The 144179-nt window shown below is 41.8% G+C and overlaps 1 protein-coding gene across 5 annotated transcripts; it reads left to right on the forward strand.

Annotated features, from left to right (window-relative positions):
• The first annotated feature begins 25771 nt into the window (after positions 1–25771).
• znf638.S (zinc finger protein 638 S homeolog) lies at positions 25772–70172 on the forward strand. 5 transcript variants are annotated; one of them, XM_041579349.1, is made up of 27 exons: positions 25772–26045; positions 28890–28936; positions 35296–37225; positions 39451–39512; positions 40015–40053; positions 40393–40682; positions 41313–41794; positions 42278–42418; positions 43142–43255; positions 43353–43387; positions 49813–49850; positions 50817–50891; positions 52385–52420; positions 53559–53611; positions 53775–53903; positions 54212–54343; positions 54566–54607; positions 54808–54945; positions 55676–55801; positions 56802–56839; positions 57780–59988; positions 60521–60583; positions 61462–62344; positions 63587–63841; positions 65829–65900; positions 68235–68353; positions 69447–70172. In XM_041579349.1, exons 3-27 carry the CDS (start codon positions 35507–35509, stop codon positions 69489–69491), a joined length of 7335 nt encoding a protein of 2444 aa, XP_041435283.1. In that variant the 5' UTR covers positions 25772–26045; positions 28890–28936; positions 35296–35506; the 3' UTR covers positions 69492–70172. The 5 variants fall into 5 exon arrangements, with proteins under 5 accessions (XP_041435283.1, XP_041435285.1, XP_041435282.1 ...); XM_041579351.1 differs by lacking the exon at positions 28890–28936 and having other exon boundaries at positions 35296–35785; positions 35816–37225; XM_041579348.1 differs by lacking the exon at positions 28890–28936.
• Positions 70173–144179: the final 74007 nt, after the last annotated feature.

The raw sequence follows: 144179 nt of genomic DNA on the forward strand, positions 1-144179 counted from the left end.
AGTCTGAAGGTCAGTTAGGGGGAGATTTGGGATGAGTGCTTATTTGTACCCTGGGTACCCCTGGAACTATAGCAGGGTGACACCCCAATGTTTCTATATATCTGTAACCTTGTTATGAGCTAAGGGGGCCCAGTCTGAAGGTCAGTTAGGGGAGATTTGGGGTGAGTGTTTATTTGTGCCCTGGGTACCCCTGGAACTATAGCAGGGTGACACCCCAATGTTTCTATATATCTGTAACCTTGTTATGAGCTAAGGGGGTCCAGTCTGAAGGTCAGTTAGGGAGAGATTTGGGGTGAGTGTTTATTTGTACCCTGGGTACCCCTGGAACTATAGCAGGGTGACACCCCAATGTTTCTATATATCTGTAACCTTGTTATGAGCTAAGGGGGTCCAGTCTGAAGGTCAGTTAGGGAGAGATTTGGGGTGAGTGTTTATTTGTACCCTGGGTACCCCTGGAACTATAGCAGGGTGACACCCCAATGTTTCTATATATCTGTAACCTTGTTATGAGCTAAGGGGGCCCAGCCTGAAGGTCAGTTAGGGGGAAATTTGGGGTGAGTGCTTATTTGTACCCTGGGTACCCCTGGAACTATAGCAGGGTGACACCCCAATGTTTCTATATATCTGTAACCTTGTTATGAGCTAAGGGAGCCCAGCCTGAAGGTCAGTTAGGGGGAGATTTGGGGTAAGTGCTTATTTGTACCCTGGGTACCCCTGGAACTATAGCAGGGTGACACCCCAATGTTTCTATACATCTGTAACCTTGTTATGAACTAAGGGGGCCCAGCCTGAAGGTCAGTTAGGGGGAGATTTGGGGTGAGTGCTTATTTGTACCCTGGGTACCCCTGGAACTATAGCAGGGTGACTGTTACCCCAATGTTTCTATATATCTGTAACCTTGTTATGAGCTAAGGGGGTCCAGTCTGAAGGCCAGTTAGGGGGAAATTTGGGGTGAGTTCTTATTTGTGCCCTGGGTACCCCTGGAACTATAGCAGGGTGACTGTTACCCCAATGTTTCTATATATCTGTAACCTTGTTATGAGCTAAGGGGACACAGTCTGAAGGCCAGTTAGGGGGAGATTTGGGGTGAGTTCTTATTTGTACCCTGGGTACCCCTGGAACTATAGCAGGGTGACACCCCAATGTTTCTTTATATCTGTAACCTTGTTATGAGCTAAGGGGGCCCAGTCTGAAGGTCAGTTAGGGGGAGATATGGGGTGAGTGCTTATTTGTACCCTGGGTACCCCTGGAACTATAGCAGGGTGACACCCCAATGTTTCTATATATCTGTAACCTTGTTATGAGCTAAGGGGGCCCAGTCTGAAGGTCAGTTAGGGGGAGATTTGGAGTGAGTGATTATTTGTGCCCTGGGTACCCCTGGAATTATAGTATAATGAGTTGTGTAAATGTTATATATAACGGAACAGTTAGTTTTGAAGTAATGAAAATATAATGTACTGATTGTGCTGCACTGGTACAACTGGTCTGTTTGCTTTAGAAACTCTACAATAGTTTATATAAATTAGCTGCTGTGTAGCCATAGGGGCAGCTATTCAGAGCTGTAAAAGGAGAAAAGGCACAGGATACACGGCAGATAACATATAAGCTTTATAGTATACAATGGGATTCTTCAGAACTTGTCTGTTATCTACTGTGTATCCTGTGCTTGAATGGCTGCCCCCATGGCTACACAGCAGCTTGTTTATATAAACTATAGTAGTACTTATCTGTTATCTACTGTGTATCCTGTGCTTGAATGGCTGCCCCCATGGCTACACAGCAGCTTGTTTATATAAACTATAGTAGTACTTATCTGTTATCTACTGTGTATCCTGTGCTTGAATGGCTGCCCCCATGGCTACACAGCAGCTTGTTTATATAAACTATAGTAGTACTTATCTGTCATCTTACTGTGTATCCTGTGCTTGAATGGCTGTCCCCATGGCTACACAGCAGCTTGTTTATATAAAACTATAGTAGTATTTATCTGTTATCTACTGTGTATCCTGTGCTTGAATGGCTGCCCCCATGGCTACACAGCAGCTTGTTTATATAAACTATAGTAGTACTTATCTGTTATCTACTGTGTATCCTGTGCTTGAATGGCTGCCCCCATGGCTACACAGCAGCTTGTTTATATAAACTATAGTAGTACTTATCTGTCATCTACTGTGTATCCTGTGCTTGAATGGCTGTCCCCATGGCTACACAGCAGCTTGTTTATATAAACTATAGTAGTATTTATCTGTTATCTACTGTGTATCCTGTGCTTGAATGGCTGCCCCCATGGCTACACAGCAGCTTGTTTATATAAACTATAGTAGTACTTATCTGTTATCTACTGTGTATCCTGTGCTTGAATGGCTGCCCCCATGGCTACACAGCAGCTTGTTTATATAAACTATAGTAGTACTTATCTGTTATCTACTGTGTATCCTGTGCTTGAATGGCTGCCCCCATGACTACACAGCAGCTTGTTTATATAAACTATAGTAGTACTTATCTGTTATCTACTGTGTATCCTGTGCTTGAATGGCTGCCCCCATGGCTACACAGCAGCTTGTTTATATAAACTATAGTAGTGTTTCTGAAGCAAACACACCAGTTGTACCAGTGCAGGGCAACACTACATTTTCATTCCATTAAAACACTTTCATTTTTTGCTGTCCTTTAATACTGCTATAAGTTAAGGAAGCGATTATTATAGCATTTCCTTTTGCAGGAGATAACAGTATTTAAAAGGAGATCAGGAGAAATGTTACAGTATATTGGTACCAATGAGGGATATTTGCTAGGGATGCACATGGTACTAGAGCAGTGATCCCCAACCAGTAGCTCGTGACCAATGTGTTGCTCCCAAACCCCTTGGATGTTGCTCCCAGTGGTCTCAAAGCAGGTAATTATTTTTAAACTCCTGGCTTGGAAACAAGTTTTGGTTGTATAAAAAACAGGTGTACAGCCTGTAGGCTGCCAGTCCACATAAAGGCTACCAATAGCCAATCAAATGCCTTATTTGGCACCACCCAGGAACATCTTTCATGCTTGTTTTGCTCCCCAACTCTTTAACATCTGAATGTTGCTCACAGGTGAAAAAGGTTGGGGACCCCTGTACTAGGGAATCACCGAGCTTCCCATGATGATCCAGTTATTCCATTAAAACAGAGACACAATGGGGAAAATCAGCATTTGGATAAGAAATAAAAATATAAAGATTTATAGTGGCAGCTCCGTGAGACGAGTTGTTCAGCCCTTTGTGGTGAGATGTTAATGACGTTTTAAACTGTGTCTATTTATCACTTCATCATCACTATAAACAGTCTGTTGAACTGATACCGGCACCTAAGTGACCTGATGAAACACATTCCAAAACCTTTTTCTGCAACAGTTCATGTGATTGAACATGTTCTCTACTGGGGAAACTACAGATTGTATGTTTAGCCTTGGCACAAACCACAGCTCTAGGGTAACAGTGGCCTTCTGAGTAGCACTTGGGCACTTACCTGCTGCCATTCAGCTCCAGTGTCTCTCCTCTTTGTGAGCCAAGTCCAAGCCAATCATAATGCGGCAATTCTCTGCTTGTCCCCTGGCTCTTCAACAAACTGGATCAACCCAAACCAGTAGCAAATCCCGGGGAGACAGTACAGTAACATTTCAGAACACTTTTAAATTGAACTTAATCTCCCCTGATTGGTTCCTCAGACCCAGATTCTCATTTCCAGCTACTCCTTATCTGTAAACCCGTGATAAAAGAAAATTCTAGAGGCGGGGGTAGGGAGTAAAGACAAATATGACGCCACAATCCATGTGTTTAATAAAAAGCCTCCTTGTTTATTTGGCTCGTGAGGTAAATAACCTCTTAAATAAAGCAGAGAAAACTGATGCCCCAGATCTGCAGTGTCAGCCATGTTCTCTCCTCTTGTCACCTCCTCAAGAATTTCACCTCTTGGAATCAACTATAAAAGTGTCAACATTAGGCCAACACATCTCTTATCACCCCATGTGTTTGTCTGCCCAGCTGGCTCTTGTCCTTGCAGAACTACCCTGGGTCCTGAGCACAAGCTGCTTCTTACACCATCTGAGATCTTTCGAGGAAAATCTAATGACATCACTTATTACTAGTGTCTGTGCATAACCAGGGACTGCGATTACTAGCTCAGCTGCCAAGATGCCATTTTACTTCTTTCTAGGATGCCAATTCTTTCCATTTAAATGACTCCAGAAAGAAAAGGTCACAATTGGTTCAGTATGTTGTCGGGAGTTTGGTGCATATCTATTGCCCCTTCTTTCATGAGAATATTGTGAAATAGAAGAGAAAAGAACAATAATGAAAATAATGAAGCGAAGAAGGAGCAGAGACAAGAGGACACAGGAGAAAGAAGGTAAATGAGGAAAGGAGGAGTGAGGACAAAAAATAAAGTGAGAATAAAGTGAAAGAAGGTGAATGAGGTGATTAATGGAGAAATAAGGACATGAGGAAAAAAGGAGGTGAGGAGAGCAAAAGTGGGGACATGGGGGCAAATTCACTAAGATTCGTAGTTGCGCCAGGCTTAACTTCGCCGCACTTCGCCAGGCGTAGTTTCGCCAGCGCTCCGCAAATTCACTAAAATCCGAAGTTGCGCTCAGGGGTAGCGTAAGGTTGCGAAGTTGCGCTAGGGTTGATTCGCTAAGCGAATCGAAGTTACGCTAGCGATGGTTAATTTGCATACGGTGCCAAATTCAAATTTCAATGGAGGAATACGTATCAGCACTACAAATGCCTGGGAAACCTTCAAAACATCAAATAAAATGTTTATTTTGCCCTACACATGTGCCCACTGTATAGTTAAGTTGCCATGAGTTAGGAAATGTAGGGGGGAAGGAGGGGAGCCCCAAAAAATGTTTCGATCTTTTTCAGCTTATCACCCATAATATAGAAAATACGCCAGCGTTTTTTGGGACGTAGAAAAAATTTGAACTTTTTTTGAAGCAAACCCTATATACTCTATTGCGCTTTGCCTGGTCTGAGGTGGCGAAGAAAGTCTAGCGTAAAAGGTAGCATTCAGAACAATGCGCGTGTTAGTGAATTTGCGTAGTTACGTCCATTGTGCAAATTCGCCAGGCGTAAGGGTGCGAAGTAACACTAGCGAATTTACGCCAGTGTTCGTTAGTGAATTTGCGAAGTAACGAAAATGACCAACGCTAGCGAATTGACGCTAGCGTTAGGCGCTTCGGCGCGTAGTGAATTTGCCCCATAGAGTGAAAGAAGGTCAATGAAGAGAGGAAAAGTCAGGAGATAAGGAGAAAGGTGAAAGATGGTTGAGGATCACTCTGGGTGTCATACATATCCATTGCACCTTCCTTTATTAAAGAAAATATAATGACGCTAGTATGAAATGTGATGGAGGTAGTACTGACGTGATGACCCAGGAGAAAGAAGGTGAATGATGAGAGGATAATACTGTTTTGGAGAGATTGCTCTGACTAATATAATTTACTTGTGGTAATGCTAAAGTTAGTAATGGGATGCCGTTTTTGGAGATATTTTGCCCATGGTAGCGCAGATCTAACCACGGGTGAAGAAATGTTACCCTGTGACATTGTCCTTAGGGCCCAATTAGCAGTCACAATGAAGATGAACAAACATTCAGGGGCGTGATTAGTTTAATAAAGATTATGTTATTGAACCTTTCTATGAATGATTCCCTGGACTAGAAGTGTGGGACAGATAAGAAATACCACTACTGAAGTACAAGACCTCCCCAACCCATGAATAAAAGGAAGTGGATGAATCACAATGAGTCGCTTTGGGTTCCCCACCAAGGAAGAATGGATCAGGAATGTCTTGATGCTGAGCTGTGAGGTCTCCGTAAGTCCAAAGTCCAGGCTGGGGACCCAGTTAGCAAGGTTCAGTCAGTGATGAGCTACTTTAGGGTTACAAAATAGGAAGGCTATTTCTTGAGTAGCCTATAGCTCAACCAGATCAGGACTGGCAATCTGTAGATTCTGGCAAATAACTGAGTGGCTGCTGTAAGATGCCATAGACAGTCATTATTTATTGGCCTGGTAGGGGGCTGTTTGGGCCTCTGTGTAGTTGAAATGCTAGGGCCTATTTTGGATGCCAGTCCAGACTTGAGCTCACCACCCATGAGTGTGACAGAGGTTAGTACCCAGTGGACCTCACCCACCTAATGTTTAGACTAAAGGTGCAGCTGCTGCCTGGAAGCCAAGCCTATGTAACAATGTGCCCTTAAGGTGCTGGATCTGGATTGTGTGCAAATTCTGTAGCTCGGTCTATTGTACCCCGATACTGTTGGACACAGGGTGCTGGTGAATTTGCCCAAACAGTTTGTTCCATTCTCTAAGTGAAATATAAGGCTCTGGTTTGCCTGTGGCTGAGCTAAATCATCTGGGTTATGGATGAGCCTCCAGCCTGGGCAATGTCAGAGCCGGCGCCTTGTGTGCGGATCAGCATGTGCCTAATAGATTCAATGGATATCAGATCCTCATTCCTGCACCAGGGGGTTAATCCTGCATCTTGTGTTTCCCAATAAAGGAGCTATTCGTAGCTCTGGGAGACCCTTTCTGGGAACTGAATAACTAACTTCATGTCTGTTACATCCATAAAGGCAAAAGGGAGAAAGTTACTATTAATGGGCATCGGGGATTCAAATAACTTTTTTTTAGCATTTGTTTTGTGCATCTACTTGCAAACAACCTGCTGAATAATAAAGTCCAATGGTCCATCCTTTTGCTTCGAGATATTTTTCTGCTCAACTGCTAGACTCAAAATACTGGCCCTAAATATTGTCAGCAATGCAGTTATGGACCAAACATTATGATAGAATTCCCACTCTGAGTACAGAACCTCTGCTGCAATTTAGGAGGGGGAGTTGCACAGCCTATCCATCTTCTTAATTAATAGAACAGGCTGTTTCCAAAATGCCCTGTGCCCAAAATTCCCAAAATTCTCCAGTCCCCATAATGAAACAAAGCCCAGGGCCTATCCTCACCATCATGTCTCAGAACCCAACTTTCCCATAATGCCCCAGTAGCTACCATTGCCTTATGCCTAGTGCTCCATAATACCCCAGTGCCCCTCCTCCCCATAATACCCCAGTGCCCCTCCTCCCCATAATACCCCAGTGCCCCTCTTCCCCATAATACCCCAGTGCCTCTCCTCCCCATAATACCCCAGTGCCTCTCCATAATGCCTCAGAACCCAGCCTATATAGTTGGAAGGTTTAGGAAGGCTTCAGGGTCATTTACTTATGCAAAGTGCTATGTAGAAAGTGAAATTTTGGTTGCAAATTGTCATGTTTTTACCCAAAAATGAATGCAGTTTCCCGCAATTCCATTGTTATTGTAGCTGCAGCATGACAACAAGTCACACCAATTTGCTGTAGCAAACAAAGCAAATTACCACCATTCCTTAATACCCCAGAGACGTGGCTCCTTTTAATGCAGCCAAGCCCAGAGTCCAACATTCTGATAAGGCCCTGGAGCCCAGTCTCCACATAATGACTTATGACACAGACGTCCTGTAATGCCATAAAGTGTAGCCTTTCTATCATTAGCCAGATCCCAGCCAACACCATATTCACATTGCTGCCCTGCCAATGTCCAGATACCGTATTCTTCTTTATTCTAATTTATTTTCTTGGGGCTTACGTTCAGGCACCCACAGTACAAAGTAATCAGAAGGCAAGAAAGAAAAGTGCCACCTATTTAAGTATCACATACACCTTTAAAGGTACATGCGCCACACTTTAAGTCCCAGGGCAGCTCCGGAGATATACCCACCTCTGCCCTGACCTTTCCTCATGATTCTTCCAAGCTGAAATCCATGATACCCCTTTGCCATGCTTCGAATTGACTGCCAAGAGCCTGTCGTCTGAGCTGCTCCTGACGTTCCATCGCTGTCCTTTTCATAATCACCATGTACAGGGGAAATAAAACGAGAGTAAATAGAGCTGCAAAGCATAAATCTATCAGAAGGTAATGAGTTGGAAGCCCATGGAGGCTTCTCGTGAGACAGGAGTTGATGAGAGGGTGGTGGATCTGGTGTCAAGCAGCTATATGTTTCCATCATCAGAGGAGGCTACTATCTCAGCAATGCTCCCAATCCCTTTGTAGAGCTGCCAGAGGCCAATGCAGGAAGATTACGTCTTACTAGACGGGCCCATAGAGGTGACTAGTAATTATATGGGCACAATGAATCTGTGACACAATTAATTTGTAAGCACCAGCTGCCTGGAATGTCACAGACGCATCTCTACATGCCAAGCTCAATGCAGTATTTGTTGATCCATTTCTGTTCTCTGGTTCTGACTCTTGAAACAATGTAGCAGACATTATTTCTGCTCCAATGGGGTCATTTTCCATGACCGGACCACAAAATCACTGTAATAAAATTACCTGGTGGTCTAGTGGTGCGGCGGCGTGGACGGCCGCCACACCGCCGTGCTCCTGTTCTGGCCTCCAGCACCGGCGCCATCTTGGTTCTCTAGGGCGCGCGCGCCCTCTTAAAGGTACAGGCGCGCTGGCGCGATTACGCCAGCGCGCATTGGCGCACGTTTTGGCGCGAAATTTGGAGGTATTTAAGGCCCATTCTTACTCCCAGCCAGTGCCCGTGATAGAATCTTGATTCTGGTGGTTCCTGAAGCCTTGTGCTCTCTGTTCCTGTGAAACTTGTATCTGTTATTCCGGTTTTGATCCCTGCCTGTTCCTGACTATTCTGATATCCGAATCCTGACCTTTGCCTGCATCTCGACTACTCTTTCTGCCTGACCCCATCTGTTTGATTACCCGGTTTGACCCTTGCCTGCCTGACGATTCTTGTTATTTGCCTACCTCGACCCTGCCTGTCTGACGATTCTCTTGCCTGCTCCATTTGTACCTGCCGTGCCCCTCTGCTAGCAAGAACATCTCGCCTTGTACCCCTCGTTAAGTCCAGGTGGCACCCAAGTAAGCTGAGGGCTCCTCCCGAAGCCCAACGGTGGTCACACTACTGGTGAAGCCGAGCCGAGACCAGGGTACTTGGCACCTGTTCTGGTATTGGGTGCTGACCGTGACAATCACACTCCTTAGCGCTGAAGACTTTATCCAAGATCTAACTGAGCTCTGCACCTTGTACCAGATTAAAAATCCAAGGTGAAAATGCCAAAGGAATCCCAAACTTAGTGTGTCCCCAGATACAGCAACCTGTCCGGCTCTCTTCTGCCTTTCAAAAAATGTAGTTCCAATAGGAGTCGCGAGAGAATCGGGAAAAAACGGAAAATTACAGTATAGTGTAGCATTCTCAATTCAATCAAACACCCTTTGTGTTTAGAACATACAGGTATAGGATCGCTTATCCGGAAACCCGATATCCAGAAAGCTCTGAATTACGGAATGGCTGTTTCCCATAGACTCCATTTTATCCAAATAATCGAAATTTTTCTGTGTAATAATAAAACAGTCGCTTGTACTTGATCCCAACTAAGATATAATTAATCCTTATTGGAGGCAAAACCAGCCTATTGGGTTTATTTAATGTTTAAATGAATTTCTAGTAGACTTAAGGCATGAAGACCCAAATTATGGAAAGATCCGTTATCCGGAAAACCCCAGGTCCCGAGCATTCTGGATAACAGGTCCCATACCTAGATATTAAAATCTGTGTAAAAGTGAAAACTTTCCACCATTTAATTACTAAAAAAAAAAGTGCTCGGCTATACATCAAATTTGAAATGAGTGAGCAAAGAAGAGAGAATGTTGGTGCAGTTTATACCCACACTTTAGACCGCGGTGGTTTCGGTAGTCTATTATACTCACAGACAAGGAGATTTTTTTTTTGTGTTTCTCAAAGATAAGGCTGTCGGTCGCCCACTTCCAATAAAATGTGACACGGTCAGAAGCTTTTCTTATATTTTAATAAATAATAAAATTGCAGTCACTAAAACATCTCCGTGTGTTTGCATTTAAAATCAATAAAAGACCAAGGCAGTGGTAGCACAAGTTAGCGCCTTAGCGTCTCGATTTGCCGGGGCTGACGCGTTTCGCCTGCACGGCTTCCTCCTAGAGCGATCCTATTGGAACTAAAAGTCCAAGGTACAGAGTGCATTGCTTCTGGCCGGACTGAGGTGTCTGGGGCCCACGGGGCTGTGAACTCAAGTGCCCTTGTTCCTGCGTCATATTAATTCCAATGTATAGGTGTGGATACAAACGAGCGCAGGTGAGTCTGCTGCAAAAGGTGCCTTTATTCCAAACACAACATGTTTCAAGCTCTTGCTCTACACTTGATAAAGAGCAAGAGCTCGAAACATGTCATGTTTGGAATAAAGGCACCTTTTGCAGCAGATTCTCCTGCGCTCATTAGTATCATAGTAACATAGTAAGTAAAGACACACGTCCATCAAGTTCAACCTTTTTTTTTTTTTTTAATCTGCCTAACTGACGGTTGATCCAGAGGAAGGCAAAAAAAAACCCCCATCTGAAGCCTCTCCAATTTGCCTCAGACCACACCTATACATTGGAATTAATATATTGCTGGCTTTGGATGGAAGCAGGGTGTCGGGATACTGGAATATTTTGCAGGGCAACCGAGTACCAGTCTACTTGTGTATTGTTCCTGCGTCACCCATCCCCCACACATACACACGGTGCTTGTGGCCATTCCTCCCAACTGTCCCGTTTTCAGCGGGACAGTCCCACTTTTGAAAAGTTACGCGCGGCAAATTTCATACTGAAATAAGAAACTTTCTAACGACAATCAATTAAAAATTCTGCATTGTTTCTGAAATAATCAAGTTTATCTTCACTATCCCTCTCTCAGCATCTGTTTCTCTTCATTCTGTCTTCATGCAGCAGTTGGGTGTCACATATTCACTGACAGTTACATCCAATATATCTTATAGGGGGGCTCCTTTCCTAGCAGATGAATTAGAGCTCACTCAAATAACTGATTACAGTACAGGTATGGGATCAGTTATTCGGAAACCTGTTATCCAGAAAGATCTGAATTACGGAAAGGCCGTCTCCCATAGACTCCATTATATTCAAATAATCCAAATTTTTAAAAATGATTTCCCTTTTCTTTGTAATAATAAAACAGTAGCTTGTACTTGATCCAAACGAAGATATAATTAATCCTTATTGGAAGTAAAACCAGTTTATTGGGTTTATTTAATGCTTGCATGATTTTCTAGTAGACTTAAGGTATGAAGATCCAAATTATGGAAAGATCCCTTATCTGGAAAACAACAGGTCTTGAGCAATCAGGATAACAGGTTCCATACTGTACCTGTACAAACAAAATAACTGCCTTTTGAACAAATCCTGCATGTACTGAGACATGATGTCTGGTGAGTTTAACAGAGTGACCTCTAATACATCTTCTAGGCCTGGGGGTCTGTTTTGGCCTTCTGTGAGCCTAAATGCCAGGGCCTATTTTGAATCCAAGTCCAGACCTGAGCCCCCGTATAAGATAAGTTGGATATATACCTGTCAATGAATGTCTGACACTCAACTCCTGCAAGAAGACAGAATGAAGAGTAACAAATGCTGAGAGAGGAATAGTGGAAATACACTTGATTATGTTAGAAATAGTACAGAACTATTAATTGATTGTATTTAGAAAGTTTCTTATTTCAGTGTGCTGAAACTTTTATTACATTTTAATTTTCGTGATAGTTTCCCTTTAACCTGGGTCCTACCAGCTCAAGGTGGCTTATACCTGCGCTGCTCAGCATCCTAAAGTCAGAGATTAGAAGCAGAGAGATGCTCAGTAAGTGACAGCAGCACAGAGCATGTTCATGTGAATCAGCAGAAATGAAGATGGGGAGCTACTGGGGCATCTTTGGAGACACAGATCTTTACTGCTAAAGGGCTGTGGTTGCCTTGGGCTGGTACAGAAGCACAAAACATCATGTACAACATTTCTAGCTACTAATTTAGTTCTCATTTAAAGACAGTGGCATGCAGGGCCAGTCATTACAATGTCACTGGACTATATGGTAGTTGGTGGTCTGTTTTTTATTGCCCTACAGGGTGGCCATTTGTTTAATCCTGGATTTTATTGGTTACAATATTACATATTTGTTGGTTCGGTCCCCTCTATCGTTAACTTCGTCTTCTCCAGTTCCACAAAGCACTTTAGACAGAAATCAGATGATGTGCATGGACATGGCCCCATATTGAATCCCATCCTGCCGTCATTGGTTCCCATCATACAGGGAGGCTTCTCTTGCTAAACAGCAGAACTTGCAGAGCCATTTGCAAGATCAGAACTTATTGATCAGATTCCAAACAACCTGTCAACACTCGCATCAACACTCAGTCAACATTCCACTGGCCCGAGAATCTGTCAAGGTTTTACAGGCTAATGAAGTGGGAGAGGTAATGAGAACTTCTACAGTCACACAGCTCATACAAGCTTCTCTCTGATGACTGGAGGGATTCAGGTTCTAGGCACTTCAATGCTTACCCAAAACTACTCCACACTTTTACCTAAATAAATGCAGAATCCAGTATCTGCAAATATCAGAAGTGTGCCATCTTTTTCTATGGTTACTGGTCCATCTGAGATGTCCACTGTCATCACCTTGAAATCAGACTATGAATGCCCCATCCTATGTCATGCTCAGGGGAGCTCTGTGTCTATCCCAGGCTATGTTCCTCTTGGGAGTTCTAGATATCTATGGCCACTGGCACACCCTAGTTGTTTGATCCCTAACTCCCTGATAATGATGAGGCTATGAACATCTCTCATCCTCTTAAAATTCGTCCCTTTGTGTTGTGGAATCCTTCATACATCCCTGACATCAAACTTCAATATGGAAAAATTCCAACTAGAATGTCTATGTTTTTGAGTGTATATCATACCACTGCTATAAACATTTCATCTATCCCTGTAGAAAACACCCTGCCCCAAGTACAACCCCCAATGTCAAACAGCTGTTAAAGTAGAACATTTGTTATAAACACTATAAAGGTCTCAGGCTGGAGTGGCTGGAATGCTGAAATGATGATTCCTTATTATGAGGAGTATTTAATAAGATCATGAACCTTATGTGCATCCATTGTGACACATCTTGCTAAAAATAAACCAGCAGACATCTGGAAAACACTGGATCAAATCGAGGTTTGTGTATGACTCAACTCAGCTCCTCTCTCTCCAAAATATCAGCATTTTGCATCTATGTTGCCCAAACCAAGTAGGACAATGCTGGTTGTATATGGCTTCCTCACAACAATGATCTGAACTTCCTATGGTGGCCAAAGCTCTGCTTTATAGTTGTAAGGAATACTCACCACTCTGGTCCTCTTTGGCAAGATGGAGGTTACCGTTCTCCTTGGCAAGATGGCGGCCTTCAGGACTACCTCGTGACACGTTCTGATGCCCGAACTTCAAATGTGCGCAATGTCTTGACGCCAGCACATCAAGGTGTGCAACGTTAGCACACAGCGTCATGATGCCAGTGTGTTAGTTTGGCGCAAAAACTGGCCTATTTAAGACACCAGAACATTACAGACCTTGTCTAAATGTAGGTTAATCTTATTGAGTTCCTGGGTGTGATCTATTGTGTATTCCTTTGATTCTTGTTATTGACATCGGCCTGTTATTTGGATTAGGAACCTTGCTGCCTGGATTGACCCTTTGCCTGGACTTTGTTTACTCTTTTGCCCAACCCTTTTCATACAGCGAACAGTTTTGAACTTGTAGTTTCCTCCCCGAACAGAGTCTTCGGGGCCCGGACAATATTATGGAAAAGACCCCAGCCTTCCAGTCTCAAGAGCTGATAACTAAGATTGTAAAGAGATAACAAAGGACACTGCTAAAGGGATGTTCTTCTGGAAAGGGCAGGGTTACAGAAGGCCCTACAGGTTTTTAGCTCAATGCCAGAGGTTCAGAAATTCCAATTTTCTTTTTGTGATTTCTCGCACTAATCTGGGCAAAAGGTGAAACTAAAAACAACGTCACGTGCTATTTCCTGTTCCCTACAAGCACAATAAAAACAAATCAACGGTCCACTGAAAACCCCTTCCCCAGAAAGAAATAGCAAGAGATGTGTCAACCAGGATGGCCAACACCCTGACACAGTGCTTGTTAACAGAGCTTTGTAACATACCCAAGGTTAGAGCAATCTGTAGCCGCTCATCATCATCAGAGCATTTGAATATTTACAGCATTCCACCAACAATGACGCAATCATAAAGGACATTTACAGTATAAGACAAACTGGTAACCAATCAGAGCATTAAAACTATTTTCTGGATCAGAGCGAGTGCTTGGCACACATTGCTGTGCGTTACATTACTCCTTAAGCATTTGCTTGACTCCATTGATGCAGATAGTATTTCTCTCTTGGGCTTTTGGCACTGATTCATTCATTCCCTAGAAGAGTCTTCACCTGTTGGGGATTTAACTATGGTTGCCGGCTGGAATGATGTACATTTTTATATGTAACACTGGCAATATCCACAAGTTTTAAGGCTTAGTATTTGTTCTTCTTTCACTGCTCATGTGCAGTCATGGTGGCAAAAGTTCACCCTGACATAAAGAACGGCAAAGCATCTGTTATACAGTTGCCTGCTATTCAGAATGCTTGGGACCTGGTGTTTTCCGGATAATGGGTCTTTCCATGATTTGGATCTTCATACCTTATGCCTACTAGAAAATCATATAAACATGAAATAAACCCAATAGGCTGGTTTTGCCTCCAATAAGGATTAATTATATCTTAGTTGGGATCAAGTACAAGCAACTGTTTTATTAATACACAGAAAAAGGAAAACATTTTTAAAATTTTGATTATTTTATTATAATGGAGTCTATGGGGCACGGCCTTTCCGTAATTTTTTTTTTTTTACGGATTTCTTTTTTTCTTTATAGAACGGATCCCATAACTGTATTGCAGTTTGACCCAGTCTGGATGGATTGACTGAGATGACTGTGGCATCCAGAATTGTCTTAGGACTGACCTTTTTTCCCTTCTTCTGCTATAATTGTATTTGCTCCTGTATGGTCTTCTCAATTGCCCTTTTTCTCCCCCCCTTTATTCTTGTTTTTACATTTCTCTCCTTCTTCAGCTGTTTGACCTACTCACCCATTCTTCTTCTCTCCCCGCCTATATTTATGATGTCCTTCCTAATTTCCTCTTGGTCCTCTAATCCATATACTCATTCTCTTCTTCTGTTCCCTTACTCTCTCCTTTTTACTATTTCACCTATCCTTGTTTTTACATGTATCTCCTTCTTCCACCGTTTGACCTTACTCACCCATTCTTCTTCTCTCCCAAAGGTGATGTCCTTCCAAATTTCCTCTTGGTCCTCTAACCCTCATACTCATTCTCTTCTTCGGTTCCCTTCCTCTTTCATTTTCCTTTTTTACCTATAATTGTTTTTATATGTATCTCCTTCCATTTTGACCTTACTCACCATCCTTCTTCTCTCCTCACCTATATTTGTGATGTCCTTCCTATTTTCCTCTTGGCCCTCTAACACTCATACCCATTCTCTTATTCTGTTCTTTATCCCTTTTCTTTTTCACCTATACTATTTTTTTCATCCCCATTTTCTTTCTCATCCCATTTCCCCTATCTACCAGTACCTCCTCCCGTCTATATAAATTCCTCAGCAGAAAAACTGTCCAAAGGAATGTATAAAATGCATCATGAGGTCACTAAATTGTAATACTATATCTATGTAGAAGACGGAATGGACCAGATACCCTACTTGTACAGAGCCCAAGAGAACATATTGAGTTTTTAGACAGTGCCGACACCATGATGTCTCTAGATAGTGGAAAACACTCACTCACCCACCAGCAGTCATTTAAGGGTGCCCCATAAACCTTGGGAATAAGACTTTTTGAATAAACATATATTAAAATTGTTATATGGTCTGTTTCTTCTGTAGTAACACCCCTGACTGGAGATACAGTAACTACACTTATGTGATGTAGGGTCAGGGGGAGAGCCAGGGTGTTGGCATGATATTTGTATCATCACCTTGAGTAGTAGAAGACTATATGAAGTCTACGTCTACTGGGAGACCTTAAAGTCCTTGTGAGCACTTCAACATAGTCTTCCATCCTACATGTCTTTATTGGGCACAAATGTGACACTCAGTTCTGACCTCATTCGATCTTTTAACTTTCAAGGGGGAAAATAACTTGATTCTTCACATTTTTCACCAGTCAAAATGTTGCTTTTTGGGTCTTTACTATTTACAATAACTTTTTCAAGAGTAAGTTTTCCATGGTGTCCACTGAGAGAGATTATTAAAGGGGTGGTTCACCGTTAAGGTAACTTTTAGTATGTTATAGAATTGGCAATTCTAAGCAACTTTTCAATTTGTTTATTTTTTTAATTTTATAGTTTTTGAATTATTTGCCTTCTGATTTTTTTTCCAGCTTTCAAATTGGGGGTCATTGACCCCACCTAAAAGCAAATGCTCTATAAAACTACACATTTATTGTTATTGCCACTTTTTATTACTTATCTTTCTATTCAGGCCTCTCCTATTCATATTCCAGTCTCTTATTCAAATCAATGCATGGTTGTTAGGGGAATTTGGACCCTAGCAACCAGATTGATGGAATTACAAACTGGAGAGCTGCTGAATAAAAAGCTAAATATCTCAAAAACCACAAAAAACAAATTCCTATTGTCTTGGAATATCAGTTTCTACATCAAACTAAAAATTAATTTAAAGGTGAACAACCCCTTTAAGGGGCACATTTACTATTGGTCGAATATCGAGGGTTAATTAACCCTCGATATTCGACCTTCGAAGTTAAATCCTTCGACTTTGAATATCGAAGTCGAAGGATTTAGCGCAATTCCTTCGATCGAACGATTCAAAGAATTTTAATCCATCGATCAAACGATTTTCCTTCGATCAGAAATTACTTAGAAAGCCTATGGGGAAGGTCCTCATAGGCTAACATTGGTGCTCGGTAGTAGCGAAGTAGGTGGTGATTTTTTTATTTAAAGAGACAGTACTTCGACTATCAAATGGTCGAACAATTTTTAGTTTGAATCGTTCGATTCGAAGTCGTAGTCGAAGGTTGAAGTAGCCAATTCGATGGTCGAAGTAGCCAAAAAAATACTTCGACATTCTAAGTATTTTTTATTCTAATCCTTCACTCGAGCTAAGTAAATGTGCCCCTAAGTGTGTGTAAACATAGATTAAATAGAAAGTTTTTGCACGTGTTATTCCCTGGTTAGAAATAAAAGCTCCACTGCTCCACCTGCTGGAGTCAGCAATGGTAAGCAATATAAATGTAATGCTATGGAAGTGGATCAAGTGATATATATATATATATTATATAGTCAGTAGTTCTTAACCATGAATGGTGAATTTACTGAACATGCCAGTTAGTAAGTGGTGGACATTTAAAAGGCAATGCTGATTTGAATTTCTGATGAAGTGCAATAGAGAAGGAGATATGAAGAGGAAAATGGTTGTTTTTATTAACATTATTAACATGTATTTATATAGCGCCAACATATTGCGTAGCACTGGTATTTTCCTGTGCAAAGGTATTCTCCTGTACTAAGCACAATTCAGCAGGAACAGTCCCTAAGTTTGCTCATAGTCTGTACAGAGAGATCCCATAAAACTATGGCAGCATAGGTATTCCCTGTACTAAGCACAATTCAGCAGGAACAGTCCCTAAGTTTGCTCATAGTCTGTACAGAGAGATCCCATAAAACTATGGCAGCATAGGTATTCCCTGTACTAAGCACAATTCAGCAGGAACAGTCCCTAAGTTTGCTCATAGTCTGTACAGAGAGATCCCATAAAACTATGGCAGCATAGGTATTTCCTGTACTAAGCACAATTCAGCAGGAACAGCCCCTAAGTTTGCTCATAGTCTGTACAGAGAGATCCCATAAAACTATGGCAGCATAGGTATTCCCCTGTACTAAGCACAATTCAGCAGGAACAGTCCCCTAAGTTTGCTCATAGTCTGTACAGAGAGATCCCATAAAACTATGGCAGCATAGGTATTCCCTGTACTAAGCACAATTCAGCAGGAACAGTCCCCTAAGTTTGTTCATAGTCTGTACAGAGAGATCCCATAAAACTATGGCAGCATAGGTATTCCCTGTACTAAGCACAATTCAGCAGGAACAGTCCCCTAAGTTTGCTCATAGTCTGTACAAAGAGATCCCATAAAACTATGGCAGCATAGGTATTCCCTGTACTAAGCACAATTCAGCAGGAACAGTCCCCTAAGTTTGTTCATAGTCTGTACAGAGAGATCCCATAAAACTATGACAACATAGGTATTCCCCTGTACTAAGCACAATTCAGCAGGAACAGTCCCTAAGTTTGCTCATAGTCTGTACAGAGAGATCCCATAAAACTATGGCAGCATAGGTATTCCCTGTACTAAGCACAATTCAGCAGGAACAGTCCCCTAAGTTTGCTCATAGTCTGTACAAAGAGATCCCATAAAACTATGGCAGCATAGGTATTCCCTGTACTAAGCACAATTCAGCAGGAACAGTCCCCTAAGTTTGTTCATAGTCTGTACAGAGAGATCCCATAAAACTATGGCAGCATAGGTATTCCTCTGTACTAAGCACAATTCAGCAGGAACAGTCCCTAAGTTTGCTCATAGTCTGTACAGAGAGATCCCATAAAACTATGGTACATAGGTATTCCCTGTACTAAGCACAATTCAGCAGGAACAGTCCCCTAAGTTTGCTCATAGTCTGTACAGAGAGATCCCATAAAACTATGGCAGCATAGGTATTCCCTGTACTAAGCACAATTCAGCAGGAACAGTCCCCTAAGTTTGCTCATAGTCTGTACAGAGAGATCCCATAAAACTATGGCAGCATAGGTATTCCCTGTACTAAGCACAATTCAGCAGGAACAGTCCCCTAAGTTTGCTCATAGTCTGTACAGAGAGATCCCATAAAACTATGGCAGCATAGGTATTCCCTGTACTAAGCACAATTCAGCAGGAACAGTCCCTAAGTTTGCTCATAGTCTGTACAGAGAGATCCCATAAAACTATGGCACATAGGTATTCCCTGTACTAAGCACAATTCAGCAGCGGAGCAGGGAGTCTGATGGGTTTTGCCACATGCACACACAGGGACAGACACACAGAGCCTACTCACTACGACATACCTGGTGGGATATACATGTGTCAATCCATGTGTACTCTGCATGTGGTGAGTCCCAACCAGTGCATGGGGAATATCAAATGCCAGCAAAACAGATTACCTAATTTCCCCTAGGTCTCTCCTGGTAATAGTTGCCCGGTGCTGGCTGGAGGGGTCGGCGCCTCTCCCAGAAATATCTGCAAAGAAGATTAGCCAAACAACACAGGCTAGTGTAGTGGGGATCTCCCCTGCACGTTTATTTCGTTAAGTGATGTAATGATTTACATCACTTGACGAAATAAACGTGCAGGGGAGATCCCCGCTGAATCCTGCTGAATTTTAGTATAATTCTGAACAACCCCTTTAAAGGGACACTAGATTTTACATAAGTGCCAAAAGGGGTCAGTTATTGTAAGAGCTGTGTGGCAGACTAGAGGTGGCCATACATTGGCAGATTTAAATTGATGACTTGGGGCTGTTGGCAACTTAGTTAACCATGTATGGGGACCTCCAATGGGCCCACCCAACTGATATCTGTCCAGTGTTGATCAGGCAGATTTGATTTTTGCATCAGATTGAGGACTACATTGGCTTGTTGATGCTGACCTTGCTTCCACAGCTCATATTCCCTCCGTGGTAATCTGATCAGACAGTTTATATCAGACCCTGTCAACTCCGAGCTCTACATCAGTGTGGCCAAGACTTCTTTTTTAATAGCAATCTTCTTGCCCTTTCTCCTACTGGTCCTGACTCTAAGGGTAAATTCACTGAGGATATATTTACCAGAGCTATTAGAATCAAATTGGGAGCAGAATCAGTAAACATTACTGGGATGCATGCCGGAGACCTCTAGTGACCAAACAGAGGTAAAACCATAAACTCAATAATTTCTCCAAGGCATGCTAGTAAGTAAAAAAATATACTAATCACAAGCATATGTTACAATTGCCGTATATCATCCAATGGACTACTGGCTTTGTTCAAATACAATGATCTATGTGTTAGATAATCCATGTTACAGGGCATATACAGAAATATAATTATACAATAAAAAATAGTCATATGTATATAGTTAGATATAACAAGTCACATCAAATATGTAATTGAGGCCTAGTGGCAACCTGGTTTGTAGGTGAAAGATCCAATATACCTCTCTTTTCTTTAGTTTCATCAGAAGGTCACCCCCTCTAATGCCTGTCTTAATTTGTTCTATCCCTTGTATGGAAAAATACTGTAAATTACTGTTATTGCATTCTTGAAAGTGTCTAGTGACATTGGTTTTGCTGCTTAATTTAATGTTACTCACTTGATTGATATGTTCTCTGATACGTTCTTTCAATGATCTAATAGTGCAACCCACGTATTGTTTGCCACACTTAGTGCAAGTGATAAGGTAAACAATCCCCTTGCTGCAACAATTGATATATTGTTTAATTTTGTATGTAGTTGTAGTCACAGTTGAATTGAATTCTCCAGAAACTTTCAAGTATTTACATGTAACACAACGATTGTGCCCACACTTAAAGCAACCGCTGTATCTCAAGAAATCCTGTTTGCTATTGTTCTTCTCTTTAAATAGACTCGGAGACAATGAGTCACCAAGGGTATAAGCACGTCTTGCTACACACCCTATTCCTGGATCTAATGCCCTACAGAAGTCACTATCGGCATATAATATGGGCAAAAACTTTTTCACTGTTTTAACAAATTTTTTTATATTGTCTGCTATATTGTGTAATAAAGGAGATTTTTTGTCCAAATTCTTTCTTATGTGTTTTATTCTGTGGGGCCAAAAGGATATCCCTATCTGTGTTTTTGGCTCTAGTGTAGGCCCTCTGGATTGACCTATTATTGTACCCCCTTTCTTTAAACCTGTCCCTCATTTCGTCTGCCTTGATTTTATATTCACCTAGAGTAGAGCAGTTTCTGCGCAATCGCAGGAACTCTCCTTTTGGGATTCCAGCTATTTGACTCCTTCGATGGCATGACTGTGCATGAAGCAAAGTGTTGCCGCTGCACGGTTTCCGATAAATTGTAGTGTGTATGATATTAGCTTTAGTCATCAGTTTAACATCCAAAAATTCTATTTCATCCTTAGAGAATGTGTCTGTAAATCTTAGGTTCAAATCATTGATGTTAATACCCTCCACAAATTCTCTAAACTTCTGTTCTCCTCCTGTCCAAATACACAGTAAATCGTCGAATATAAAATTTTAGATATTGGTTACTGATTGCTGTCATGTGGGTTTCCTCCCACCACCCCATATAGAGGTTGGCGAAGGAGGGAGCAAATTTGGCTCTCATAGCCGTCCCACACTGTTGCAGATAATATTGACCATTGAACAGGAAATAGTTATGTTTCAATAGAAATCCTATGGCTTGTAGGAGAAAACCTTTCAACTCTTCTGTGTATTTACTGTATCTATCCAAGTGACATTTAATAGCCTCCAGTCCCTTATCATGTGGAATAGAAGAGTAGAGTGAGGCCACCTCAAGTGTGGCCCAACTATACTCTCCATGCCACGCGATCTTTCCAAGTTTATCAAGTACATCTGTAGTATCCCTGACATAGCTCATCAATCGTAACACCAATGGCTGTAAGTGAGCATCTATCCATTCGGACAGATGCTCATTCAATGAGCCTATTCCAGATACAATTGGCCTACCAATTGGTGGCCTTTGACTTTTGTGTACTTTAGGCAAGTGGTAGAAAGTGGGTATAACAGGAGATCTAGGTATAAGATAATCTTTGATTATATCAGTAATCAGCTCCTTTGAGTAAGCTAGCTCCACCAATGTCACTAGTTTGTGTAAAAAATTTTCAGTAGGATCCCTTTCCAACAATAAATAAGCTCCTCTATCTTTAAGTTGCCTCAAGGCCTCATCCTTATATGTTACAGCATCTAAGACAACTATCATTCCACCCTTGTCTGCATTCTTTATAACTATGGAGCTGTCTTCCTGCAGTTCCTTTGGTGCAGTTTTTTCTTTTACCGTCAAGTTAGAGGACCATTGAGTGTCTGCATTCTTAAAATGTAACTGCCAAAGTGCTTCCTCCACTCTTGTCTGATATATGTCCACCAAAGGTCCCCTAAATTGTGTGGGATAAAATTCACTACGGTTTTTGAATCTAGAGGTATCTATTGTTTCTGGGGGGTTCATTATAGCCAAATCTCTCTCATTCTTTTCCCTTTGTGCAAAATACTTCTTCAATACAATTTTCCTAACAAATTGGTTAACATCCAGCATTGTTTCAAAAATATCAAAGTTCCTAGTAGGAGAAAAAGATAATCCATTTGCTAGAACCTTTAAATGAACAGGAGATAGACCTTTAGATGACAGGTTCATTACTTTCTCTGCGTCTTCTTCCTCAGTGCATAGCTTTCTCTGTCTTTGTCCCTTGGTGTCTCTTGTTCTTCCATGGGATTCTTGGTTTTCCATAGGGATCTGTTCGTCTTGTTCTGTGTCCACTGTCTGTTTTCTGTGCTTGATGTTTCTTCCGTCCCTAAAAAAACTTTTTGGGCTTTTTCAGTCCTGTTAACCTGTGAAGAGACAGGAGAAGAGCCAGCAAAAGAGCCTTCTGAAAGATCCTCCCCCTCCATACTTGAGAAGCTAACCTTCTTAGGGGTACTTGTATTCTTTAGAATCGATCTGTGTGAGTAGTTATGGCCCTGTGCATATCTGTTCTCTCTCCTCCTTTGTGCCCAGGTATAAACCTGGTCTCTACCATAGTCTGTCTCTATTAAATAAACAGTGAAAACGTTTTTGCCCATATTATATGCTGATAGTGACTTCTGTAGGGCATTAGATCCAGGAATAGGGTGTGTAGCAAGACGTGCTTATACCTTTGATGACTCATTGTCTCCGAGTCTATTTAAAGAGAAGAACAATAGCAAACAGGATTTCTTGAGATACAGCGGTTGCTTTAAGTGTGGGCACAATCGTTGTGTTACATGTAAATACTTGAAAGTTTCTGGAGAATTCAATTCAACTGTGACTACAACTACATACAAAATTAAACAATATATCAATTGTTGCAGCAAGGGGATTGTTTACCTTATCACTTGCACTAAGTGTGGCAAACAATACGTGGGTTGCACTATTAGATCATTGAAAGAACGTATCAGAGAACATATCAATCAAGTGAGTAACATTAATTTAAGCAGCAAAACCAATGTCACTAGACACTTTCAAGAATGCAATAACAGTAATTTACAGTATTTTTCCATACAAGGGATAGAACAAATTAAGACAGGCATTAGAGGGGGTGACCTTCTGATGAAACTAAAGAAAAGAGAGGTATATTGGATCTTTCACCTACAAACCAGGTTGCCACTAGGCCTCAATTACATATTTGATGTGACTTGTTATATCTAACTATATACATATGACTATTTTTTATTGTATAATTATATTTCTGTATATGCCCTGTAACATGGATTATCTAACACATAGATCATTGTATTTGAACAAAGCCAGTAGTCCATTGGATGATATATGGCAATTGTAACATATGCTTGTGATTGGTTTTACTAAGGGGAGGGACTACATGTGCTAGTACTTAAGGAACAGAGCAAAAGAGACTAGTTGGATTCTGCCTATGACTAAGTGCTGGGTAAGCATGAAACGCGTCAGACACAACTATCCAAGTCAACTGGCCAGAGTGTTGTAGGGGGACTAAAATCTCAGTGAGGTTAGGGAATTGCCATTCTAGGTCTTCATAACACTTACCTGAACTGCAAGGATGAGATTATTCCTGTCGTCATCAATGCAACTGCCAATGGAAGGATCAGCAGCTAATCTCTCTCTGGGTTCTCACCAACAACCACCAAGGACATGTAGTCACTGAGAATGAAAGATGTGTCAAGTAGTTTCTATGAGGGACCGTATTAAATAACAAGGAAAGGCAAATTTACTAGAGGAAGCCAATTTCTTACCACAGGCCTAGTGGGTTACAGTTAGGGTTGCCACCTGGCCGGGGTTTTACTAGCCTGGCCGGTAAAAATGATGGTTGACTTGATCCCAATGTTATTAATAGGGAATAAAGATAAATATATAGGAAGGTCAGTGATCCCAATGTTATTAATAGGGAATAAAGATAAATATATAGGAAGGTCAGTGATCCCAATGTTATTAATAGGGAATAAAGATAAATATATAGGAAGGTCAGTGATCCCAATGTTATTAATAGGGAATAAAGATAAATAAATAGGAAGGTCAGTGATCCCAATGTTATTAATAGGGAATAAAGATAAATATATAGGAAGGTCAGTGATCCCAATGTTATTAATAGGGAATAAAGATAAATATATAGGAAGGTCAGTGATCCCAATGTTATTAATAGGGAATAAAGATAAATATATAGGAAGGTCAGTGATCCCAATGTTATTAATAGGGAATAAAGATAAATATATAGGAAGGTCAGTGATCCCAATGTTATTAATAGGGAATAAAGATAAATATATAGGAAGGTCAGTGATCCCAATGTTATTAATAGGGAATAAAGATAAATATATAGGAAGGTCAGTGATCCCAATGTTATTAATAGGGAATAAAGATAAATATATAGGAAGGTCAGTGATCCCAATGTTATTAATAGGGAATAAAGATAAATATATAGGAAGGCCAGTGATCCCAATGTTATTAATAGGGAATAAAGATAAATATATAGGAAGGTCAGTGATTCCAATGTTATTAATAGGGAATAAAGATAAATATATAGGAAGGTCAGTGATCCCAATGTTATTAATAGGGAATAAAGATAAATATATAGGAAGGTCAGTGATCCCAATGTTATTAATAGGGAATAAAGATAAATATATAGGAAGGTCAGTGATTCCAATGTTATTAATAGGGAATAAAGATAAATATATAGGAAGGTCAGTGATCCCAATGTTATTAATAGGGAATAAAGATAAATATAAAGGAAGGTCAGTGATTCCAATGTTATTAATAGGGAATAAAGATAAATATATAGGAAGGTCAGTGATCCCAATGTTATTAATAGGGAATAAAGATAAATATATAGGAAGGTCAGTGATCCCAATGTTATTAATAGGGAATAAAGATAAATATATAGGAAGGTCAGTGATTCCAATGTTATTAATAGGGAATAAAGATAAATATATAGGAAGGTCAGTGATCCCAATGTTATTAATAGGGAATAAAGATAAATATATAGGAAGGTCAGTGATCCCAATGTTATTAATAGGGAATAAAGATAAATAAATAGGAAGGCTGGTATTTTTTTCCAGAAAAGGTGACAAGTGTAATTACAGCTGAAATCCACTTCATGTCTGGATGAGTGTGAGAGAATATTACATAATAAATCTGTATTTACAGTGTCTGCAACTGGGCTGCCAACCCTCCCTTACTTTATCTGAGGTGCCATTAGATTGTAAGCTCCACTGAGCAGGGGCCTTTTGTACTTTTTTATTTATATAACTTTTATTTGTGATGTAAAAACCATTTGGTTTAAGGGATTCCCTGTTTATCAGTCGCTGCAAGTACAAAACCAACACGCTTCCCCTCATGGTATGTGAAAGGTAATGTATGGGCTGCGCGCGCGCACACACAGAATGGCGCGAAATGTTTGTACTGAACACTTAGGCGGAGGAAAGCGCGGGGTATTACGGTGGCGCGCTCGCAGTGGCGAAAGGAAGCGTGTTGCGGCTGCGCGGGATATCACGGTGGCGCGCACGCAGTGGCGAAAGGAAGCGGGTTGCGGTTGTGCGGGATATCACGGTGGCGCGCACGCAGTGGCGAAAGGAAGTGGGTTGCGGCTGCGCGCACGTAGCAGAGAAGGCGGTGCGCGTGTTTGTCTGTGAGGGGGTGGAGTGCACTGTGTGAGGAGTCGCTGTTCCGTGGCCGGAGAAGAAGAGGCGGCAGCTGCGAACGAGGAAGTTGTTGCGGGATAGTTGAGTCGCTACAGAAGGACAATGCCGAGCCGGGAGTGAGCAGGTAATAGAGGAATATCTGGGTCCCCGTAACAATAGCACAGTTAGTGCGTATGGAGGGCCCGATACAAAATGGCGGCCGCTAGGCCCAAACACGGCCTATGAAAGGAGGAGAACGTGGGGCCATTGGTGCGGCCCCCGGGCTGACAGTGCACTTTCTTCATTCTGGGGACTTGTGTGAGAGGCTTGTGACTCGCTCGTCTGCCAATGACAACTCACCAGTTGGACCTGATATGTCTGTCCCTCTCACTGTCTCTGTCCCTCTGTGTCCCTCTCACTGTGTCTGTCCCTCTCTCTGTGTCTGTCCCTCTCTCTGTGTCTGTCCCTCTCTCTGTGTCTGTCCCTCTCTCTGTGTCTGTCCCTCTCTCTGTGTCTGTCCCTCTCTCTGTGTCTGTCCCTCTCACTGTGTCTGTCCCTCTCACTGTTTCTGTCCCTCTGTGTCCCTCTCACTGTCTCTGTCCCTCTCTCTGTGTCTGTCCCCCTCACTGAGGAGATCCATATGGCCTCTGTATATTCACCTCAGTGATCTGTGTCTGTCACATGGACTCAGTATATTCTGCTCTATCTCACGGACACATTCTCCATACATCCCAACTGTCCCTATTTCGGAGGGACAGTCCCTCTTTTGACAGCTCAACCCGCAGTCCCTCATTTGTACTGGAAAGTCCCTCTTTTCTCTGCACTGAACAGCCACAAAAAGAAACAAAGTTTCTCACTTAATTGGCTTTTAGCAGAGAGCTCAGAACAGCTAACAGGTGCAAATAAGATACTTTGTAACAATTTTGAGACACAAAAACACAGTTTAGATAAGGAGAAATATTTTCAAACTTTCATAACCTGCCAAATTTTGTAAAACAAACATGGTAATTAGGGGGTGTGGCCACAGAAAGGGGTGTGGCCAAAAATTGCTGCGCTACGTGCAGAAAAAAGTTTTTTTGTCCCTCTTTTTACTTCCAAAATGTTGGGAGGTATGCATTCTCTATATACTGACATGTGATATAGATCAGTCCTGTGTCTTATTTATATAAACCTCTCTCCCAGGGACTTGTCCTCTATATACTGACATGTATCTATTGTGTGTGCTGATATTCAAGTTCAATATTGGGTTCCAGTGGGACATGATTTACTAATTGATGTTGCTGCACAAGTGCTCTCTGTTCACATCTGACATTCTGGGGGGTCTGTGAGAATCTACTGATGCTTTTAATGCAGACTGGCCTCACTACAGTAACCTTCCACTCATTCCATATTCATTTGTTTCTTCTTTTATGTACAAGAATGTATTTTGTCTGGCAGTATATTAAAGGAGAATCCAGATGGTGTGTAATTACTAAACTCTGCTTTTAGGTGTATGTCGATTGGTTCCAGCATGTAATCTAAAACTTATACTGGATTTGGGAATATCTAGGACCCACACTGTGTATGCCGGCAGCATAGTCCATGGGAGAACTGTTTACCCTTTTTATTTTGACAAAAGTTCTTTGGGGTTTACGCCGGGTCCCATTTGGATACAAACTTTGTACTGATGCTGCTGAGGGTCCAGGCAGTACTATTTTGGCATATCGACTATTAATTGATGTGCTGGGAGTTTATATTGTTTGCTGGACTCGTGAGGTGGGTTTATTTATTCTTTACCTGACACTAGATAGACTTGGACTCTGCCCTTTTTGAAATCGCCATATATATTGACTTTTGAAAGTTTTTAGGCACCATGGAATCCAAGCTATTTACTGACCTTGCTAAATATCAATCATCCATTGCAAAAATGGAATGTCTGTAAGCAATGATTTTTAACTGTAGTGAGTCAATCCAGGCCCCTGCAATGTGCTGACCTTTTGGACTTCATGTGACCCATCTAACCAAAGACCCCTTGTATTTGTTCACCTCTTGACTGTGGATCATTGAAGCAGGCTAGGCACCTATAAGATCCCTGCTATAAATACACATCAGTGTTGACGTAGGCCTCTGGGAAATCTGTGCTACAGACTAACACATTGGTTGCTGGGGAATTATCGGCCAACTCCTACTACTTACCAATCTTTGACTCGTGGGGATCCTCACTATGAAATGGCTGTGTTGGGCATTTAATTGGTATTGTATATACACGTATGGGAAACCAGTTATCCCGAAAGTTCTGAATCAATGAAAATGTGTCTTCCGTAGACTCCGTTCTAGTCTAAATCAAAATCTTTAAAAATGATTTCCCTTTTCTCTGTAATACTAAAACATTCACTTGTACTTGATCCAAGCCAAGATATAATTAATCCTTAAAAACCAACCTATTGGGTTTATTTAAGGTTTCCATAATTTTCTATTACTTAAGCTGGACATAGACGCAAATATCCGATCATGTGTGGAGTGTCCCCACATAAAGGGATTGTTCACCATTCAAACACTTTTTTTTTTTTTTCAGTTAGTTCACCAGAAATAGACTTTTTTCAATTACTTTCCATGTGTCTTTTTCTTTACAGTTTTTCCAAAATCTAAGTTTAAAGTTTAATGTCCCTGTCTCTGATGTTTGAGTCTGGCAGCTCAGTAATTCAGGTGCAGACCCCAAAATGCTACTACAGTTTTGCAACATTTAGTTGATCCATTTATCAGCAGCATCTCTGGAGTATTCGCAACTATTGTATTAATTCCAACAGCTACCTTTAATGAAACTCATGGATTCTGCTCAGCAGGGACAAAGATAATGTATTAACTAAATGTATCAATTTTGAAGTTAAAAGATTAGGCGACCCCCTCTCCCAGCACTGCTTTAGAAGCTGAAAATGACACTGTACGCTTCAATATTAGAACAGCAGTAACACAAAGAAATAGAAAGTAACTGGAAAAAGTCTTATTTCAGGTGAAACCAACAGAACTGAAGAAAGGAAGGTGAACAACCCCTTTAAGGTATGAAGATCCAAATTACAGAAAGGTTCATTATCTGGAAAACTCCAGGACCTGAGCGTTCTAGATAACATGTCCCATACCTGTACCAGTCTCACTGATAGCAAGAGCCCATTATTCGATTACAGTTATTTGCTTCATGAGACATAGCCACTTTTTTTTCAAAGTAAATACAGAACTAGCTGAATATAGACAATTGCTCATGTATATACACAGTCTGTTTTTGCATGTGCCACGTCTCTTCCAGCTGTCTCATGGGATATTTTCCAGGTTATAATGGAATCATTAACATCTACGGGCCTAACTGGTTGCAGGGTGTTGCATCCTTCGTATATGCTCAGTGTATCGAGCGTGTTGTATTTTGCGTTATTCTTTAGTCACTTGGAGGTTTGGTGCTTTCATAGAATCCAGTACTGGCCTAGCTCAGCAAGTGAAAGTTTTTTCAGCAAGTCCCTAAGTGGGATTATATTTTTTCTGGCAACCTTGATACTTGCAAAAGCTTTCACAAGGGCCATAATGGGTCGAGCTGATACATTGAATTTTCTCCTACAATAGAAAATATCAATTAAAACAAACCAGTTTTTTAGTCTTGATTCTCTGGCTCAATTTGGGCCTCCTGAGACAGGTTAACAAGGGAATTAATTTAAGCTGCCATAAACGTAAAGATTCGATCGTATGAATCATCATACGATCTGACTTTCCCATCTCCCGATCTGCCACTAACCATTCGGATCAAATAAAGTACAAAAGAAAAATGTCGGGACTCTCCACACACGGTCTGAAAATCGGACGAATCCTCGATTCGTACGATCAGATCTTTGCGTCTATGGCCATCTTACAATGCAGATATTTCTTTCGATGTTGTCCTAAAATAATTTCCAGTAGGCTCTATGCACCCTACTGATGTTTGGGTGAGCCATGACAATATACTGCATCGTCATAATTCACTAATCTTCGTTATAATATCCAGGTGAATATCCGTGACAGATACAGATTTGCCCCCCTGTGCTTGTTTATTCTTATGAATGTCTGATGCTCTTTGTTATTTAGACCTTTTTATCATTTTAGAATCATGGAATTAGGTTAATCATGGTAAGCTGCTATTATTCAGTGAAGACAATAAGCCCAACCTTGTGTTTTGACAGTCCAATCCAACTGGTATCAAGTTCCAGATGTAGATGATATATAGTGGTTTATTCTTGCACAGATATTTATATATCTTTATATAATTTCTATAGGTTATATTTTTATGCAAAAAGTTCTTTCTCTGGATTGACATATTGATAGAAATCTGAATAATGAAAATGTACTCTGTTCAGCAAATGTAAGAGGCACTGACAAATATTTTGTAAGGTCCAACATCTGGGCACATACTGTAGCCGCAGGGGATACTTTTATACTGTTTGTGGATTCATATGGTTATGTATTGTATTTATTTAGCTATTGACAATGCTACACACACTACTGCTTGTTATAGGCATGGATTTTACATTATAATATACTAATAAAAAGTTATACCAATACACAAAAGTACCAGGGTGAATGTACCACATGTATGGGATCCATTATCCGGAAATCAGTTAGCCAAAAAGCTCAGAATTACTGAAAGGCCGTCTCCCATAGACTCCATTATATTCAAATAAACTACAGTTTAAAACATTTTTCCTTTTTCTCTGTAATAATAAAACAGTAGCTTGTATTTTATCGAAACAAATATATAATTAATCCTTATTGGAAGCAAAACCAGCCTATTGGGTTTATTTAATTTTTACACGATTTTCTAGTACACTTAAAAGTATGAAGTTCCAAATTACGGAAAGACTTGGTATCCGGAAAGCCCCAGATCCCGAGCATTCTGGATAACAAGTCTCATACCTGTGCTAGAGGTATTATTAAATGTTTTGTTTTTTTTTTTACATTCAATCATTCTATCTGATTGCAGATATGATTAGTTTGCGCATATGAATGGGACCTGCCATATTGCTTGCAAGTGTCCTTCTGGAATCAACAATCATAGATGGCAATTTTTTAGTTACATTGTTTTCCGTTTTTCTTGAAGCAAAAAAAGTTCTACGCAGTTTTGAAAATATTCAGCTTTATTGATTGTAAACTTTTGGTAGTATTTTCTAAGAAAAATTGCACTTTCACAGCTTTGAGAGTTGGATAGATATTTATAATTGACAATGTGCTTGTGCAACACACTACTCTCCCTGGCAGATTAACTATTTTAGAATCAAGATCATTATCTGGAGGAAAGGGAAGGCCGCCCACATACTGCCAACTTTCAATTTCATGTAAAACTTGCCAAACTGCTTAGTTTGTACAGAGGAAGTAAAAACTCCCCAGCTGAAGCCTATTTGCCCCAAAGGGGTCAGAAAGATTTCTTCCTGGTTTGAAAAAAAGGCAACAGTCACAGCTTTTTTGAGAAGTGGATGTACTGAAGTCTAGGAAACATCATGAAAACAAACCAGGCTGTCTGACTACTGCACAGGTTCTGTTGTAAAATAGAACCCATAGAAGTCTGCAAATGATCATCTGAAAAGTTTTGCTGATGTAGAGATAAGCAATACTTGGCTCCAAAGCACTGCTCCGCTCGTCTGATAAGCAGGGAGATTTATCTTATTACTTACTTAAGGACAGACCGTGCCGGCAGCTTATTGGCCCGTGTATGGGGCCCCCCGACGGGCTTCACTGATCGAGATCTGGCCGAAAGTTGGACAGATCTCAATCGGATGGGACGAAAAATCCCGTTGGATCACAGCCGCATCGATTCGTTGATGCGGTCCTGCGATCTGACCGCCCATTACTATTCGTTAGGATCCGATCGTTGGGCCCTAGGGCCCACGATCGGATCAGCCCGATATTGCCCATCTCAAGGTGGGCATATCGGGGAGAGATCTGCTCGTTTGGCGACATCGCCAAACGAGCAGATCTCTCCGTGTATGGCCACCTTTAGACTTTCATCAATAGGCAGCAACTTGGAAGTGTTATTGACTTTACTCAGGTTACAGTTCTTGATCTGTCAGATTTGCATTACCTCCATACATGGATCAGATCATTTTGTACAATCATGGCACTGTCCCATTCCTGTTTCCATTTAGGAAGTTGTCTTGCATCCACGTTTGAGGGCCCGATTTAATTGATTATTGGTCACCCAAGTCAGTGTTGTTAGCTAGCTTTATGTACCGGATGGGATTATTGTCCTTCTGCCTAATGGTACGATTGACATATGTGAAGAAAATGCCTTTATATCCACAGAAGATGATATTTTGGAACACCTAGATGTTGTACAGTAATGGGAAAAGTCCCTGACATATTGTTGGAAAGAGATGGAGATCTGAATATGTTCTGCATGCAAAGAGAACAGGGAATATTTTTGACCAAAATGTCATCTTTAAAGAAGAGCATGTAAAACATCTCAATGAAAAAAATAATTGGAGTCTGTTTTGTTCATTTTGAAACCTTGAGTGTTTGAGCCATAATTTCAAATGTTAATTTTGAGACGAGACATTGAGAGGTTACTTACTATTTGAGCACTACTGATTGTGAGCCTGTTCCTCCCATTTCAAATGTCTTGAGGTAGACGGTATGGCAGCACCCATCATGTTTATATTTGCGTGTAAAAAAAAAAGTTTGTCCATAGAAAGGCATTTTAAATTTAGAAGCTAAATATCTAAGCAAAAAAAGGTGCATAAACACTTCTGATAAATAGATAATGTAGGCTGTATTTCTAAAATTCACTTTATTAATATGACAAGACCATCATGTGCTTGTTGCACTTTCTCTGGATTGAAAACCAAATGATTCTGCGTTAAAGAATCCACTCCTTTACTGATCACACTCATTGGTTAAAGGGATACTGTCATGGGAAAACATGTATTTTTTCAAAACACATTAGTTAATAGTGCTGCTCCAGCAGAATTCTGCACTGAAAATGCAGTTTTTTTTATATTTAATTTGAAATCTGACATGGGGCTAGACATATTGTCAGTTTCCCAACTGCACCTGTCATGTGACTTGTGCTCTGATAAACTTCAATCACTCTTTACTGCTGTACTGAAAATTGGAGTGATATCACCCCCTCCCCCAGCAGCCTAACAGAACAATGGGAAGGTAACCAAATAGCAGCTCCCTAACACAAGATAACAGCTCCCTGCTAGATATAAGAACAGCACTCAATAGTGAAATCCAGGTCCCACTGAGACACATTCATTTACATTGAGTAGGAGAAACAACAGCCTGCCAGAAAGCAGTTCCATCCTAAAGTGCTGGCTCTTTCTGAAATCACATGACCAGGCAAAATGATCTGAGATGCACCTACACACCAATATTACAACTAAATACACTTGCTGGTTCAGGAATTACATTTTAAATAGTAGAGTGAATTATTTGCAGTGTAAACAGTGTAATTTCGGAATAAAAACGACACCATAAACATCACGATAAAATCCTTTTTAAGGGGAGAAAAGTAATTGCCACTTGTGTCATTCTTCATCAATGCCTACTTGGAAACAAAAAAACAAACATTGCCCCGTCATGAGTGTAGAATTAAAATCTGTTGGACATTTATGGCAACAGAGAGTCATGCAAAATCACCATCCAGTTCTTATAGGATTGCCTTTCTGTGGTGGCGGGATTGTACGCTTTATTCCTTTTTGTGCTGGGAACCCTCTGGTAGATGCACATCTGTTGAAACGCTGTAATGTTGGTGGGTGAGTATAACTCCAGCTTGTAAATCATTACTCACTCATAGAACCTTGCTTTGGATAAGGGTGATTGACGACAGGCAGATTTGTCGCCCTCGATAAAAATGCACTATTGTGGGCGACAAATATCCCTGAAAATGCTTCTCCACCAACAATAACAACGCAATGCAAAATCATCCTCACAAAGCAACTTCGGACAACTCTGGAAGTACAAAGTGATGCTTAGGTTTTACCACTGGTGATTTCAGTCATTGCGAGTGGAGAAACCATTTTTGGGAGTTTTTTTATATGGTGCAGAGGAATACCTGGGCTCCAGCTGGGAGCTCAGGTCCAGCTTCTTTAAACAGGTGAGTTTTTAAGGAGTGTTTGAAAGTTTGGGAAGAAGGAGAAAGTCTGACAGCTGGAGGCAGAGAGTTCCAGAGAAAAGCAGAAGCCCGAGAGAAGTCTTGTTGACGAGAATGGGGAGAAGTGATGAGAGGAGAAGCGAGGTGAAGGTCAGAAGCAGATCGAAGGTTGCGTGAAGGAGAGTATTTGGAGATCAGAGATGAAGTACAAGGAGGGGCTTCATTGTTAAGGGCCTTTAATTTGTGTGTGCGTAGTTTGAATTTGATTCTAGAGGAGATTGGGAGCCAGTGAAGGGACATGCATATGGGAGCAGCTGATGTTGAGCGGAGAGATTGATAAATGAGTCTTGCAGCAGCATTTAGAACAGATTGGAGCTGTGAAAGGCAACTTGTTGTAATGCCTGCAAGGAGTAGGTTGGGGTAATCAAGAAGGGGAGATAAGAGACTGAATAAGTGTTTTGGTTGAGTCTGGACTGAGATATGGTCATATTCGGGCAATGTTGCGCAGCTAAATGCAGCAAGATTTGGCAAGTGTTTGGCTGTGTGGTGAAAAAGACAGATGCGAGTCTAGGGTAACTCCTAGGCAGCCTGTGTGGTCGAATAAAAAAGATTCAGTTTCAGCATTAGTGCTTCTTTACAGACTATTAAGAAAATTCAGTATGTTTGCCAGATTGTGTAAGCTCGAAAATGTAAACTTATATATCCTAGGTGGATCCGTTTATCGAAAAGAAGCCATTAATGCTGTAGAGATACACAAGCTATTCTGAAGCCTTCCAACATTATCTGATGTGATTTCGTCCCCAAACTACATATACTTTACTTTAATCATTTTCCACAACCTGATGTTCAAAAAACTTGATATCTGCACCAAACAGTACATGAGTGTGAATAGGAATTTTAAAAATATTAAATTTAATATACACATCTTTTAGCAAGCTTAGCAGTTCCTATATGGCATGGCCATGCTGAAAAAAGTAAATAATCCCAAGTTTTGGGCCTTCCTTACATTTTTTTTTTTTGTATTGAAAATGTATACTATATTTGTCCTTGTGTTACCTTGAAGTTAGTAAAAACTGCAACATGCTAAAGAAACATTTTTGTGTAACTATTTTCTGTTGGTCCATTTTACAGTTTACAAATGCCAACAGTTTTGAAAATAATGAAAAGACTTTGAGTGGTTTGTTTGCCACCCCTGCCCAAATACCAGGGTGTGTAAGATATACTTAAACGTGCATACTTTTTCCATCTCTGGTTATACCCACTGTTTGTAGTATAAACCATAAAAATCTAATACTTCTGTTTTAAATTTCAGCTTTGTGTTGTTCTTGGAAAATTGCGCACCGATTGTGAATACCTTGAACGTTGGCATTTCTAGCCCTGTCCTGTTGAGCCCCCATTTACAACTTGCTCAGATTAAGACTCAGTTGGCTCTTCATCACTTGAACTCTGTCACTTCGAGCAATACTGCCCCAATTTATGCTTTGTTAAATCAAGCTTTGTTGAAAATAAGTACGGCTTGCACAATGTTTAATCCCAGAGGAGGTTTCCCCGTTCAAAGGCAACAACAGCCAGGTCATCCTTTGTTAAACCAGGCAAACATGAACCATCCAGGGATGAATCTTCCTGGCTTAAACCATCCTGGGATGAACCTTCCAAGCATGAACAACCCTTCATTGACCCATCCTGGCATGGGCCCTTCTGGAATGAATCACCCAGTAATGGCACATTCTGGCATTAATCAGTCTGGAATGAACTTCAACCGGATGGCACACCCTGGCATGAATCAAGGTGGCATGAATCAGGGCGGCATGAATCAGGGCGGCATGAATCAGGGCGGCATGAATCAGGGCGGCATGAATCAGGGCGGCATGAATCAGGGCGGCATGAATCAAGGCGGCATGAATCAAGGCGGCATGAATCAAGGCAGCATGGGCTTCCATTCTGAAATAAAAGGTCCTGGCTTTGGAATAAGGCCCCATGGAATGGACCCACCTGGGCAATTTCTAGGAAGAGCACCAGAACCAATGGGAATGAAAGGAATGCCGCCCAGAGCACCAATGCATGGCACACCTGAAAGAGCCTTGGGTCCACAAGCATATCCGCAACAACGATTTGGTGGTCCCAGCACTTCTGTAAGACCTGGCCCTCAAAGAATGCAGTCCCAGAATCCCGATGTTGCTCCAGGCATGAATTTGCTGATGAAGCAGTCCCCGTCAGATCTCCTGTTAGGAAAAGATATTCCACTGCATGAATCTTCACGTCACTTGGGAAATGAAAAACAGTGGGAACCACGTGGTACTTTTGGCAATATCCCTCCGTCAACTGGAATGAAACAGATGCCCTCTTCACAAATCTCTGATCACCATAAAAGATACACGACTGAAAGTGCTTCAAGTATTTTGGAAAGCTTTGGACTGTCTAATGAAGATCTAGAGGAACTGAGCCGTTATCCAGATGATCAGCTGACACCTTCAAACATGCCAGTAATTCTGAGAGACATAAGAATGCGCAAAATTGGTCGACCCGGTGCTCCAGATCATAGTGGTGGAAGAAGACCTACAAGTGATGTGTTACCAAGTAAAGTTATTGACTATGGGCATTCAAGCAAATATCAGTTTAAAGAGGAGTCTGTTCCAATACGCAATTTTGACTCTTCCCGCAAAGACGGAAAAGACTTTAAGCCTGCAGCTACCCCAAAAAGAATGGATTCCCAGAAAGTGAATCCGCCTAATAAGCCTGCATCATCCGTGAAAAAACAGCCCGAGAAGCCCACCAGTAACCTAATGGATAATAAAATACCGACTATATCTGTAACGCGTCAGAACCAGCGTCCAGCAAAGCAAGACAGACCACAAAGCACAAATATAGTTGTGGAGCAGCCTGTAGTGCAGTCTACTCTCAAATCTGAGGTTCCAAATGTTGAACACCCCCCAGCACTGACTGCCAATCAGCCAGAAGTTCCAGCCATTGGTCACTCTGATACACAGGTGGCTAGTTATACAGAGGCTCGGGCTGATCATATTCCTACTTTGGTCAACCGGGGAAATTACCAGCCACCACCTGACCCTCCTGGCGATGCAGCTAGATTTCCGCCAAAGTGGTCACCAGGATTGTCTCTGCCAGAGACAGAGAAAATGAAGAGGCTGCCAACTCCTTCCATGATGAATGATTATTACGCTGCATCACCCAGAATATTTCCTCATATTTGTTCTCTGTGTAACTTACAATGTAGAGTTTTAAAGGTGAGTGTTTTTATGTTTGTTTGTGGTTTCAGATGCACTGTATAAGTCTTTAGACATGCATGTCCTACAGAAACTTGCATTCGGTTTCATAAATGGAACTTCCAGAACCAAACCGCGGGTTTATGTAACACAAACGGCACCTAGGAGGGTTGTACACAATTCTGTGTTGCTGTGCTTAAAACATAAAGGAGATTAGCATTTTAGCTCAAACAGGATCAACTAGAAAGCTTATGGTGTTAATGAAGTAAATACAAGGCTGCTCCTTAAAAAACAACTCAGTGCTATGGGCTATGCTGCACTTGTTTTTGTTTTTTTAATGTAGAACATTTTTGAAGTAGTCCTTGTTGTTATCTCTGCAAACTACAAAATTTTTTTTTTAAAGAAATTACCGTATTCAAGGCAAAAACCTGGGACATAGGATGCAACATACTATTGTATTGATAACATGAATGCATGCCATTACTGGCCTGTTTATTGTACCTGGGATAAATTGCTAGATTATGAATAAACCTATTATCACATCCAAGTGACTAATGTTATCAAAGCTTATTTTAATATTAAAATATTTATGCATTCATTAATGGGGGGGGTTAGTTTCTTAAACGTGATATATAATCTTTAAGATTGTAAATTGTCCCACTTGCCCACTACCTTACTAGATAATTTATATTGAATTTGCACCTCCGACTTTAGTTTCATAAAATGACGTTTAGCTGGCTGTACACAAAGCCTGCTGGTTGTCCTCTGTCCAATATAATTGTTTTTACCCCTAAAACACACTTAAAGGGATACTGTCATGGGAATTTTTTTTTTTTCAAAGCACATCCGTTAAAAGTGCTGCTCCAGTCTGCATTGATATGTTTCTCAAGAGTGAACAGATTTTTTTATATTTCATTTTGAAATCTGAAATGGTGCTAGACATATTGTCAGTTTCCCAGCTGCCCCCAGTCATGTGGCTTGTGCTCTGATAAACTTCAGTCACACTTTACTGCTGTACTGCAAGTCGGAGTATCGCCCCCCCAGCAGCCTAACAACAGAACAATGGGAAGGTAACCAGATAACAGCTCCCTAACACAAGATAACAGCTGCCTGGTATATCGAAGAACAACACTCGATAGTAAAATCCAGGTCCCACTGAGACACATTCGGTTACATTGAGTAGGAGAAACTACAGCCTGCCAGAAAGCAGTTCCATCCTAAAGTGCTGGCTCTTTCTGAAATCACATGACCAGACAAAAAATGACCTGAGATGCACCTACACACCAATACACACCAACTAAAAAAAATACACTTATTGGTCCAGGAATAAAATGTCATGTTGTAGAGTGAATTATTTGCAGTGTAAACAGCGTCATTTAGAATTAAAATGACATCATAAAAGTCATTACAGAATCCCTTTAATTATAATAAGCTTTTTTGTTACTTTTTAAGTAGATTAGATATTGTAAAGGAAAGCAGTGCTGGTTTAGGTTCTGAAGAGTTGGAATTCGTGAACGAAAAGAGAAGTAGCACCTCAAGAAAAGAAGCAAACTCTGAGAAGTTTTGGCTGAATGTGTTCTGGAAGACTCGGCGAAACATCCTACCTAGACAAGATCTTAAAGGGGAAGATCACCTTTTGCATTGAGAATTTTTGCTACATAGCACCAATCTATATTTTGCTTTCACACAATACTTCTTCAAAGCTTGTGCAGAATATTGGAAAGAGGGGACTATAGGCTTGGAATTGGGGTTGGCATATACACTAGCCTGCTGCATATATCTGCTCTTCATGCAAATTAAGATATTGGATCTTGTTTTATAGAGACCTATCATGTTGGTTGGGAATATATAGCTTTAAACTGATGCAACCAGTGCTTGAGCTGAACCTCAAAGTGCGATTTCCCACACTGACTCATAACTAATTTAACACGAGGGATGTCAAGAAAATGTGGACAAATTTGGGCTAAAATAATTGCGTCCAAAACAGTCAGTTTAAAATATAGCCTTTTCTTTTTAGTTTTCTTCTTTTAGTTTTTGTATACAGAGTATTTTGATTTTATATGTTCTCCACAGTAAATGAAATCACTATAGTGTTGTATCATAATTGTAATAATGGTCCTTATGCACTGTCTGCCTCCTCCTGATCAGCTGTGATCATAGATATAATGTATCAACCATACAGTGATTTCCAATGTGCTCAGTCAGTCTGATTCCTAACTTGCTGCTCCCTGCTTATTCTTTAATAGGACTGGATTAAGCATCAGAATACCCAGGGTCACATTGAAAGCTGCAGACAGTTGCGCCTACGGTAAGAGCAGTGATGCATGTGCAACTCAATAATGCTAGTTTTATCATTAAAGATTAGGGATGCACCGAATCCACTATTTTGGATTCAGCCGAACCCCCGAATCCTTAGCAAAAGATGATACTGAACCGGATCCGAACCCTAATTTGCATATGTAAAATATGGATGGGAAGGGGAAATCCTAGTATACAATGGTATTCTTAATAACTTATCTTCGTGCCCCCAGATATTGGCAGTTTCCCAGGTGCCCCCAGTCATGTGACTTTGATAAAATGACATCACTTCCCCCCCAGCAGCTCATCTGCAGAACAGTGGGAAGGTAATTAGATAACGGCTTCCTGGTAGAGATAAGAACAGCACTCAATAGTAAAAATCCATGTCCACTGTGACTCCTTCAGTTACATTAAGTAGGAGAAAGAATCCCTTTAATGGAAAGTAACAAAATGCACAAAGTATTGAAATGGGGCATTCATAGAAATATCTTACACCTCCCAATTTTCATTAGGTTTCCCGATTGGAACCCACATGAACTTGCACCTTTAAGGTAAGCTTTACAATGTGTTTTACTTTTATATTTTGGGGGTGGGGATGTGAGATGTTTTTTTCCTTCATTGACTGCAAAGTGCAGTACTTGGTATTTGTCCGACACTCTCCAATTTATTTCTGGACACAACTAGAACACTTGTAAACTGCTGATATTTTTCAACAGATGATAGTTTTGTAACTTGTATGCAACTGTAGGGCACTAGACATATTGTGGCTTAGTAAGCATAACTGCTATGTAGTTTTGATGCTTGCATATGTCTCTCTTAAAGATTTGTCGATTAATAAAGGCAATACATGACTGTTGCGTACTGATCCGTTTCCTTTCCTAACCCTACAGAGATGATGATAAAGATAAAAGTGATGGGTCTTCTAAAAGATCAAAGTCTAGGAGCAACAGTCCCAGACGATCTAGAAGGTCTGGATCTGGACACAGGGCACGCAGGTCACGCTCCAGGAGTCCAAGACTTGCCGGGAGGGTAAGAACTAGGAGCCGTAGTCCAAAACGACCTGTACGTAGTCCAAGGCGTTCTCGGAGCCCGCACCGTCGGTCCAGATCTCCACGCCGTTCTAGTTCTCCTAGAAGAACCCGTCGACCACGCTCTTCCAGATCAGGCAGCACTTCTCCAGGTTGGTGGTTACTTAACCTTATGTATTCATTATAAGCGTTAATATTGTGTTGTTGAGGACAGTGGGAACTGTACCCTATGCAGCATTTGCCAAACCATATTTAAGTCATTTTCCTATCGCCTAGGCCAGGGGTCCCCAATCTTCTTTTTTTTTTTTTTAATTATCTGTAAGTCACATTTAGATTTAAAAAGAGTTGGGGCGCAACACAAGCTCCTGTGTGCTGCAAAATAAGTGCTGTGATTGGCCATTTGGTTGGTCCTATAAGGACTGGCAGTCTACAGGAGGCTCTGTTTGGCTGTACCTGTTTTTTATACAACCAAAACTTCCCTCCAAGCCTTGAATTAAAAGATAAGCATTTGCTTTGAGGCCACTGGGAGCAACCGCCAAGGGGTTGGGGATCAATGGCCTAGGCAATCCAGCCCATCTGATTGGCAGCGACAAGTTCACAAGTTTTTTGCCCACCTTTATTTTCTCCTTTTTTGGAAACCTCCACCACTCACAGCTGCAGCAAATCGTTATCTTAAGAATTTTTTTTATATGTATGCAAACATGTTTTTCTTGTATTGGGCCATATCAGCTTTAATATCAAGCCATTTTTAGGATATTCATCTTGCCTAAAATTAATTGCAGATAAAAGAGCTGTTGACGCAGCAGTGAGAAATTTCATTGATAGAACTGATCAAAAAACTGGGCAAAACAAAAACAATCCGTCAAAGGCACCAAGCGATGGAAAGAGACCGCTACAGGGGAGCTCCTCCAACAGCTTGAGAACTAAGAAACCACCTGCGAGTTCTTCAGCAAAGAAACCTGATTTTTCCAGCAGCACATCAAAGAAACCCAGCGGTGCCTCCAGTACTAGCTACCCCAAGAAGAACAGCAGCAGCACTGAGAAGAAACCTACTAATAGCAGAAGTTCCTCTCAGGAAAAGAAATCTGGCTCCTCCAGCTCAACAGCTAAAAAACCAGTTGTTAGCACTGCTGCAAGGAAAACTAGTGCTTCAGCCGTGGCTGGAAAGAAACCCTTACAAAGCAAATATAGCGGTGCTGCTAAAAATGCCAGGGGCCCAACTAAGCCTGGACCACCTAAAGAACCACACACACCCCTTCTTAAGGTAAGCTTTCATAACCTAACTAGAATGAAAGTCATTTAAAACATCTAAATTTTCTTGTGGCTCAGTAGAGAAGTGTATTCTATATAAGCATAAGTGACCTTTATTTAATTGAATAGATTTTTTTTGGTTTTGTTTTTACTTTGTATGTTTAATAAAAATATTTAGCGCTACATGTATTTAATTACCCCCCTCTGTTTACCCATGCAGAGAGATATCATAAGTTAGTGTCTCTTTAAATGTCTGTCTACTCTATTTGAAGTATTTAAAAAAAAAAATTTCTCAATGCCCAGTCAATTAGAGGACTCTGCTGCAGCCACCAGGGTGTGTTAAAATGTCTGTTATTTTTTATTTGCGTATATTAGCCAGTAATTATAAGGATCCCTGAAAGTAAATGATAAAATAAGGGCACAGCTATCTAATTGCTTCTTTCTGGTATCTCTCATATAGAGCTTTCTTGATAACCAATTTATATTTTGTTTGCAGTTCAAAAACAAATCTAATCCGGGAACAGTCATTCATGTTACCAATCTGCCAGATTCTGGCTATTCTGATCAAGACATCCTCAAAATCGTTCAACCGTTTGGAAAAGTCTGTGACATCCTCATCATACGGTCTAAAAATGAGGTATGGAAGTTTACATGTTCATGCACATTTTTTTTCTTCTTATGGCACACCAATTAATTTTAACACGTTATAGGTGATGATTCTTAGAATTGCCAATAGAGTCCTCTGGTGGGCCCAGTCCTAGTTTGCCCCACTACTCACTTGTGTTTAGCCCCAGACTCAATTTCAGAAGCAATTGAAAATGTGAAAAAGCTTCATTTAACTGAAGACCATCATGGTGCTTATTGGCAGAGTCACTGTGAAAAGAATGCCCTTCTTTAACTTCACTTACTTGCCATCCTAGTTAATTGATAAACATTGTATGATAAATTATATAGCGCCAGCATAGTCCACAGGGCTTATAAAATATTATATAACATTATTATTCTTTATATAGCGCCAGCATAGTCCACAGGGCTTATAAAATATTATATAACATTCACATCAGTCCTTGGTCCACTGGAGCTTTTAATTTAAGCATCCCCACATACTGTGGTCACTTTTATCAGAATCAAAATGCACACAGTTTAAGCGCTCCCCACATGTTATACTCACCTTTACTGGAAACAAACTCCTTTCATATAGTGCCCTGGCTGGAATTAAATCAAGGCCTAAAACAGCAGTGCTAACCATTTTCCTATGGAGCTGCCCACAAATGCGAATATCAGGTGGGGATAAATTGGTGAAATATGGAAAACTTTATATGGCAAAAGTTGCAGGTTCTTCTGCTCTACTGTGTTCCAGGCATTTTTAGAAACCAATTTCAAGGAGGCTGCTGCAGCAGCTGTAAAGTTCAGTGAAACCACACCTGTGATGATCAACAACACCAGAATTAACCTGTGCTTGGCTGGACAAAAAGTAAGTAGACACCCTGTGTCATGTAATAAGCGATACAGGGTTTGAGTGCTAATACATTTTGGTAAAATGTACTCAATTTATGGGATTTTTTTTCTAGGTGGAATCTGGAAAAAATGAAGCGACACCTGCAAGGTAAGTGTCCCGCATTATTTGTATATTGTGTGCACCTAGTAGTTTTCTGTACGGCAAAGCTTTTGCTGGTAGTAGTTCTGTGCTGTGGTTCTGCACAGGCTGTGAGTGAAGGGTGGTGTTACTGCTACAGCTTTCCCTGTATTGTTCCATTAGGCTGTTTCTAGGGGGAATAAAGCAAGCAATGGACAACCATATCTACACCTCCCTATACAGAAATACAAAAGACACAGTTCATCAGAAATAGACTTTTTACAATTACTTTCTATTTACTATGTGTGCCCGTTTTTCTAATATTGAACTGTAAAGTGTAAATTTTTACCTTGTAAGCAGCTCTGTTAGGGGGGTCGTCGACCCTGTAAACTATTTTGTCCCTACTGAGCAGAATCCCTTAGTAAAGTTTCATTACAGGCAGTTGTTAGAATTGATACAATAGTTGCTAATATTCCACAGATGCTGTTGAGAAATGTATCAACTAAATGTCGCAAAACAATTCAGAGTCTGCACCTGAATTATTGAGCTGCCAGACTCACACCAGAGACAGGGACATTAAACTTTGATTTTGGAAAAACTTTAAAAAATGGAAAGTAATTGGAAAAAATCTTTTTCTCCTTGTCGGCTTGGGGGACACAGGAGACAGTGGGTATAGCTAATGCCACTAGGAGGCAGGACACAACAGAATAAGAAATGTGACTCCTCCTCCGCTGGCTATACCCTCAGCAGTAGGCGGAGCCGGAATCAGTTTTTGTTGTGTCCTAAGGAGGTTAGGACTATCTCTCTACAACACCTTCTACACTGGAGAGTCTGAGTCACCTGCACTGAGCTGTGTGTCATTCTGACTTCTCCCAACGTGGATTCTGTCCCTGGTGTCATTAAGGCTAACTGCAGCTCTGACCATCCAGCCTATTCGACTTCTTCTTACTGCAGAAGGATTGTCGGCTGGCCAGGTGACAAGGAAGAGTTCTGTGCCCTGGGGTAGGTGAGTACACTTTTCCCCTCCCCTCTCCACCCTTCCCATGTCCCACCTGCCATCAGCAGCCCCCACACAGGCTTATGCTGTACCTGGCTATGGTGACTAAGAGTACATTGGGCACTGGCTACACAGGGCGCTCCTAAACACAGCCCCTGATCAGCCCTCTTCCTCCCTCAGCCACACTCCCCTCCATTTGGCAGAGCGTGTCTGACACTTTTCACAGGGGCCATTACTGCGGGCAGGCACGGTGCGCATTGAGGCAGTGCTTGCTTATCAGCAGCGCCTCCCTCACTCCCTTCAGTTCGCGCACTTTTTCTCGCGCCTTCGCGCGCCGTGACGTCACTTCCGGCCTTCGCCTCCCGCACTGCGAGACAAGCGCTCGGTGCGCATTCTCTCTCAGACCTCCCTGCTGCACGGGGGACACAGGCTTCAGTGGGCTCTATATCTCACTGCGTTCCTGTCATCAGCGCCACCCTCTCTCCCTGGCTATACAACAGCAGGGGCATACACAGCAAGTATTATTTATACCTTGACTTAGGGGGCAATATGTCTGAGGGTGCCAGTGAGGGCATTTTCACCAGGGGATCCACTGCCTCTGTCAGATATCTGGCCTGCACCAAATGTCGCAAAAAGCTGCCAGGGGGTCATAAGGAACCTTTCTGTTCAAAATGTAAACCTGCCGCACAGTTTTCTGATCCCCCAAGCCCTGCTCCCCCCAAGTGGACCAGGCTTCTCAAAGGGCCTCACCTCCACACCAGTCAGAGGCCGCAGCCTCAGGGCCACCGGCCATCCCAGATTGGGCCTCCCATCTTGCCACGGGGATCCCTAAATTGGCCCTTTCCCTGGACAAGCTCCTTTCCCGCTTGGAAAATCCTACACAAAGGGTCCCAAAGCGTAGAGCCCCTTCCCCCTCAGACGAGGAAAGCGGCACTAACTCCCCAGGTTTCTCCTCACCTCCTCCAGAACCTGACTGGGACTTCTCTCTTTCTGATGGTGAGCTCTCTCACACCTCAGATCAACCAGAGGACGATTCTCCAAAATTCTCTTCTGAAGCAGTTGACTCCCTAATAGCCTCTGTCATTGAAACACTCCACCTTCAAGAGACAGAGGAGAACCCCAAGGCTGCCAAAGCCCTTTTCAAGAGAAACAGTAGATCATCGCCCACCTTCCCAGCTCATTCCCAACTTGAACAGCTTATCCAACAGGAATGGGACAAGCCTGAGAGGCGTTTCCAGCCAAACCGCAGATTCCTCAAGCTGTACCCCTTTCCATCAGACTCGACTGACAAGTGGTCCTCTCCACCATCAGTGGACGCTCCTGTATCACGTCTCTCCAAAAATACTGCCCTACCAGTTCCTGACGCATCTTCTTTTAAAGATCATATGGACAAGAAATTAGAAGGTCTACTGCGTTCCCAATTTTCAGCATCAGGTACTTCCCTTCGGCCAGTGCTAGCCACTGCCTGGGTTAGCAGAGCTATCCAGTCCTGGTCTGACACTCTACTTCAAGGGATCTCTTCGGGAGCCCCACGCCACCAGCTAGCACAATGGGCATCCCAAATAAAAGAGGCAAATGACTACATCTGTGAAGCTTCTCTAGATGCAGCACAAATCATTGGCAGAACCTCCGCCTTGTCTGTTGCGGCACGCAGATGCCTCTGGTTAAAATTGTGGACAGCGGACCTTTCTTCGAAGAAGTCTCTTACCTCGCTTCCATTCAAAGGAAAACTTCTCTTCGGCCCCGACCTTGACAAGATCATCAGTCAAGCGACTGGAGGCAAGAGCACCTTACTTCCACAACCAAAGCCTCGCTCTTCTTTTCGCAGAAGTAGGTCCTTTCGTCCCTCCCAAAGCAAAGGCATTAGGTCATCTCCGCCACGTCACACTCCCTCCAATAGAGGGAGGTTCGGGGGTAAAACCAGGTCCTCCTGGCAGAGCCGCAAGCCCTTTTCCAGACCTGCAGACAAATCATCCTCTGCATGACGTGGTCTCTCCCCCGTCTCACCAGGTACCTCTAGGCGGAAGGCTTCAACATTTTGCGGATACCTGGATCTCCACTACTCGGGATTCTTGGATACATGAGGTAGTGTCTCAAGGCTACCATCTCGAATTTTCCTCACGGCCCCCTCAGAGGTTCTTTATGTCAAGACTCCCTCGGGAACAAGACAAGCAAAGAGCTTTTCGTCTGGTGATTTCGAACCTCATTCAAACAGAAGTCATCTCACCAGTTCCCATAGGGGAAAGATTCAAAGGTTATTACTCAAACCTGTTCGTCGTCCCCAAGAAAGACGGGTCCGTACGACCCATTCTAGACCTCAAGGGCCTCAACCGGTTCATCCGACCTCGAAGATTCAAGATGGAATCCCTCAGGTCCATCATAGCTGCCATGACCGAAGGCCAATTCCTGACATCCCTCGACATCAAGGATGCCTACCTGCACATTCCAATTTTCCCTCCCCATCGGAAATACTTACGATTTGCCTTCCAAAACCTACACTACCAATTCACGGCTCTCCCCTTCGGCCTCACCTCAGCCCCACGAGTCTTCACGAAGATCATGGCGGCCGCCACAGCTCTGATCCGGAACGAGGGCGTATCCATTACTCCCTACCTCGACGATCTATTGATCAAAGCTCCTTCCTTCCCGGCTGCACAAAACTGCCTACAGATCTCCATTTCCAAGCTTTAACAGCTCGGATGGTGCATCAACCGGGAAAAGTCATCCCTGGTTCCCAGTCAATCCATGATTTTCCTGGGCATGCAGTTCAACACCAGGACCAACCGAGTCTCCCTCCCACCAGACAAGATTGTGAGACTCCAGGCTCTGGCGAACACACTGCTGGTCAAACCCACTCACTCAGCCAGACATTGCATGAAAGTCCTGGGGGTCATGGTATCGACCATCGAAGCCGTCCCCTTTGCTCAACATCATCTCAGGGAGCTGCAGTGGAACATACTAGCTGCATGGAAACGGAAATCTCTCCTACAACAGATCGTCTCTCCCACAAGACCCAAGCGTCTCTTCGTTGGTGGTTAAGCCCCCAACATTTGTCCATAGGAAGACATCTGGGAGAACCCCTATGGCGCCTACTGACAACGGACGCAAGTCTGTTCGGATGGGGAGCAGTGCTGGACGGACGCTCAGCACAGGGCAGGTGGTCCCGGGAGGAACAGGTCCTACCTATCAACCTGTTGGAGATCCGAGCCATTCGATTGGGTCTCATCCATTGGCAACACGACCTGTCAGGCCAAGCGATAAAGGTCCAGTCAGACAACGCCACGGCAGTCGCCTACATCAATCATCAGGGCGGCACAAGAAGCCGAAGAGCCCAAACCGAAGCCAGCCTCATTCTCCAATGGGCAGAGGATCACCATGCCCAACTGTCAGCAATTTTACATTCCGGGCCTCCTAAACTGGGAGGCGGACTTCCTCAGTCGTCAGACCCTGGATCCAGGGGAATGGTCGTTAAACGAGGACGTCTTCCTCGAGATAACCGATCACTGGGGCACTCCAGAGGTCGATCTCATGGCAACACGGCAGAATCGAAAGGTTCCAACCTTCCTAGCCCGCTACCGGGACCCACTGGCTCTGGAGGCGGACGCCCTCACAGCGCCTTGGAACTTCGGTCTAACCTACGCCTTCCCTCCACTTCCTCTAATCCCAGAACGATCAGGATGCTGCAGAGGGAGCACACGACCCTGATCCTAATCGCCCAAGGTGGCCTCGACGCACCTGGTACTCGGACCTCCTCAATCTCTCCATTGCGGAACCCCGCACCCTTCCCCTTCGGCCGGACCTACTCCTGCAAGGGCCAATCCGGCATCCAAATCCAGCTTATCTCAGTTTGACTGCGTGGCTTTTGAGACCAAAATCCTGAAAAAGAAAGGCTTCTCCGATGCAGTCATCCGCACCATGCGGGCTGCACGAAAACCAGTATCTGCTAGAACCTACCACAGAGTTTGGTACACCTACCGAGCCTGGTGCCATAGTCGCAAGAAGTCCTTCGAGGTTTTCTCCGTCCCGGATCTGCTGGAGTTCCTTCAAGAGGGCCTTGCCTTGGGCCTCTCCCTCGGCTCCCTGAAGTCCCAGATTTCGGCCCTCTCTGTCCTTTTTCAAAGAAGACTCGCATTCCTTCCTGACGTCAAGACTTTTCTACAGGGGGTGGCGCACATTGCTCCCCCAGTTCGACCTCCGGCTCCCCCATGGGACCTGACGCTGGTGCTGCAGGCATTACAAACGCCACCATTCGAGCCGATGGCCTCTATTCCTCTTCAGTGGCTAACCTGGAAGACCGTTTTTCTCCTGGCGATAGCCTCCGCCAGGCGTGTTTCAGAACTCACCGCCTTGTCCTGCAAGTCACCTTTCCTCATTTTTCACCATGACAGAGCGGTACTCCGCACGGTTCCCTCCTTCCTCCCGAAGGTGGTGTCAGATTTTCACTTAAATCAAGAGATCACCATTCCAACCTTTTGCCCGCCGCCCTCCAATCCCAAGGAGGCGGCTCTACACACCCTGGACCCTGTCAGAGCCCTCAAATTCTACCTACACAGAGTTCAGGACTTCCGCCAATCAGATGCACTGTTTGTCCTTCCCTCAGGTCCTCGTAAAGGTCTACCTGCGGCCAAATCTTCTGTCTCCAGATGGATCAAGCAAGCCATTCAGCGTGCTTACACGGCACGGGGTCGAGTTCCTCCCGTCAAGGTCAAGGCTCACTCCACCAGGGGGATGAGCACGTCTTGGGCTTTCAGAAACCAGGCATCAGCTGATCAGCTATGCAAAGCGGCCACGTGGTCTTCCATCCACTCCTTCACAAAATTTTACCACTTTGACACTTTTGCGGCATCTGATGCACGTTTCGGCAGGAGAGTTCTCCAAGCCGCAGTGGTTACTTCCTCTTAGGGCCTATCCTTCCCGCCCTGAGGATAGGGGACAGCTTTGGTACGTCCCCACTGTCTCCTGTGTCCCCCAAGCCGACAAGGAGAAAAGGAGATTTTGTGAGTACTCACCGTTAAATCTCTTTCTCTTCGGTCGCTTGGGGGACACAGGACTTCCCTCCCCGGATGGAGGCCTTCTCTGTCCGTCAGACATATTACTCCCTGTTGTCAATATGTTCCTGTTACTAGTTGTTGGTTATTGTTCTCTACTTAGTACTACTTTGGTACAAACTGATTCCGGCTCCGCCTACTGCTGAGGGTATAGCCAGCGGAGGAGGAGTCACATTTCTTATTCTGTTGTGTCCTGCCTCCTAGTGGCATTAGCTATACCCACTGTCTCCTGTGTCCCCCAAGCGACCGAAGAGAAAGAGATTTAACGGTGAGTACTCACAAAATCTGCTTATTTCTGGGGAACTATCTGAAATCAACTAAACTGAAGAAAGTGTTGGAAGGTGAACGACCCCTTTAACTGACAAATGTTAGTTTCTGAAATGGTAAAATCTTTCTTTTTCACCTCACAGTGCTGATGATATTCCTGTTGAAACTGCACAGGCACCAGGTAAGCCATTTTGCCTTTTACATTTTTTAGATTTGTCTGGTTATGAATGATAACTAAAATTTATGTGGCGCAACTCAGTTGTTTTGTTCCCATTTCTGTTGCCCTTACACAGACTTGATTATATTTAGCCTTTTCCTTGCCTGTTCTTGCCTTGTGCCGCGGCTAATTTGTAATGCATTTAAAACATTGAAGCTTGTGACGTTTGTGGAATTTTTCAAGTAACAATATTTGATACCATGTATTGGGTGCAGTGCTTTCTGTGAGATTTTTAGTGAACCAATGAATTGGAACTTTTGTATGCAATTTAGAGCACTTACCAAAAGGTTTACAGTCGTATGAAACAGTTCGGGAACCCCTCTTAATTATTTGGAGTTTTGTTTATCATTGACTGAGCTTTCAACATAGCAACGTCCTTTTAATATATAACATGCTTTATGGAAACAGTAGTATTTCAGTGGTGACATAAAGTTTATTGGATTAACAGAAAATATATGCAATGTGCATCATGACAAAATTAGACGGGTGCATAAATGTGGGCACCCCAACAGAGATATTACATCAATACTTAGTTGAGCTCCTTTTGCAAATGTAACAGCCTCTAGACGCCTCCTATAGCCTTTGATGAGTGTCTGGATGTGGTTATTTTTGACCATTCGTCCATACAAAATCTCTCCAGTTCATTTAAATTTTCTGCCGAGCATGGACAGTCTGCTTCAAATCATCCCATAGATTTTCCAATGGATTCAAGTCAGGGGACTCCAGAATATTGTACTTGCCCCTCTGCATAAATGTCTTTGTAGATTTCAAAGTGTGTTAAGGGTCATTGTCTTGTTGGAATATCCAACCCCTGCAGTGGAACTTCAACTCTGTGACTGATGCTTGAACATTATCCTGTGACATATCTCCAATTGTCTTCATTGTATTAGACTTTGCAGCTTGATCTCAATTTTTTTCCCCTTTTTTTAGTGAACACTGCAAAACCAGAAACAAAGACCATAAAAGCAGAAACAAAGACTAAACCAAAGCTAGATTCAAAGAAAGGCAAGTTTGTGGCTTTTTTCTTTCTTTAACCTCAAATTATCACAGGGCTAAGGGGATATTTATAATGTGTGCATCTACTAACATAATTATCTGAGCTGCCAAATTGCTTCTGTGCCTTTACTTAGATTACATTTGTAACCATTTAGGCATTGAATTGGATTTGTGCTTCTATTGGATATTGTGCATTAACACACATTTCTAAGAGTTTTTCTGCAAGACATAAGAAATGCATAGATGTACAGAGAAGTTTAGAATTACAATAGTAAATGTTTTTGAAAATTCTACACACACACACACACACACACACACACACACACACACACACACACACACACACACACACACACACACACACACACACACACACACACACACACACACACACACACACACACACACACACACACACACACACACACACACACACACACACACACACACACACACACACACTCTGACTGTGCTTTAGTGTTTTTCATTGCCACAAACTAGTCTAGAAAATCTTGTTAAAATATAACTTGGGAGTATTGAAGACTGCATACACATGGAGTGTATATCCAACAGCAGCTGTATAATTTTCTCCAAAATAGTTAAAACAGGGCATTAAATATTCTCTTGTTGAAATAAGTCCCAAGAAAAGATTTTTTTAAAGAGGAACTTCACACAAACGACTTAAACTTTTTGAAATGTAAACATAATTTTAAGCAACTTTGCAATATACATCAATTAAAAAAATATACAGACTTTTCATGATTTTTAATGGTTTGGCGCAGTCCCCTAAGCATAGCCCTCTGCTCTCCTGCTGATCTGTTTGACTACTGTTACTTTGTATCAGCGGCGTCTGTCCTCAGCCTGTATCCTCCAAACCCCACAATTCCCTGCACATGTGATTTTAATAAGGAAAGGAACATCACAGTGCAATGCATTGTGGGTTATGTAGTTCCTGCATGCTGTCTGTAAACTGTGGAGAAGTTGTTATAATTTGTAACATCAGTGTTTAGTCTTTCTGCTCTCCTGCTGATCTGTCTGACTACTTTGCTGAGCTGTCTGACTACTGTTACTTTGTATCAGCGGCATCTGTCCTCAGCCTGCATCCTCCAAACCCCACAATTCCCTGCACATGTCATTTCAATAAGGAAAGGAACATCCCAGTGCAATGCATTGTGGGTTATGTAGTTCCTGCATGCTGTCTGTAAGCTGTGGAGAAGTTGTTACAATTTGTAACATCAGTGTTAAGTCCCTCCTTCCCTGCCAGGATTTCAAATGATGCAGAAAGAGAAGATGGGTATATTAGGGGTTTCTGTTATGTGGGCCTCTTCATCAAATTTTGCTTTGGAAACTGGAGTTCCCCTTTAAGTAAAACCATGTTTTTCAGTTGGTTTTACTCTTTGCTTCCGCAGCATGGTCTCATAATTGCAGTTGACGTTTTAAGACATTGTTTTTCGTTACTAAGCTAAACTAAACATGTTTCTTTCTATATTTTGCTGATAAAGGATCTGCAGCTGCAGGAAAAGCTAAAGTGCCAGATGGTATGTGATTTTTGAAAATGAATATTCTGTAAATGTTTATACTGTACCCAATGGGCAGTAAGGTATTCACCTAGACCATGGTGGTGGAACAGATCTGGGTGCAGGAAAAAATTGGTACTGTGCTATGGTGCCATGTTTATTAATTGAAACGAAAATGCTTGCTTGCCCGGGGGTATAAGGTTAGAATCTAACAATAACATTTTATTCCCCCCTAGTGGTCCCCCTTTTTTCTATTTTTTTTTTTTTAAAGCAAGCCTGTATGGGGTAAAACCTACACGCTAAAAGTTGACAGTTGGATACAGGACTTTGATTCTTAATTTGTCCAGCTACTTTTACCCTTGTTGTCTGCCTGAGAAGCTCTCTTTGTGCTGGGCAGTGGTTGAAATGACTTGGCTAAGGGAAAGTTACTGATGGGGCACTGGAGACATGGTGCACTGTAATGTCAATGACAGGAATAGGATATTCAATCAGGAACCTTGTTTACTTCTTGATTGTCCTATTGCGATGTTTTAAAGGACAACTAAAATCTAACGAAAGAAGTAGCTAGAAATGTTGTACATTGTGTTTTGTGCTTCTGTAGTGCTTCCCAAGGCAACCACAGCCCTTCAGCAGTAAAGAACTGTCTCTCCAAAGATGCCCCAGTAGCTCCCTATCTTCTTTTCTGCTGCTCTGTGCTGCTGTCACTTACTGAGCTTAGGGAGCCACTCACAATATACAGTACACATAGAATAGAAATGTCACAATATAAGGCTGATTAGTAATTAATACACATAATTACTACATGGCAGCACAGAAACCAGTGCAATTAGCATCAGAATTGAATAATCAGCAAACCTGTAGCATCAGCTTATATTACAGCCAGGGAAGCTCATTTTCTGCTGGATAATTAGTGACGAGCCCTAAGCTTAGCTTCTCAACAGCCAATCAGAGCCCACTGAGCATGTGAGTGTCACAGACACTTTCCAAGATGGTGACCCCCTGTGACAAGTTTGAAGTCCTGGATCATTGCTGCTATTGACAAGCTGAAACTTTAGCCTCCTGCAATAAGTTCACTATATAAAATATAGCATTTTTAGCCACATTCATTTTTAGGGTTTAGTTCTCCTTTAATGTGGTCTGCACTTATTTTCTTTTTCAGTTATACCCCCTGGATTTGTGAAATGCTATAAGCTTACAGAACCCCCAATGAAGGTTTGTTTCTTCCTTTATTTTTTTAAACAAACAAAGAAATGTTCTCATTAAGAATATCTGTTTACTGCCATTTTCATTTTGTGTGTGTGCTTATAGGTTTGCCAATTTGTATGATTTCAGTGTTGATATAAATGTATATTAATGACAACTGGACCATTTTCAGGATGCTGAGAAATGTGTAGTCCTTATTTCCAATCTACCCGAGGAACCAATCACTGTGGAAGAACTTTCAAACCTGGCTAAACCCTTTGGTGGGGTAAATGATATTATAATCATCTCTACCCACAGGAAAGTAAGTGATTCTCTTATGTATTTGTTGGCTGTCACTTTGTGTTTTTTTAATTATTTTTTTTTAACTTTATACATGCTACTTCCACTTCTGTGTACCAGAGTATCATTCATAATCACAGGTATATATTAAATACAAGTCTTTGGCCGCTGCTACTTGCTTAATGTTCTATGGCAATGTGCTGAAGGAAGGAATTAATAGTTGACAACAGAAGTACAGCTGTATCTCATAAGCTTAATTTTTGGCTTCTGAACTGTATTGTCATTCAGCATCTTTGTCTCTTTAAATGACATTATCTTCCATTTATAAAGGCCCTCTTGGAACTTTCAAGCAAAAACTCTGTGGATTCCATGATCAGGTTTTACAATGTCTTCCCATCAAACATTGGTGGCAAAGTGCTGTCAATATCTCTGGCTCCAAAGTTTAAGGATTTGAAAGATGAGGTGTGTTTTTTTTGTTTTGTTTTTTTTTTTATTATTGTCTAGACAAAATGTTTAATCTATATAATATAAATACTTATTGCTAATTGTGAATAAGGAATGAATTTATTTTAATGGGATTCTCTTAACTGCTTCAGATTGTCATGACGCAATAATCTGTAAACAGGTTTACACAAAAGTGATCAAAACGCAATATTGAATATTTTTTATTCCCCCTCTTTCTAGGAACGTATCTTTGCTTATATCATAGAGCAATCTCCATGCAAGGTAACTCTTCCTATCCTGTTATTCATTTCAGTGCTCCAAATGCTTTTTAATACATATATTTCTGCCAGCTAATACAGTTGCCTCTTGTCTTTCTGTCCTTTATGTTGAATCTTTTAAACGTAGTCCTTTTCTCAGTGTTTTATCATGTGTTAATTCTATATTCACATTGATATGTTTTTTGTTTTTTTTTACGCTTGTAGATAACACCATCAATTTATGAAAAATTTGTCTACCTTGTTGATCTGCCTGAGAAAGGATACACAGAGTTTTCAGTTGTATGTGTAGGTCTCCGTTTTGGAAAAGTTGATCACTATGCCATTTTCAGTAACAAGAGAAAGGTAAGATTGTGGAGCCCACTGTTACATTGTGTACTGAAACATCTATTGTTATATATTATTAGTCCTAATCTTACAACTTTTCTAATCAATATACATAGGTCTCCACTAGTGCATTCTCTAACCAGCAGGGTTCATGGGCTATTGGTATACCATTGTCTGATGCCACTAAAGTCAGCCATAAGGGTAAGGTCACACTGGGGTATTCGGGGAGACTTAGTCGCCTGGCGTCTAATCACCTCTTCTTTGGGGCGACTAATCTCCCAGAATTGCTTCCCCCTGTCTTCCGCCTGCTAGAATGAGAAATCGCCTGCGGTATGGCACTCGTGGCGCTTCATTTTCCGAAGTTGCCTCGCGAGGAAACTTCGGACGACTTGGGAAAACGAAGCGCCGTAAGTTCCATGCCGGAGGGGATTTCTCATTCTAGCAGGCGGAAGACGGGAAGCAGTTCGGGGTGATTAGTTGCCCCAAAGAAGAGGTGATTAGTCGCTGGACAACTGAATCTCCCCGTATCCCCAGTGTGACCTTACCCTAATGGACTATCCAGATATAGCATTAGAGAAACGGTTTTCTAATAGGCTCATAGACTGTACAAAGAGATGCCATAAAATTATACCAGAAAGTGTTTCTATATTCTCAACATAACCGAACAGTTTTAATTATTAAGCAACATATTTTCAGGTGTTAAAAAGTGGAGATCACTTTCTAAAAATTTCTCTTCTAAATTCAACAGGCCATTCTACACATGTGCAGCACAAGTGCTGTTAAAACAATGCACAGTTTTCTGACTCAGTACCCTTGCACCATTGGTGAAAATACAGTGAAGTGTGTTCTGCCCTCAAAAAAGAAACTTTCAGAGGTAAGTTTTGTGTGATATGAATGCTACTGCTTATGTTTTAAACTGCTTTATAATTCTGCCTCATGTGTTAGCACTTTGCAAATTAACTTCTTGTATAAGAAGCAGCAGCAAATCTTAGTATTTTAATTAACCAAGCAGTTTTTCTGTATCATGTTGCAATTGCATAAATATACAGGTTTTGGTGGGGGGACTTTTTCAAATCAACATTGTCTGCTTTGCATTTGCGAACGGAATCTAAAGGGACCTGAACCTTAAAGGGGAAGGAAACCCAGTCGGCGCAACTAACGGGGGGGGGGGGGGGGGTTTGCGCCGACTAGGTTTCCTTCCCCTTTAAGCTGGCCATAGACTCAAATATCTCTTTGTAAGAATTGAGGATTCGTACGATATTCGGAACGTGTGTGGAGAGTCCCGACATTTTTCGTCCAGCAGGGAGATCGGTCGTTTGCCGATAATATCTCTGCGTGTATTGCCGAACGTACGATTTTCAGTGGGAGACTGTCTATCGTACGATTGCTGTCAGTGGCAGAACATCGGCTGATCTGTTCTTTAACTTTTTTATTTGGTCGGAAAGGTAAGGCTTTGATCTGAATGGTTAGTGGCATATTGGGAGAATGGTACATTGATTCGTACGATCAGATATTTGCGTCTGTGGCCGCTTAAGATGCAGCTTGAAAATTTATTTTGAGATTGTGGTAGTTTTAGTTTTTGTTAAAAAAAAAAAAAAAAAAATTATGGTTGTGCCAAGTATTAATCAGCAGCCCTCTGTGCATTCTTTAGAAGAGTGATCTCCAAACTTTCGGGCTTATTCCAACCGTAGGGGGGACAGGAGAAGTGCTGGAAGTCCATCTTAAAAGACACGTGTTGCTGACGTACTATAGTTTTCATACAATTGTGATTTTGTTATGAGCTGTTAAGAGATATCACCAAATATTTGACCTCACAGATGAGTAAGAAAACGACTAGCCTGCCCTGACTTGTTTTTTTTTTTTTATAATTGTAGGATGAATATGAAGTTGTTGTGGAAGAAGAAAAAGCATGGTAAGGTATCAGTTTTTTCTTAAGGGACTAAATTGCTTGTCTTTTAAAGTAATGTTTCTTACATGAAAAATTTGGTCTTTTTTTCTAGCTGAGATTCTATTGTAACAGCATTGTATTACTATGGACACAGGTCCTGTCTGGTACATATTGCTTGTGTGCTGAAACAAACAATAAGCAGCAGTCCTGCCGTGCTTTATGGCAGCTGAGATTCTAGCTGTATAACAGAGCATTCTGTCCCAGTGGCTGCACAGATCCTATCTGATCCCCATTGGAAGCAGCAGTCCTGTCCTGCTTTATGGCAGCTGAGATTCTAGCTATCTGTATAACAGAACATTCTGTCCCAGTGGCTGCACAGATCCTATCTGATCCCCATTGTAAGCAGCAGTCCTGTCCTGCTTTATGGCAGCTGGGATTCTAGCTATCTGTATAACAGAACATTCTGTCCCAGTGGCTGCACAGATCCTATCTGATCCCCATTGGAAGCTGCAGTCCTGCCCTGCTTTATGGCAGCTAAGATTTCGTCTTTTTAACAGAGCATTTGTCTGCCTTGATATTTGTGTGTGAGCGTAGATCTTAATACCTGTTCTAAGCATCAATACTGTCCTACTTTATGGCAATGAATGATAAGCAAATGCAACCAAAACATATTTCAAAATTTCTGATGTATGTCAAGGTGGCCATACACATTTCAATTATCAAATGTAGGGAGATAGGAATGATATGAATGTATCACTGCTCTTTTTATATTTCCCACTTAGTGGAATTATTGTGCCTTTTAAAGACTATATTTCATTGCCGAGTTCCGCCCATGCAGCAGAGATCTTTGTGCTTCTTAAAAACAAAATATATCATAAAGCTGAGTTTAATGTAAAAGTTGGGCTGATAATTATAATTTACTGCAGTTTGAATTTTAATGAAAACATGATTCTCTCCCCAAAAGCTCTGAGACTGAAAGTAATGTGGATGAAACAGAAGAAGCCCAGACTGCTGATGAAATAGCATTGAAAGCTCAGGCAACTAATAATGCTGATTCTGCTGCTGACGACAAAGTCGTTTCAACATCCATTCCAGTTGTTGCAGTGAATGAGCCAGTAGTAGAATGTCTTGAGGAACAGTCTTCAACTATTGAGGAAGAGTCTGTGTCTGTTGCTGAACAGCCATCAGCTGTCGATGAAGAGTCTCCTGCGGTTGTGGAAGAGGCTCATATGCCAGTTGAAGAAGATACTCATTTGGAAAATGAAGCAACTCCGTTGTCTAATAAGGAAGAGACTTGCCTGGCTAATAAGGAAGACGTGACCTTGACTATTAAAGAAGAGATTTCCTTGACTGCTAAGAATGAGACTGACCAAGTTAACAAGGAAGCTAATGAGGAAGAGATTTACACAATTCCCAATGAGGAAGCTCCAACTTTTGAAAATGAGACTAAACTAGCTATAGATGAATCTGAAGTACAGCAAGATGTACAGGATACATCTGAAGCAAAACTAGAGGATCTGCCTACTTCTGAAAATCCTGATTCATTTAAAGAGGCTGTTGCTCAACCAGAGCCCACTAGGACATTTGCAGATAGTGCATTTCTCTCTCTCAGTTTTGGTGTTCAAGCAACTGAAGATGATGATGAAGAAGAGGAAGCTGCTGAAGCACCAGACCTTGATGTGACCTCACCAATATCTAGCACTGCAACAGACCCTATGGATGAAGACGACCAACCTGTAATCCATGCAAAGCCTCATATACACGAGGACTCCGATGTTATGGTATCGGTAGAGTCCGAATGTGAAGAAGATGAGATGTCTGAAGAAGTGATCCTAAAAGACCATGTGCAAAAATTCCAAGAACCAGAGGCAAGTATGGTTGAACTTGTTACTGCATCTGAAGAAACAGAAGAACCAGAAACTGATTATGCATCTGTTGCACCAGAAATATTTTCTGATAGCCCATCTCACATTGGACACACTCAGAGTGAGCCATCAGAGTTCCATGCAAAGATTAGCGAAAAATGTGTTACTCATGAGCCAGAACATGAAAACAAGTTAATTGAAAAATTAACAGATACACTGAGTAAATCAGTTGAGCAAGAGACTATGGACATGGAAAAATCTAGCTTGAATAATTCTGAGACCCAAGAGACTAGTTTTAAGAGTTCCAAAGGTGATCATTCCCATGGAAAAGACAAAGATTCCTCTATGGGAAAGTCAAGCTCTGGCAAACAAACAAGCACTTCAAGGGTCAAGTCAGCCAGTGAAAAAAGTAGAGATTCATCAAGTGCTACAAAAGAATCTTTGTATAAACGCAACAGCAGGTCAGCTAAGTTTAATCCACAGAAAGGAGAACTCTCTGTAACGGTAACATTGGACAGTCAGAAAGGTTCAAAGATGGACACAAGGAAGAAGTTATCGGCTGAGAGGGGGTCATCTGGCAGAGAAAGTAGTACGCCAAAATCAAATAGCAATCGCTCTAGCCCTTCAGAATCATCAAATAACCACAAATCAAGTGCAGGTTCTTCTCAAAAGAAAGGTGGTAGCAGAAGTGTGTCATCTGGGTCAGATAAGGAATCAAAAGTTACTCCGAGGTCTTGGGAAAGAGGGACAAGGTCAAGCAACAAAAAAGATGACCGTTTTAGGGATGATCGCTCTAGAGAAGACCGCTCTAGGGATTATCGTTCCAAAGAGGAGCGCCCTCGGGAGGACCGCTCCAAAGAGGGCCGTCCCAAAGAGAACCGGCCTCGGGATGACCGCCCCAAAGAGGACCGGCCTCGGGATGACCGCTCCAAAGAGGACCGGCCCCGCGATGAACACCCCAAAGAGGACCGGCCTCGCGATGACCGCCCCAAAGAGGACCGGCCTCGGGATGACCGCCCCAAGGAAGACCGGCCTCGGGATGACCGCCCCAAAGAGGACCGGCCTCGCGATGACCGCCCCAAAGAGGACCGGCCTCGGGATGACCGCCCCAAGGAAGACCGGCCTCGGGATGACCGCCCCAAAGAGGACCGGCCTCGCGATGACCGCCCCAAAGAGGACCGGCCTCGCGATGACCGCCCCAAAGAGGACCGGCCTCGCGATGACCGCCCCAAAGAGGACCGGCCTCGGGATGACCGCCCCAAAGAGGACCACCCTCTGGATGAACGCCCCAAAGAGGATCGATTTAAGGTGGGCAGAAATTTTTGCCTATTGCATTTTTTTCACGTTTGAATTTGTGATCACTGCTCCTTTTGTACTCAATTTAGAACTTCGTATAGAATCCTGTAGATTTCTAGCTAAAATAGTTGTGCGCAACAAGAGAGGACTTGAATATCCAGAAACAATGAGGAATTAGAAAAATGAAGCTTAGTGCCCAAAGAAAATTTAGTTTAAAAGATCGGTAAAAAAAACAGGATGAGGAATTAAAGAGAGAAAAAAAGAGCAAGTGATGCAGAAGAGAGAAAAAGGTGTCCGAAGAGAACAAGACGTATAGAAAAAGACAGGATTACATTGGAGACAGGACAGACAATAGTGAAGGGGGAACATGAAACAAAGGCAAACAGAATGTAAAAGGTGGAAATGGGTCTGTTTTTTGTTAGCCCTTCATTAATGTAGTTTAGCGATGGTTCTAGGCAAATCTAAGCTATGCACTCTGCATACCACGCACTTTGGCCTTCATTGATGAAACTGAGTTTCTGCTTGAATATCTTTTTTTTGGCAGAGTTCTTTAACAAAACAACAGAGGAGCTCCAGAAGTGCTAGTCGTGGCAAAAAATCTGGGAAGGTGAGAATCTGTTCTAAAATTAGCCGATATTTTTAATCAAATGATTATTTCAGCCATGGTAAAATGAGCAATCGAATTTCTTACCATATACCCACCTTGAGCCGGACGATATCTGGCTGAACCGATCGTGGGCTCTATGGCCCAATGATCGAATCATAACTACAGCTATACGGGCAATCAGATCTCGGAGTGAACAGATGTGGTCAGAGATCCGACAGGATCTTAAGCCCTGCCTGATTGACTTTCGGCCAGATATTGATCGGGGAAACCCGTCGGAGGACCCCATACACGGTCCAATAAGGTGCTGACTAGGTCTGTCAGCAGCTTTTATTAGCCAGTGTATGGCCACCTTAAGCGTTTCACAGAACCCTATTTTACATAGTATTAAACTCTTTCTTCAGGTTTGGTTACACCAGTTCTGATATCCATTTTTACCTTGATTGCAACCCTGCTTATAGACTGTGGTAATATCATTATTTTCCATATTCAAGTGCGAAAACTAACCATAGTGTCTTCTTATTTCTGCTACACCCTGTTATTCAGTCCACCTACTAAATAAACACAATATGGGGTGTGCAAGAGTGTGCTCCTTAGTGCTTATTTGCTAAGCACTTGCTCTAAACCCCCCTCCCCCCACCGAGTTGTAGTTGTGCTCATGCTACTCTGTACGAAGTGCAAGATACTGAACAGGAGGGGGGGGGGCAACTATGTACCTCCCCCCTCCCTTAAATTGAGCACTGCACTTGATTCGAGCTCTCTGTGCTCCAAAATAGCCTGTGGCTATTTGTACAATGCCTCATGCAGTTGCTGCTAATAAACAGTCTTTGTTGTCTTAAAAAAAAAAAAAATACTATAATCCTTAATTTATTTTATTTTAGGAACAGGAGGATATGTTCCCATTTAATTTAGATGAGTTTGTTACTGTAGACGAGATTGTTGAGGAGCACGGAGATGCAAAAAAAGCAGAAGAGCAGACAGATGCTTCTGAATTACTAAATACTTCTCGGAAAGGCAAAAGGAAAGATAACGAGCCATCTCCTGTAGAAGCTAAAAAAGCAAAAGGAAGGAGTCCAGATCCACATTTAACGAAGCAGGACTGTTCCTATGTAACCCTTGATGAAATAGTAGATGAAGAAGATGGCACTGTTGGATCTGATCCAAGTGATCCCTTGGGCCTTGCAAAAGAATCACAGTCTCTTCTAACAGTAGATGAAGTCCATGCAGAAGATGATCAGCCTTCTGCTAAAGACCCACAAGGGCTTATGACTTTGGATGAGATAAGTGGCGAGGAAGATGGAACTCGTTATTCTGCCACAGCTCATGCACCATTAGAAATTCCGGAGGTCTTTGGAAAAGAACAACTTCTTTTAACGCTCGATGAAATTGGTGGGGAAGAGGAGGAACCAATCTCTTCAGAATCCTCATCCTTGCAGGCCACAAACCCAAAAGATGAAGAGAATAAAGCTGAACTTAATGACCTGGATGATAAGGAAATCAACCTGTTTAAGATCTTGGACGATTCACAAGTTGAGGACCAAGTGCCAGTTGACCCGAAAGAACAGCCACTGTTGACCCTGGATGAAGTCAAAGGCGATGACGACACAGAATCTTTAGTAGACATTAGCTTTAGTGAAGGGAACCAGTTTTTCACTGTAGATGAAATTGGGGAGGAGGAGGAAGATTCCACAGTTGTTTCAGAGATGAACATCGAATCAGGAGGAAGAGGAAAAGGCAAAACTGGAATTAAAGCTACGAACACAAGTAAGTTACCAGGTGCTGTTAAAGGAAAGTTTCTGCTACTTTATCCTAACAACACTTCAGTTTTCCTTAATTTGGATCTTTATACTTTGTCTACTAAAAATTAATTTCAACATGAATTAAACCTAATAAAATAGTTTTGCCTCAAATAAGGGTTAATAATATCTGTTTGATCAAGTACAATGTATTATCTTCATAATTCAGGGAAGAAGGAAATTGTTTTTACAATTTTAATTATTTGATGAAAACGGAGTCTGTTAGATGGCCATCCCATAAATCTGAGCTTTCTGGATAATGGATTTCTAGATAACAAATCCCATTCCCAACTGGCATTCCCCCCCCCAAAAAATGTAGATAATGGGGCTACAAAAGAGGTAAAGTGTTGACCAATCCACTTTTGCCATTTATATTATTTTTTTTATCAAAGGAATGAAGCTGTTAACTGCTGATATAATGAATTTTGTAACCGCATCACTGACCAGTTCTGGGGAAAGAAATGGGATCGGTTGCTGATTGCTTAAAGGGATACTGTAATTTTTTTTTCAAAACGCATCAGTTAATAGTGCTGCTCCAGCAGAATTCTGCACTTAAATACATTTCTCAAAAGTGCAAACAGATTTTTTATATTTCATTTTGTAAGCTGACATGGGGCTAGACATATTGCCAGTTTCCCAGCTGTCCCCAGTCATGTGACTTGTGCTCTGATAAACTTCAGTCACTCTTTACTGCTGTACAGCAAGTTAGAGTGATATCACCCCCCCCCCCAGCAGCCAAACAAAAGAACAATGGGAAGGTAACCAGATAGCAGCTCCCTAACACAAGATAACAGCTGCCTGGTAGATCTAAGAACAGCACTCAATAGTAAAAGCCAAGTCCCATGGAGACTGATTCAGTTACATTGAGTAGGAGAAATAATGGCCTGCCAGAAAATAGTTCCATCCTAAAGTGCTTGCACAAGTCACATGACTGGGGGCAGCTGGGAAACTGACAATATGTATAGCCCCATGTCAGATTTCAAAATTGAATATAAAAAAATCTGTTTGATCTTTTGAGAAATGGATTTCAATGCAGAATTCTGCTGGAGCAGCACTATTAACTGACTGTTTTCCCATGACCGTATCCCTTTAAAGTACACCCGTTCTGTGAATTATCTTTATCAGTTCTATAGAGAGATCTGGTTTTATTGCTGCACCTCTCTTTCAAGTATGAGTTATAACAGTGTGTGTTTTTCTTCCTCATTCGAAGAGCCGACCCCAAAAAGAGGCAGGCCGAGAAAAAGGCCTTTTCCTAAAGATAGAACCGCAGGACCCTCGGACAGCAGCAAGAATAAAAAAGACAAGAAAGAAACCCAGGATTCTGCAGAGGATCCTTCCCAGGGAACAAGTGCTGCCAAGAGCCCTGTGGAGTCAAAGGCTTCTAAAGAGAGTCCCGGCAAAGGAAAAAGCACTGGCAGTTTGGGTGCAGAAAAGGCAGATTCAGAGAAGGCAGCAGCCAGTACAGGTCAGTCCTAGGTTTTTTACCCCATGCTGTTTCAGTGCCACCAAATGCTAAACATACTGCAAATAACTAGGAAAATGGTAAAAAATGAAAGATTGAAAACAACTGAAAAAAGTATTTGTTTATGGAGAATAATTAAATTGCTTTCCTTGCCTAACTTCTCTATAGGCTTCACTAACTAAGCTTGTCTAAGCCACCCTCGCTGTCAAGCTTTGCTTACATTTTCCCCAATCTTCTATAGCCCTTCTGTAGTGTCTCCAAAAAAGAAGCCATAGAATTGTCTGCTTGCCTTTAAAGGGGTTGTTCACCTTCAAGCACTTTTTTGATAAGTTTAGTTGGTTTCAGATTGTTCACAGAAATAACGGACATTTTCTAACTACTTTTTCAATTTCTGAACGTTTTTCTGATACTGAAGTTTAAAGTGTCATTTTTCGTCGACCCTTTAACTGTTCTAAATTGATACATTTAGTTGATATTTATGTTATCTTTGTCCCTGCTGAACAGAATCCATGAGTTTCATTAAAGGCAGCTATTAGACTTGATACAATGGCTAAAGGGAAACTCACATAACACAGAAACCCCTAATATACCCATCACAGTTACCTTTTTCTTCAAAAAGTATAAATAAATGGCATTTTCTATGCTGAAATCCAGCTGTGTAACAGTTCTTCTCTTTCTGCATCATTTGAAATCCTGGCAGGGAAGGAGGGACTAAACACTGATGTTACAACTTCTGCACAGCTTACAGACAACATGCAGGAACTACATAACCCACAATGCATTGCACTGGGATGTTCCTTTCCTTATTGAAATCACCTGTGCAGTGAATTGTGGGGTTTGGAGGATGCAGGCTGAGGACAGATGATACAAAGTAACAGTAGTCAGACAGATCAGCTGGAGAGCAGGGCCTGGGCTTATGGAACTGTTCCAAACCATTAAAAATCATGAAAAGTCTGCATATTTTTTAATTGATGTATATTGCAAAGTTGCTTGAAATTATGTTTAATTTTCAGAAAGCTCAATGTTTGTGTGGAGTTCCCCTTTAATATACAATAGCTAATATTCCGCAGCTGCTGCCAAGTAATGTATGAACTATATGTATTAATTAAATGTAGCAAATTGTAACAGTTCAGAATCTGCGCCTGGATCACACTAAGCTGCGCTACTGAAACCCCAGAGACAGGAACATTACAATTTTGGTAAACCAGTATATAATAAAAGATGGAAAGCAATTGGAAAAAAGTCTTTGTTTATAATGAACAATCTGAAAACAAATGAATTGATAAGTGTTTGGAGGCTGAATAACCCCTTTCAAGCTGGCCATAGACTCAAAGATCAGATCGTACAAATCGAGGTTTCGTACGATTTTCGGACCGTTTGTGGAGAGTCCAGACATTTTTCGTCCGGCGGAGATCGGTCGTCCGGTCGATGGGACAGGTTAAAAGATTTCTGTTGGCTGCTGATAATATCTCTGTGTGTATCGCCGATTGAACGATTTTCAGAGCGATTGTCACTAGCTTTGTCAGACATAACTTTCGTACGATTTCTGTCAGGGGCAGAACATCGGCTCATCTGTTCTTTTACTACTTTATTTCATCTGAATGGTTAGTGGCAGGTCTGGAGATGATTCGTATGATCGGATCTTTGCGTCTATGGGCAGCTTAACACTGGTCAGTAAATTTAATTTAGTGCTTAGTTTTTCATATTTCTTCTTCGTATTATTCATTTGTATTCTTTCATATTGTCTGTGCTAGTACAAGAAACATGTACTGTTGTCCTCTCAGGATCAGGTCAAGTTCAGCTGCCAATATAGTTGAGGCGAGGAGCAGTAAAAATATTTTCAGTAAATGTAATGGCTAATGCATGCACTACTTGTTTTACTATTTATATTCTCTGCTGGATAAATCTTCCTTTACTGGCTATTGAAACTATTAATGTGAAGTATTTGAAAGCATTTGGTTAACATTTAACTGTAAAATTGTTTTTACAGCTGATTCTGAAGAAACAGCACCCGAAACGAAAAAGCCAAAATTAGCCCCTTATAATCCATCTGTTCCTATAGGTAAGGACACACTAACATTTTTATTGTCTCTTTGCTCCAGAGTTCAAGATTAATTGGTATTGTATGTTTTTAATTGCACTGAATATATCTGTCTGTCGTAATGTGTTTTCAAATAGTTTTGAGGCATCTAGGTCGGCTGGATACCCGAGTCAACTTAGTTATAGCTCACACCACTAGGGGGCAGGGCAATATAAAGAAACTAAATAAGGCTTGGGCCAGACCATGTATAAAACATTGTGGATTCTCCGCCCTGCTGCTCAAAATGCAAAATGTTGTTTTTTTGGTGTTGAAATCCGCTGCATCTGCCTTCACTCCAAAGGAAACTATACTTCCGGGTGCAGGAGAGGAAGGGCAGTGTATCCGACATAGTCTACCCCTAGCCTAAAGCCTCTGAGCTCTTCACAAGATCAGTTTCACTCCTGGAGATTCAATTTGCCTTCCGCCTGCTATGAGAGCCAGCGTAGTGGCACTCTCTGCACTTCGATTTCCGAAGTTGCAGTCGCGAGGAAACTTCGGGCGACTTCGGAAATCGAAGCGCCACGAGTGCATTGGCGCAGATAATTTTTCATTTTAAGCAGGCAGTAGGCCGTTCAGGGAGATTGTCGCCCCGCAGAAGAGGCTATTAGTCGCCAGTCAACTAAATCTCCCAGAATCTCCAGGTGTTCCCTTACCCTTAAGGGAGAAAAGCCACAATTTTTTCCTGTTGAAAAATGAAACTGACCTTGTGAAGGAGAAGGAAAGGCTAAAAGTAAGTAAGGTTTATCAGAAAGGTCTATATAAATACACCAGTAAACCCTCAAAGTAATGCTGCTCTGAGTCCTCTGTCAAAAGAAACACCACATTTCTTTCCTTCTATTGTGTACTCATGGGCTTCTGTATCAGACTGTTTTCAGCTTAAACCTCCAGGGCTAGGGCTTGAGCATGCTCAGTTTGTTCCTCTCTCCCCCTCCCTGCTGTAATCTGAGCTATGAGTGAGCAGGGAGACACTCAGGCAGGAAGTGATGTCACACCAAGCTAATATGGCAGCTGCTATCCTAAACAAACAGAGAACTTCTAGAGCTGTTTACTCACGTATGGTAAAACATTCTGCAGAATAAATATTGTCTTATAGCTTGTACTATTGTGGCTAATCTGTTGGCAATAAACTGCCTCAGTAGCTTTCCTTCTCCCTTAAAGCAATGCCGACACTTTCCTATAAAAATCATAGGAACGTGTCCATATTTAGCAGCTGCTGCACGCAGAATATTTACAACTAAAAACTGCCCCCAGCCGCCCAACCTTTGTTGACCCGACTCTCTGACACTGCTAAATGATCTGCATCGCTTCAGTGACGCTGGGCTACGGGCGGAGAGATGCTTCCATAGGTTGCAGTCCTGTTTTCATTTGTAATTAGTCTATAGGAAGGATCACGCCTCCCCCAGCTCAGCATCACCGGAACAACACACAGTATCATTTAGCAGTGGCGGAGGGTCTGGTCAACGAAGGCTCGTGGGGCTTTTAGTTTAAAATATTGTGTGCGCAGCAGCTGCTAAATATGGACACATTCCTATAAATTTTATTTAAAAAAAATGTTTCCCTTTGTTTAGTACCTGTATTAATACATCAGTATTGGCCGCTGGCAGACATTATTCCTTAAAGGAGAATTAAACCCCCTCCCCCTTAAGCTTCCAGGCATTGCCCCCCTCCTCTGCCCCTTAAAGGGGTTGTTTACCTTTGAGTCAACGTTTAGTAGGACTTAGAGAGTAATAGTCTGAGAAAATTTGCAATTGGTTTTCATTTTTTATTATTTGTGGTTTTTGCGTTAAGCTTTTTATTCAGCGGCTCTCCAGTATGCAGTGTCAGCAATCTGGTTGCTAGGATCCAAATTACCCTAGCAACCATGCATTGATTTGAATGAGAATATAAAGTATTAGTAGGGGTGGGTCTGAATAGAAGAGTAATAAGAAGTAGCAATAACTATAAATTTGTAGCTTTACGGAGCATTTGCTTTAAGACGGGGTCAGTGACCCCCTTTTGAAAGCTGGAAAGAGTCAGGCGCTCACTTCCACGAAGAACCAGAAGACACAGAAGATGGGGCGGGCGTAGTTCTTCTTTAAAGGGACAATTTATCTTTTCAAAACATAACCATTTTCAAATAGTGACTTGAGCGACACTTTCGAGTAATCACCTGGAACTAATTAATGTTCATTGATTTTGTTCTGGTCCTTCTTTGGAAGAATTCACATGTGCATTTCACAATGTCCGAAAATGTTTCCCGTAATATTAACAGAGACCGGAAAATGCAATTATTGTGTAGATTTAAAACGGAGTGAATTTTCTTTCTTTTTCACCCAGGAATAGAATTTCTCATCCCTCAGACGGGGTTCTTCTGTGAGCTCTGCTCTCTGTTTTACATTAACGAGGCAACTAAGATCAAGCACTGTAAAAGTCTCCGACATTATCAGTCTGTAGAGGTAGGTTTTCCATCTTGTTTCCTGCATAGCTCCCTTGTTGTGAATTAGTCCACAAAAAAGCTAAACCACAGACCTCAGTAAAATATATAGTAAATACTAGAGGCCTCTGACCAAACAGAGGTAAAGCTACAAATTAAAAAAAATGTCTCTATCCATGCTTTTTTGTTGTTGTAGAAAAATGTTTTATGACATCATATTAAAATTACAAACAAAACCCCACATGGAGCCTAACGCATTTAATGCTTACCTAGCATAAAACTACCAATTCCAAAAAAATTCTCTATATCCATGCTTTCTTTTTGTAAAAAAAAAACAAAACTTTTATTATATTAAAATTACAAACAAAACCCCACATGGAGCCCAATGCGTTTCATGCTTACCTAGCACTTAGTCATAGTCAATCCTGGTTGCGTTTCATGCTTACCTAGCACTTAGATTGCTTATGACTAAGTGCTAGGTAAGCATGAAACTTGTTAGGCTCCATGTGGGTTTTTTTTTGTAATTTGAATTAATCTACAAAAAAAGAAATCACAGACCTCAGTAAATATATAGTAAATACTATAGCATGATAGAGACCCCTTGTGACCAAACAGAGCTAAAGCTACCAATTCTAAAAAAAATCTCTATATCCATGCTTTCTTTTTCTAAAAAAAGAAAAACTTTTATTGTATTAAAATTACAAACAAAACCCCACATGCAGCCCAATGCGTTTCATGCTTACCTAGCATAGTCCTAGGCAATCATGATAGCGTTTCATGCTTACCTAGCACTTAGTCATTAGCAATCCTGATTGTGCTAAGTGCTAGGTAAGCATGAAACGTGTTAGGCTTCATGTGGGGTTTTGTTTGTAATTTTAATATAATAAAAGTTTTTCTTTTTTTACAAAAAGAAAGCATGGATATAGATATAGTAGTTTTATGCTAGGTAAGCATGAAATCCGTTAGGCTCCATGTGGGGTTTTGTTTGTAATTTTAATATGATGTCATAAAACTTTTATAAAAATAAAAGCCTGGATATAGAGAAATGTTTTGAATGTGTCCCTTGTTGTGAATGGCGTCTAACTTTACATTCTTCCCGCTCGTTGTCTCTGTAGAAACATATGGCCAAAGCCGAAGAATTGACAGAAGCCAAACTATGAAGAAAGTGCAATTCACAATGAAGGAAACAGAAACATTTTGGGTCCATAGTGCATTTTGCTTTCATTTCTCACCAACCTGTTTTCACAACATTTGTTTATAATGTACAAATAAAAAACCATTGCACTGTTTGTAGACAGAAATAAATAGGAATTTAATTGAAAATCTAATTTTTTTTTAATATGTTTGTAGTGATTTCCATGAGTAGACACTCCCTGTGCTCCGTGTTGGTCGCTCTTATCACCTGCCTCAGACTTCTCTTATTTTCTCTTTCCCAAATCCTTGTCGTGCCCTCGCAATGTCATTAGATGTACTAACTGTTGGTATACTCACTTTTGTCTATTTTGTTGGAAAATATTATTGACATTTTTATTTTTCTGATGTAATTTTTAAGAAGATCCATTTTGTTTCATTCGTTTTCAGCGGCACCGGCTGGGAATTGTGTGGAACTCGTATTGAGCACAGGGGAGAATCCCGTTGTGAAACACCAGCTGGAACCGCCGCAGTTTTGTTACAAAATCACGTTTCCTTTTTGGGACACGTTTGCTTTATGAAGAGTTTATTTAGCATTCTTAATGAACGTTCTTGCTCGTTATTACTTTGCGTTCTTTTGTATATAACCCTTACTCCAACTTGTGTAGAAAGAAAAGTATGTTTCTAAATAAAACAAGTGCTCGACCAAATTCTTTTAACAAATGGTTTTTAATGTAGTCTTTGTAGTCTTTGTGCGACACGTATTCCGTAACCAGGACTCATTGCTGATGTGTCATGGCTGCTGTGAGGATCACATGATCTCCTGCTCCTCACAGATTGGATGCAGCCTGGCTAAGACAAATGTGCACATCAATTCCTGGTAGTCACCCAGGCCCACGTGCATACTCCATTATTGCCAGTCAAAAGACACAATTATAATCATTTCCAGTGTAATCTGAACAATTTAAAGGAGACGTAAAATTGTTTTTATGAAAGGGTGCCCCTACTCAGGCCACCCAGCTCCCAATTACATCATTAGACACTTGAGAAGAGTCCCCCGTATTAGCTGTCAAGGATTAGGAAGGGGGAGCTGTGGAGACTCATGAGGGAAGGGTGAGTCCTTGAGGCAGGAGCTGTATGTGCCTAGGGAACACGTAAAGGGAAGGCAGGACTGGAACGGGTGCAGGATGGACAGGGCGAAGATCAGGACTGGACAGGATCAAGAGGGGAAAGATCAGGACAGCAACAGACTGGATGGGACAGGACGGTGTGGGCACAGATCAGTAGACCGGAGCAGACGAAGTATAAGACAGGACGGTTCGGGTGTAGCTCGGGAGCAGAGTTAAGATTGGGAACTGGAGAACAAGATAGTGGGAGGAGACTGGAACAGATAGCAGGAGAGGACCGGAGCGGATAGCAGGAGAGGACTGGAAAAAGCAGGGTAAGATGAGAGAAGATAGGGTACAGGTCAGACCAGGAAGCAGGAATCCGAAAGGTCAGGTCAAGGCAAGATCAGGTTAGAAGTGAGGAGCAGAGAAGATTCAGAATAGCAAGGAAGGCAGGGCAGGGTTAAAGCAAGGAAAGATCAAGGTTTAAAGCAGGACAGGAGCGGAACTGGAAGGGGAAGACGAGGCAGATCAAGACAGGACAAGGTTCAGAGCCAGGCAGGACAAGACAGGGAAGGGTCAGACAAGATAAGGCAGAATGGGAAGGAGACTAGAGCAGGAACCCTTAGCTAGGGACAATGCCACACTGCTAGGATGGGAACCAAATGCTCAGGCAAGGAGTGTTTGGAGGGCTGACCTTAAATAGGGCAGAGTCAGCCCTATTTATTTCTGATCAGTGGAATGGGAGTGCCCTCTATCTGTCCCCTAGAGAATTGCGGGTAAAGTCCACCGGCTCAAGTGAAACCTAAAAACCATTCATGAATATGATTTTTCATTTGTTTCGATAAAAGATCACACCTTTCATTTACAATTAAAATGGTCATTTAAAAAGGAAAAAGGCCTCGTTAGCCTGTTTTGTCAAGTGAAAGTGAAGAATTCTAAAACTTTATAAAATACATTCATTACAAATTTCCAGTTGATTTAAAGTTATTTTTTGATCAAATTTGTAAATCTGCAAGTAGTGATGAGCGAATGTGTCCTGCTTGACTTCGCAGAAAAATTTGCGAAAAATTCATGAAACGCAACTTTTTTTTGTAGTAAAATACATTAGAGTCTATCTTTTTTGTCTACTGTGACATTTTTGTCTTCCGCCCAATATTTTTGTGGCACACATTATTTGTGGCGAAATCATACACGCCGAAAACACTCGCTTATCACATCTATTATGGCTAAAAAATTGTCGTCAATGAATCCTTGAAATGTTTATGATTATGAAGTCCTTCTAATTATTGTACCATTCATTCTTACTACAATTTTACATGAATTTAAAATGTTTTTCAAATTAAGAATTTAAAAAAACAAAAACATTTAAAAGGATATCCGATAAAGCAAAGGACCTACTGGTAGAGTGACCTGATTTCTGCCAAGTTTTCAGTTGTTGTTGAGTTAAACAAATAAATTCTGATTATAAATTTTGGGCACAAACCATAATGAAAATGTACCCTAGTTTTATATTGCGCTCATTATTTGGTAGATGCTTGGACAAGATTAGAACATTCTCAGCACAGAGGGAGGCGTTGGTATCTATTGATACTGCTGAGATACCCTACACTGAAACTGCGCCCCCTAGTTGCTGCATTGTCGCATATCTACAGAATTTCGCTTGATTAATAAAAGTCTATTGCTTCTAGAAAGACTAAAATTTGAATTAAAATAGATCAGTATCTCAACTGCTTCCAAAGGGGCTTTTGAGCCTTAGCAGAAAAAAATACTTTTTCACACCAAGTGCATATTTAGAATTTTATAAATTTTGGAGTTTTTGAAAAATTTCTAAAAAAACAATTCATAGAGCAGATTTTATTAGGTTGCTGGTAAAACTATAACTGTAAACCCATAATAAGAGGCAGGAAGACCCATTGCAGAGACATTTAGTGGCCGATTTATGGAACCTCATGGGATATAAAAATAAAAAAAAGGACATGGGTCTCACTGCCACCAACTCACCAACTGCCAACTAGGCTGTACCATGTGATTATATGAATGGATTCTCATTTGGGAATGTGGGTCTGTTCCAGAACATGCCTTTCTGAGGAAGTGGCTTCTTCTCTACGACCCAGGTGACTTCTCTGCGGGAGCCAAGGGCTACCTGAAGGTCGGCCTCTACATACTGGGACCTGGAGATGAGACCCCCATAAGAACTTGGTTACAGGAGCTCCTGCTAAACTTGGACTGATCCATACGATTGATAGGGCGGGTACAATTCATACAACTTTTTATCCTGACAAGACATTGAAGTTAATGATATCACTGGTCGCCACGTCATCAGTCCCGCCCCTGACACCATCATCCCCTCCCCCAATGTCATCTGCCCCTCCCTCAATGTCATCAGCTCTGCCCCAACATCATCTGCCCCACCCCTGCCTATTTTCCTCAAACTTAAAAGATGGCAACCCTAATTATGGGATTATGGGAAAAGTAGAATTTGGCAGATGGCTTTTGTACATAGGAGAGAGCCACTGGGGTTTCTAGTAATACGCCTGTTAAAGGGGAGGTTCACTACAATCTTTAAGCACAATGTAGACATTGTTATTCTAAAACAATTTGTAGTTGGTCTTCGTGTTTTATTTTTTGTGTTTTTTCCAGGTATTTTGCTTCTTTTTTGTTCAGCCGCTCTCTAGTTTGGTATTTCAGAGGCTATCTGGTTGCTAGGGTCTTATTTACCCTAGCAATCAGGCAGTGGTTTGCATGAGAGACTGGAGTATGAATTAGGGATGCACCAAATCCAATATTTTGGATTTGGGGAACCCCCGAATCTGTCGCGAAAGATTCAGCCGAATATCAAACTGAATCAAGATCCTGATTTGCATATGCAAATTAGGGGTGGGAAGGGAAAATAATTTTTTACTTCCTTGTTTTGTGACAAAAAGTCACACAATTTCCCTCCACCCCCTAATTTGCATATGCAAATTAGGATTCAGAATCTGAATGCTGCTGAAAAAGGCTGAATCCTGAACCAAATCCTGGATTCGGTGCATCCCTAAAATAAATAGGAAGATAAATAATAATTACAAAAAAACTATGAAAAATTAATAGTGAACAGCAATTGAAAAGATGCTAGGAATAGAGCATTCTGTAACATACTAAAAGTTAACGTAATGTTGAACTACCCCTTTCATCCTGTGTATGCTTATAGACTATTGCAGTCGGCCCATTGTGGCGTCATCCCTACTTAGGCAGAAATCTACACAAGGCTCTTGGCAGTTGGGCTGTAGACCCCAGTGACTGGATCTATAGAAGGTTGGAATGTTCCATCAGTTGGATAGAGGGGATATCTGCCAGGATATGGCCACCTATAGGCTATGAGTCTGGCCAAACACATCTGTTGAGGGGACGAGACCATTGTCGACTGAGTGATTAATGGACCTGCTTTGTATGTGTAGGCAGAGAATAAAGAGGCCTCAGAAGACAAAGAAGACATTGAAGGAATCTTACTGCTACTGGCCGGGTGTCTTTGCGAGGAGCCCACCTTACTTGAAGGTTTACAGAAGATCTGCCACAGAGTAAAAGCGTCACCAAACATACATTATTGTGTTGTTGTGACTGTTGAGTTGCGTTCCTAGTGAAGGGAACAGTGTGAGATCAATATCTCAATAAAATAAGGGTGTTTATAGAGTCCAATCGGATGAGGAAATGAGACACCAAGTTCTTGGCTCAACGTACTTTGTGTTGGAGAATTCAGGCTCCTGTAGAACCAACATCAAGGCCAAGGCTAAGGTCAGCCAATAAAACATCATGTGTCGGGCACCACGGGAAGGGCAACTTCACTGTTCTAATGTGCCGAGTGATAAATGTACTCACTAGAGGATAAACAAGTACAACAAGTACAACATGGAACTCTGGAACCAGACTCAGTTTCTAGAGAATAGTTTGTTAGATCATAATCGGCAAAAATGAGAACATTTGTTACCAGGGGGCCACTGGCAACATTATCAGCTAGGAGTCGTGCCTTTAAGAAAATTCCACACAATTGGACTATGGTTTGAGGATTATAGATGTATTTCTGGCTTGCAGATTCTGCTTTACTTACAGAAGCCATTGTTATTTTTCTCTATCTACACAGACTCAGTATCTCCTTCTGTTCCATAGACCTTTTGTGTTGATTAATGTTGATGGAGCCGTTGACTCCTATTAGTTTTACACCAGCCAATGACAGTACAGATCTGCACATTTGAAACTGTGTCTAGCCCCTCCCCATATTTAGTCTCTTGGTCCGCCCACTCCCTAGTGCCCAAAGCACATGACTGGTCCAGTGGGCACTATAGTTGGGTTAATCTTAGGCAAAGTCACAAAGAGAGGGGAGGTCCATCTATCAGATGAATTTAACGTACCAAAAGAAACAGTGAGCTCTGTTCATCTATTGGATCAAACAGGAAAGACCTCAGCTCATTGGTTCTGCAGCAAACACACTAATTATAATCAACTAGAACTCAGGGGCAATGCTCTCCAGAATGAGGGGCAGTTACTTTTGTTTCTCACCAGCTATTGGCCAGGGAGTTATTCCTGAGGTTCTGCTGATGGAGGGGCCAAAACTGACAGTTAATATTCTTTCTCCCAGTGGACGATGCTGTGCTGGACAATGTCAAACATATCTTTGACAGCAACAAGAAAAACTTGGTGGATTGTTTTGTGGAAGTCAGTTTTGCAGGGAGGTTGGTGAGTGAGCTTACGCTCTAGTTTAGGCCCAGAAAGAAACCTCTATGGCATTTGCAAGGCTTCTAAGCACCTGAGATTGGTCACATTGTGTATAGAGACAAGTAAACATTCTCTATGGGCCGAGTTTTTCACATTTATGTTAAAGAATTCTGGTGCAGAGACCTTTCTGCTTAACCTCATTCACTGATACAACAGGCCTCATGTTTGTCTACGTCAGCAGCTCATTATAACGGGTGCCACTAGGTGGCGGTGCTGCTCTATCTCAACTGCCATTATTTTACTGACAGTTTCTAAATACTGGATTTGCCTCTTTCCGACCCTGCATTTCACTTCCACTGATATTGTTACTTAGATATTCATCTCTGTTATAATGTCCTGTAATTCCCTACACCAGAGATACAGTAACACCCACACTTTCCTGTATCTTATTCCTTAGTTTGATATTAACAACAATGGCATAAAGTTTCATTTTATTGGCCGAGACCTCAAATACCAACCAGGTGACAATTATGTCGAGATGAGACTGACACTCCGTTATACTCTTGATACAACTCTTCGTTAAGATAATGAAGAAGAACTCAAACCCCATTAGACTCAGTCCATCACACTTCTCATCAGGGTGAGCAGAACATTCACAGTTCAATTCCCAGCCATGTCCTCTGTGTGTATATATTTGTGTGTGTGTGTATATATGTGTATATATATGTGTGTGTGTATGTGTGTAGATATGTGTGTGTTTTTGTGTATGTGTATGTATATATATATATATGTGTGTGTGTGTGTGTGTGTAGATATGTGTGTGTGTAAGTAGAGTCACACTATGGGACCATCTCATTTTCTTTTCTTTCCTGACAGTTCCCTTCTATATGTGAAAAAATGTGTGACTGTGCCACTGTGTATGTTGTACAACTATAACTCAACATCCCAGTACAAGTAATGGGCAGAGACGCATCCATTATTGGGGTGAATAATCTGATTGTATAAGGGACACAAGGTCTCCCCATGGAATGCCCCAGGACTCTGCTCCCATATTCAGGGTGAGCCAATGCAGCTCATGGGACTCTTCCTAATAACAAAAAGTCTCCCTTTAAGGAACCTCAGTCTCTCCCTGGTGTAGGAGCCTCTCCTCTATACAATGGTAACACATCTCCTATCATCTCACATACCCATTGGCAGGGCCGCCATGAGAAACCGCAGGGCCCCTTATGAAAAAATTTTCTGGCCCCCCCTGGGCTGCACCCAACACAAGCCCCACCTACAGGTCCACCACACACTAAAAAAAAAACATTGGTGGCTATGGTTCCCACATGTTAATAAAAAAATATTGGTGGTCAGGGCCCCCATTGAAAAAAACATTTGTGGTCAGGGCCCCCCATTAAAAAATATTGGTGGCTAGGACCCCACATGGGGGAAAAAAATTGGTGGCCGGGCCCCCCACGTTATAAGAAAATGGTGGCCAGGGCCCCCCTTAAACTTCCATGTAAAAAAAACTTGCCCCCCCAGAAGTTAAAAAAAAATTTCGTGCCCAGGGCCCCACCACACAACAGGGACCACAAAGGGTTACCTTTAGGGGGGCCCTGCTATGTTACACTTACTTCATTAGTGTGGCCCACCTGCTGTCAGTGAGCTGCGAACTACAGAAGGGAGGAGGGGAGCACAGGTGGCTGCATCTACTTCCAGTGACAGCATTTTCTTCCCTTATTGGTCAAAGAATTTCAAGTCCTGGTAAAGCTGCATGGTGATTGGATGAGCTGGAGGAGAAGTTCGAACCTCAGCTATCCAATTCCTGAGCAGTGCAACCGGGACTTAAACTCAGTGGCCAATAAGGGGAAGTAATGGACAGAAGATCCCTCCCCTTGTGCTCCTGCCCTGCCTTCCCGAAGTCAGCAGCTCTCAGAAAGCAGGGGGGCCCGGCTAATCAAGAAAGTGCGGCATGGCTAGGCCCCCTTACCCTCGGGCCCCATACAACTCTTCCCCCTGTCCCCCCCTGATGGCTGCCCTGCCCATTGGCTATTAATTCCAATAGTCCTGTATTTTATAACCTTGCTAAAAAAAAGGCATCCAACCCTTTCTTGAAACAATCTACTGTACATGAAACCATCTCTGGGAGTGCAGATTGCAAGCTCTGCGGTTCAACGCTTAATACTAATAACCAACCTGTGCCTCAGAGCAGGGAACTGTGACCCTTTCTCTGACCCCTTCTCTGACCCCTTCGCTGACCCCTCCGCTTCTCCTTTTGGTTCCTGCCACACTCCATAACTTCTCTTTCCCCATTACCTCGTGGCCCCACATAAAAGCCCCAGCCACTGTTTCTCCTATATTTTATTTTCATGTCGTACAGAGATCAGCAGAACTATTTTTATCCCTGGGAATTCCACCGCATCCCAAATTCCTTCTTCTTTACTCTGAGCGAGGGCAGAGACGGTCATGCCGAGCGCTACAGAATCATCCCGCTTGTGTTGTGGCTTCCTATTGGCCGTGCAACCCTTGGCAGCCATCTTGATCTGCCCACAGGGGCCAAGAACAGCAATAAACACAAGTAGCCATTACTGGTGTCAATGAGCAGTCGGAAGAGATTAAACTATCGGCTTCAAAGGCTCTGGCTCAGGCCGCTCCGGGGAGAGTAGAAAGAAATATAAGGGGTAATTATTCCCCCAGTGGGAGGAAGATAAATGCTGCACTTTTCTGCTCATTTATTTCCACCTCTAATCACTTTAACATGCTCTCGTTTTGTGTTTCTTCTGGCAATTTCCACTCCTCGACTTTCCCATGATGCACCCAGGCCCCCTCCTAAACGTCTGCCATAAAATGATCTCTCTGTGCAGTAAAGAAAGGGGGGTCTGTTGTCTTTCTGTAGCTTCTCATCCCCAGTAAATAACACTGCACTCTTGCGCCCTCTGCTGCCCACCCCTAGATCTGGCCCTGGCACCTCATGCCACAATCATTGGGGAGGGAGCCACCTACCTGCCATGGGGGTGCACACGGGTCTCTCTAGTTCATTTGGAGATCTGTAGCAATTCATTTAGTGCGCCGGGCAGGGTGCAAAGTGCAAAAATATGGCATGTGTGCCATGGGCATAGTGTTAAACGCAGAAACAAATTGTCATGTTTTTTTTACCCATAATGCATGCATTTTTCCCCGGCAATGCTAAGAAGTACTGTCCACTCAACTTGTGCAGAATGCACCAATACTGGCCCACATTAGCCCCCTGTTTTTTTGAGCATCATGCCAAGTTGTGACACACAGTTTCAGTTTACGTCTCCTTTAGCTTGCCAATAGTCACTTTGCCAATAATGCCATCACTGTTTGGTTCTCTTGGAGCAACTCAAGGGCATCTATCAGCATGGTCTGCCTGGTTTATGTTTGGGGTCGTATCAGGGTTCTTGACTATCAATGAGTACAATCCAGGCTGAATGGCCATAGTGAAGACATTTGATTCACTTAAAGCAAATCAGTTGGATCCATCTAGGACTTGGCTCCCAGCAGATACAAGGTTCAATAATGCCCATAAACAGAATTCATCAGAGCTTGCTTAATGCACATTGTCTCTCGCTGCAAGTTGCTAGGAGCATGTATGGGTACATTCGGGCATAGAGTCAATGTTCAGTCAATATTAATGCCCTGTGTTGCTGAGTATAAGAAGTGAACTCACTCATTGGGGAGATGTTTCATAATCCTGCAAGATAAGGTTATAGAGGGCCTCATAGAGTAAGTTGCCTTATCATATCTCCATTGACCTGTAGATAAGTATTTCAGTAGGATGTCTTTTCCTCTGCTAACTCTATTCTCTTCATCTCTAGGGACCATCTGACCCACAATGATATCATTGGCACCACCTACCTGAGTATGTCCAAAATCTCAGCACCTGGTGGCAAGATTGAAGGTACTGTCAGATCTTCTCATTTCCGTTCTTCACTTTTTTAGTGCTTGTCTTGGATTTGGTGCTTGGCTTGTGGCTGTGCTGGTGGTTTGGTGACATTAGACTTGCCTTGTTCCTTGGTGGGACTCAAGAGTAGAGATCTACTGTAGGTTCAATGGTTGTTACCTGGATTCAGTCCGACTGTGGGTACTTACAGTAGCCTCAGGGTTGACAGAAGGAATCTTTGCCAGCAGAGACTTAACAAAGCATTAAAGAAAACATTTCTGCATGAAAAGGAGCAACGTGTAGAAGAATGGTAAAATAATTTCCACTTTTAGCCAACCTTATACTTGGCTTTTCCACCTTTTTTTTAGCACTTTATTATTTTATGTCAGGGCGTAAAAACATTAGTTTAAATATCTCGCACATATGTGTTTCCATTGCACCAGAACTAAACCAATATACACACGTTATATCATCAGCCCGGTTTATTTTTGTACTATTGGAGGAAGAATCACTTTTGGCAGAATGAAGAGGGAGCCAACACCAACCAAATGTTCCAGTGCAATTTCAACCCTGGCACAGACAGAATGATAGATGATGTTATGTTTATAGATGATAGATAATAGATAGATAGATAGATAGATAGATAATAGATAGATAGATAGATAGATAGATAGATGATAGATAGATTGATAGATAGAGAGAGATAGATAGATAGATAATAGATAGATAGATAGATAGATAGATAGATAGATAGATAGATAGATAGATAGATAGATAGATAGATGATAGATAGATTGATAGATAGAGAGAGATAGATAGATAGATAATAGATAGATAGATAATAGATAGATAGATAGATAGATAGATAATAGATAGATAGATAGATAGATAGATAGATAGATAGATAGATAGATAATAGATAGATAGATAATAGATAGATAGATAGATAGATAGATAGATAGATGATAGATAGAGTGATAGATAGAGAGAGATAGATAGATAATAGATAGATAGATAATAGATAGATAGATAGATAGATAATAGATAGATAGATAGATAGATAGATAGATAATAGATAGATAGATAATAGATAGATAGATGGATGGATGGATGGATGGATAGATGACTTGACTGAGTTTGTTGTGAGTCTGTATCCCTACAGCGCAAAGGAACCTGATAAGCCAGAAAATCCCCCGTTTTGTTTAATTCATACAGCTTGTCTAAATTTGCATAATTACATAAGAAATATGTGTTTGTTAACTATAGCAATATACATTTTCTCATAAATCTATATTATATTTAAGGAATATTTTCCATGGAACAGAATGCTAAAACTGCTTTTATTGTAGATCATCACGGAACAGTATCACAAAAATTAAACCTCGCATTAATAAAGTAATGGCACTCCTGATCCGAAGAATAAGACTAAGTTCATCTTTTCTTGGATTATCAGTCCCTGCAGCGTATGAGCATCTTTTTTAGATGTGTCCCACAGATTTTATTACTAAGAATGAACAGCAGCTATGTGATAGTGGCTATAAAAAGACAATGTGGTGCCTCTCCAATATGTATCTTCCAAACGTACCAGACCATGTTACCTTCTTGTTCTACTTTCACCATTTTGCTCTATTGTCTCCATGTTGTTCTATTGTCTCCATGTTGTTCTATTGTCTCCATTTTGCCCTTCTGCTGTTGTTCTTCTTCATGTTGTCCTACTGTCTCCCTGTTGTTCTATTGTCTCTATTTTCTCCTAATGTCTCCATCTTGCCCTTCTGTCTCCATTTTGTCCTACTGTCTCTGTGTAGTCCTATTATCTCCATTTTGCCCTACTGTCTTCATGTTGTCCTACTGTCTCCATCTTATCCTACTTTCTCCATCTTGCTCTACTGTCTCCATCTTGCCCTACTGTCTCCATTGTGTCCTACTGTTTCCATCTTGTCCTTCTTTCTCTGTGTTGTCCTACTGTTTCCATCTTGTCCTTCATTATCCATCTTGCCCTACTGTTTCTATTTTGCCCTCCTGGCTCTATTTTGTCCTACTGTTTCAATCTTGTCCTTTTTTCTCCATGTTGTCTTACTGTTTCCATCTTGTTTTTCATTCTCCATCTTGCCCTACTGTTTCTATCTTGCCCTACTGTCTCCATCTTGCTCTGCTGTCACCACCTTACCTTATTGACTTGTCAATATTTTGTTTCACTTCTTCTTGATCTACAGTATATGCTAGCCCCTAATCCTCCTACCTACAACTGCTGCTCCAAAGGGCAACAATTTATGCAGGACCCTTACTTGCCAATTGTGCATTCAAACCTATTTGGACCCCCTAAATAAAGATCTGATTCTGAGGTTTACAGAATTTTTGTACTTCATTGACTCTACTAAAACAAAAATGAATTAATGCTTGTAGAAGTGTATGCATCTGATAGGCTGTGTGCATAGATTCTAAACAATCTCCATTCTTTGTGCTCCAGATGAGACATCGCATTAGGCATTGCCGGTTTCTAACTGTACGTTCTGTGAAACCTTTTACTTTTCTCATCCCTTTACACACTGCCAGGGTCAGGCTGAAAATCAAATCATTCTCATCTTTAAAGATCATAACTGAGAAACAGTCACTTTTTATGGAAAAATAATCAAAGGGAAAATACGTATTTGTGAAAAATGCTTCATTTAAAAGTTATTCCATTTAAAACATTGTTCCTCAGATACTATTAGCAAGAGCAGGAGCAAAACTATGCACCAACCACATCTTCTTGCTCCTGCCACCAGTCTGCCATTGTTGCAAGTTGCATTGAGTGCACTTAGGCTCAAAGTACATTACAGTATACCGGTCATTGATTGGGTGCTAAGTACAAGTCTTCCTTTTGCATATTGGAGCCACACACTTTAATATTATTGTGCCCCCCCAATAGCCAAAAGGCCAGATCAGCCAGCTCTGGACATCCATATGTTTGACAAAGATCTGCTCATTTGGATCTTACTCAATGAATAGTTCTGTTCATGTTTGAAACCGAGAAAAGGGGATGAGGCTTCTTACAGCAATATTATTGCTGTATTTACAGTATCTCAGAATAATTTTTATAAGTAAGGATTGCAGTTGTATTCTTCTGGGTACTTGCTACTAGTAATACCTTTACCATGTTTGTTTGACTGACTGACCACAAACCATGGAGTATGGTAACATGTAGAGTAGATAGAATTAGAGAGTATGCTCACCCTACCCCACTCCCACCTCAGGCATCTTCTCAATTGATTCAGAGACATCAACCAACCCCATACATCAACCAACCCCATATCATGTGCTTGAGAATGATCCACTTTTGAGACCATATTTCATGTTACCATTTAGTGGGAATAGAGAGTAATCTAGCCTTAAGAAATCAATGACTGGATCTTTATCACCCTCATGACATAGGACTGGTAGATATCTCCACTCCACTACTCCATCACCCCTGACGCATTTCGCCTACAAGACTTTTTCCAAGGATGATAGGGCGAATGTGATTACACTGATGGTGGGTCTTTAGTGAGAACTCTACATTATATTTTCTTGCCCCCCCCATTCTCTTTTGAGGTTTGTTCAGCACCACTTTTTGGAACTCAATACTTTGGAGGTGGAAGAGAGCTTTACTGGACTGGGGATAACACTGTGTGTATTTTTTCCATGTAATAAGTTATACTCAGCCAGACAATTGTTACATGAAGTCATTGGTCAGTAGAATTATGTGACGTTAATGTTCCTTAACTTTTGGCTCTGCAGCCATTGCTGGACTTTATCTGCCAAGGGTGAGGTCAAGGGGGCATATTTATCATAGAATGGAAATAAAGAGATCAGGACAAAAGGTTAAAAAAATCCAGCTCCCTATTCACTTGTATATGTGCCCATAAAATCCACAGAGCTGTGACAGTTCCTAATAGAGAACTATGGTGAGCTCAGTTTTCTTTTTTTTTATAAATACGCCCGAAGGACTTTGTAAAATGTAGACCTTTCTATGCCATTAGGTATTTGTCCTTTGGGGTGTTTTAGTTAGGTAAAAATAGTTTTTTTGTTCAATTTGTGGAATATCATGGTACACATGACCCTGAATATGAAGCAATTGTATTTCTGTGCCTAACTCTAGTTGACGACACTCTGGGATTTCTGCCACCCTTCAGTCCTTGTTATGGGAACCTTTATGGCAGCCCACGGGAATTCACTGGGTTTCCGTATCCTTATGAGGAGCTGAACTTGGGGAAGGTAACCCTTTATTGTATAATACAGCCTCATATTTGTTTTTGTAATTTGTACTTTCTTGATTCCCACATGACCAGGCCAACTCAACATTGTCCATCATAGGTCAACCCCAATCTTCCCTTTTCCCAACAAGATAATTCCTAGGTTTCAATCCTTGGGCCCCATATTCTTGGTCTCATGGCCTTTGCTGCGGTCATTTGCTTTTGTTGAACCAAGAAAACATTCTACTCTTAAGATGTTCTAAATCCTAAATAGAGTTGAATTTTATGGCCCGTAGACTTTACATGGCCTTCACTCTTCCTAAAAACGCTGAAACATGTTTGACAGTTCATTCAACAATGTAATAATTATTTGATTCTATTCTCTAGGCCATGTACAAACAGGCATTTGTACCTACAGTTGACATACAGTATGTTTGGTTCCACTAGGGTTCTCCTTGTGTCAGACAACTGTGAAACCTTTTAACAAACACTAGAATACTGACACAATCAATCACGGGTCTGAGCCAAACACATATAAGCTTCAATATAATATTTGCAACCAATATAAGTGTATCCCCACTACTCCATACCCTTCTTAGTAGCAGTAAAATCCCATCTCATAGGCCAAGCAAATGTACAGTTCACAAACTTTACTAGCACTGTATTCCTTTTTCACATATGCCATTCCTTAATCTATTTCCAAATACCCAAGCTCCTCTGCCCCTATGGAGGGACCCATATAAGACTTGTATGTCTATAGAACTTTCACGCCACGTCGCACAGCCTGCATTAAACTTGGAATCGAACAATCCTCTCATTCATCTCTTTATTTTCATATTTAACAATCACTCGGTTATTAAAGGACGGTTCTGCCAAAGTTCAGTGCAAAGTCGGAGAAACATAAATGCCGTAGTGTTGAATCCTGTTGGCCCACACACTGCTAAGGAACCCATTGTATTTTATCATTAGCTTCTTATGAACCAAATATTAAAGTTACTAAGTTTCTGCCACATGGATTTTGTTCCACGGCTTTTGTTCATATCTCGCTCCCAGTGAGCTCGAAGTTGGTTTATTTGCACCATAAATATATAAAAATGAATTTAATAAACAATTTAACAGTGGTCAAAAAGTTTCTCACATGTTACTTCAATTGCAAAGTCACTTGATCTCTCTGATGGCATTGGCAAAGGTGGGTAATATTTATGATCTGGTCCCCAGAGGACTGGTCCCTCACAGTGATGCTGCTCCTGACATCTCTCTATCCCTGTGTCTATCTACTTAAACCCCTATGCTTCTAGGTGACACCCTGGGTACTAATCCAGGTGCCTTCAACTGACTGCTCTGCTAACTAGGCAATCAAAGAATTCATAGTAACATAGTAAGTTGGGTTGAAAAAAGACACACATCCATCAAGTTCAATCTTTTTAGTTTATATATAACCTGCCTAACTGCCAGTTGATCCAGAGGAAGCCTCTCCAATTTGTCTCCAATTCCTTCCTGACTCCAAGATGGATCAACTTGTACTATGAGCTATTTTCCATAACCCTGTATTCCCTCACTTGCTAAACACCATCCAACCCCTTCTTATACCTATCTAATGTATCAGCCTGTACCCCTGATTCACTTCCCAGCTCTCCCTGTAACACCCCTTTCCCTCCTCTAATCTCATTGGCTCCCTCCTGTCTGCTGGGAGGAGCTACTGGTGAATAAAGCATCCGACCCTTCCTTGTACCTATCTAATGTATCAGCCTGTACCCTGATTCACTTCCCAGCTCTCCCTGTAACACCCCTTTCCCTCCTCTAAGCTCATTGGCTCCCTCCTGTCTGCTGGGAGGAGCTACTGGTGAATAAAGCATCCGACCCTTCCTTGTACCTATCTAATGTATCAGCCTGTACCACTGATTCACTTCCCAGCTCTCCCTGTAACACCCCTTTCCCTCCTCTAATCTCATTTGCTCCCTCCTGTCTGCTGGGAGGAGCTAATGGTGAATAAAGCATCCGACCCTTCCTTATACCTATCTAATGTATCAGCCTGTACCACTGATTCAGGGAGACAATTCCACATCTTCACAGCTCTCACTGTAACAAACCCCTTCCCAATATTTAGCTGGAACCTCTTTTCTTCTAATCGGAATGGGTGACCTTGTGTCAGCTGGAAAGACCTACTGGTAAATAAATCATTAGAGAGATTATTATATGATCCCCTTATATATTTATACATAGTTATCATATCTCCCCTTAAGCGCCTCTTCTCCAGAGTGAACATCCCCAATTTGGCCAGTCTTTCCTCATAGCTAAGATTTTCCCTTTACCAGCTTAGTTGCCCTTCTCTGTACCCTCTCTAATACAATAATGTCCTGTTTGAGTGATGGAGACCAAAACTGTAGGGCATATTCTAGATGGGGCCTTACCAGTGCTCTATACAGTGGGACCCCCTCCTCCCGTGACTCTCTGCCCCATTTAATACAAGTCAAGACCTTATTTGCCCTTGATGCTGCTGACTGGCATTACTTGCTACAGACAAGTTTATTATCTACAAGGACGCCAAGCTCCGTCTCCATTATGGATTTGCCTAGTGCAGTCCCATTAAGGGTATAAGTGGATATTGTTACATCCCAGGTGCAGGACTTTACATTTATCAACATTGAATCTCATGTGCCACTTAGCTGCCCAGATTGCCAGTTAGTCAAGATCCTGTTTCAAGTGCCACATCCTTGATGGACCAACATTGACAGTTTATTAAAATAAAAGGTCATATTTTTATTAAAGTTTTCATGTCAATAAAAGCCTTATGCGTCTTGTGATGCAAGCTTTTTTTATGACATGTTTATTGACATTTTCTAAGCAAAGTTGCCCATGTTGCATTTAAATTAAGTCTCTAATATCATCCTGTGTATGACCAACATTTTGAAAAATTTCAGAATAAAAACAGAAGACATTCAGGGGTAGTAATGGCACTGGCACATAAAACCGGGGGGTTCTAAAACCTTATAGACTTGGGCCTACAAGTTCTACTAACTCAGGATGTTGCTACAGTGCTGCAGTGAATATAATTAGCTTTAATTATGATATTTAATGGAATAACACCCATAAATTGTTTTCTTAAATCTGAATGGAACCTAGGAGGTCCACTGGGACTTTTGTTGTAATGTGCTTTTTTGTTGTCATCTTCTGGTCACCAGCTCTAGATCTTCTGGTAGATCACAATGTACCTTATGGGCACCAGTATATGTTACAGTCTTTAAACCTCTGACTGTTTGTGGTGAAGTTATTGATTCTCTTGTTCTTTCTTCCATCCATAAGGGAGAAGGAGTTGCTTACTGTGGACAGGTCCTTCTGGAGATGGAAACAAAGCTGGTGGAGCAGGCTGAGCAGAAGGTGGAAGACATTCCTCCAGATGATAGTTTACGAGTTGAGGTACGAATGTGTTGGTTTAATAGGGGAGAAGGAGGTTTCCCACAAAAAAATCCAATCTTCTAATTTCAGTAATTTGGTTAAACAGTTGCTCAGGTTTCTTGCGGGATACCTGTAAATGGTATTTGCTTTGTGAGCGTGGAGCGTTCCTTCATGACTTAATTGGTCTGCGGATATCTTACTACAGCGCATAGATTTTACTCGCAAAAAGCTAATTTGTGTATTTCTTTTTTTACGAGCAAATCATAAATTTCATATGAGGCTTTGATGAACGATGTGGAGTGGTTCTTCTGATTTTCTTCACACAATCAATTTCATATTTTTGGGGTACTGTTCATTGTGGTTATTCTGGTAAATTGTATTGGTTTCTGTGAATGAGAATGTGTCTGGTTAGTGCTGGAAAAATGTGTTCACGAGACACTTGAACACTCCATGACCTGAGCACAATATATCCGATATCTAAGTAGGGTTTACGGTACTCTATTATACTAATGCAACTTTTTCCAGGCAGAGGGCCTATTGTCTGATATTCCACATGTTTGAGGGTTGGAAAATTCATTGACAATCTTGTCTACAAGGGCTGCAGTAGCCATCTTGCTGTCATCTCACACTAGTTTGGCTTTCTGATGATACCCTAGCGTTAGGAAGCCAACCCTGGTGGTGACTGGAATACATCTCTCAGGATGCTTTTAACTTTGATAATATGTTGGAGGAGTCTAAATTTTTGTTTAGCAATATTTACTTAAACCATTGGTGAGAAATTGAGTTGAGTTTGCATTCCATTAAAATGATGGTGCCTTTTAAGAAGCCCATGGAGCCCAGGGAAGACTGTGCAATAATAATACCTTGGAGGGCCATTGTCTCCAGTGCCCAACATGGCCATCACTGTCATCACCGGAGGAGAGTATATCCAGTAAATGAAAAGGCAGCTGGATTAGGAGGATGGATGAGATTGTAGGGAGGTCTATGGGCAGGGTCAAGCCCACCACCCTGTAACCCACTAGAAAAGTTTGGACCAGCACAAACCAATAAGTTTTGGCCTGTCCTGCTAATTGCTGTGCCTATTATTAGTAAACAAGGCTGCATATTGTGAAGGTAATAATATCAAACCACCATAAAAAGAAAATAATCCCTGTTTTACAGAAATATCTTCACAGACGCAAGTACTGCCTGTTTGCCTCAATCTGTTCAGCCGCCATGTTGTAGGACGTTGATGACGCCATTCAGTTTGAGGTCAGAATCGGCAATTATGGAAAGAAGTTTGACAACACCTGCCTCCCCCTGGCCTCCGCTACTCAGAACAGCCGAACTAAAAGGCACCCATTGTGGGACCAGAGTTCTCCCATAGTGCTAATTAAAAAACAAGCAAGAGAAAAACATTGCAGGCTGGATAAAGTATGTGCGCTTCCCTCACTCACTAACTGACTTGTAATTACTAATATATGAAGGAAACTCGGACTCTGCACAGTCCATAAAGCATTCTTAGTGCAAGACTGAGCGGATTCCTGAAATTTAGGCAAAACTCCCAGGCACGGCTATACTGTACCCAGCAGAACAACGGCCCACAGATTAAGCTGCAGATTAGGGCCCCAAGTAACAGAGAAATGAGGGCCCCTAACTAAGTAAAAAAAAAGATATCATGGAGGATGACCAGCATGCAACCATTCAGCTATTGAACTGCAAGTCCCAACATGTGTGAACAGATGTATTTAATGTATAAATAATTAATTTTGTCTTGTAATGTGTTTTATCTTTGTTTCCTCAGACCTGTATTATAACTACCGGTGCTTTTATCAGTATTCTCTGACCTGTATAACTCAGCCTGCAGCCTTGTGTCTTTATATGGTCACAGAACAACCCCTCAGTGACTTCTAATATCCTTATCATTTACAGTAGGGGGTACATTATCCCTTATAATACATGAGTGATACTCAGAGTTCCCTGTATAACTCAGCCTGCAGCCTTGTGCCTTTATATGGTCACAGAACAACCCCTCAGTGACTTCTAATATCCTTATCATTTACAGTAGGGGGTACATTATCCCTTATAATACATGAGTGATACTCAGAGTTCCCTGTATAACTCAGCCTGCAGCCTTGTGTCTTTATATGGTCACAGAACAACCCCTCAGTGACTTCTAATATCCTTATCATTTACAGTAGGGGGTACATTATCCCTTATAATACATGAGTGATACTCAGAGTTCCCTGTATAACTCAGCCTGCAGCCTTGTGCCTTTATATGGTCACAGAACAACCCCTCAGTGACTTCTAATATCCTTATCATTTACAGTAGGGGGTACATTATCCCTTATAATACATGAGTGATACTCAGAGTTCCCTGTATAACTCAGCCTGCAGCCTTGTGTCTTTATATGGTCACAGAACAACCCCTCAGTGACTTCTAATATCCTTATCATTTACAGTAGGGGATACATTATCCCTTATAATACATGAGTGATACTCAGAGTTCCCTGTATAACTAAGCCTGCAGCCTTGTGCCTTTATATGGTCACTAAACAACCTCTGAGTGACTAATATCCTTATCATTTATTCCTTCTAAGTGATACTTAGAGATAATGCATGGGGGTTGAAAAACACAAACACTCATGTTTTGTTGCAGTTACAATTTACTTTAATGGCATCCAGCACAACTAATGAGTATAGTAGATACAGTAGGCAAAGCAGCTGTGGCTCCACCAAAGAGACTGAAATGTGAACATAGGCTGAGAATAATGAAGAATTACAGAGGTGTAGACTACCCAAAAAGAAACAATTGCTACATATACATTATAAATATATAAGTTCTGCATTGGTAGCCTCCTCAAACATACATTATATTAGATCTACAGAAAATGACTGCCCCTTGGATCCGTTATCTGGAAACCAGAATCCAGAAAGCTACGAATTACGGAAAGGCCATATCCCATAGACTAAATTTTATCCAAATAATCCACATTTTAAAAAATTATTTTATTTTTCTGTGTAATAATAAAACAGTAGCTTGTACTTCATACCAACTAAGATATAATGAATCCTTATTGGAGGCAAAACCAGTCTATTGGCTTTATTGAATGTATAAATGGTTTTCTAGTAGAATTAAGGTATGAAGATCCAAAGTGTGGAAAGATCCATTATCTGGAAAACCCCAGGTCCTGTGCATTCTGGATAACAGGTCCCATACCTGTATAAGTATTTCTCAAACAGAAGAGAGAATTCATTTAAAAAGTAGAAGAGTTGAACCTACTTCTGAGTAAATTGACAGTACAAAGTAATGTTTAAGTACAACATTGACTTCAGGTCTCATAACCAATAATAACCAATTATAATTTTCCCTTCTTCCCCACAGGTTGCCAGTACTATTATCTTCCTTGGGGTAAAGTAAAGCATTTAGTCATTCTCTCATCTCACTGGGAAGACCTTGGCCATAGAACGGACACACAGAATAATCTACAACACACAACAGATAATCTGGTAAGGGAACCCACATTTTTCTTTTATATTTGTTGACGTTCGCTAATAACATTTCTCTAAATATGAGAGAGCAAACAAAAATAAAATATGTGGTGGCTCCAGGTGCTGCGAGGATTCCTAGACTCTCAACTTAAAGGGAACCCATAAGATTCCTTTTTAGTTTCTCCTTGATGCAGATGTAGCCATGGTAGAGGCTTTGTTACTGAGTAGCAGGAAGGTTAGTAGAAGTCTACTCATTCAGTTCAGTGTCATGGTAGAGACTTTGTTACTGAGTAGCAGGAAGGTTAGTAGAAGTCTACTCATTCAGTTCAGTGTCATGGTAGAGACTTTGTTACTGAGTAGCAGGAAGGTTAGTAGAAGTCTACTCATTCAATTCAGTGTCATGGTAGAGACTTTGTTACTGAGTAGCAGGAAGGTTAGTAGAAGTCTACTCATTCAATTCAGTGTCATGGTAGAGGCTTTGTTACTGAGTAGCAGGAAGGTTAGTAGAAGTCTACTCATTCAGTTCAGTGTCATGGTAGAGACTTTGTTACTGAGTAGCAGGAAGGTTAGTAGAAGTCTACTCATTCAATTCAGTGTCATGGTAGAGGCTTTGTTACTGAGTAGCAGGAAGGTTAGTAGAAGTCTACTCATTCAGTTCAGTGTCATGGTAGAGACTTTGTTACTGAGTAGCAGGAAGGTTAGTAGAAGTCTACTCATTCAGTTCAGTGTCATGGTAGAGACTTTGTTACTGAGTAGCAGGAAGGTTAGTAGAAGTCTACTCATTCAGTTCAGTGTCATGGTAGAGACTTTGTTACTGAGTAGCAGGAAGGTTAGTAGAAGTCTACTCATTCAATTCAGTGTCATGGTAGAGGCTTTGTTACTGAGTAGCAGGACAGTTAGTAGAAGTTTACTCATTCAATTCAGTGTCATGGTAGAGGCTTTGTTACTGAGTAGCAGGAAGGTTAATAGAAGTCTACTCATTCAATTCAGTGTCATGGTAGAGGCTTTGTTACTGAGTAGCAGGAAGGTTAGTAGAAGTCTACTCATTCAGTTCAGTGTCATGGTAGAGACTTTGTTACTGAGTAGCAGGAAGGTTAGTAGAAGTCTACTCATTCAGTTCAGTGTCATGGTAGAGACTTTGTTACTGAGTAGCAGGAAGGTTAGTGGAAGTCTACTCATTCAATTCAGTGTCATGGTAGAGGCTTTGTTACTGAGTAGCAGGACAGTTAGTAGAAGTCTACTCATTCAATTCAGTGTCATGGTAGAGGCTTTGTTACTGAGTAGCAGGAAGGTTAGTAGAAGTCTACTCATTCAATTCAGTGTCATGGTTGAGGCTTTGTTACTAAATAGCAGAAAGGTTGGTAGAAGTCTACTCATTCAGTTCAGTGTCATGGTAGAGACTTTGTTACTGAGTAGCAGGAAGGTTAGTAGAAGTCTATTCATTCAGTTCAGTGTCATGGTAGAGGCTTTGTTACTGAGCAGCAGGACGATTAGTAGAAGTCTACTCATTCAATTCAGTGTCATGGTAGAGGCTTTGTTACTGAGTAGCAGGAAGGTTAGTAGAAGTCTACTCATTCAGTTCAGTGTCATGGTAGACGCTTTGTTACTGAGTAGCAGGAAGGTTAGTAGAAGTCTACTCATTCAGTTCAGTGTCATGGTAGAGACTTTGTTACTGAGTAGCAGGAAGGTTAGTAGAAGTCTACTTATTCAATTCAGTGTCATGGTAGAGGCTTTGTTACTGAGTAGCAGGAAGGTTAGTAGAAGTCTACTCATTCAGTTCAGTGTCATGGTAGAGACTTTGTTACTGAGTAGCAGGAAAGTTAGTAGAAGTCTACTCATTCAGTTCAGTGTCATGGTAGAGACTTTGTTACTGGGTAGCAGGAAAGTTAGTAGAAGTCTACTCATTCAGTGTTGCCACCACGGATCAAAATCATTTACTGAGGGGTATCGAAGAGGCGTTGTCTAAATTTGCTCTGCAGTTGCTTTGAAGGTGTTTCCTTCTGCAAGGTTTCCTAGTTCTCTTGGATCTATGTGGTCCACCCCTGTATTAAACTGTCACAAGTGGTGCCCAGGAGTCTTTGGTATTGTGTGTGTGAGAGATCAAAGAGCTCCTCAGTGCCAGCTTTGAAGTAATTGGCAAAAACAAGGCATAATAAGGGGAACTTCAACACAAGAGGACAGTGTCTGCTGTAGACAACTTGGGATCTGGAATGGGTCCACCTTGCCATGAAAGCTAAGAGCTCTCCCTACAACTTGGAAGCTTTGGTCTGGCGTTTGATTGATGACATCATCACCGGCTGCAGGTAAATTTGCCAGATTCAACTGGAATGGCTTTTGTACATTTATTGCAGGAAGATGTATTTTTGTTGGAAAAAGGTCTTTCCTTTAAAAAGAAAAAAAAAAGCTCCTCGTTTGTTATTTACTACAAATATAGAGCCAGAGTACAGAGTTGAAAACGTGATTTCTAAATCAGGCCATAAATTTGGATCTCCAGCTCCAGAGTGTGTACGTGAATAGGACGGATTATATCCCAAAGTCCAGTAATAGATTTTATGGCAAATAAAATCAAGTTTGGCACTCAGAACCATGGACTTCTTCTTCTGATCATGTAACGGGAACATTTCTTTTCATCCAGGACTTTAATCACTTGGGCTCCCCTTAATTACAGCACGGAGGAGCGGCCAGGCCTGGTTGACATACAGGAAACTGGATTTTCACGAGGGAAGGGTTAGTGGGGACAATTAGAATGTACAGTCCTGTAGAAAGATTAAAAACAGGGGCATATGGGAAAGGCAGTATTTTGGTATTTGCTTGGATACAGCACCAGAGCGTGATAATAGATCTTCTAATTAATAAGGATCCAGGTAACCTGGAGTTTAGGGTCAGCACCTCAAATTGTTCATTTGGATTGAAAAAAAGTCCATCAAGTTTAAAGGTGGCCATACACGGGCAGATAAAGCTGATGATATTGTCCTCCCAATCGATATCTGGCCCCAATATTGATTGGGAAGGTTTCATTTTTCCGCAAACCGCATTTGAAAATTCTTCCCTCATCCCACAGGATACCCCCTTTTTTTCCGGGTAACCCGCAGGTACCCGACCTGATGTAGTTCTCCACCATATATATTCAAATTTGAAAAACATTTGAAAATAGGAATTTCTAAATTTATCATGTACTGTCTCTTTAAAAATTTGACTTCGACCATTTGCCATCTAAAACCCGCCGATTTGCTGTTTTAGCCTATGGGAGACCCCCTAGAACATTTGGAGTCAATTGGTGGACTTTGAAAAACCAAAGGTTTTTTTTTGGGAAATACTTTGAATCATTCGATTTGAATTCGATCGAAAACGGACCTATTCAATTTCGGTTGGTCTTTTTGAATTTGAATTTTGAAGTTTAATAATAATAATAATAATAATAATAATAATAATAATAACGGCTGTTGGACTGTTGGGTAAACTAGAGGGAATAAGACAGATTCCCATTCAAACATAGAGTGACAGGACACGCCCCTTCATGGAATTGTTTTAAATAATTCTAAACATTATAGAAACCTCATGGAAGTCGATAAGAGAAGATTTGTGGGAAGACCATAAAGGCTTGGGCCTAGGGAAACGTTATCTGTACCCTCTGCACTGGGGACTTGACATTAAATCATCTCTGGTGCTAATGTATAAGTGAAATACAAGTATGGGACCTGTTATCCAGATTGCTCAGAAGTTTTCTGGATAATGGATCTTTCTGTAATTTGGATCTTCATACCTTAAGTCTACTAGAAAATCATATAAACATGAAATAAAGCCAATAGGCTGGTTTTGCTTCCAATAAGGATTAATTATATCTTAGTTGGGATCAAGTACAAGCGACTGTTTTATTATTACACAGAAAAGGGTCTATGGTAGACGGCCTTTCTGAAACTCTGGTCTTTCTGAATAATGGGTTTCTGGATAACGGATCCCATAGCTGTATATGACTATGTACACTTAAGGTGCAGATTGACTGCCTGTGATCTGGATATACAGTGTAAAGCCAGAGATGCCGGGAAAGGATTCTGTTAAATAAAAATATGCAGCAGCTTTCGATAATATAATCCTCCCAGGAGTGGAATAAATATCACCCGTAAGAGGCTGTTTGGCTTTTCATAATCAGCCAGAATTGGAGAAAGCAAGTTGGCTCGAAGCTACTGGTGTAAGGTATCAAGATGTTTGTGAAATTAAACTAATATGTGACTGGTCTGGATATTTAGTTCTTTGCTGAAGATGTTAACACTCTTCTGCTTGTTATAGTCATATAATACACAAAAGCCATGAATATCCTGTAAATTATATCCTTATAAACGGTGAGTTCTGATGTCATCAGTTATAAACGGTGAGTAGTGATGTCATTTCTGTCACATGACTTACTAAAATTTGTGTATTATAATAAATAAAGTACCCCCAGTTGTAAAATATGAGGATATTAGAAGTTACCTCGGAGTTCCATGACCTGTATAAAAACACTCGGCCTTCGGCCTCGTACTTTTATATGGTCATGAAACTCCTCGGTAACTAATAATATCCTTATATTTTACAAGAGGGGGTACTTTATTCACTATATTATGTACCCCCTACTGTAAATGATAAGGATATTAGAAGTCACTGAGGGGTTGTTCTGTGACCATATAAAGACACAAGGCTGCAGGCTGAGTTATACAGGGAACTCTGAGTATCACTCATGTATTATAAGGGATAATGTACCCCCTACTGTAAATGATAAGGATATTAGAAGTCACTGAGGGGTTGTTCTGTGACCATATAAAGGCACAAGGCTGCAGGCTGAGTTATACAGGGAACTCTGAGTATCACTCATGTATTATAAGGGATAATGTACCCCCTACTGTAAATGATAAGGATATTATTATGTGACCACATAAAGGTAACTGAGGATGATCACATAATATCATGGGGCTCTGGTGCAACTTCTTATACCCTGATACATAATTGTAGTGCTACATTATTTGTTATAACATATAATTGGGTTGAGGTTCCAATGAACACTCTTTTTTCCAAACATTTTTAGCCATTCCTGAAATTTTTGTGAAATATCGACAACCCTTTTTTTTTGGCAGCATAGTGTTTAATTTTTCCACTGGTGACAAACCAAGAAAATCTGAAGAATTTCAAAAACTTGGCCTTTTGCTCATCTCTAGTTCTATGTGAGAAGTTTGGCAGGAGGCAGTTTAAAAAAAATATTACATAGAGGTTAGTCTAGAATTTAAGCCTAGAAAATATGAAGTGATATAGAGCAGGGGTGGACAGCCTGCTCATGTGGAGGGGTGGTAAAACTGCCATTCAGGCAACCGAATTTGGGTTTTGGGTTTTTTTGGAGTTGTAACTCAACATCATCAGTGGGGATCACATGCCTTAGATCAAAATGTAAACAGGTTACTATGAATGGGACCACATTGTGTCTGCTTATTTGTTCTTCTGTGCACCATTTTTCCACTTTCTCCCCAGTTCCTCTTATGTTTATACAAATGGCCTGTAGATGTCACTGTGCTCATACTTATTCCTGGAAGTTTAAAAGTGAAAGTTACTGTTGTGTAATGGCTGCATGACTCTGCTAATAAAGCACTGTTATACTCTACTCATCCTCGGCTACCCAAAACATAACACCTCTCCCATCCCTTCCCCTTTATTGTATGACCTCTTGTCAGAGATATTTCCTCTCCTTCCCAAGGGTTCGTACCACTGGGAGACACTTTAAGACATCATTAAAATAAATGGTTTTGGTTTCTGGTATTGGAATGGAGAAGGTTTCATCACCTCTACACAACTAAGATGTCTGGAATGAGAAGTATTTGAGATTTTGGACGCTCTCCAGTCTGTCAAGATCCTGTTGGTTTCAGAAACAATCACTGGGGACTTGGAAAAAATGTTATGGTTTCAGTTGTGATTATTTGATATTGGGGGTAGATTTAATGCTATGAATATTAGCATCATGTATGCTTGCACTCCTTTTGGGGGGAATTCAATAACTTAAGTGATCATAGAAGTCTGTTTGTGAAGATATATAGTATAATCAATGTTTAAAATAAGCGGAATGGGATGGGCACTACATATTCAAGTAACTGGACACCACTTCTAAAATGGGTTGAATGGCAGGAATGGCTTCTTAGAGTTGGGGCAGTATATGGAGGCCACATAGAGCTTCTTAGGGCTGGAGTAGTGTATGGGTGGTATGTAGAGCTTCTTAAGGTAAGAGTAGTGTATGAATAGCATGTAAAGCTTCTTGGGGTTGGAGCCGTGTATGGATGGTATTTAGAGCTTCTTAAGGTTAGAGTAATGTGTGAATAGCATGTAGAGCTTCTTAGGGTTGGAGAAGTGTATGGATGGTATTTAGAGCTTCTTAAGGTTAGAGTAGTGTGTGAATAGCATGTAGAGCTTCTTAGGGTTGGAGAAGTGTATGTTGGTATATAGAGCTTCTTAAGATTAGAGTAGTGTGTGAATAGCATGTAGAGCTTCTTAGGGTTGGAGCAGTGTATGGATGGTATGTTAAGCCTCTTAGGGTTGGAGCAGTGTATGGATGGTATGTAGCGCTTCTCAAGGTTAGAGTAGTGTGTGAATAGCATGTAGAGCTTCTTAGGGTTGGAGCAATGTATGGATGGTATGTGGAGCTTCTTAAGGTTAGAGTAGTGTATGAATAGCATGTAGAGCTTCTTAGGGTTGGAGCAATGAATGGATGGTATGTAGAGCTTCTTAAGATTAGAGTAGTGTGTGAATAGCATGTAGAGCTTCTTAGGGTTGGAGCAGTGTATGGAGGCCATGTAGAGGGACTGGAGCAGTGTTTGAATAGCATGTAGAGCTTCTTAGGGGTGGAGCATTGTATGGAGGGCATATAAAATTTCTTAGGGTTGGAGCAGTGTATAGAGGGCATGTACTATAGATCTTCAAAGGGGTAAGGCTGAATTAATGGGTTGCAAAGTTTATCTGTGTATGTGAAGAAGAAATGCTGACAATCTTACAGCCCAGGCTTCTTTACTCTTCTCTCATTTTTCATTCTCTTTTTGTAGTCACCCCCTGCCTGATGTCCAGTCTATGCAAGGGACAACCCACCTTGACCAGTACTTGTACAGATTCTGCAAGTCCAACCTTGCACAGATTGTCCAGGTTGCACTAAAATTTAATCATGATGATTGTGTCGAGCTGGAGAATGTAACGGAGCAGGCGGAGGATTGGCTAATGCGACTAATGGCTATGGGTGAGGAGTAACCTGCACCTCTTCTCACCAGCTGCCCTTAAATTCCTAGCATGTTCTTAGGTAAAGTCAATGCTCAGAGTATCTGGTAGACTCTCAACTGTATCATCCAGATGTTATAGGACTATGGCTCCCAGAATTCCACTGCAGCTCATTTCGGTTTCACTACTACAGTTGGTCCTTCTTGGTCTAAAAGATCAAAACTTTAGTTAACCACCTTTCATTGAGGTGGACACTTCCGATGTTGGGTCACTTTTTACTCTGATCATAAGAATTTGGAATTCATACAGACTCTCAAAACACTGAAACCCTGACAGGCGAGGTGGTCTCTCTTCTTCTCCCGCTTCAACTTCGTTCTGACCTATCGCCCTGGTTCTAAGAATTGAAAAGTGGACACACTTTCCAGAGGTTTTACCCCTGAAGATCGCCATACCAAAAGGTTGGATCCTGTTATTCCCCCCACTAAAGTCATTGCCTTCTTGTTCCTTTACTTCGCCAGTCAAATTTTGTCAAGTGGGTCCTCTGCTCCTCCAGATACACCCATTGGAATGGCTTTTGTGCCATCCGAACTCCACTCCATCTCCCCATCTTGCAGCAAACTCATTATTGTTCTAAGCAGGCCGGACATCCTGGCAGAGAAAAGACTTTAGAGCAATTTAATCGACTCGCCTGGTGGCCAACCATATGAAAAGATGTCAAAGACTTTGTTGATGCCTGAACTATCTGTGCCACCTCCAAGACAAGCCATTCCCGTCCCAGCGGTCTATTACAACCTTTACCCATTCCCTCTCATCCATGGACCCACTTAGCCATGGACTTTATAGTGAAATTATCACCTCTAAAGGGAACACCATCATTTGGGTAATTATTGGCCACTTCAGTAAGATGGCACACTTTATTCCTCTTTGGAAGCTTCCCTTTGTGGTGGAGCTCTCACAGCTGTTTATTCAATTTTTTTTGGCTACATGGTTTTCCTGCAGAGATTGTTTCAGACTGGGGTTCCCAATTTGTTTTCAGATTCTGGAGATCAATGTGTAAAGCTTTAGATATTGCTCTTCAGTTCTCCTCAGCATACCATCCTCAATCCAATGGGGCAGTGGAGCGAGTAAATGAAGCCCCAGAACAGTTCCCAAGAAATCATGTTTACTAATGCTAAGATGATTGGTCTGATCTCGTTCCATGGGCCGAACTTGCACATAACGCATGTCACACTTCCACTGGGAAATCACCCTTCCTGATTGTGTATGGACAACATCCTCAAGCCTTTCCTCAAGATTTCCTCTTAGCGGACGTTCCCACTGCTGACGATCAAATGGCTCATATGTCTATTTGGTCTGCTACCAAGGCCAACTTGGAAAAGAGTTCTTTAATCCTTAAGAATTATGCTGAACGTAGACGAAGATCTTCTCCCCAATTTAAGGTGGGGGACAAAGTGTAGCTCTCTACGAGGAATATTCATCTCAGGGTTCCTTCTCCCAAGTTGGGTGCAAGATTTGTTGGCCCTTTTCTTATCTCAGAGATCATTTATCCTGTGGCTGTCCAACTTCCCCCTGAGATACGAATTCCCATGTATCCCTTGCGAAGCCTGCAATCACCAATCGTTTTTCCCCAGACCAGTCTTCCCCTCCTTCTATCACCGTGGACTATCTATCACAGGAGTACGAAGTAGAAAAGATTCTGGACTCCAGTTTCTCCAGGGGGGTCTTTACAATTCCTCATTAAATGGAAGGGCTTTGGTCCTGAAGAATGCTCCTGGGAGAAACATACTGATGTCCATGCTCCTCGTTTGGTACGGGAATTTTACAAACAATTTCCACAGTGGCCCCCCTGGGGGAGGGGGTAATGTCAGGTGCGCCGGATGGCAACATCCATAGCCACCACGTGGACAATGGCGCCAGCGAAGTGATGCCAGCATTCAGATGTGTGATGTCATAATGTCATGTCTGGCGCCAAAATTCAAAATAAAGGGATGCAGAGGTCATGGGTTCAATGCCCGATTATAGGATTTGTTTGTTTCATTACTGGGTGTTCCTAAATTCCTGAAATTACTGATACTTGGGCTTTTAACCTTTGCCTGAACTCTGGCAGTCCGATAGGCCCCCCTGACAGTATCAAGGTGCCAATATTCCATGACATTTGTTTTGTAGCGGCAGTCGCGTTCCACTGAAACATCTGCACCTCAGCTGTATGGCAGCCCATCTGCTGATCTGGGGCAGGAAGAGGACATGTCAGTATCTTGGCTCATCCATGGCTTGTCTGACAGCTTCATTACTTTTCATTATATAACTGCCCCTAGTTTAGCAGTTACTTGTTGCTCAGCTTCCAAATTAGCCATAACTTGGCTTAACCATTTAAAGGGAAAAGGAAGCTTACAGTTGGATGATGTAGACAACAATGTTCTTAGATGTTCAACAAATGGACTTTCATTTTGAATAATTTTAGGCTCTTGATCTGCTGAATTAGGGATTCAATATGGCCGCTATCAGCCATATTTCCAAATATCCAAGTAGATAGCTTACTAAGAGAACATCAGAGATGGTATAGGGGGTCTGCCGGATCCCCATGGAGACAGTGGAGGTCTGAGCATACATTACTCTACCCCTTAAACAACATTCTCTTTGGCAAGTCACCTGGATGTGTGTCCAGATTCCATTAGATATTACTGAACATTAATAGTGCCTGTCTACGTTGTGGCTCTTTTTCCATCATTTTCCAATTTTCAGCTGTATTCTGTTATGTATTTGTTGGAATGGATGAGGGATACTTAATAAATTCCCATTTGTAGCCGCAGAACAGCCTGCCAGACATTTGGATATTACAAGTGGAGAAGCGTGTGGCTTATTTTAGAATGCCGGCCCGCAATGTCCTTTTCTCCAGGAACGGCGCCAAGTGTTGCGGCAAGAACTGCGGGAAGCTTCAGACAATATTTCTCAAAGTATGTATTCTTGAGATGTCCATACATATCTATTGTTCTTAATTTTATTCAGTTTGAAAACTTTTATGTTCTCTGGGAATCAAAAGTCTGCCATGTTTTCCACCGCCCATGGCGCAGGGTACATCTAGGGCTTTGATTTATCTCTGCTCACAATCCCAAGTTTCTTCTTAGGATTCAAGTCTCTTGGCTTGTAAATAAACAAGCTGTGCGTTATTGTGTTTTTGAAACCCAATGTAAGTGTAATTATTCCATGGCAATTCTTTGACTTATCTTCTGTTTGCCTGGTCCTCTGCTGTTAGGATCACAACAAGGGGATATACACCAAATCTATCTAGAAGCTTGAAGTTAGAAAGAGCTAATCAGCCACACTTGGTGCTATTTCCCCTTTAAGCCTCTTTCTAATTGTGTGCCTTGCCCAGTTTCCTCAGGAAGGAACCCAAGGAGCGAAAATACCGGCCCAGGTTCGAGTCCAGTTGTGGTTTGTTCTCTCTGTGGATCAAAAAGAATTCAATCATTACACTCAGGGGAAATTGTCCGTTTTTGCTGAGACCGTAAGTTTTGAAATACTTTTTAAACCTGGCTGGCTCCCATTTTGATTTGATATAGCTGATATATTGATGATAGCATTGATGTTTGTCCAATCAGCATGACATGTACTCGCATGGGTTGGTGAGTATAAACCCTTCACTAGAACCATATTACTTGTTTTTTTCCTGGGAGACAAATTTTTTTTTATATTTTGATTCTTTGTAACCTTCAGACTTTCATATTTTTAAAATTTGCAGTATGAAAACCAAACAAAGATGGCTCTGGGCAACTGGGGAACAACTGCCTTACGTACCCCAAATACTCTGACGTGACCGGTAAATTAAACTTCCAAAGTTTCAAGCCTTCCAGCAGATGGAGCTGGGCCGGAGACTGGGTTATCAGCCCAGAGAAAGCGTGAGTTCAGTTTAGTGGAGTCACAATGGGCCCTTGTGTTTACAGTAAGGGCTATTCATTGGTTTCTGGAGAGCCAAGATCCCAAGCAATTAATGTAATAAGGAGGGCATGCCAAGAACAACTAGGTGGCCGTGGATGTAGTAGAACATGAAGAGAAAGGAGTTATTTTATACCAAAGGGCTAGGCTGAGCAAGCACAGAACAAGGCTTTCTTGGGTTCTTGGACATATTTTGTCACCTAATCCCTTTCTTTGTTTAAAAAACCACATCCAGATGGTCTAATGTTGTAAGGCAAAAGCACCTGAATGTCCAAGCGGCACCAGTCCAGCTGTTATAGAACAACAAATACCAGCAGGACAATATCCAACTTGATTTTTTATTATTTCTATTATGTTGCATGGAAGAATTTTGCCAAGAACAGAGAAAATTCTAATTTATTTAAAAAAAATATAGCATTTAAAATGGGTACATTCGGATGGCAGTTTACAGAGGGGCGGGCAGGGAGTCTATGACTCAAGCAGTGGGCGGGATTAGAACACTCCAATGGCAGCTTACAGGGGGACAGACAAGGGGTCCATAACTCAAGCTGTAGGTGAGTGGGTGATAGCAGCTTACAGTTTGCAACATTAAAAGGGTCAAATACTACATCCAAGATAGGGTGCAAAGTGCAAAGAATGGGCACAATATGTCAAAATGGAACATAAAGATCTGCTTTTCGCTGATGAATACAGTGATACCTGCACTCAATAGTGGAATGGATCACCTGGGGTACAAGCAGTAACTATTGCAGGTGATAAGGGCAGGGGTGAACTACACACAAAATACATGGGAAATATGTTTAATCTATTTATAAAAAATGTGAAGCACAAGAATGAAAAATAAACCTTATTTCACCCCCTGCAAAGGAGCCTCATTGATACATGAAAAAGCATATTGTTTTTATGGCTCTTAGGCTTAAGTGCACATTTTATGGGGGACACCCATTGCCAGGTAATGAAAGAATTACACAACTTTGGGGTGGGAGTTTTAGATTTTTGTGGCAATTGGCACCTCTGTAAAAGACAAATCTTGTTTGTCATCTGTTTGTGTTAAAATGATCTGATAGAACAGCAGTTGCCAGAATATTTTCAGGGTGAGCACTAATTGTCACCTCTTTATGTAATATTACAATTTGCCATAATAAATTGCTGCCGCACATTCCTCAGGCAAATGGGATAATTGGGGTCGGAGACACGTATTAGGCATCTCGTATATCAGAAAATTGACTGAAAACAGAGAAAAACACAGCCTAGGAAATACTTCAGCAGAATTTCTGACTGCGTCGCATTATCCAAGAATAACTTGAGCGGCGAGTTATCTGCTACCTACTGTCGCTGGAGAGGAACACAGACGTGTCCCTGCTGATTTCATGATAATCGCTCTCCACAATGCATGATTTCAAATAAAAATAAGAAAGAAAATAGTTGCCTCCTGGATTGGATTTCATTGAAAGAGGTTATTTTGGATTCCAGAGGTGACATCCACAGCAGGCAAGGCAGGGATTGGCTGCCCATAGTTTGACAGTGATATGTTATACAGAAATAAAGAATAGATAATCAATTCCATGTATTTCTGTTAAAAACATATGTTCCCCTTGTTGTGCCACCTGGTTCTATCCATCTTCCACCTCTTGAAAATGGATTGAGTTTATTCCCTTTATCTATTTGAATGTTTCAATCATATCTGCTCTCTCTTGTTTTTCTGTTCTAAACTGCTGCCTACTGAAGTTCAACTGCCACTTGAAGATTTGGGAAGGCAAGAAGGTGTTGTTGTTCTCTATTTGGCCAGTGCTGCATGGATCAGTCATTGAGTTCCAAGAATATCTAGGGCAGAAAATACATATTCTCCCCAAATCTCACCCTAACTGACGTTCAAGCTGAGATTTCAGGTGTATCTATGAAACCAAATCACCGCTCTCTCCAATTTTTACCCAAATGGACCTTCAGATAGGCATTCAGGTGTATATAGGAGACCAAATGTCAATTCTCTCCAATTCTTGCTCTTATGGACCTTCTAGCTTGGCTTTCAGTAGCATCTAGGAGACCAAATGGCCAGTATCTCAAAGGCTCCCCCAATTCACCTTCTAGTTTGGGTTTCCAACGTATCAAGGACAACAAATGGCCATGCTCCCATATTCTCAACCAGACAGTACTTTAGACTGCCCCCCTGCCACTGGACCCCTGGGGGGTTGCTCCACAATTTGGAAACCACTGTATTATGGTCTTGAAACCTTTACTGGTTCTACTATAAGGTCTTAGACCATCTTAGCTGCCCTTTTCTGAACATTTATTTTATTTACATCCCTCAGTAGACAAGGCCTCCAACTGAATGCAACATTCAAGGTCATCATTGACCCATATAGTGGAAGTATAAATCCAAGATTGTCTGCTTCACTTTTCTGGTTGTGTAGTCAGCCTTTTTAAAAGGACACTGTCATCACATTTATCTAATCAGTACAATCAAGTATTGCAAGTATAAACAAGTATAAACAGTGCCAGTAATTGGGCAGATATATTTGGCTTCCAAAATCTCTTTCTACAGAAGACTGTGCAAACATTGAATTCTGAGGTTGTGCTTGACACAATTATAAGTCAATGGGTTTAGGTCCTTCAAGAAAAACGAAGTACAGTAGATCTGCTTTTGCTCCAGGGCACTGATCATACAGTTATAACTGTTCTATGCCAAGGTGTGGAAGAAGAAGTGTTTGAGAACCAGGCAAGGCTGCCTCTTGGACAATGGATCCATAGGACAGAGGCCTATTCAGATGTGGTTGGGGGCAGATTTTGTATTCCTAGAATGGGTAGGCATAGTCCACCCCTACCACACAGAGCCAAGATGCACCCAGATCAGTTATGTTCTAGGCTGGCATCTCTGGTCCAACCATGGGGAGGATGAGGTGGTGGAATCTGAACAAATTGAAATTTGCCCTAATTTTAATCCTAACTTAATGAATCCATTTCAAATTAATATAATTTGCTAAATGTATTCAATGTATGGCTGCTCAGTTGCTATTGATCAGTTCACCCTGTTCCTTTAAATGTGTAAGTTTTTAGGCAGACATGTAATAAACAGAGCAAAGCCTCTGCTGGAAATAAATGGCAGAAGAGGTTCTACTACAGTAGATGCCCCCCACGTCGGAGAAAGTTGTTCTATCACTTTTACACTGTGATTTGATTTTTGGACTAAACGAGAGAGAAGAGATTCAGGAGGAACTTTTCCAATGAAACCAGAACTAAATTGTTCAGTGTGTGTCTTCCCGTTAATGTTTGGGATAAATGATTCTGCTCTCGTGCTGTAACCGCTCACTTATACCTCAGGCTCCGCAGCACAACACTCACATTGGCTCTGCAAGCGAAGAGACAGGATAGCGGAGCCAGTTATAGTCATCTATATAATCAATGCATGTCTGTATGTACAGGTCACAATTATTATAAAACATTAGTCTTTCTAGGAATCTCCTCCCTTAGGGTAAAGCCACACGAGGAGATTCGGGGAGATTTTGCTGGTACTTAACCTGGTAAAGAAATCCATTGTTCTTTACTTGCCCCTGGGCTGCTCTCTTTCCCATGATTAGGGATGGACTGCCCACTGGGTAAGTGAATCCAGCACCTACAGTACTTCTCCAGGTACAGAGCTCTATTTTTTTGTTCTTCTTGCCCCTGGGCTGCTCTCTTTCCCAAGGTTGAGGTATGAACTACCCTCTGGGTAAGTGAATCTAGACCCCCCCCTCCCAGTACTTATCCAGGGTTGCTCTCTTTCCTAAGATGAGGCCAGAGGGGAAGGGTTAAATTTGTGACTTTCCATAAGACAGCTTATATCATATACTTAAATTTGCCAGCCAGTCTCTATTTTCAGGGGAGGCTTCCCTAAAACTTCACTATTCTCCAACTAATAAGAGGCAGGAACTAATCCAGGTACAGAGCTCTGATTCTCTGTACTTCCTGCTCCTGGGCTGTTCTCTTTCCCATGGTCAGACAGGAACCTCCCCCTGGGTAAGTGAATCCAATCTCCCCCAGTACTTACCCAGGTACAGAGCTCTGATTCTCTGTACTTCCTGCTCCTGGGCTGTTCTCTTTCCCATGGTCAGACAGGAACCTCCCCCTGGGTAAGTGAATCCAATCTCCCCCAGTACTTACCCAGGTACAGAGCTCTGATTCTCTGTACTTCCTGCTCCTGGGCTGTTCTCTTTCCCATGGTCAGACAGGAACCTCCCCCTGGTTAAGTGAATCTCCCCCAGTACTTACCCAGGTACAGAGCTCTGATTCTCTGTACTTCCTGCTCCTGGGCTGTTCTCTTTCCCATGGTCAGACATGAACCTCCCCCTGGGTAAGTGAATCCAATCTCCCCCAGTACTTACCCAGGTACAGAGCTCTGATTCTCTGTACTTCCTGCTCCTGGGCTGTTCTCTTTCCCATGGTCAGACAGGAACCTCCCCCTGGGTAAGTGAATCCAATCTCCCCCAGTACTTACCCAGGTACAGAGCTCTGATTCTCTGTACTTCCTGCTCCTGGGCTGTTCTCTTTCCCATGGTCAGACAGGAACCTCCCCCTGGGTAAGTGAATCCAATCTCCCCCCAGTACTTACCCAGGTACAGAGCTCTGATTCTCTGTACTTCCTGCTCCTGGGCTGTTCTCTTTCCCATGGTCAGACAGGAACCTCCCCCTGGTTAAGTGAATCTCCCCCAGTACTTACCCAAGTACAGAGCTCTGATTCTCTGTACTTCCTGCTCCTGGGCTGTTCTCTTTCCCATGGTCAGACATGAACCTCCCCCTGGGTAAGTGAATCCAATCTCCCCCAGTACTTACCCAGGTACAGAGCTCTGATTCTCTGTACTTCCTGCTCCTGGGCTGTTCTCTTTCCCATGGTCAGACAGGAACCTCCCCCTGGGTAAGTGAATCCAATCTCCCCCAGTACTTACCCAGGTACAGAGCTCTGATTCTCTGTACTTCCTGCTCCTGGGCTGTTCTCTTTCCCATGGTCAGACATGAACCTCCCCCTGGGTAAGTGAATCCAATCTCCCCCAGTACTTACCCAGGTACAGAGCTCTGATTCTCTGTACTTCCTGCTCCTGGGCTGTTCTCTTTCCCATGGTCAGACAGGAACCTCCCCCTGGGTAAGTGAATCCAATCTCCCCCAGTACTTACCCAGGTACAGAGCTCTGATTCTCTGTACTTCCTGCTCCTGGGCTGTTCTCTTTCCCATGGTCAGACAGGAACCTCCCCCTGGTTAAGTGAATCTCCCCCAGTACTTACCCAGGTACAGAGCTCTGATTCTCTGTACTTCCTGCTCCTGGGCTGTTCTCTTTCCCATGGTCAGACAGGAACCTCCCCTGGGTAAGTGAATCCAATCTCCCCCAGTACTTACCCAGGTACAGAGCTCTGATTCTCTGTACTTCCTGCTCCTGGGCTGTTCTCTTTCCCATGGTCAGACAGGAACCTCCCCCTGGGTAAGTGAATCCAATCTCCCCCAGTACTTACCCAGGTACAGAGCTCTGATTCTCTGTACTTCCTGCTCCTGGGCTGTTCTCTTTCCCATGGTCAGACAGGAACCTCCCCCTGGGTAAGTGAATCCAATCTCCCCCAGTACTTACCCAGGTACAGAGCTCTGATTCTCTGTACTTCCTGCTCCTGGGCTGTTCTCTTTCCCATGGTCAGACAGGAACCTCCCCCTGGGTAAGTGAATCCAATCTCCCCCAGTACTTACCCAGGTACAGAGCTCTGATTCTCTGTACTTCCTGCTCCTGGGCTGTTCTCTTTCCCATGGTCAGACAGGAACCTCCCCCTGGGTAAGTGAATCCAATCTCCCCAGTACTTACCCAGGTACAGAGCTCTGATTCTCTGTACTTCCTGCTCCTGGGCTGTTCTCTTTCCCATGGTCAGACAGGAACCTCCCCCTGGGTAAGTGAATCCAATCTCCCCCAGTACTTACCCAGGTACAGAGCTCTGATTCTCTGTACTTCCTGCTCCTGGGCTGTTCTCTTTCCCATGGTCAGACAGGTCCTGCATGAAAGAAAGGAGGCACTCGGATGACTGACTAATTCTTTTCTTTTTTAATTTTCTGTCGAGAATGAGGAGAAGGCTTTGCCAAAGGATGAGATAGAATTCCCACCTGGCTGGAAATGGGAGGATGAAGAATGAATGATACCAACAGGGCTGTTAATGGGCAAAGTGAGCCATATAGAATGGTAGAACAGGATTCCTTTAAATGAAGCCAACTATATACAGTAGACTGGTATAATTTAGAAATTCATTATGGCAGCTCCCACTATATAGAATTATACAGACACAATCTGTGCACACAATAAGCTTTACATTGATACCGCCTTAGGAAACAATATGACAGCTCCCACCCATAGATATAAATATTCAGAGATGGAATGTTCTGGGCACATAATATGCTGTACCGTGAGCCTGCTGTGTCTATTTAAAGGAGCCATATGGAGGATAAGTTTTATCAGATGTTTGCGATGAGACATTTATGGTAACACCGCCACATGGATCCCAGCACATATAGCAATGGGGCTCTAAATATAATTTAGGAAGACAGCAAGCCATTGGGAGGGAGGCTGGGGCTCTAGGTAACCATGGGGCAGGCCTCTGGATGGCAACTCTATCAACTATTACATTTGTTTCCCAAGCGAAGACCAATTTAAAGTGCATATCAGCACCCACAGCATACCCAGAACATACTCAGGACATACCCAGAACATACCCAGGACATACCCACAGCATACCCAGAACATACCCTGGACATACCCAGGACATACCCAGAACATACCCAGGACATACCCAGAACATACCCAGGACATACCCAGGACATACCCAGAACATACCCATGACATACCCAGAACTGAGGACATACCCATGACATACCCAGAACTGAGGACATACCCAGAACTGAGGACATACCCAGGACATGTATACAAAACCTACCCAGAACATACCCAGGACATACCCAGAACATACCCAGGACATACCCAGAACATACACATGACATACCCAGAACAAACTGAGGACATACCCAAGACATTCCCAGGACATACCCAGAACATACCCTGGACATACCCAGACAATACAGGCAGGGCATGCAATGTGTCTTCTCTAATATGCAATATAATTGTTCATTAAGGATGGGAATACGGCATCACTATCCCCCCTGACCGAAAGCCTAAATCCTGGGTCAGACTGAGAAGGAGGGACCCCAAGCAGATTGAGATCCTAAAGAAGGTGCTTAGAAATCATTATTGCTATTCCCTTACTTATTATTCAACTGGAGCATCAGAGGATACTACCTTGGGTTTATGTGGGCAGGGCTTTCTTATATATAATCAAGGGACGTCACAATGGAAATGCTTGGTTGCCAGATGACAGGACAATGTCTAATGCCATTGTGGTATCACTTGCAGTTATAATCTGTACTAAGATTCTGTATTAACATGAACTCCTGATCTGTCCCTCGGTGCTGATAATTTGGTAGAATTTCGCCCCTAGATGTCTCTGTTTGACTGCGAATTCACCGTGTTCCCCATCTTGACTCCTCGCAGCTTGAAACAGTTTCCCCTGCTTATAAAATGTTCTATTGAAACCCGAGTGTAAACAACTGCTGAGCAGCTGCACGTCTGCCAGATGCACTTTTTATAACCTGTAATAGTGAAGCAGCATAATATGCTATAAAACCAGGCATTACAAAAATCCTTAGAAAGGCTACCACCAAGGCAAACATGGGCTTGCGCAGCACTGCCCCAAAGTGAGGCTTTCAGAGTTCTCTCCAGGGGACTGGATGTAAACAAGGGGGATATAATCGCACACAAGGCACAAGGCTGCAGGCTGAGTTATACAGGGAACTCTGAGTATCACTCATGTATTATAAGGGATAATGTACCCCCTACTGTAAATGATAAGGATATTAGAAGTCACTGAGGGGTTGTTCTGTGACCATATAAAGGCACAAGGCTGCAGGCTGAGTTATACAGGGAACTCTGAGTATCACTCATGTATTATAAGGGATAATGTACCCCCTACTGTAAATGATAAGGATATTAGAAGTCACTGAGGGGTTGTTCTGTGACCATATAAAGGCACAAGGCTGCAGGCTGAGTTATACAGGGAACTCTGAGTATCACTCATGTATTATAAGGGATAATGTACCCCCTACTGTAAATGATAAGGATATTAGAAGTCACTGAGGGGTTGTTCTGTGACCATATAAAGGCACAAGGCTGCAGGCTGAGTTATACAGGGAACTCTGAGTATCACTCATGTATTATAAGGGATAATGTACCCCCTACTGTAAATGATAAGGATATTAGAAGTCACTGAGGGGTTGTTCTGTGACCATATAAAGGCACAAGGCTGCAGGCTGAGTTATACAGGGATAATGTACTTTGGAAGGGTCTTTGGTAGCTTCTATTTCTTCTCTCCATTGGGTGAGTGCCAACTGGCCATAGGGTTTTACTCACATAAGGCGGCACTAAGTGTTATCTGTACCTGGAGGCAGCCGTAATGTTGGTATTAAGTAACAGGGCTTACTGTCCTTCTGTAAATGACATACTGTGGCTACTTATATTGCACACCTGAATGTGATGCATCTTGCACTCATAACCACACCCCCTTTTCCTCCATTAAAACGAATAATGTGCCAGTTTATAATGTGTGGAAACTGGGCAGTGTCTGAACAGATCAAGGGAGTTTCAGGGCTTATGGCCAGAGTAGAAATGTAATGAATTGTTCCTTATTAATGGATCTGCAAAGGAGCGAATGGGAATTCAATGAATCAAGGGTGTGGCTAAAGGTATTGGGCGTGACTAAGGTATAAGATTTGCAGGATTTATTAGGATACAATAGTCTGTGCCATGTTATAAAACTTACACTCGTCCCATTTATGCACAGCCCCTTAGTGGGGCTTTTATTTGTCTTTTACCCTCCATAGAGTTTTCACCCTGGACCTATAGGGAATATACAATTTATATGGCGAGTATTTATTCACTCCTGCTACACTGACCCTGCGGCTCTTCAGCCCACAAGCACAATCCACTTATTTAATGTTGTTGGCAGCGAAGGAGAGGAAAATCATTCCTCATGCTTTGTACATTAGTTGAGCGAACACTAGTCATGAACTAGTCCCATTCCATCTGCCAATAGAAAAGAAGCTCTGATGTTTATGGACACAAGATATTAGTAGCGGGGGGGGGGGCAGAGATTCATTATAAGGAAACAGAGGTCACAGACTGGGTACCACAAATCCCATCTAATTATTGGGGTTGATTTGCAGAGTGTATTGTAAGATAAAGAATCAAATATCCAGGCACCTATCCATGCTATAAGTGATAATTTCATCACTGATTTTCCCACATACACAGTTCTGTGTGCGACAGGCAAAACATCATAGGTCTCATTGGCATAGTACAGTTGTTTGATAAATGACACTTTGATAGCCTCTGCCGGATGACAGTTTTTGTCACAGGGCAGTCCACAAGGAAATGTTCTTGGGTCTCTTCAGTAGGACAGTCCCGCAGGCACCTCCTATCTACAAGGTAAGTAGTTCAGATTGCCAGGGATAAAAAGTCTTCCTTGAAGAATGAGCCAGTTCCGATCAAAATATTTGGCCTTATATTGTCATTGAGCTACCAGATGCTCTGAGAAGAATGTCCCCTACACAGTTCCTCAAAGCAAAGGAGGCACCCACATAAGATTTGGATACCTCTGAGTAACTTGTGATTGCCTCAGATAACATTCTGGCCACATCCAGGGCTGTTGAAAATTCCCATAGGCCAGAAAATGTCTGACTTATCTGTGTTGAGAATATGTTTGGAGACCTCTGAGTAACTTGTGATTGTCTTGGATATCATTCTTGCATCTACCATTACATCATCTGTGTAGGCTACTGACCTGAGGGGCTGGCCATGGAGAACAGAAAAGTCTTCACTGAAGCATGAGTCAGCTCAGATCAAAATATTTGGTGGGCACCCTTCTGTTATTGAGCCACTGGAGGCTCTGAGAAGGACGTCCCCCACAAAGTTCCTCAAAGCCAAGGGGACAACCATATAGGACTTGGAGAGTAACTTGTGATTGCCTTGGATAGTATTCTTACATCTTCCAGACAAGCGACTTCTATTGTGCCATCATCTGACTGGCTATAGGGAACAAAAAGACCTTTTATTCCACTCACCTGCAAATGCCTTTAATGACATTCTCAGATCTGAGCCTTCAGCTGGGTAGTTTATGACCTACCCCATCTAAAATTCATTCAATGAATCAAGGGCGTGGCTATAGGTATTATAAAAAGTATCTTGGAGTCAGGTACTTTTTATAATTATTATCCTCCAACTGTACAGATTGCTTCCAGAACTTGGTTAAAGTCACCAGCCAGGACAGCCAGAAGGGACGTGTGCAGGAATGGTCTAATTCTGATTAGCAGAGCTCTTCTGCATGACATAGACAGTAGAGGTAATAAGATGGAATTGTCTTCTGCTCATTGTAATGTAACTCCCCAAAAAAGTATTTTCTCTCCTCTGCAAGGCTCCTCTGCTATGAACTAGAAGGAAAGCCTATGCCACCAGGCAGCTCTTGCCATTTTAAGACCTGAGTCATGAGTTTTGTCTCCTCAAGGAAGAAAACCTCAGCATCTGAGTTAAACAAACTTTCAAGTGCCAAGAATCTCACACAATGAGATCTTACACTACAAACATTAGAGGTCCATTGTAGGCTGCACCATCATGAATGCTTGTGTTTTTACTTAACCAAACCTAATGGTTCCTCCATTCCATCCTCAAAACAAACACTGTCTCCATCTTGATCACTGGAATGTTTTATTATTCCACCTATACCTTCCTCTTTTCTGTAAAGTGAATTCCGTACTCATTTCAACATCAGAAATCTTATGCTCATGCTCTAGCCCTTCTTTCTCTTCTTCCCTTTGTAATTTCTCTAATTGCTCCTGCTTCTTGCTTTCATCTCTCTCCCCGGGTCTCAGACACTTTGTCCAATAGCACACATTTATTTTTGTTGGTTCTTAAGAAGAAACCAAAAGAACCTTCTCCTAGGTCTGAAAAGTCAGCCTGCCTTCAGTAGTTTTTTTTCACTGAATAGTCTGCCAGCTACTCTCATGCATCATATCTTTTTGTTTGTAGAATTCCTCGCTGAATTCACACTTATCTCTTTGTCTAGTTTCTGTTTGTCCTCTCTGGTTTGCCATGAGCCTACTTCAAACAAGGCTGCAGTGTGAGTCCCTAACTTTTGAGAAAGTTACTATTGCCACAAAACAAATCATGCGTGAAGTTTGAAGGTTCGCTCCATGATTTTAATAGTTTTCTCCCTATCTGTAAGTTTTCTGTTAAACAGCCTTAAAGCAGTTCCAGACCACTACTGTGTCCAGAGCCCATTTATTTTAATAAAAGCATTATTCTTGTGGAAGCTTCTGTACTTGAAGGTAAATGGACTATTTCCTGCCACATTCCTTATCTACAACATTCATCAATACGGGTCAAGTAATAGAAATGTGGTTTGGTACTGGGTGCCCTCAGCTCCTGTTAAATTAAATTATTCTAAGATATGAGTTGGGAAGCCTAACCGCAAAAAGGGAGAAACCCTCATTCACCAGTTAGATATATAAACAGTTATTGGACTTCAGAAAAGGACCGTGGCTGTGGGATAGCAGGTATAGTAGGGAGAGATGGTGCCTATAGTAACAGTGGGATAATAGTCTCTGGGAAGGGCGTGTGACTGTGGGATAGCAGGTATAGTAGGGAGAGATGTGTCTATAGTAACAGTGGGATAATAGTCTCTGGGAAGGGAGTGTGACTGTGGGATAGCAGGTATAGTAGGGAGAGATGGTACCTATAGTAACAGTGGATAATAGTCTCTGGGAAGGGAGTGTGACTGTGGGATAGCAGGTATAGTAGGGAGAGATGGTGCCTATAGTAACAGTGGGATAATAGTCTCTGGGAAGGGAGTGTGACTGTGGGATAGCAGGTATAGTAGGGAGAGATGGTGTCTATAGTAACAGTGGATAATAGTCTCTGGGAAGGGAGTGTGACTGTGGGATAGCAGGTATAGTAGGGAGAGATGGTGCCTATAGTAACAGTGGGATAATAGTCTCTGGGAAGGGAGTGTGACTGTGGGATAGCAGGTATAGTAGGGAGAGATGGTGTCTATAGTAACAGTGGATAATAGTCTCTGGGAAGGGAGTGTGACTGTGGGATAGCAGGTATAGTAGGGAGAGATGTGCCTATAGTAACAGTGGGATAATAGTCTCTGGGAAGGGAGTGTGACTGTGGGATAGCAGGTATAGTAGGGAGAGATGGTGTCTATAGTAACAGTGGATAATAGTCTCTGGGAAGGGAGTGTGACTGTGGGATAGCAGGTATAGTAGGGAGAGATGGTGTCTATAGTAACAATGGATAATAGTCTCTGGGAAGGCAGGTATAGTAGAGAGAGATTGTTGTTCATTAGTAACTATAGGATCATTGAATAGACAGCCTTACTTAATACAAATTAATGGTGGCCCCAAAGTCTGAATCTGGAAGGCCCATACAATGACAGATGGGGTTGGATGCCACTCCACAGGCAGATAATCTAGAGACACTAATAACATTCTATCCCATTCACTGGCTATAACTCCTCTACTCTATGAAATGACTGTTCTGTGATAGGGCAGTTTAGTTTGTTTAATCTTTCTGGCCATTCTGGAGCAGAGGAATTTAGTTTGGCTTTGGTTCGTTAGAAGGGTCTCTTGTCAGTATCCCGCAAGCAGAGCAAATCGGAGCTCTTGGAGGAAATGACTTTGACGTTAAAATAAATATAAGCCCAATTTTACTAATCTCAAACTTCCTTGCATTCCTCTAACTACTTAGTGCTGTTTTTGAGAAATTTTACCAGGAAACGGCAGAAATACACAGTCTTACTTGAAAGGAAACCACTGGGCGAACAGACAGATTTGCTCTCCTCATACAGAACCAGAGATCATCATTAACTTCTGACCCAGTTCATCAAGTAGCAAAATAAGCAAAATTGGGCCCATCCTACGCACAAAGCCGACCTGTATTTTTTGCTTTTATTTTCCTATTTCTTGTGAGAGGGTCCCATTACCCAAGCACGTAAAAGTACTTGTGATTATAGATGTGTCACATTTTCTAATTTGCTTTTATTGGAAGAGATTTGCTCAACCAACCACCTCCTGCCTTGGCACCGACCGAGTTCTTTTCTTCAGACTGAACTCTTAGCCTTGTCTCACATGCACTCAAATGTTCCGTGGGCCGAGTATTGAATATTGAAATCATAACAGAACTAAATGACCCATGAATTCTTCCTCCTGTTCAGTCCTGACTCACAGTATTGGGGCGAGGTGTTGTGGCCACACATAAGACTTTGTGTGCCAGAGATGTATCAACTAGTCCATTGTAAAAGAAATGTTACCGATGCGAACTTGTGGCTTTTTCACATGGAACCCATTTAATTAGCCCAACTGCCTAAGTGATTTGTTGGTTTTGGCACAAATTCAGGAATCTAATCTCCTCTGAGCTGCTAAGGACCAATAAATGGCGACTTTAATCTGATCAGCTTCCTGTGATCACTGATAGTAAAAATACCCCCTCTTCCCAAATCACCTTTAATGGTGCCTATAGTAACAGTGGATAATAGTCTCTGGGAAGGGAGTGTGACTGTGGGATAGCAGGTATAGTAGGGAGAGATGGTGCCTATAGTAACAGTGGATAATAGTTTCTGGGAAGGGAGTATGACTGTGGGATAGCAGATATAGTAGGGAGAGATGGTACCTATAGTAACAGTGGGATAATAGTCTCTGGGAAGGGAGTGTGACTGTGGGATAGCAGGTATAGTAGGGAGAGATGGTGCCTATAGTAACAGTGGGATAATAGTCTCTGGGAAGGGAGTGTGACTGTGGGATAGCAGGTATAGTAGGGAGAGATGGTGTCTATAGTAACAGTGGATAATAGTCTCTGGGAAGGGAGTGTGACTGTGGGATAGCAGGTATAGTAGGGAGAGATGGTGTCTATAGTAACAGTGGATAATAGTCTCTGGGAAGGGAGTGTGACTGTGGGATAGCAGGTATAGTAGGGAGAGATGGTGCCTATAGTAACAGTGGGATAATAGTCTCTGGGAAGGGAGTGTGAGTGTGGGATAGCAGGTATAGTAGGGAGAGATGGTGCCTATAGTAACAGTGGATAATAGTCTCTGGGAAGGGAGTATGACTGTTGGATAGCAGGTATAGTAGGGAGAGATGGTGCCTATAGTAACAGTGGGATAATAGTCTCTGGGAAGGGAGTGTGAGTGTGGGATAGCAGGTATAGTAGGGAGAGATGGTGCCTATAGTAACAGTGGATAATAGTCTCTGGGAAGGGAGTATGACTGTGGGATAGCAGGTATAGTAGGAAGAGATGGTGCCTATAGTAACAGTGGGATAATAGTCTCTGGGAAGGAGTGTGAGTGTGGGATAGCAGGTATAGTAGGAAGAGATGGTGCCTATAGTAACAGTGGGATAATAGTCTCTGGGAAGGGAGTGTGACTGTGGGATAGCAGGTATAGTAGGGAGAGATGGTGCCTATATTAACAGTGGATAATAGTCTCTGGGAAGGGAGTGTGACTGTGGGATAGCAGATATAGTAGGGAGAGATGGTACCTATAGTAACAGTGGGATAATAGTCTCTGGGAAGGGACTGTGACTGTGGGATAGCAGGTATAGTAGGGAGAGATGGTGTCTATAGTAACAGTGGATAATAGTCTCTGGGAAGGGAGTGTGACTGTGGGATAGCAGGTACATTAGGGAGAAATGGTGCCTATAGTAACAGTGGATAATAGTCTCTGGGAAGGGACTGTGACTGTGGGATAGCAGGTATAGTAGGGAGAGATGGTGTCTATAGTAACAGTGGGATAATAGTCTCTGGGAAGTGAGTGTGACTGTGGGATAGCAGGTATAGTAGGGAGAGATGTGCCTATAGTAACAGTGGGATAATAGTCTCTGGGAAGGGAGTGTGAGTGTGGGATAGCAGGTATAGTAGGGAGAGATGGTGCCTATAGTAACAGTGGATAATAGTCTCTGGGAAGGGAGTATGACTGTGGATAGCAGGTATAGTAGGGAGAGATGGTGCCTATAGTAACAGTGGATAATAGTCTCTGGGAAGGGAGTGTGACTGTGGGATAGCAGGTATAGTAGGGAGAGATGGTGCCTATAGTAACAGTGGATAATAGTCTCTGGGAAGGAGTGTGAGTGTGGGATAGCAGGTATAGTAGGAAGAGATGGTGCCTATATTAACAGTGGATAATAGTCTCTGGGAAGGGAGTGTGACTATGGGATAGCAGGTATAGTAGGGAGAGATGGTGCCTATAGTAACAGTGGATAATAGTTTCTGGGAAGGGAGTGTGACTGTGGGATAGCAGGTATAATAGGGAGAGATGGTGCCTATAGTAACAGTGGGATAATAGACTCTGGGAAGGGAGTGTGGCTGTGGGATAGCAGGTATAGTAGGGAGAGATGGTGCCTATAGTAACAGTGGATAATAGTCTCTGGGAAGAGAGTGTGACTGTGGGATAGCAGGTATAGTAAGGAGAGATGGTGCCTATAGTAACAGTGGATAATAGTCTCTGGGAAGGGAGTGTGACTGTGGGATAGCAGGTATAGTAGGGAGAAATGGTGCCTATAGTAACAGTGGATAATAGTCTCTGGGAAGGGAGTGTGAGTGTGGGATAGCAGGTATAGTAGGGAGAGATGGTGCCTATAGTAACAGTGGATAATAGTCTCTGGGAAGGGAGTGTGACTGTGGGATAGCAGGTATAGTAGGGAGAGATGGTGTCTATAGTAACAGTGGATAATAGTCTCTGGGAAGGGAGTGTGACTGTGGGATAGCAGGTATAGTAGGGAGAGATGGTGCCTATAGTAACAGTGGATAATAGTCTCTGGGAAGGGAGTATGACTGTGGGATAGCAGATATAGTAGGGAGAGATGGTACCTATAGTAACAGTGGGATAATAGTCTCTGGGAAGGGACTGTGACTGTGGGATAGCAGGTATAGTAGGGAGAGATGGTGCCTATAGTAACAGTGGGATAATAGTCTCTGGGAAGGGAGTGTGACTGTGGGATAGCAGGTATAGTAGGGAGAGATGGTGTCTATAGTAACAGTGGATAATAGTCTCTGGGAAGGGAGTGTGACTGTGGGATAGCAGGTACATTAGGTAGAAATGGTGCCTATAGTAACAGTGGATAATAGTCTCTGGGAAGGGAGTGTGACTGTGGGATAGCAGGTATAGTAGGGAGAGATGGTGCCTATAGTAACAGTGGATAATAGTCTCTGGGAAGGGAGTGTGACTGTGGGATAGCAGGTATAGTAGGGAGAGATGGTGCCTATAGTAACAGTGGGATAATAGTCTCTGGGAAGGGAGTGTGAGTGTGGGATAGCAGGTATAGTAGGGAGAGATGGTGCCTATAGTAACAGTGGATAATAGTCTCTGGGAAGGGAGTATGACTGTGGGATAGCAGGTATAGTAGGGAGAGATGGTGCCTATAGTAACAGTGGGATAATAGTCTCTGGGAAGGGAGTGTGAGTGTGGGATAGCAGGTATAGTAGGGAGAGATGGTGCCTTTAGTAACAGTGGATAATAGTCTCTGGGAAGGGAGTATGACTGTGGGATAGCAGGTATAGTAGGAAGAGATTGTGCCTATAGTAACAGTGGGATAATAGTCTCTGGGAAGGAGTGTGAGTGTGGGATAGCAGGTATAGTAGGAAGAGATGGTGCCTATAGTAACAGTGGGATAATAGTCTCTGGGAAGGGAGTGTGACTGTGGGATAGCAGGTATAGTAGGGAGAGATGGTGCCTATATTAACAGTGGATAATAGTCTCTGGGAAGGGAGTGTGACTATGGGATAGCAGGTATAGTAGGGAGAGATGGTGCCTATAGTAACAGTGGGATAATAGACTCTGGGAAGGGAGTGTGGCTGTGGGATAGCAGGTATAGTAGGGAGAGATGGTGTCTATAGTAACAGTGGGATAATAGACTCTGGGAAGGGAGTGTGACTGTGGGATAGCAGGTATAGTAGGGAGAGATGGTGTCTATAGTAACAGTGGATAATAGTCTCTGGGAAGGGAGTGTGACTGTGGGATAGCAGATATAGTAGGGAGAGATGGTACCTATAGTAACAGTGGGATAATAGTCTCTGGGAAGGGACTGTGACTGTGGGATAGCAGGTATAGTAGGGAGAGATGGTGTCTATAGTAACAGTGGATAATAGTCTCTGGGAAGGGAGTGTGACTGTGGGATAGCAGGTACATTAGGGAGAAATGGTGCCTATAGTAACAGTGGATAATAGTCTCTGGGAAGGGACTGTGACTGTGGGATAGCAGGTATAGTAGGGAGAGATGGTGTCTATAGTAACAGTGGGATAATAGTCTCTGGGAAGTGAGTGTGACTGTGGGATAGCAGGTATAGTAGGGAGAGATGTGCCTATAGTAACAGTGGGATAATAGTCTCTGGGAAGGGAGTGTGAGTGTGGGATAGCAGGTATAGTAGGGAGAGATGGTGCCTATAGTAACAGTGGATAATAGTCTCTGGGAAGGGAGTATGACTGTGGGATAGCAGGTATAGTAGGGAGAGATGGTGCCTATAGTAACAGTGGATAATAGTCTCTGGGAAGGGAGTGTGACTGTGGGATAGCAGGTATAGTAGGGAGAGATGGTGCCTATAGTAACAGTGGATAATAGTCTCTGGGAAGGAGTGTGAGTGTGGGATAGCAGGTATAGTAGGAAGAGATGGTGCCTATAGTAACAGTGGGATAATAGTCTCTGGGAAGGGAGTGTGACTGTGGGATAGCAGGTATAGTAGGGAGAGATGGTGTCTATATTAACAGTGGATAATAGTCTCTGGGAAGGGAGTGTGACTATGGGATAGCAGGTATAGTAGGGAGAGATGGTGCCTATAGTAACAGTGGATAATAGTTTCTGGGAAGGGAGTGTGACTGTGGGATAGCAGGTATAATAGGGAGAGATGGTGCCTATAGTAACAGTGGGATAATAGACTCTGGGAAGGGAGTGTGGCTGTGGGATAGCAGGTATAGTAGGGAGAGATGGTGCCTATAGTAACAGTGGATAATAGTCTCTGGGAAGGGAGTGTGACTGTGGGATAGCAGGTATAGTAAGGAGAGATGGTGCCTATAGTAACAGTGGATAATAGTCTCTGGGAAGGGAGTGTGACTGTGGGATAGCAGGTATAGTAGGGAGAGATGGTGTCTATAGTAACAGTGGATAATAGTCTCTGGGAACGGAGTGTGACTGTGGGATAGCAGGTATAGTAGGGAGAAATGGTGCCTATAGTAACAGTGGATAATAGTCTCTGGGAAGGGAGTGTGAGTGTGGGATAGCAGGTATAGTAGGGAGAGATGTGTCTATAGTAACAGTGGGATAATAGTCTCTGGGAAGGGACTGTGACTGTGGGATAGCAGGTATAGTAGGGAGAGATGGTGTCTATAGTAACAGTGGATAATAGTCTCTGGGAAGGGAGTGTGACTGTGGGATAGCAGGTACATTAGGGAGAAATGGTGCCTATAGTAACAGTGGATAATAGTCTCTGGGAAGGGAGTGTGAGTGTGGGATAGCAGGTATAGTAGGGAGAGATGGTGCCTATAGTAACAGTGGATAATAGTCTCTGGGAAGGGAGTGTGACTGTGGGATAGCAGGTATAGTAGGGAGAGATGGTGCCTATAGTAACAGTGGATAATAGTCTCTGGGAAGGGAGTGTGACTGTGGGATAGCAGGTATAGTAGGGAGAGATGGTGTCTATAGTAACAGTGGATAATAGTCTCTGGGAAGGGAGTGTGACTGTGGGATAGCAGATATAGTAGGGAGAGATGGTACCTATAGTAACAGTGGGATAATAGTCTCTGGGAAGGGACTGTGACTGTGGGATAGCAGGTATAGTAGGGAGAGATGGTGTCTATAGTAACAGTGGATAATAGTCTCTGGGAAGGGAGTGTGACTGTGGGATAGCAGGTACATTAGGGAGAAATGGTGCCTATAGTAACAGTGGATAATAGTCTCTGGGAAGGGACTGTGACTGTGGGATAGCAGGTATAGTAGGGAGAGATGGTGTCTATAGTAACAGTGGGATAATAGTCTCTGGGAAGTGAGTGTGACTGTGGGATAGCAGGTATAGTAGGAAGAGATGGTGCCTATAGTAACAGTGGGATAATAGTCTCTGGGAAGGAGTGTGAGTGTGGGATAGCAGGTATAGTAGGAAGAGATGGTGCCTATAGTAACAGTGGGATAATAGTCTCTGGGAAGGGAGTGTGACTGTGGGATAGCAGGTATAGTAGGGAGAGATGGTGCCTATATTAACAGTGGATAATAGTCTCTGGGAAGGGAGTGTGACTATGGGATAGCAGGTATAGTAGGGAGAGATGGTGCCTATAGTAACAGTGGATAATAGTCTCTGGGAAGGGAGTGTGACTGTGGGATAGCAGGTATAATAGGGAGAGATGGTGCCTATAGTAACAGTGGGATAATAGACTCTGGGAAGGGAGTGTGGCTGTGGGATAGCAGGTATAGTAGGGAGAGATGGTGCCTATAGTAACAGTGGATAATAGTCTCTGGGAAGGGAGTGTGACTGTGGGATAGCAGGTATAGTAAGGAGAGATGGTGCCTATAGTAACAGTGGATAATAGTCTCTGGGAACGGAGTGTGACTGTGGGATAGCAGGTATAGTAGGGAGAGATGGTGTCTATAGTAACAGTGGATAATAGTCTCTGGGAACGGAGTGTGACTGTGGGATAGCAGGTATAGTAGGGAGAAATGGTGCCTATAGTAACAGTGGATAATAGTCTCTGGGAAGGGAGTGTGAGTGTGGGATAGCAGGTATAGTAGGGAGAGATGGTGCCTATAGTAACAGTGGATAATAGTCTCTGGGAAGGGAGTGTGACTGTGGGATAGCAGGTATAGTAGGGAGAGATGGTGTCTATAGTAACAGTGGATAATAGTCTCTGGGAAGGGAGTGTGACTGTGGGATAGCAGGTATAGTAGGGAGAGATGGTGCCTATAGTAACAGTAGGATAATAGTCTCTGGGAAGGGAGTGTGACTGTGGGATAGCAGGTATAGTAGGGAGAGATGGTGCCTATAGTAACAGTGGATAATAGTCTCTGGGAAGGGAGTGTGACTGTGGGATAGCAGGTATAGTAGGGAGAGATGGTGCCTATAGTAACAGTGGATAATAGTCTCTGGGAAGGGAGTGTGAATGTGGGATAGCAGGTATAGTAGGGAGAGATGGTGCCTATAGTAACAGTGGATAATAGTCTCTGGGAAGGGAGTGTGACTGTGGGATAGCAGGTATAGTAGGGAGAGATGGTGCCTATAGTAACAGTGGATAATAGTCTCTGGGAAGGGAGTGTGAATGTGGGATAGCAGGTATAGTAGGGAGAGATGGTGTCTATAGTAACAGTGGATAATAGTCTCTGGGAAGGGAGTGTGACTGTGGGATAGCAGGTATAGTAGGGAGAGATGGTGCCTATAGTAACAGTGGATAATAGTCTCTGGGAAGGGAGTGTGACTGTGGGATAGCAGGTATAGTAGGGAGAGATGGTGTCTATAGTAACAGTGGATAATAGTCTCTGGGAAGGGAGTGTGACTGTGGGATAGCAGGTATAGTAGGGAGAGAGTAAGTATCACTTAGCATAACTATTTTCATACTATAAAACATTTTATGTAATCAGTTGCACTCAACACAATCCCCATTTTACCCTACTGTCACCATATGTTACTTCTTTATCTACTTTCCAGTGTTTCTACTTCTAGTTATAGGGCCCTTGTATTCTCTATTCTATTGGTACCATACCCTACAGAGGCAACTTGTCAGACCGAACCGGGAGGAACCACGGATGGGAGGAAGACTACCCTTACAGCTCCTCTACTGAAACACCCTCCTATGGGAACAGAGGGAGATCAGTGAAGGTGGAGTATGGGAGCCTGGGATTCCTGGCAGGGAGCGCTGGTCAGCGAAGAAGTAGGTCTGGTGTCTGTGAAGATATGGAAGGTGCAGGTTTAGTTGCTGAGCAGTGAAGAGTAGAAAGGACGTCACAGGTACTGGAACGGCAATCACCTTCGCGTCAACTGCAGGTTACAATGGACGGGTAGTCGGCAGGTAGACAGTCAGCACAACAGACACAATAACCGCTTCACTGAACTTGTAGGTTGAGCAGATAGCGCACGTGGGTAAAATATCACAGGAAAGGCTCCCAAGATGAAGACTGAGCGTAGTCGAGCAGGATATACTGGTCGGCAGGGGTGATACGTGTTCCGTTGATAGACAAGGGTCAAGGCAGAAGCATAAACGGTAACAGGCAGAAGTTCGGCAACAGATAACAGGTACAGGCAAGGTTCCAAGGGTTAATGCGGCAGCAAGGTCAGAAGTCAAGCAGATGTCGGCAACAAGAGTTCAAGGGGTTAATACAGAAGCGTAGTCAAGACAAGCAGGTTCAGCAACAGGAGTTCAAATATAACAGGCAGGGTTCCAAGGGTTAAGCAGAAGCGTAGTCAAACAGGCAAATCAGCGTCAAAACCAGAGTTCAGTAGTAAACAGAGAAACTTACTCACAACAGCTAGGTACAACGATGTCCGAGCACTTGGAGAAACTCTGCGCTGGAAGAAATACCGTCGCCTGCGTCAATACGCTGCGCCCAGCAATTCCCCTGCGCCGGTGTCACGGCGCCCGCGCTGTGACATCACTGGAACGCAGCGCTGGAACGCAGAGCGCCGACGAGCCATGTCTGTTACCCTGGTAAGTACCTGACACAACTCTAGTCTCTAATCCCCAGGACTACAAGGTATAAGTTAATGCGCATGAAGTCAAATAATGTTATCATCCCTAAGGAGAACCTTGTTGGCCTTTCCTTGTCCCACCTCCATTGGAACAAAAGGTCAGCATATTTCGGGTTTTATCGCTGCTAATTTTCATTTCCTGGGAATGACATGTTTATTTTATCCTGTGCCAGAATGATGTGCCTTTCACTGGGTTTATTCAGGATCTGCTGTGTTTTAGTCATTGCCTTTTGGCCACTTGGGTCTAAAAGTGTTTAAATGCCACCTCATAGCTGTCATTCCCCTGACGCCCTCCATGTACAGACGCCTCCATTCCCTTACGCACAGCCTGATAGTAATTAGTCTGGCTGCCTGGGAGTTTAGTTACAACACTCTGCAGACCACCAACAGTTTGGCAATAGTGACGTCACTCCCTGGGAGCCGCAGTAAGTGACATTTTTGTCACCTGTGGAACATCGTCAAGTCGTTCACAAACATTTCTAACGGAGAATATTTCTCAGGAAGTTGCTTCTTTTTTCTTTCTTTCCATTCCTAAATGTCTGCTACTTAAATAAAGGGAAAGAGAAAGGGTCGACATGTGAAAACATTTGTAGGTGCCTTTAAAGTATACAATTCTATCTGATATGGATTAAAACAAAATATGGCCCTAAACTTGTTTTTAAAAAATTGCCTCCTACCACCTCTGGTGGATCTAAAGAGGTGCACTTGTAATATAGTATATTATATAATTATTAATAATAATAATAATAATAATATCAATATACCTCAACCCACTTACTAGGGTTTCTGGTTCTTTTGAGAACCAGAAACCCTAGTGGACAATGAATCCATCACCAATAAGCCTATATTAAAGTGATATATTGTGAAATAAATCAATTGATTGTTATACATTAATGATTACACTTAGACTAAACAATAATTACAATATTTACAGTTACACATTACACAAGTCTACATTGTTGTTACCAAAAAGGCAGGGGAATAGAGTTCAGCTTCAGCTCTGCCTTCCCCTCTGGTCTTCATTCCTCACATGTTGTCTTGTCCCGTACTCCTGCCTGGCTCGCCAAATAGTAAGATATTCTTATGGACAATATCAATATTAATATGAAATATTAATATCAGTCCATAATAATACAATAACTGTAGGTTCTAACGGGGAGGTTTGGCAAAGAAATGACATTCAACCAACTGTATTACTGAAAAGAAGATTTATGTATAAAATTAAAACACAATTACAGAAAATAATAAGCCATAATATACACATAAGGAAAGGTACAAGGAAGAACCAACAATCTATAATTCAGAATGATATTTGCAATGTATATAAAAACAACCGGTGAGACAAATCAACAGCTCTAACTTAAACAATAATCAATATCTACAGTATGTAAACAAGGAGAAAAAGGTTACAACCATTATTTCAAACAATATGCTCTAAAACCTCTTATACCTATAACCACATACACATAAGAAATAACTGTCAATGATAAAGAGACACTGAGATAGTTACCAGTCCTTGGACAGCACGTCAATCTCTGGGCCTGCAGAGATCCTGTTCAGAGGTGAACCCCTATACACAGCGGTCTGTTCCCCAAAACAGAGCTCCAGACTGTACTTTGGATACATCTTTTATACTGTTTTTAGAGTCTCACCCCCACAAGACAACTGGCTAAACAGAAGCTCCGATGGACTCTTGTTTCTTGTTAGATGACATAACTTTCTCGCACCATATGTAAAGGAAGGTGTCAGGAGCTACCTGGGATCGAACTCTGAACTTTACACTTACAAGCTCCTGCATTTTCTCATTGAGCCACTGGAGACCTTTGGATTCTGATTCTACTGGTATGATGAAAGACTTTCTACCTTTTATGTTTGCTCACCTCCTGCTCCTCCTTCTTGCTCTACCAGGTGTTGGTAATTTGATAATTAAGGGCCTTTATAAGCCTGTTACTAATGTTACTCCGGTGCTTGATCATTGAAGCTTCCAAGCTAGATCCTGCCTACTCCTTGTTCCTGTGACTCCTGATTCCTGCTTTTGTTCCTGAGATTCCTGCTTGTCCTGAGATTCCTGCCTTGTTCCCTGTGCCTTTGTTCTCTGCTACAGTTCCCCTTACCTGCTCTCTGTTTGATCTCCTGGTAATTGACCTCGGCTTGTTTACTGGACTACCCTCTGCCATCAGCCTGCCTCCGACCTCGGCCTGCCATACGGACTTGTTTTGCCATCAGCCTGCCCCCGACCTCAGCCTGTTTCTTGGACTTGCTTTATTGTTGCCTGCCCTTGACCACCAACCTGGTGTAAGAACTTATATTATTTATCTTTTGTTCATCTGTTATTTTGCCATATTTTTCATTATTAAAATACTATTCTGCATAACATGTTTCCGGCCTATCAAAACCTCAAATACCCGCTGTACTCGTGTTATACAGCACCAAGGCTCCTAACTACCAGCCACTCACCTGTGGCCAAGCCTGACAGAAGGCTTTTGAGATCCTGTAATCGCTTGATCTCACAACATGTTTTTACAACAGGCTCTTTGCATACTATTACGAGAACTTGTAGTTAGCCTTCATTTACACATTATGATGAAACTGTTAAGTCACATATCACCACCTCAGGGCCAACTGTTTATCTTGGATACCCTGATGCCTCAGGCTCTTTCCTGGGTCTGTCTTTGTCTATGACTATTCTTTTTTATACATATAAAATTCCTGGTGAAGCTTATTTCTTACACACTGGGTGCCAGCTGTAACTAGTATGAAGGAGGGACAGGTATGTTAGTAACGTAAGTTGAGGATGTGTTTGTTAGGTGCCACTTTGTCATCTCTATTTTTGAGCTACAAATGGAGCATGTCTTGAACTAGAAGACTAGATCAAATGTCCAAATGTAAGGTCAACGGCAAGGTAATGAAGGCAGAACAAAATGGAGACAGTAGGGCAAGATGGAGACAGTAGGGCAAGATGGAGACAGTAGGGCAAGATCGAGACAGTAGGACAAAATGGAGACAGTAGGCAAGATGAAGACAGTAGGACAAGATGGAGACAGTAGGACAAGATGGAGACAGTAGGACAAGATGGAGACAGTAGGGAAAGATGAAATCATTTTGGAAAGATGTAGACAAAGGACAAGCTGGCAAAATTAGAGGAAAACAGAGACAGTGCATGGAGTATAACACAATAGGGTAAGATGGAAATAGTAGAACAAGATGGAAGCAGTAGGACAAGATGGAAGCAGTAGGACAAGATGGAGACATTAGGGCAAAATCGAGACTTTAGGGCTATATGGTGACAGTTGGGCAAGATGGTGACAGAAGGGAAGGATGTAGATAGTAGGACATGGTGACAACATTACTGGAAGTTGGTGACAGTAGTGTAAGATGGTTACATTCTACTATTCTGTGGAATACTCTGAGATCTGTATGGACATTACTATATTTACATTGACTAATAAAAGGTTATGGAACTTTGCTTCTGTCTCTGTATATGAAAGAATCTAGTTCTACCATGAACCATCTTTACAAAAGAAGAGATCTAGAATAAATAGTCCTGCTTATAGGAAGACCATGCTCAAGTGGCTGAGAAGCAACTTTTAATATCTTGGTCTATTTTAAAGGGTGGAATTACAGACGATAAAAGTGATGATGGAAAAAACAGGTCCACGTTGAGCTTTGTGGTCAACCGGCCTACGATATCTTGCACATTCGACTGTGAGTTAATGGAAGGCATAGTGTCCAGGTGCATGAAAATAAGTTGCCAGATACTTGGTGTGCCATTAATATTCATCATTAAAACCCATTCATAGTGGCCATAAAGTGTTTCATGTGAGCACAACAGCGGTTTGAGGGCTTCAGTGGACTCCCTAACTTTAGGCTGTGCTATATTGTAATTAAGGGAAACATCACTTTTTTATTTAAATCATTAACCAATAGACTAATGATTACGACTGGACCCCTGGATTTGGCAGTTAGTTATAACGAGTAACATGAGTTTAGTTATAAACTTCCACTTATAAACATCTCTTTATATCCTAAGATGGCAACCGTTAACATTTATGCTGTTATATATATACCAAGCTTGGAACCTGGTGCCCATGGATCAAACACCAGGAAACAGCAGAAGAGGCTGGCACAAGCCTGGACCACACCAAGTAGAGAAGCCGGAGTCAGATGGTGAAGGTTAAAAACTTTTAATCCATAATAAAACCAAGGCCTGGCACGTTTCGTGTCTACCAGGGACACTTAATCATAGGCTCATGGATCAAGACAGCTTTTCTGGTAAGGAACAAATAAAATTACACCTCAATCTTATTTATATTAAAAGACTGATCTTGGTACCTCTGTAAACTTTATTTGCTGAGTATAGGGTAGAATATACCATAGGCGTCACACCTATGGTATAGGAGTCAGTGAGAGCAAATATTAATGCTGGTTGAATGGAAACCTTATTGTAAATATAAAGGAATGGGGTTTTTATAGGGTTCCAAGATAATAATTTGCATCATCAATAGACACTAATTCTAAAATTGGCTCCACCAAGCAAAGTATGATTGTTGGACTATGGTGGCAAACAAGTGGACCTTTGACCAATTTGGCCCATAGCTACTGTAATTTTCCACCCGGCCATATGATTATCCCAGCTGGTGTTTCATGACCATACAAGCAATAGTTTGGGAAGTACTAAAGTGCTATTGTAGGCTTCTAGTCAGTGTAGCTGGTATGTCCTGCCATCTCCATCTTGCCCTACTGTCACCAGAAGGGGGATCCAAATCACTACCAACCCTAGGGTCCGGTTTTGTCTTGTGCAAGTCTGTTTGGGGCACTAGGCAACAGAACTAGTCAGAGAACTGGAGAATTGAGATAACCAATAACCAAGGAAGCTAATCAACTACATGTTCAACATAGAGAACTAATGGTTTGACACAAATGGCTCTTTCCATGTTTTTTGCATGTTTATTGGCATATGGATGTCCTTGTAACAAGTATTTGACAGTATGTGTGGGTTTCCTGCATATCAAAGGATGTCCTTGTCACACGTATCTGACAGTATGGTTGGGCTTCATGCATATCAATGTTTAAGTGCCATGGAGACACCCGATAAGCTCCAAATCAGGCCGGTTGTATGAGACAGCTCATACAGCCTTAGTAATAGTACATTGTAAGAAATTAGGAATGTATGCAAAGTCCTTCAATGGAAGCTTTCCCTCAAAGAAGAAGAGCCTTCTGTTGACCCCTCATGCAGATAAAGCCACCAGGACTTCTGGTTATCTTACTCCTAGTAATTCAGATGACCAATTGGCTGCAGAGGAAGCTATCTGAGATAGTCAACATGAAATAAAACCTTGATAGCGTTGAAACAAAAAAAAAAAAGGCGTTTCATTGCCCTTTAACATATTTTCAGTTGCCCTTAAATGTAACAAAAAAAAGGCAATAAGAGAGAATGGAGGTGATTTTCAGTGCAGAAAAAGTCACTCTGAAGGAATGAGTCTTTCCATTCCCCCTGCCTCCATATCCACACAGCTCCGCTCCAGGGTCGTACTGAGCCACTCAAAGACGTCCCTTCACACCGTGTTTATTGTGAATGAAAGAATTGATTGAAACCACTGGAAAAGAAAACACCTGACTCTGGCAAACTCATAAAAACGTGCTTTATTATTTATTTTCACTACCAAACACTAAATTAACGCAATTCATCCACCTTGGAAAATTCATACGGAGTGTTAAAAGCCAGATATGTTTTCTCGGGCTGAAACCAAAATTTTAAAGAATTTATAGTGGAATTAGAGAGTCTGCATCCTACCTTTAAACTCTCTGGTGACATAAAAATGTCTTTCAGGTGATAAATTTAGTGGAAGACAAATGGAGAACGAATTTGGAGAGTGGGGGGGGGGCAGTTTTATTTTGTAGTTAAATGATTTTTGCAATATGCCCAAGCATTATAGCCTGAGACAGTTGCTACAAATCACAGGAATCCAGAACTAAATCTGTGTTTTATGAGTGGAAAGTAATGATGAGGTTGAAGCTATGTGTCCCTTGGGGGGTACTGGTACGGTAGAGGGAGAGCACAGGCAGCACAAGGCATTACTATTCATTAATGGCTCCACTGTGCACCTGCTTTGGAATTAGCAGCTGACCTGTCAGCACTCACTTATATTTTCTGTGATTGCCCATGTTTTCAGGCCCTAGCCACAGACTGAGGTTAAGAAGACCAAAGACTTAAGTCATGGGTTTCAGACCTTAGTTGTACAGTAGGTGGTGCCGGGGTTGGTCTTTACGGTGTTCAACCACAAAGGGAACTGGATTGACCATCATTCTTGTGTATATATTAGATAATAATAATAATTACACTCAATGGGATATCCAAACAAATCAACTGTTGAGTATGTATTCAAAAGGAAGATATTATACTTGAGAAATATGTTGGTGTTATAATTAAGAAGTGCCTGCTATAATATTTATCAAAGAGATGCCCATTATTTGAAAATCAGCCATCACTGGTGCATAGAATATTCACTGCAAGCCCCAAGTTGGATTGAGCTACCCTGTTATGAAGTCTCAAGCATGGCAAAGATGTGCAGGTTCTGGGTGCGTCTACAGTTACTTGGTCACATTGTAGTTAATTGCCTAAAAGGATTTCTAAGCCAATGAGCTACTGGCCCGTTTTGGAAAACAAAAAGAAAACAAGGAACTGGGTTGGCAAGCCTAATTACCCATTAGAAGTGACCCTGTATAATGGAAAGTCAAAATAGATAACAAATGTACCCATGGCCACCTGACCTCTTGATGTTGCTGTTTTGTACACGTCTAGGGAGAATGCACGAGGCAACATAAACGCTAAAAAAATTTTTTTGTTTAAATCAGTTTTTGTTAGAATTCATCTGATTTATCAGTAAATGTAATTGGACTGAATTACATTGAATTCAAAGTATTAATGTCAGGTTATTCTTTCAAGTCTTTCTTGGAGGCATCTGCTAGATCTTCCAGTACAGTAGCTTTATTGTTCGCAATGCAAAGTGGCAAAGCTTAAGATGAATCCTCCTGCCTTGCAGTCTCAAGGGGTTTTGTGGTATGTCACCAATGGGTAAAGGAGCCAGATAGGTTATCGGCATTGTAGGTCCCACCTTTTGTTATTATACAGAGTATTGATGTTGTCCCTAAAGTGACTCTTCCCAATGGAAAATCAACCCAGCGTGGCCAGCCCATATTAAACTAAGATGATCAGTTCCTTTTAATGATTTAATTGCTTTCATGAGGAGCCCCATTTATTGTTATTCCACAGACAGTGTTTACATGACCCGACTTTTTGGCTTTTTTTATTGAAATGGACTCATACTGTGCAATATTTTGCAGGTTTGCAGATAATGATGCAATTTATTGAAAGAGAACATAAAGTAGGTAAAGATGTAGAACTGTGACAAATGAGCTACATTTTTAACCACAAAAAGAAAGCAACAGTAGCAGACCGAAAATTGCTACCAGGGAAATTCTGTGGCAAATACCTCAGGTAGAACCATTGTGAAAGGTTCTTGTGCCAGTTTTGGACGTTATGTCTGAAGACTTCGTTAGAATTCTATCATTGCCACCATCCCCAAGCCAAGTGGTGTATAGTGTTTCTTGAGAGCCACATCAGACAGGACGATGCTGAATGATACTGAGTAAGCTGAGGGGCCTGACCTTACAGCTAATTAAAGGAATTCCCTTTAATTAGCAGGATAATTGTTCATTTATATGGGAAAATAATGTAGCCTGGTTGCCTGGAACCGAGAGCCTCAATACTGAAATAAAATTTGGAGTCATCCCTTTGCTCCCCTCTGGGGAGTTTTGTTTGCTTCCCATTCCATGTAAGCATTTTGGTAAATGTCTCCATTGCCAGCCAATTATTTCAAAAAGACTCAACAATGGTTTTGCTGTAATTCTCTTACTTTAAGAAGTGATCTCATCCTCTGTGATTGGCCGGCCTGGGACTCTTTTTGGAGGCAAATCAAGCCAACGACAACACCCATAAAATGTTACAATGCGGCATTGTGGTCTCAGTGTAAAAGATTTATCCAACTTGTAAGCCTTTTTTAACCTTTAATGCACTGTCATCAATCAGAAAAAGAAGTCTGCTGAGATGACGCATGCCTTTGATATGACATATATGACTTGGTTTGATTTATAGTCCAAACTTTCATTGTGTTTTTTAAATATATAGTTTTTGAGAAAGAGAATAAGAGAGATAATTGTAGAAGATAATGATATATCTTGCCCCAATCCCAAACCTGTAAACTGTAAAATTTATCAAATTTGACACCTTGTGTCTCATTGTGACCATTGTCTTTTGCCACGTATCTTAAAGACTCTAGTGGCCTTCCATGTTCATCAGAGTTGTCCATTCTGTTCAGTAAAAATCATCAGATTGGGCAAGGTGGGGTCAGTAGGGTAATATAACAACTGTAGGGCAATATTGAGACCTTAGGGCGAGATGAATACTGCAGGGCAATGTAATAGATGAAGATGGTAAGAGTAGGGAAAGATGGTGGTAGCAGAGCAAGATGTGACAGTAGGACATGATGGTGACAGTAGGGTAAGACAGATACAGTTGAGCAAGAGAGTGTGGAACAAGGTAGATACAGTCTTGAACACGATTTAACATTGGTATTGCACTTGTATTTTTTTCCAGATCCCTAGGCCATAGTCTCTTTCCTCCATCAAAGTTAGAAGACCTTGGTGATAAAGAGCATGTTGAATCCAACGTGGGAACATACACTAAAGAATCCCCTCCAAACCCAGTGGTGGAAATCTATGACCATGACACCTATGTGAGTTACTGCTGGACACCAAACTGCATTTTTTATGGTGTTATTAATGACACTGGACTGCCATAGATTTTTATAACATGGTTTTTAGAAGAGGTATTTATAATCCATGGTGACCAAACGACTCATGTTCTGCATGAATACATGGGACGGTGCATTTGTAAGCCAAGTTTTGAGCACTCGCCTAGGACATCTTGGCACCTGGTCGTCATAGGCATTAAGAATGTCGGTGAGCTGCTCGCTGCCTTCAAGCTCGTTCAGAGGGAAAAGTTAAAGTAGAAAGACTGCAATAAATGCCTTTATAGTGTATAATATTACATTTATATTGCACACGGTGTTACTGACAGAGCTGAAACAGAATCAGCCATTGTGACGTCGACCACCATTAATAGAATATTTATAGTTATCAGAATGAAAACATATATAAAACCCTGAAAGGTCACAGCGTGGCTTTATGCTATTGCCCCCTTATAGCATAAATACTTATGACAATGTTATTTCTGTGCTAGCTAAATGCAGGGGTTACCTGGTCACCATACTAAATGTTTTGCCCCCCTAGAGAAGCAGCAAGGAGAAGAGATGTGCAGTTGCTCACCCGGCTATACTTCATTTAAAGCCAGAAAGAGTTCAGCTATTCCCAGAATAGTGACGAGCCACTTTGATATGCCTACGAGTCAAGTCAATGGCTCCATAAAATAAGAGCCCAGCTACGCTGTAGGTTAGCACATTTCAAACTCTGAGAGTAGGAGACGTTGCCCAGTGTCTGGGTGCCCTCTGCCAGCTGGCGAGTAGCTGCTATTGATGTTGGCGGCACTCTGCAGTCTACTGCCTGAAAAACACTGAAGGGAAAATGCAAGGAAAATTCAAAATATTGGGCGAAGGAAGATGTGAAAAAAGGGGAAAATTTAACCATATGGGAAAATATAACAGAATAATATTTTGAATTTCCTGTGAACGTAAGTGTTAATGTTAAAGGCGGCCAAAGACTTTAACACTTATTCATCTGATGCTTTGGAAGTCTAGCTTTGAATCATGGGAGCTTATGGCGCAGCAACAAACAGTATTTTACTTCGCTCAAAGTGATGTCAAAATTCTACTTCCTGTCTAGTGGTTTTCTGGAGTGATGTCACTGTATATCAGAGATGTCAACGACTCCATATTTGTCAAGGTTAAAATCATTATATAAGAATCTTACAGCCTTTCCAGTGCCAGACTGGGTGGTTATCTCCTGGATCAGTGTGGGACTGGGACACCAGGGGCCCACCCAAAAAGCTTAGACCAGGGGCCCACTTTTAGTACTAGTACTCTCCTCACTCAACCTCTGTTCTCCTAGTCTCTTTTCTTTACATACTATCATTTATTATTCCACCTATTTAGCCTCTTTGTTCTCATAGAAATAGGGAATGGCCTTGAAATAGTCCAAATCTGACACCTGGGCCCACCGGGAGTTTTCCTGGTATCCCTGTGGGCCAGTCCCACACTGCATGGCATTAATTGGCTTCTTGGGTATATTGAACTGCTGTGAGAAACCTACAAAATATAGAAGTAATGGAGGAAGTAATTATCTGGAATAAGGGCCAGTCCAACCCTTTAAACAATGGACACATCAAATCTACATCCATCATAAATTTAGAAGTTAACGCAGTTTAATGATTACATAGCCACACATTATGTCGATTTTGTATGTTTTCAAGCAATTACAAGACAGTAATTATTAGTAATTATATTAGGAAGCGATAAGGTGAGAAATGACATTACTGAAGAGGGATATTGATTCTAGCCAATCCATTCTATTCAGGGTAACATTATGAAGTACATATGAATGACTTGTGAAAACCCTACAAAATAAAAGTACTCAATAGATAGACATGTAAAGGTTTGGTTGTCCCTTTGAAGAACAAAGGTTTGATCCAGGTTATAGCGCAGTGTTAATTGTCATTACTCTTTTATGCAGGCGGCTGTTCGTCATATGCCAGGACTGTAAGGAAATGCACAAAGCATCATAGTTGGGTTTATTGACATGCTAATTAGCCTTAAGTCAATATAAGAGGTGGCGCAGATCTGGGAATAGGGTTACAACCTGTCTGGGTTTCAAGCAGGCCAGCCCGGCATTAGGAACGGCAGTCCGAGTGAGAACTGCCTGTCTGGATTTCCAAATTCGGAAACCCAACCCCCTGACATCCCTGGTCCCACCTCCAATGTTACCCGCCCCATCCCTGACCAGCCTACAACATCACCAGCCCTCTGTCTGGAGTCGATCTACTGAAATCTGGTGACCCTACCTGGGAATTTTCCATGGGTTTCGTCTAAGGATGAATCCAATCCACTATTTTCAGTTAAACCCAAAATCTTTCATGAAGTATTTGACCTTTAAGCACATGTAAATTAGGCACATTTTTGTGATTTTGTGTGACAAAAAGTCACATGATTTTAAGGGTTCGGATTTGGTTGGGCCAGAATCTTGCATTCAACTGAATCCGAATTGACTGATTTCTGAGACAAATCCCAGGATTCAGGGCATCACTAGTTCCCTCCTCTCTCAGGGTTATATCCAAACCTTGAATTGTTTGTTATGAAACTACAATTCCCATCATTTCACCTACAGCTGAAGGATATTGGGGCTCTGATTTTAGCTCAGCTTATGGCCATGTATTGGAAACACAGAAATCAGCCATAGAAAATGCATTTTCACCATCATTTACAGGATTATTTTACACCACTCTCTACCCAGCATAACCTATTGAACTCCGACCTGCTGGAAACCAAATCCAGGTGATTTTCGACCCAACCACACCCTGTTACACCCCAAGCCCACCCTCGCCCTGCTTGAGTATAAGTATGGAGGACTCCCACAAAACTCTGGGAAGGTCGACTCCTCTCTGAAGTCATTGAGACAAATTCAGAGGCAGAAAACTTGGGGATAAAGTGGCGTAAAGTTCTGTGTACGAGGGGTCAGAATTCAGTGCTGGTTTTAATGCGCACATACAACTTAACTGAATCATGGTTGTTTTAAGACTAAGCAGTAGAAGCAGAAAGGCTTTAGAATCCAGAACCAATGCTAAGCTCCTTGGTCTCGGCTCAGATGCCGCCAGGTCTTATAAAGAGGAGCCAAGCTAAGGGTTCTGGACGAGCAGAGGGGCAAGATTATTATGCAAAAGTCTTTTGGGCAGAAGGTCACAGACAGAAAATGTCATCGAAATCAGGCAGGCAGAAAATAAGTGGAGTCAAACAAGCAGGGGTCAAAGCCAGGAGATCAATCAAGAATGGTCAGGACAGGCACGGGTCGGAATACACATAACAGAATAGTCGGTTTACCAGGCAGGGGTCGGGAACACAGAAGTCAGCTTAGTCGGGCATTCAGGGGTCAAAAACAGGTATCAGATATCAGGAACAGACTAAATAGCACCCAGGTATTTCACACCATTGCGCTCTGGCGTCATTACGCCAGCGCGAATGTGCCTATAAAACAAGAGGATGCGCGCCATTGGCGCCCTAAGGAATCGGTGCACAGGAAGACGTGGCACGACGTGGCGGGCGTCTCCGCCGAACCACTAGACCACCAGGGTGAGTTGTTACAAGTTGTTTGTGTGCTGTTATAGTGGTGACTATGCATAGCTTATCCATACAACTGGCTGGTGTAGCAAGTGAACCGATACTGACTTTACTAGAGCATACATAATGCATCATAGATTAGAAAATAACATAGTGGTAGGTACAATAATGGGCACAAAATTGTGCCCATTTCTGTGCCACATCCTATAGAATATATATCAAATGATAGGGGAGTATAATAGTGAGTCAACGGGACTCGCCCAACAATTAAACGTATATACAAAGTCCCATGACTCAATGTTCAATCAAAAATATTTATTTAGTATCATATTAAAAAGGAGGAACCGTCATTACAGGAACTCACTATACTGTGACCTCACTATTGCATGATCTTTGAACAAAGTGACATTATTAATGTTTTTGGATTTTCTCTTCTTACTATCCCCTCTGTTGTCTTTGACGCTCACAGCTGCTCATTCCTCACTTCTTCACTGAGAGACTTCTTGACTGGGTACCTCCATCTTGGCCACCTTCTCTTTCTACTTGAATAGATTTACTTGAAAGTGCTTTGGTTTTCACATAATATCAAATAAATCTGGAAAAATATAAGCAACTTGTCATAGGCTCCACCCACTAACCCGATATTCTGTTTGTAGATGACTGAATCAGTGAAAGGAAAACACATTCGATTGAATTTGCAGTTGATTTACTAAAGGTCACACCCGAATTTGGAAATAATTTTTATTTTTTAAAAATAATTTTTACATTTTTATATATTTTTTCATTTTTTCCCCCCAGCTGTCAGTTTTCAGGTCAAATAAATAATTCTGCGCACGGTAGAATTTATATTCCGTAGTTTCCTTTGTTTTTTTTATAGATAATGAAACCACTGTAACCTTTTTTATTTATATTAAAATATTTATATAATCTTTTATTATGTTAAAATAATTATATATTAACATTTTTACAACTACAGTTACAAATATTACAACTGTCACCCGAATATCAATTTTTTATTCTATCTATGTTGAACTAAAACATTTCTTCACATAGATGCACTGGAAATCAGTCGATCAATCATTTTTTTGCATTTTTAAACATTTAGATTTACTAAAGGTGGAATTTTTCTTTTACCACTAGAATTTGGATATCGTTTTTATTTTTCCCCAGTTAGGAATTTTCCTTCTAATTTATGAAAGGTCAAATGAGAAATTAGCTCGCCTGGTAGAACTCATTTTCTGTTTCCTCTATTTAAAGTTCAGTGACTATGATTATGACAAAAACCATTAGCCAAAAATTATTATTAATTAACACCAGAAAAAAATTTTTGCCGTTAGAATAACTATTGAAAATGTTTTTGTACACTTTCAACCTCCCCAAAAAAATTATGCCAATATTAGTACAACATTTTTTTCTAATGAGAAAAGAAATAAAAAAAAAGCAGGGTCCTGCTCTAAGCAATGGCCACCTCTCCTGGTGTTTCTTCTCAATTGAACATTTACATTTAAATAAGTCTTCCCAACAGATGTTGAAATAGAGATAAGGTAAAATATAATCAGTTAGGATGGGATCCAGAGCTTGGGTCTTTGAATAATTTGGGGCACCATAATTGGAAAAAAAAGGAAATCAGTCAAAATGTGAAATGTAAACCTATGAAAAATTGTATTATTTTAACTCAGAGGTTTCTGAAAAGCAGGTTTCTGGATTATAATCTTATCCCTGTATACAAATTTTGTATTTGGGGTTGGATAGGTTTAAGGCCCAGTCTTCTGTAGAAGAAGCTCCTTTTATCTGACTCATATAATGATGGATACCATGCTACACCCCAAATTTCAGTATGGAGCTTCCCTTTGAGTAAACCAATCCCTCCCTCATCATTATCCCTCTAAAAGAGGGGTCCCCAACCTTTTTTACCTATGAGCCATATTCAGATGTAAAAAGAATTGAGGAGCAACACAATCATTAAAAACATTCCTGGTGGTCCCAAATAAGTGTTGACATTGGCCATTTGGTAGCCTCTGTGTGGACTGGCAACCTACAGGATACTCTGTTTTGAAGTTCACCTGGTTTTTATGCAACCCCAACTTGTCTCCAAGCCTGGAATTCAGACATAAGCACCCGCTTTGCTGTCACTGGGAGCAACGTCCAAGGGGTTTATGAGCAACATGTTACTCACGAGCTACTGGCTGGAGATCACTGCTCTACCAGAAGGCTGTTGGCTAGTTCTAGGTTGCCCAGTGTTTCATGGTCAGGCAACAGTGAAGAGCTTGGAACTGGAATCACATTATTTTTATTGGCAATAGAGGTCAAGTTAGTTGAAACCCTCTGCCTGATCACAGAATAGGGAGGAGCCCAGGAGTAGTGTGTAAGTACTCAGTGATAAGGACTTGGTGGATTTGCTTACTCTGAGGAGTGTTCCTAGTGGCACTAATGTAAATTGGTTTATGGTTCATTCCCAAGTGGGCTACATTTATTCAGTATAAAAATGATAATAATGTTAGGAATATTTCCTCATTGCATACACTTGTTTTTGCAGACATGAGACGTGGACTTTTCCTACCCACCTCCACAGAGGGAGGCCAATGTCTATATGGTGCCACAGGGAATCAAAACTATTCTGCAACACACTGCTATAGAGGCCAGTGTTTGACATCTATGTTGTGTGATATGCTGAAATTATACCTAGACTTCACCTGTTCTGCACCAGATTGGGGTAACCAATCACCCCTGGGACTCACCTCAGTTCCAGGCTCGTTGGAAGAAGTCACATGTGACTATACCTGTACCATGTTTTGAGTTTTTTTAGCTGATTTATGCTATTTAGATACAACTCTAGTGATGGGCGAATTTGGGGTGATTTGCTTCGCTGAAAAATTTGCTGATTTTCCGTGAAATTCGCAAAATGGCAAAAAACTTGCAAAACATCTCCAGCATCTTATTTTTGACGCCGGCGTCCATTTTTTTTGATGCCGGCGAAAAATATTTTTTTGACCGGGGCGAATTTTCACGGCAGTTTCACGAATTTATTTGCCGGTGGTGAATCGTGGGAATTCGCGCCTGCCGAATAAATTCGCCCATCACTATACAACCCTTATATTTATATATATTTTATATTTAAAAATATATATTCTGCATTCCACCACTAGATGGTGTATGCAGTAAAAACCTAACAGAAGAGAAAATCCTTGGAATATGGTGTTGCTGCAAAGGCTCCACATTTCACTACATGAGATTTTGCAGCCAAAGAATTTCTTTTGAAATGGAAGGTCCCCTTTGAATGAAAAATATTAAACCTGGCCACTTTTGGTGCCTGTAGATCCTGGCGTAGGGCTGAGGAACCTAAAGAGTTACCAGCGAGCCTGATGGAGTGCGGCAATGAAATGATCCCATCTGGTGTTATTAAGAACGTCAAGAAGAACCCTAACCTTGATGTGTGTGTGCTCTTCATGGAAGTGGTAACGACTCTTAATATGATAAACAGATTTTTGCTACAGGCTCCCGGCACTCGAATTTCTGGTAATAAAATTGATTTTGGCAGAGATCCTGCAACATTTATGGGACAATCTTTTCTGCGAGGTTCCTGCATGTGTTTCCTACATCAAGAAGGTAGAGTTTTACACAGGAGGCCACTTATCACTGAGCACAGGCACAAACATTAACTTAACAATCAACCAAAGAGGCTCCAGGTTTGTTTTAACAACTCATAACTGTGTTACTATTCCACACTCATATTCTATGGAACATGCACACACATGGAATACACGTATGCTTTATATTTTGAGTGTGTAAATGTGCATAGATGTCTTGCTGGAACCTAGAATGTAAAAAGGGAAGTCTGAGGCACATCCAATGTTCCCTCACATGTATATCCTTCTAATATCCGTAGATCTTTATCCTTATCTATAAAATACACGAGTGATACTCAGAGTTCCCTGTATAACTCAGCCTGCAGCCTTGTGCCTTTATATGGTCACATAACCCCTCAGTGACTTCTAATATCCTTATCATTTACAGTAGGAGGTACATTATCCCTTATAATACATGAGTGATACTCAGAGTTCCCTGTATAACTCAGCCTGCAGACTTGTGTCTTTATATGGTCACAGAACAACCCCTCAGTGACTTCTAAACTAAATAGTTAAACAATACCTTTTCGTTGGGCATGTTATTGAATGTTATATGTTATTGAATGTTTAAATGTTTTCCTGAACAAATATAGAAACATGAACAATATTTAAAGCCAGTTGTGCACATTCCCTTTAGCCCTTATGAGTTGGAGGACAAGGAATAAGATTTGCCAATAAACATATCTTTCCCCCTCGTGACACATTGAATAAAGTGCTAGCACAAGGTGACTGGTGCTACTGGGGAGGTGTAAGACAATCTCATGGCCAGTGAGTGCTCTTTGGAGTATACTGGTTCTGACTGGGAAGCAAACCGCTCCGATGCCAAGTAATGTAATTTGCAGACTCCCTCCATGGAGCTGCGCTCTCGAAGCTCAGGAAATTTTGTTACAGTATAAATTTTTACTCCTCTCTCTGGAATCCACCACTGATGCTTAAAGACCACCAACAGAAAGTCTTTGTGAGGCCAAGTTAGACACAGCCTTAGGTTGAAGGTGAAGGGAACTTTACGCAGAATATCTGGGAAATATTTATGGAACTGTCACATGACATATGATTTTACTAAGATGAACAGAATTTAATGAAAAATGAAAAATGAGTTGATGCATTGAGAGTCCCAGAAAAGGCCACGTTCAGCATTTGGCTAGTGATCAGGGTTTTCTGTGGATAAAGGTTGTTTTAATGTTCAGACTAATTACTGTGCTGGGGCAGAACCTTGACTTCAGCAGTTTTATTTTATATTCATCCTTAGCCTTTCTATCCACCTTCACCCTTTCTGACCTCTAGCTGCTTTGCTTTCTTTTTCTTGCCGTAGTAAGTGTACTCTTAGCAGGGCAACGATATCCCCAGGTGTGCATGCACCATCAGGTTGAAAACTAGGACCTAGGAGCACAGATTAACTGAATTTTGTATTCCTTGGTTTAGATGTTGCCCAGAGAAGATCTATATTGTCCACAGATCATTGTGAAAGTCATCAATAGCTGTCAGTTTGGAATAAAACCAGTGGTTGACCAATCCATTATTAAGTCTTGGGGTAGAAAACAAGGGCCCAGGAGAAGAGATTAAGTGAATTGCTCTTTTGTATTCCTTGGTTTAGAGGTTGCCCAGAGAAGATCTGTAATGTCCACAGATCATTGTGAAAGTTATTGATAACCATCAGTCTGGACATAGTTGGCCAATCCACCATTAATTCTTGGGGTAGAAAACTAGGACCTAGGAGAAGAGATTAAGTGAATTGCTTTTTTGTATTCCTTGGTTTAGAGGTTTCCCAGAGAAGATCTGTATTGTCCATCAATTATTGTGAAATTTATTGATAATTGTCAGTTTGGATGAAAACCAGTGGTTGGCCAAACCACCATTAAGTTTTGGGGTAGAAAACTAGGACCCAGGAGAAGAGATTAAGTGGATTGCTAATTTTTAATTCCTTTCTTTCAAGGTTGCCCAGACAAGATCTGTATTGTCCATTGTAAAAGTCATTGATAGCCGTTGGTTTGGAAGAAAACCTGTGGTTGGCCAATGCACCATCAAGTCTTTGGTAGATTTCCATTGCAATGCCAACTCAGAAGATCTAGAGGTGGAAGAAGGACTATCAGGTACTTTATGCATGGGGGTGTAGTGCTAAAATGTGCTTCTAATCCCAGAAGAGTTAGAATAGAAGTAGACATCACTGGAGGACATTCATTGGCTGTATCCATGGGTTATTGGCTTACTAATAACTAATCCCAATTGGGACAGACACAGTTATGTCAGCTCATGCTCTGAACCATAGATATATATCTCATTAGTCAAGCTGTACCAGTCGAGCTTCCCATAAGGCACATGTAGGATTTTCTACACTGGTGTAGCATGGTTCTGCTATGCGCCCAAAACATTGCTGTTAAAGTCTATAGAAGGCAATCCAAGCAGCAGGCTTTCTTCTCCAATGGATTAAATGCTACTGTATAAGCCTAACATTGACCATACATGGGCCATTAGGGAATGCTCCTCTCCTGATCTACCCTTGGCCAATCAGATGGGGAGCATATGAGGGGGCCACAGTATGACCACCTTCTTATTGTTCATTCATGAAATGACCGGAACAGCAAGAATTGACAAAAATCTGAGGCTCCTCTTCTTGTCTTCATCTGTGGTGCACCATAAATTTGCCAACATAACTTAAAACGTAACTGTTGCAAAGAATGGGAATGGAGCTCCTGACAAGCTTGAGCAGTGCTGTCTATGAACAGCTTTAATATAAATGTCAGAGCACCCAAGGCCAACCATTTGGGACCATATTTTGCAATTCTTTTCATGTATGGAGGATGATATGAGTGAAGGTGCATTACCCAGCTGGGTTCCGCAGTGTGAGCCTTTCTCTTTACCTTGGTCCTAAGCCAAGAGTTACAGTCCTGGACACCCTTTTCTCCTTTTTCTGGCACGGGGACTTTTATTATATATAACACTCGGCTCGCTGCCTTCCCTACTGTGAAAATAATTGCTGCTTCTTTTGAATTCCAATAATATTCGGTTTTCAAAGATGTTTTTTTCCCCCTCTCTCCTTCTGTGTTTTTAGAAAGTCTGCACCTTCCCATTTTATTCCTGATTGTCCCATTAGTGCGGCGGCACCACCCTGTGCCAATACATTGAGGAATATTAAAGCCCAGTCCTGTTTTACTACTGCTCTAATACTCCTTTAACCATGTAGTTGCCATAGGTCTCTTTAAAGGAGAAGGAAAGGTTAAAACTAAGTAAGCCTTATCAGAAAGGTCCATCTAAATATACCAGTAAACCCTAAAAGTAATGCTGCTCTGAGTCCCCTGTCAAAAGAAAAACTGCATTTCTTTCCTTCTATTGTGTACTCATGGGCTTCTGTATCAGACTTCCTGCCTTCAGCTTAAACCTCCTTGCCCTGGGCAAGAGCATGCTCAGTTTGCTCCTCTTCCCCACCCCCTCCCTTTTCTACTGTAATCTGAGCCCAGAGCAGGGAGAGACAGGCAGGAAGTGATGTCACACCACATTAATACTGCAGCTCCTATCCTAAACAAACAGAGAGTTTCTAGAGCTTTTTACTCAGGTATGGTAAAACATTCTACAGAATAAATATAGTGTAATAGCTTGCACTATTGCAGCTAATCTATTGGCAATAAAATCCCTCCATAGCTTTCCTTCTCCTTTAATGCCCAGAAGGGTTAATGATCCCACCCAATGACAAACCATAGAACACGGTCCAGATGGGGTGAGTTTAGAATAGTCCAGAACTGAGCTATAATAAAGTGGGACTGGAAGATATTATCCAACTAACTGTATAGTGTACTGCAGGGGGAATGTAAGGTATAACACACTGTATTTAAGGAGAACAAAATCCAAATTCAGTTGGGGGGCTCTGGACACCCCAGTCTGACACTACATTTGATTAACCCACCCAGTTCCATATCTTTGGCGCTTGATTTCACTTTTAGTGATACACAAACCCACAAGAGTCTCTAAATTACATCACACTGCTCATTAGCACCATAGAGTTCATTATACGACATATATATAAATAATATATATAATTAACTTCTCATCTACTTTTTCCAGACAATGGCAGTGTTACACCCAAGGGAGCAAAGGTGCTCATTGATATGATGATAAAGAACCTCTTATTCCCGACCTCAGTAATTTGCAATAAATAGAACAAGTGATTGGAAAAAAGTATAACAGTATCACCTAATTAATACACTGCTGCACTTCTGTTCTACTAAAAGAGATGAATTCCTATTTCTATATACTGAAATCAGACCCTTAGACTTTCCATATCCATGTTTCCTTCCCAGAGACTATTATCCACTGTTACTATAGACACCATCTCTCCCTACTATACCTGCTATCCCACAGTCACACTCCCTTCCCAAGAGACTATTATCCACTGGTACTATAGACACCATCTCTCCCTACTATACCTGCTATCCCACAAGTCACACTCCCTTCCAGAGACTATTATCCACTGTTACTATCCATCTCTCCCTACTATACCTGCTATCCCACAGTCACACTCCCTTCCCAGAGACTATTATCCACTGTTACTATAGCACCATCTCTCCCTACTATACCTGCTATCCCACAGTCACACTCCCTTCCCAGAGACTATTATCCACTGTTACTATAGACACCATCTCTCTCTACTATACCTGCTATCCCACAGTCACACTCCCTTCCCAGAGACTATTATCCCACTGTTACTATAGACACCATCTCTCCCTACTATACCTGCTATCCCACAGTCACACTCCCTTCCCAGAGACTATTATCCACTGTTACTATAGACACATCTCTCCCTACTATACCTGCTATCCCACAGTCACACTCCCTTCCCAGAGACTATTATCCACTGTTACTATAGACACATCTCTCCCTACTATACCTGCTATCCCACAGTCACACTCCCTTCCCAGAGACTATTATCCACTGTTACTATAGACACCATCTCTCCTTACTATACCTGCTATCCCACAGTCACACTCCCTTCCCAGAGACTATTATCCACTGTTACTATAGGCACCATC

Source organism: Xenopus laevis, chromosome 1S (genome assembly GCF_017654675.1).
Source record: "Xenopus laevis strain J_2021 chromosome 1S, Xenopus_laevis_v10.1, whole genome shotgun sequence".
NCBI lineage: Eukaryota > Metazoa > Chordata > Amphibia > Anura > Pipidae > Xenopus > Xenopus laevis.

What these genes read in the sequence shown, in the direction of transcription:
- znf638.S (XM_041579349.1), top strand. Translation starts at nt 35,507, where the DNA reads ATGTTTAATCCCAGAGGAGGTTTCCCCGTTCAAAGGCAACAACAGCCA. An exon ending in TGCAGACAGTTGCGCCTACG is followed by an intron (nt 39,513 to 40,014) that starts GTAAGAGCAGTG and finishes AATTTTCATTAG; the next exon opens with GTTTCCCGATTGGAACCCAC. An exon ending in AATTAAAGCTACGAACACAA is followed by an intron (nt 62,345 to 63,586) that starts GTAAGTTACCAG and finishes CCTCATTCGAAG; the next exon opens with AGCCGACCCCAAAAAGAGGC.